Genomic DNA, 144,179 nt, shown 5'->3' with positions numbered 1-144,179 from the left:
GTGCCAAGTAAACTTGTAAATGAATGTGTGCTTTGGATCTAGCTCTTTCATTCTATTCTTACTCTTTTAAACAGGAATTTGATATTCCCCATCTTTGCTGAATTTGTTTTAAATGAAATCAAAGTCTGTCCCATATAGACACCTGTCTCAAATATAAGCCTGGTCAGTTTGGCAGTTGAAGCAAGCAAATAAAAAAAAACTGGGCTTGAGAATTTACAGTATATTTAAAGGTCATTTGAAAATACAGCAACATATCACACTAAATGATTAATGGTAAATTATTTCGTAAGTGAGTGCTTATAGAAAAAGTAAGGTAGGCTGTTTGGGGTGGTGACAACCTAAACTAAAAAGTTAAGGAGCGTACAATAGAAGACCAATAGTAGAAACACAAAAGCTGAGGAACTGCAGAGTGGATAATTATTCTCTGTTCCACTTCCAACAACCTCTTTCACACACTGTTCAAGCTGCCATGTTATCTATGAATATGAAAACACTGATCATAGCTGCAGTTCAATTTAATTGAACTCATCTCACCAATCATTTGAAGGTACCTTTCTTTTGCTAGCAGGTTGTTATATTTGCACAGCAGAGTTAGATCCCATAATGGTTCCCAGTAAAGTATGTGTGCTGCCTTATTTGCAGTTTTAATTTATTTTACTCTCTCCTGTCTTTGTTTCTCTCTTTCTGCTCATCCTGTCTTCCCTTTTGCAGCTCTCTCCCCGAGCTCCCCGCTGACAGCTGGATTACCATGTATCAATGCAGTGCCAGAAACTGGCTGCCAGACAAAATCATGTTTTGTCTCATCCTTGGCTACTGCAGTGTGATGAAGGCCAACAGCGTATGACATTGGGAACAAGAGAAGGTAAGCCAGGTGTGACCGCAGACAAAAGTGACAGGAAGTTTATGTTTTCACCATACCCAGTATGTATACACAACTGTATGTGTGTCCATGAGCATCATGCTTTTGTGCATGTGAACATAATGAGAGTCAGTGATGAGTTACATATTAATGAGGACAGACCTATATTCATATTGTATGATTGATGCAAGTTGCCTGTATGCAGATGTGAATGTGTGTGTGTGCACTTACATGTCTGTGGAGATCTGTGTGTGATTTCGAAGGACCTGTGAACACTTATAGTCCCAGAGCCCATCATGAAATTGCAGTGCGATGAAAAAGATTCACACTGGCTTGCAGGCTGAATATTGGATTTTCCAAAAAGTCAATAAAGGGCTTGATCATTAAAGTGAATAAATATTCTCCTCCCTCAAAGCTATTTCAAGTCTCGCAGTTTCCTATCGCTATGGTGGCTATTTTATTATTTACAGTATTGTGCTGACACACACACTCTTACTGCATGTAGTGTCTTATATGAAACGGAAAAGAGGTGCACTGAGGGAAAGTTGCCAATAATACAGAAACAGCTCTATTAAAATGGATTACCTTTTCCCCCACTCTCACTCATCCTCTGCACTCCCCAGAAATAATATATAAGATTTCTGTCAGAGCTTTTGCAATAGATTGGCTTTCTATATAGTATCTGTTTGTCAGACGAGTGGGAGAGGTTATTTTGGACCTTTTGGTGGATGTGGAGGGAACAATTGGCCGAGGAGATAAAATCAGTATCATAAGGGAATATACAGTATTGCACTCATTATATAATCCTCATATAGACTGAATGAGTTTTTACTGCTGCAGTGAGCTGACAAGAGATGAGAAGCAAATTATTAGGTAGTCCATATGGGTCAGAATGAAGCTGACACGCTATTTCAAAATCTAATAATAACCTAAAAAAAAAGAAGAAGTTTACTTTGGTATTCTTTTGATAAGTTGTCCCTTGTCACAATATGCAACACATTCTTTATTAATAATTTCTTTGCTGTTGTTTGCAGACAACTTGTGAAAAAAAAAACATTTGGCTGCTGTTTATCTTCCTCCAAAGTTACACTTGTATTTTGTTTGTTTTTCCTCTTTGCTCCAGAGGACTGTCTGACCTCTGACCCTCTAAACAAGCGGATTCCAGTCCAGATGCCCAGAAGCTCCTCGGGAGGTCAGAGGTCATTGGAGTGAACAAGCAGATGAAATAAAGAGCTGGAAAGACAAATCAAAAGTTGGTCTTGTCACTGATCTGTTCACTATGACTAGACAACAACTTTATGAACCTTTACAAAGTCTAATTTCCAAGAATGTGGAACAAGTCATTTTATTTAGAATTAAGGAACTGACAGACATTGCCTTCCCTCCCTTGGGTGCAGACCTCCTTGGTGAATTTACCTTTTTACATTGTTTTTTTCAATTACTGGACCACAAGAGTACTGACAGATTTTCAATTTAGAGATTTACATAAAGTCATACAGTAAAAACCACAAATGTTTGATAAGAGCCATCATCCTTGAAATCACGCTCTTGTCCCCGTGGTTGAAGTAGGGTTTTCAGTGCGTCCTCCGCCCACTGATGACTAATGGTGTCATGAGAGAGCTGCCCAACTGTTTATCCCTGTATCTGTTGGTCCTCTGTGATCTCTCCTCTTCCATTTGCTCAGACATTGTTTCTGCTTATTTACCGAGCGCCAATCCCCTAAACCCAGACAGACAGGAGAAGGCTGATTTGTATTCATCTGGACCCCCCACACAACGTGACAGTGTGGAAGGAAAAGAGGAGTGAGCGAGCCAGGATTTGTGAGGGGTACTATGTGTGTTTGGGATATATAGCTCAGAGTATATGTGCAGGTCCAGGTGTGTACATCCATGGAAATATTCCTATGTGTGTGGGGCAGTTTAACTTCACCTCTACAAATCCCAGCTCTGCCCAGACCAAGTTAATTAGTTTATTTATGAGGGAGTGCGAGCGGCTAGAGGAGGCAAATGAAGACTTAGTATTGTTACTTATCCTGACAGAGCAGGATAGTGGAGAGATTAACTGCGGGTCCGAGACACAGCTCTTGTGGATTGATGACTCCTGAGCAACTGGGAGACAGGCTCAACAACTCTTGATACTAACAAAGTCCCATGAAAGCCTTGTACCTCCCATGAGTGACCTCCATTCAAAATAACATACATCAGTTGTCACCGTTACCAACAATGCACAAGTCCACACTGCTTTTAGGTCTGAGTCAACCGTTGCTGCAGGGATGTCACTTTTTGTTCCAAGGTTGGTGTGGAATCTGCTATGTTGAATCTGTTGAAACACTGTCTTAATATCTTAATTTCACAAAGACTTGATCATGATTATAGACTGAGGCTGTGAGTTGAGGATCCACTTGTTTTCTCAAATGGTGTTTCTAATGGAAAGTCGTTGGTAATGATTGGTAGCCGGTCGTTCTCTGCTGGAGTGTACCATGGCTCTGTTCTTTGGCTGGTATCATTTTCAGTTTATATCCTTTGCATCACATCAACAGGTGTCATGGTATCTAATTGATTATATGTGTAATGGCCACAGCCAATGATAACACAATGGGCTCTAATTTCATACAACAAGTGAGGCGCCAGCTCCAACCTGGTCAACTTTCAGCGCAGGGTGGTCGAGTGTCTGGCTGACCGGCGCATGTCATCAAAACCTCACAGGCAGGTGTCCAGAATGTCAGGCACATTTCAATGCAACAACCGCTATTCAATGCAACTAGCTGAATCAGCATATAAATTTATATCGATTGTCCCGTCACATCTGATTACAAACCAAAGCTGTTGATTGGTGAATATCTGAGTCGGCTGTGTTCAACCCACTGGACGCCTTCTCCCCTCCCTCTTTCCCACGTGCACCGGTACTGTAGGAGGGACGGAGGTGGGAAAGAGGAGTATACCTGCATAGTAAACGCATAGGTAAATGCAAAGCCGCCGATGCGCGTTCTTTTCTTTTCAGCACAATTAAGATTAAGATATACTTTATTAGTCCTTTGACAGGAAACTTGTCTTGGGCACAATACCGGCTTTGCATTTGCCTCGAAAACAACTCCGTCTCGTAACGTTCCATTATTATTTCATACAAGTAGCGTGGTGATGGTGAATGTTCAGGTCACAACTTGAGAGCGTTTTGAGGGAAAGCCTGGAAATACCATGAGCCTCTGTTGCGTTAGTTGAGCAGCTCACATCTCTGCCCCACCGATCTAAAAACAGCTTGCGCCGACAATTAAAGGTAACAAACCTACTCCTAAAACTGTAGGGATTATGGCAATGGGGGAACTTGCCAAAATGTTGAAATATCCCTTTAACGCAGCACAACACAACTGCACTGTGCTTTGCTTACACCTGGTCTATGAAATTAGAGCCCCATGTGTATCTATCCAATATGGTACAATGATATTATATATTATATATAATTACAATTAATACAACATCTAACCATACCATTTTAATCATCTACATATACATTGGGACAATCAACCATATACCTTTCAATCATCCAGTATACGCTTTAGCTAGATTACCACATGGATTTAATGTGTTAGCAGCCGGCGGTTACCACGGGAACACACATTCACTCGTCTCACGTAAGCCATGTATTTTAAATGGTAGTTAATCATTGTTTTGATCCTCGTGTATCGCCATTGTCAGTCTTAATGTAGTCAGGGCTTTGTCTAATGGTCAGCTAAAAGTTAAAGCTTCTAAATAGAGTTTTTAAGTTTTTTGATTTCAACTCTGCTATGTGTCTCTAATTTCCTGTAGTAGCACTATAAAACACTACTTGAACAATAAGAGTTCCAGTGAAAAGTTTTTTGGCTGAACAAAAACCTTTTACCTCATATTGCGTTTGGTTTTATTTAATTTTGTTAAAGTGAACATTACAAAACATAACATAACTAAATCAATCCATTTCTCATACACTCCTGGGGCAGCTGACAACAGTCTGTGTGGAGAACTGAAGCTGTGCTTGTGTAAAAACCAAGTTTATTCTTGAGCTTATTCTTTACCTGCAGACTGCAGCATATAAATGAGGTGAGAAAACTTGCAGCATATAAGAGAAGCCAATTACATTTTCATTATTACTCAATCAGCACTGGCTTGACCATCTCCAACGCTGACTCAGTGGTCAATTGCAGGTTCAGAAATAGTTGATAAATAAATTCCTGATGAGCTTTATGAAAATTGTCACACACACACACACACACACACACACACACACACACACACACACACACACACACACACACACACACACACACACACACACACACACACACACACACACACACAAATACCTTTAGGAAATAAAAGTGCAGCATAATGGCAAACAGTTTCAGCTCATCAGAGTACCTTGATGACTATTTCCCCTGTTTCCTCCACAAGATGAGTTTTGGCACTTCATCAGTTATTGAATTGATATCAGCAGCTTCTTCCTGAGCTCTGTTGGTGCTGTCATTTTTTGCTCTACGCACTTGAAGTTTTGGCATCGCCTTCTCATCTATTTCCTGTACCTTTCAAGGCTCTCCTCTGTGGCCTGGTGTTTCAGTTTCAGGGACCTCAGAGACTCTGAGGCTGTCGCAGGGATCCTCTTTAATGCAGCTAAGTTTTGCATAATGTAGCCGTTGATGCTGCGTGACTGTGGTCGTCATTATCGACATCCACTGCTACAGCGGCGCTGTGCCTGACACATGTCATTGCTAAGTGGGATGTTCTCATTGGCATTTTCAGTCAAGATGGCACTGCAGAAATCGGCAGCAGATGTCATGCTATGGTGGCATTTGTCAACTGGTGAATCCTCTTTATTGTCCGCTGGCACTTTGCAAGATAAAAGTGAGGAGCTACTTACTCCTGTGTCATTACTCACTAAAATCTTGCATCTCCCCACCTGTCAGAGAGGATCTCATCTGATGACTGGGAAATGAGAAACAGGTTGGGACTGCTGTGCCCTTCAAGAATTTTAAAACCTCGGTTTTCTTTCTTTTGTTTTGGGAGTAAATGAGTGATAGGGACAAAAATCCTTCCCTTTGCTCCACTACTTGACAAGAATGGCACATCAACTGCCAAACAGCCGCTGCAATGTACTCAGATTGTGCATTCCTTTGTGTCGGAGCATGTCTGCTAAATGTGCTTAAATTACCACAGTCTTATTATAAGAGGCTGACAACATTATGGAAAGGAAACAGGCCTTTTTTTTGTTTAGCCACAAATAGCTGTTCAAAGGCAGCAGGCTACAAATAGCAATTTTACTTTGCAGAGCACAGGAAAACTGTGTAAGAAAAAAAAGAAGAAGTGATTATTAACATCCGTGTTTTGATCAGCAGATTTAACAAAGGACATTGCAATAATAATGCTTCTAATATTGTTTTCTCACACAGGATGTTGGCTAGTTGTAGAAAATGTTGTTTTGTGAACACTGCTGATTCAGACTGCTGTGTGACTTCAAGAAGATTAATTCAAAGATTTAAAAAAAATCTCAGTAAAATTGAATGTTTTACGAAATAAATGATGACCTAGTTAAGAAAATTAACATGAAATAAGTGCACATGCAAATCATCATTTGGTTTCAGCTTTTAAATGTATAAGGATTTGCTGCTTTTCTTGTTGTAAAACAGGAAACAGTAGATGTCTAAAGGATATTTATTTTAAATGTAAAAAAAGAAACATTTCCTTATGAATTTCTATAATTAGACTACAACTTATTTGTCACGTCCCCTATGTGTTACACTGTTTAGTTTTTCTTGTTTTATTTTGGATTCTTTGTTTTCCTGCCCTCTTGTGGTTCCCACCTTTAAAGGGATAGTTCAAGGGATAGTCCTTCTTGCCCCCCTCTCCAGCCTGTCCCTCCAGTCTGGATTTATCATTTCTCAATGGTTTCTTAGTCTTTTGTGTTGTACTTTCTTATTGTCTGTTGTATTTTGTGTTCCACTTTGAGCATGTCTGGGCCCATTGACTTTTTTGCTGTTACTTTGTTTGTTCTGTGGGACTTTAAAGACCCCTTTTGTTCACCACTTGAAATTATCTTTCTGTTACCCATTACCTGGTTTCCGTGTCTGCAGTTTCTAAATGTAACATTATTGGCACTATTGAACACTGTAGCTGTTAGAGCAATGGAAAACCTCTATCCTCAGGAGAGATCAAACAATATCATACAGTATCTTGTGTGAAAATGCAGGTTAATGGTTAACAGTTACATGTACGTCTTCATTTCTTAATATAAAAACCTTCAAAGTATAAAACAAAAACAAAGCGTACTCTATGATTTTACCCATATCACTGCTCGCATTAGTTTACTTCATGAATGAGGACAAAAAAACATTCAAAAGAGTGAATTCAGAGCAGGATTAGAAATGAGTTGTAGTCTAAATATAACTTAATGCTGATTCTAGAGCAGCTGCTCAAAGTCAACATTCAAACAATAATACTGGAAACTCATCTAAAAATAATGGTAACCTAAATTATATTCCTGACTTAAATATTGATTCTAGTATAGTTTCAGATACTACAAGGGATTAGACTGCAGCCAAATTCACAAATTGAATTAAATGATGGTAAATGTAATGAATTCCATGCTGAGCAGGAGAGGCAGGATATGTCGTCCTTGGCAGGAGATTGGTTGCAGCTGCTGAGGTGTTACCGTCCTAAACCCTGTTGGATCCTGACTGAGGCAGAGACCATGGTGTTTTGACTTTGTCTCTCTGTCTCAACAGTTAATGAGGTTTCACACCCATTTTGATTGTCTGTTTTTGGAACACTTAATGGTAAATGTCTCATCCTGAGTCCTGTGTTGGTCATTTCTTTCATGTGCCCTTTGTTGTGTTAAATATGTATACGTTTTTTGCAATTTTACTTCACTTCAGCTATGCTTCAGTTGTTTATCAATGTGATACCAGACTGTGTATTTTGTGTTTTGTTTATGTTTTTATGGCCACACAAAAATTTTTTATGGCCATGCAAAACTGGTCCAATGATTCCCTCCATCTCAAAAGTTACAGTTGGAGACACTGAAAAAGTCATCCAGGCCTTGGTAACCTTTCAGTTGGACTGCTCTAATGCATTGAACATTTTTTTCAGGCTTAACTCAATATTTGATCAATCAAGGAGAGTTTGTCAGAAGCCTGGCAGCAAAGTTTCCTACATTAAACAAAACTCTTATATTATTCCATTTTTTTTTTTGCTTCTACACTGGTTCCCAGTTTGTTTTATAATCAATTCTAATTTCCTCTTCTTGAACTAACTCTTTCAGGGTGTTGGGTGGGCTGCAATCCAATTGCAGTTGTTGCCAGTAACAGGGTGGACACAGAGACAAACATATTCACACCTTTAGGTAAGAAAGCATTTGGAGTGGTGAAATATCACACCTCCCTTGACAATGTCTGAGGTCATCAGGCTTCACACAGGGGTCGTGTTACAACCAAATATTCTTTATTTATTTATTTATTTATTTATTTATTTATTTATTTATTTATTTTAAACTTTGGTAATTTTCACAGATTGCAATCAACACCCCTGTCCAGTTGGTCCAGTTGGTGGCGATGGGAATATTAATTAGCTATGGTCTAGTCTTGATGTATGACCTTGATGACTGCACATGGCAAAATGAGACGGCAGCTGAGTGTCCTGCTGTCGCTGTCATATTTCTGCCTTTTGCATGACGTTGTTTTGTAAAATTAACAGAGAAGAGTTGTTCATGTATCTCTTTGTTAGCAGGAGGACTAGCAAGCCATCATGATAGCAGGCTGAGTTTCAGTGGCTATGCTGGCTCCCATTGTCAAGGTGGGGACTAGTTGGCACTACTCACACATGGTAAAAAACATACTCCTGTGGTCAAACTTTGATGTCTTTACACGTCCATGGTGAACACACTGTGACGGCACCGTGTGGATGTCTCTGTTCCTTATTAATGCACAATTTATAGTTTGTTCGGACTGAACATTAACTAGAAATTGATGAATGAAAATTAAATGCTATTGAATATGTCTTTATTATCATTTAAAAACTAAATTTAAAATGACGGGTAGAAATAGATTATGATGGGATTTTTTATGACATTGTCAGTCAAAATGACAAATGACATCGAAAAAGTCTGGTGTGACCTCAGCCTTCACACTAAACCTCAAACTGTTAATTATGAAACATTTTGATCATATTTTGTCAAAACATGCTTTGACTTCATCTTGTACCTTTTTTATCTATCATACCTTATTTTTTCAAAACATTCAACAATTATATTCCAATTATGTTCAGATTATACGCCTTATCCTTATCAGCATCACTCACTCAGCTTTTCTGTCAATTTTTATTTCAAAGTTTTCATCTGTTTTATAAAGGTGACTAAATAAAACCCATCTCTCCACCTCATATAAGTTTCCAACTCTCCTTTAAACGCCTCTGCTCAAACATCAAATTTAGACATTTATTATATTTTGACCAGATTACACCTGTTTTGACATCCTTTAAAAGTTTTCAGTCAAAGCCAGATTGGATTTTTAAGTGCTTCTGTTGACATACAGTATACTGTGGTAGAAATCATTGCACAGGCTTTTCCCTCCCCTATCATTCAGCCTCTTCATCCTTCATCTACTCTGTCATGTCCTCCAGTTCCAGGATGTTGTTCGCTTGCTGAATCAAGGAAAAAAAATCTGCAAGCAGCAGAGCATTTTCCTCCCCAGTTGCTCATCTCTGGCACCAAATCCTGGTGCAATTAAATCCTAGTGGAAACGCTCAAATCTGAAATCAAACACATCCATTCTCTGTGTATTCACATGGTCGACCTAATGCTGTCTAGTTTAAGACTCCATAGAAACCTACTGCAAAGAACCAAGTTTCACATATGGGTTATTAGTTGTATAGTTATGTTGCAGTACACTAATTACTTTGTGTGCTGGCAAGCAAAGCGTTACATATTAAATTGCAATCACAAAAATGGAAACTTACAAAAAGAAGAGAGAAAGAAAAAGGCACAATCATCACTCAGACAGTCAAAGAACCCGTGGAAAACACTGCAGTTATCTGCACTAAAAAAAAACTATTCATAACTCTGTGAAATTGTGTCTGTATATAGCTGTTACTTTAACTATTTGCATAATGTTACTATAGTGTTCCCTTCATAGAAAAGTACATGACTAAAATTATTAATGATTTTAAGTATTCAGTAGCCTATCATAACTGCAGTTCTGACGTTCATAACAAACCAAACTGTTTGAAAATTGGTCAAAAACTGAGCAAGTTCTGGTTATTTATTTTTTTTTGAACATGCAACAGAGGTTTAATGCTCTGAGGGAGCAAGTTGACTGAGCAGTGAGTGTAGCGACGCCATGTCATTGGGCAGCAGCGTCAGATGAGTCATGTAATCTTCTTATGGTATATACAGTAGGTATCTATTGCAGAAACTGAAGATGGATTGGAACAGGTGAAATGACAATGTGAAGACAGGTGAAACACATTAGGGTGGGGCCAACAGTTCAAAGCCAGGAAGTAAAATAACCATGAGATGAGATGAGATGTTTAAAGAGTCCAATAAGGTTCAAAAAGTGTCCGTCATGTCAAACTATGACAACTGTGGGTTTTAAGCCATTATTATTTTCCTGTTAAGGTACATGTGATGTGTCTCGTGCAAAATGTGAAAGGAAACACGTTTTTTAATTATTAAAACCAAGTTTATCACCAGTGAACAGAGGGCGCCAGTCTGGGTTTCTATTATAGCAGACTTACCAAAATAAGTATATTGTAAGTTCATTATGTCTACTGAATACTTAGTTTTTGATTCTTTTTATAGACCAAAATAAGAGCTTAATAATAACTTTTAAGACATATAACTACAGCATATCCACAAGAACAGTCAAAAAAGAAGAAAAGACGAAAAAAAGACAAAAAAAGCAGCAGCCACCTTCGAACCTTATCATATTAGTTGTTTATTGTGTTTGGTGATGCAAAACAAAGATCGATATTAATCAAATCATCAGAAACTGTCACAGAGTGAAGGTGGGGGGCAGCTGCCCACTGTGCCTGGTTATAACATTTAACTACAGTACTACTATAAATAACCTCTGCTGTTGTCATTTAATCTGAAAGTCAGATGGATACACCAGTAACATTATGCTCCTGGGCAGTGAATGCATCCTTGTGTCTTAATGATTTAACGACCCCATAATCTTCTCCCAAATTGTTTTAGACATAAATGTTACTAAAAATGTATAACAAGATAGATTTTTGCACCTAAGAGCTAATTTTAAGTGCATTTTATGAGCTCAGTGGCATTTCATGAACTTTCAAGGGCGTCTTCCCCTGTAGGCCCAGTGAATGGCCGACCATGACACAGACTGATACACACGCTGAATTCACTATATTAGACAGTTCATTTACTGTCCTCCTAACTGCACTCTCTTACTCCAACAAATGGCCAACAAATCAAACTCAGCACTAATAAGAGAGGCAGTGGCATGATTGAAGCGTTCCCTTTCTGAAGCAGACAATGGCAGCGTATTTAACTTAATGCTGTTGAATAATCACCCACCCCGATGAACAGACTCGATCGCAACTGTCACTGTTTGCATTCAAATTATTTGCCGGCCAATTAGTCATTATGCAAGGACTTTAAGCACAGACGCTCTTTGATGAAATGATCAATCAATTCTTGTCCTCGCAGGGCACTGTCACCCAGCTTGTGCGCTGGGTGCTTTAAAAACTGCAAGGAAAAGACCTTTTGTTCCCATCTACCCATCTTGGTTCAGTCAGTGTAGCGGTAAATGTTCCTCCATTGGCTGTTGAGCTGCAGGAACAGCAAGTGCTGTCATTCAGTGCTCTCTGTATCCATAATAGACCATCTGTATTCAGGCGATACAAGTTCGCACAGGTACACACACACACACACACACACACACACACACACACACACACACACACACACACACACACACACACACACACACACACACACACACACACACACACACACACACACACACACGCATAAACATATACACAATACTTGGCACTTAAGAATGACACAAACTCTTCAATATTCAGAGCCACTGTCAGAGGCCTGACTGAAACACCTTTTCTACAAATTACTTTAAAGAAGAGATAGAGTCTGAGAGTATAGTTATGCTTCCACTCCTGCTTGTAATAGGTTCTGATGCCTGATACATAGGAGCTGGGTAATGACATGCAAAATGCACACTGCAGAGGCAAGGTAATGGATAAAATCTATTTTTCTTGTTTCATACATGCCAATTTGGAGTTGCTGGAGTGAGCTTCCTCAGCTGGAACCACGTACGGTTGGTAGAACTGACAGTAATGAGTACATCAATAAGAAACCTAGGATCTGCCCCCTCAGCCCTCCTGTCCCACCCTCCTGATGAATCGAAGTCTCCAAAGACACTCGCCACCGGACCAATTTATGGCTATAATATGGCCCACCAATACTGCTGAGGGTGCATATGAATGACGAAATAAGCAAAGCTACATGTGCTGTCTCCTGCCGTGGGTTTGAAAACAGACGGTGATTTTATTGCATCTCTTGGTGCGATTTGTGATCAGTAGTGAAGATGGTCAAGTTGCAAATTTTCAACCAGAATTTTACATGATAAGATTGATACTGATGCTAGCTTAGCTTGGCCTGAAGACTGGAAACCTCTAAAGCTCATGTTATGTCTCGTTAGCTACAAAGGTGTAGAAAGGCAGATTTTGTTACTGTGGCCTTTATGATATCCTGATTTGAGCAGTTACTTAAACTTAAACTTTATTTACTTATAGCACCTTTCATACCAAAAATGGAACACAAAGTGCTTCACGTTTAAATAAATAAAAAATTTAAAAAAAAACTGCCTAAAATTACAAGATCTAAACACCATAAATAACTAGAGGGACTAATTAAAAGGAAATCAATCAAAAGCCAAATTAAAAAGGTGTGCCTGCTTTTTCTTTCTTTGTTTTTTTTACTGTTGCTTGTAGCTTTATATCAAGCACTACAGGCTTGCATGTGGGAGCAAACCAAATACATAAAATTTACAGAATGTTAAAATATCCTCTTCATAAACAAGAACAGAATTGCTCTAATTTCATTTGCACCAACAAAAAAGATACAATAAAAAAAAGGGTGGTAACATTAAAGAGGAACTATGCAAGTCTGGTCACTTTTCCGCTGTTTTGCTAACCCTCCTCCTGGCCATGTGCATTTGTTTACAACAAAGCCAGTGAGAAATCAATCAATAGAGCGGTAGATAACATTATATATAATATATGATATTACGATATGTATATTTGTGTAGTGTAATTTATCATTAACAAGAGATTACGGGTAACGGGGCGGCGGTGCTGATTTTGCACAGTCGGTTTTCAGCCAAGAGACGCAATAAGTGAGACGCTAGGTGGAAGGCAGAGAGCCTCCATTCACCCTCGTAACAAGTTAAACCATTTATTAAACCATCACAATTACTCCAAAGCTGTTTAATTAAGGTAAAACATGTAGCATGGTTAAGCTACAAATCCTGCATAGTTCCTCTTTAACTTTATTTTTTGTTTCTGAGTGACCCTGGGGGTTTGACTGTTTGCTAAACTCTGATGAATATCATACAACATTGACAGCAGGTTTGCCTGTGAATCATATCTAAAGCTTTAGATAGAAAAGTGTAATTTCAACATAGACACGTAATGGCCATATAATGGATTTGTTTAATCACAGAGCACGGTATAAAATTGGCTGTCTATCACACATTTCACACATTTATGAGTGCTGCCTGACACATCACCCATCAAGTCCCCCGGGAAAAAAAACAGTCATGTCCATGCATGTATGTGTGTGTATGTATTCTGAGAGGAGTACAGACTTAATGCGCACACTCATATACAACAATGTCCACACATGTTGTACTCGACATGCAAATAATGAGGGAAGGTGACATTTCATTCCTGAATCGGCTGCCAACGGAGCAGTAATGGCAATAAAGTCACAGCGATAATGAAATCTCGAGCAAGGGGCTCAAACCGAGGTTTTGCGACAGGATATGTGTGACTGTGTGCACTCATCCACTCATGCACTCAGGCCCACCGTGGGCACATCTGAGTGAAATTAATATCTAGCCAGAGAAGCCTCCAGTGGGTTCTGGCTGGGTCGCTGTCATCCAGAGAGGCATATGCAATCAAGCACACTGTAAGGACACAAAAAAAGAAAAAGACATTTCACTTAAGCTCGCCACCTAATGCATTCACGCACATCAGATGGCAGCTGTCACCGAACGCACCAGGAAGCAATATCATAGGTTCAGCTGTGTTCTGATAAATGGATTAGCTCAGATTAGCTGGTGTCCACTGCAGCAGCTTCACGGGGGGTCGACCAAGTGTGTAGATCCACAGAGAAGACTGTCAGATGGACTTGTGCTGCCAGATCCTTCACTTTTTACTTTTGATTACCATATTATAAATGCTTCATTTCATATTGAGTATTGTGTTGTTATGCGTGCATGTAATTTTTGAACATTTCCAGAAAAGCAAACGAATTAAACGCCTTTGGCTCACTGTCAAGCAAACTATAAATCTCGCATTTACTATGATTGAAATTCCTTGTCTACAGGTGACACACAGCATCACTTATCATCTCCGGTCTGCTATGCAAATGGGAAACTTATCTTCTTTTAGTTGTCCCCCGTTTAATAATGATACCAATTAAGGATTCAGGTCAGGTAGGTGATTGAGCTGTTGTTATCTCCATTGAGTAAACAAGGTTTCTTTCTTCTCATCCCTCGGCTTCATTAGCAAGCATAACACATGGCTGCATCCTGGCACTCACAAAGACATGAATCTATACCTCAAAGTGGACTCCAGCATAAACAGATATCGCCATGCGGAAACATAGACACAAACACCAATATAAAGGCTTTAAAAGCAGCATTCGTCCTCAGGCAATGCAGTATGTTTACGTATAATCTAATTTAACTCTCGATGAGCTATAGATCTAATCCAATTTAATCATGAAAGGATTCCAAGCATTCCTCGAGTCCTGTGTGAAAAGTTTGGGTAAAACGTATAGTAAAATTCTTTTGAGAATGGTAAACAATAGTAGAAAAGATGAAATACTTTTGTGCTCTGCTGGGTCACATGTCTGTGGTTGTACTCCCACGGCAGGCAGACGCTCACATGGATCACAACAAAAGAAGCTCACGTGTGGAACAAAGCTGCACTTGTGAGTAGGTACAGTAGCCACAGATGTATAATGCAGAGATGAGATCATTCATGATTCATTAATTGGGTCACACAGTTGATTGACCTTTAGGATATGGAGATGATGGGGTTGGTTTAGTGACACTTGAATGATGATGATGATGAGGACATGATCCAGTGATGCATTTCTTCTCGTCTAAATCAGAGGTATTCAACGTTTTTCAGGCCAATGAGCCCCAAACTGAGAGATAGAGCAAGAACCCCTTCTATTGTATGTTTTATATTAAACTGGGCCTAGTGCCTTGTATGGATGTACCTTGTTATGTGCATTCAATACTAAGCTACAGAGCATAGATAGATAGATAGATAGATAGATAGATAGATAGATAGATAGATAGATAGATAGATAGATAGATAGATAGATAGATAGATAGATAGATACTCATGGCAAAAAAAAAAAATCAGATATCATAATATTCATGTTTTTATTTTAAACATGTACAGGTATGTGGTTACAATTACATAGACGTTAACTGACACCAAGGCCAATATCAACAAATTGCATGATAATCATACATATAAGCTATTTAAATCACATTTTTATTTGTAACATTTATGTGGAAACGAGAAAATATTTAAAAAATTGTCTAATTGCGACCCCCCTGCAGTACCTCTGTGGAACCCCTAGGGGGTCACGGACTCCCTATTGAAGACCTCTCAATCCTTAACCTTAATGACACTGTTGATGTTTATTCAAATAAAAAGTGAAAAACAACATCTTTCCCTGTCGATGGCCCTCGATTTCCCAAATGTATGACAGCAGACACCCCTTCCTCTTTTATCACTTCACCCCTCCCTCTCACTCTCCCTCTCTCTGTGTAAACTGGGAATGCTTTTCATGCTTCATTAAGGCTAGCAGTGAGTTTGCATTTAAATCCATTACTTTATAAAGCTCAGTGATACACAGTGGTGATGATGTTCTCATAACCCCATTTAAGATTTCATTGCGGCTAAAATGAGCTCGGGTGTAATTCACGAGCAATAATGACATTTGGACCACTGTCGCTACAGTTTGGTGCCTCTTCCCAATTTCTGCGGCGCTTCGCCAGGCAAACTCGACGGGGATGCTCCATCGCAGCCTATTCAGAAGCATCGCTGTTAATTCTGCACAACGCCAGCGCCGTAAGAAGACACCCGTACAGCATGTTCCTCATAAACCGCTGAGAAATGCGCTCATAAAGGCAGAACTAACTCCCGGAAATGAGCAGATGTAATATCTCCAGTCATTTTCAGACACGGATGATGTGGAGTCCATTTGGAGCACTAAAGCCCCTCCACCCACACCCCCACCCCTCCAGCTCCCTTCTGACAGAGCTAGCAGAGGAGATAGCTGTAGCATTTATTAACACTGACAAACCCTCTTACCTGCACATTCCCATCCTCTTACCTCTTAATAAGCTCCGTTCATCTGATTTCCATTTGGCCACAATCAGCCATGGTGGTTTCTCTCTCACTCAAGGCTAAATTATGCCTCGTACATCATCATTTCCTTGAGTCTAAGCAGATGCTCTGAGCAGAATGAGGTTGGGAGGGGTGTATCGAATTAATCTAAATAATTGGTCCTAGCTTGTTTGAGCCGGCTCTCACACTGATCTTGGACAGTGTAATGAAGTTGTGACCCCCCCTCCTTCCCTTCCTCCTCTCCTTTTCCAAAACGAGGCAGGCCAAGTCAGCAGCAAACATCTAAGGTGAGGGGAGATGCAGCGTGTACAGGGTACCCCTGACCCCAACACTCATAAATCACAGACTCCATATTGTCGCCCTAATCTTGATTATAAATAACACTCTCAGGTCCAAAGCTGCTGAATTATTCATGTTTCACTAATGGAGGTATTTAAAGATATTCTATGTTGCCTTACATGTATAATGCGAACACTTACCCTGTATAAAACATTTAACAAATGACTCTTGGGATGTGCACAGACAGGCATTAGCAGAAGCTAACGGAGCTGTTTCTGTTTGGAAACAACAACAGAGAAAGGCCAGAGCAGCTGTCAGGGGAAAACATTACATGATGCTTTTTTTATTTCACAGAATAAACTCTGGTTATACAGGTTTGATGCTCATACCAGCGAAAGTTAATGTCTCCACTATTTTTCATCTGGTGGCCACCATAGGTTTATTCTTTAGAGTATGTTTCTTGTTAGACAGCAGCAACAAGATCTGAGACAATATGAGTTGTTGTTTTTTTTTTATCTATATATACAAGGTTATGACATTTGAGATTTTCCACTTCAGCCTGAAGTTTTTCAGTTTTTAATTGACAAGTTGTCTCAGTAAATGCAGCCTGGAGACATGAAGTTTTTTTTGGGGTCAAACTCTTGCTTCTCCTTTTCTTTACAGTAATTCCTACAGCTCTCACTATGAAGCTTAATTTTAGCAGCACAGTGGTGGGCAGATTGGAAACCATTTAGACTTTTCTGTGGCCTATACGTGACAGAAAACATCATCACAAAAGAAGATAAAGAGAGAATCCAACGAAACAAAAAATATTACACTTAATTTCACTTATTATCTACTCACCCTCATGTCGACTAAGGGCTGGGAGAATTTTCAGAGTTATCCGTGGCTTCTCTGGATACCAATGGATACCAACTGTCTTCATAACAAAAAGACACACCAAAAAACATCCAAATACCTCCATGCTGCTCATATGTAATGTCCGTCTTGTATTGAAGCCCCAAATTGCGAAATTGTCCCGAAAAAAATTAAATAAGTCTACTTTTCAAGCTTGTTTGTAGCGGAAGCTCCTCTTCCCGGTTCGTCAAATTTGAAAGAACCAGGGTCTGTACTCTTCCCAGTTCGTCCAAATTTGACGAACCGGGAAGAGGAGCTTCGAGAAGCTATCGCTACAAACAAGCTTGAAAAATAGACTTATTAAAATTTTTTCGGGACAATTTCGCATTTCGGGGCTTCAATACAAGACGGACATTACATATGAACAGCATGGAGGTATTTGGATGTTTTTTGGTGTGTCTTTTTGTTACGAAGACAGTTGGTATCCATTTGCAACCGTTATATGGACGTGCACTGCTATGCCGAGACCCCCTGTAACTCAGAGAAGCCACGGATAACTCTGAAACTTCTCCCAGACATGAGGGTGAGTAGATGATGAGTGAAATTTCAATTTTTGGTGAACTATCCCTTTAAATATTCTAAAAAAGTATAATGTGATATAACATACCCATGAATGAAAACATAGTATATGAATGTCAAGGTTGTCATTTGAAGGTGAACTTCTCGTCAGGTGTTTTCAGTCAATGCAATCAGGTGTTAAGTGGGCTCCCTTGTGATCCGTCCTCTCCTCGTTACTCAGGAGGAGTCGACCGGCAGAGATCACTCCATAATAGGCAGCTCAAGGCCTCTCTCACACTGGCTTATGTTTAATTTCATGAGTCCGCCACCAGGAGAACACATAGTGGTGTTCTTAGCACGGCTGCAGGGAGGAAACCACTGCTCTCCAGACAGAACATTGCTGCCCGTCTGCAGTTTGCTCAAGATCACAGGGACAGGCCAGAGGGCTTTTGGAGAAAAAAAAAAAAGTCTGTAGACAAAAGTAGACAGTAGAAGTTTTGGATTTTTTATGTTAGAAAATGCTGCGTTCAAGACTCTAATCCCATCTGTGAAACAGTATCTTGGATTTTAAACCGCATCTCTACATATTTGATGTAACAAGGAATGGTGGATTTCATCAGTAAATTCAATGTTATGACATCTGTCCATAAACAAAGAGGAACAAAGTGAATATTTTAATCCTACAGAAAAGATGTGGAGAAGGTGTTCTGCACACGTCAACTACTGAAATCAAAGATATAATATTGGATCATCTTCAATAAATAAATTATAATGACATTAGTATATTGATATTTTGATGTATTGATTTCTTTATCTACTTTTATGTAATTAAATCTGTCAATGTTTTCTATCATGTTTATGCAAAAATATAGGAAACTGTGAAGAGTTCATAATATTTTGAGCATCACTGGACATTGTTTATTAGATGGATCCCCATTAGCTGCTGCCGTGGCGACCACTAATCTTCCTGGGGTCCATAGGGTACATAAAGACATCTCCACGTTATTGCTTTAGAAAATGACCATGAAACTTAATATTCTGAAGACCAGACTTTGCTAACAAATGTTAAATAATAATAGAGCTGTCACATGAATCCACCTATTTGACATCAAACTAATCTTACTTTGATGTGGTTGGGTAGCCTGCAGTAGAGAGAGCAGAAATCGGAGCATTTACTTCAACATTAGAGCATTTTCTCCCTTTGACAACGGCCCCTCAGCCTCCGACTGATAAACACAGTTTGCAAAGGAACAAGGACAAGGGATCAACCACAGCCCAAACTGAACAATCTTCACAACAAATAAAAGGCAGCGTTACTATAAAGTGTTGCTTTCCTCCGTTTGAGCAAATGAATTAATGGATTTTTTTTAAAAAACACTATGAAGTGGAGTTTACAGAGGTTGAGAGAGAGCATCAGCCATGTCAGTCAAATGCTAAAAATAGAAATGATAAACTTACTAAAGACAGAGGTCCCTAATTAAAAACTTAACAATGCTACAGGGCTTCTGTTGTTTTGTTTTTGATATTTTTCAAATTGTCGTGCACAGTATCACACGGCCAATAAACAAAGAATAAAAGTGGAGGACTTTTATTTGACAGTTTTAATTTTAGCCTCCAGTTTTATTAACCGTGGCCTTTGTGTGACATCTGCAGAGGAGGGGGAAGATCTGCACAGTGGACTGTTGCCTCCCATTTACCCAAACTGAGGGATCTCCACCCCCAAGAATTATAGACAGTGAAGCAACAACTTGTGGGTTGTCAACAGAGAGTTCATAATTCAATTCGCTGCTTTTTTAATCAGCGATACACAATATCACCTCACCTACATTATTGGATAATGTTTTAACAGAGAGAATAAGCCAGCAGGTATAACTGTACCTCAGGTTTCATCCAACATCTTGTATTTGGTTGAAATTATAAAATACAAATATTATCCAGTCCTTTATCCTATTTGTTGCTATCTGAAAGTCTGCGGCTGGCAGGTTTCCATTACATACAATGGCATTTGGTCGGGGAGTGGAACACAAGTCGGCTTCACCTCGGCTGTATCTCTCCGAGGGAGCCGGATTAATGCAGATTGTTTCAAGCAGGAAAACAAGACTCTCCCAGTTGGTTTAGATCTATGTCAGAAATCAAACCGCGGCCTCTGTTGACGTCCTCTGTTGCTATTTTGCCCTGAAGCGACCTTGATGAAGTCTGCATAAAACAGTGATTGATGTGGAAAGAATGAAAAAAAAAGAAGAGGTAGGGACAAACATAGATGATCAAGGATCAAAGAGACGTGGGATGGAAAAGAGGGGAAATGGGCCCGACGTGGATGCTTCCATTTAAATAGCTTTTATACATTAGAAAAAAAATCCCTGAATGAAATTCACTGAACCTTTTGTCACTGGCCCACGGTGATGCTCTCTGACATTTATGAATTAATAAAAAGACAGCAGAATGTCAGCCTATCTATTTGTAGGTTTGCCCAGAGAACCATTGTGTACACTCACTGTACTCGCCCATTAAGCTGCCCCCCATCTGTAACACGTACATTTTAAACAGAGAACACAAACACACACTCTCTTTTGGTTTGCGCACAGGCTCACATGCAAACAGCCTTATAATGCCAGGGAATCTAAATGAGGCTGCAAATTGACAAAATAAAACTACAGTGTTCACTAAAAATCCCTTATTTTGTTTGCTGCACTGTGGAGCTTGATATAGAGTATGGATAAATGGAGGGAGCCCTTGCTGTTCTTTGAGCAGGGGCATGGAAGCATGCTGAGTGTTACTGTGATTTGCTATGACAGCCATGCCCCAGTGCAACATTCATTTAAAGCACAAAGTAAGCTTTGTCCATTTGTTTCTGTTGGCGTGTGTGTGTGTGTGTGTGTGTGTGTGTGCGTGCGGGGGGGTGTTTCGGGTGTGTACAGGGCAGGGCAGGGACTGGATGAATGCAGAACAGTGTGCATTTCCCAGCCAGGTGGAATCAGACAGTGTCTTCTTTAAATGACAGATGAGCTCAGAGACCATCTACATACATCATGTTTTGCTAGACCGATCAGCAGGAAGAGTGGGAGCCAGACAGAGAAATCCCTATATAGCGCAGGATTTTGGACTTAATAATTTCATGAAAGGCTGAACACTGGAAGAATTACACCAGACAGACAGGAGAGCGTGCTTATTTTCAGCACCAGTTGGCTGGTATTTTTGCCCAGTCTCCCTGACTGCTTTCTCTGTTGAAATACATCGCTAGGTCAGACACACAAGAACTGTGCTATTTCCTCCATTCCGTCCCATCTGTTTAACATGGCGCATTACAACACAATCAGCGGATCCTGGCACAGCGTGTGCCAGACGCTGGTGGAACAACTGCCACAGAAACCTGTGCATGTGCACCACATTTTGATTTCATTTCATTGCTCTTTCAGGGGGTTCATTTAGAAATGTTATTCCTCCTGCAGGGCCAAGATTCTCTAAATCTCTCATCTGCTTTTATGATACTAATCCAGCAGAGCTCTCAGGTCTGCTTACTGTTCTGAACTGACTTTCACAAGCCATTTGCAATGCCAATAGAATTTCCTCTGGAAGACATTAGTAGGCTAGTATGTAAATCAGATGCAAGGAACAATCTGTATTGCCATCCAAGCACAGCTGTGCCAACCCTGCAAACAGCATAACGCTTGATTCATTCAGGGTTATATAGTCTATCCATACTTGCAGAGAATGTTTTCTTTTTTGCCTGCTGATATTTAGTTTAAAATGATCGAATAAAAATATGATCATGCTAACACACGTAGCAACATCTGAGGCTAAAAAAGGAATCTAAAACCTGCAGTTCTTCAAATGGCCTCTTGAGAGTTTATTCAAACTCAAGTCAGTCCCCATAGACTTTCATGTTAATGCGCCGTGGTTTTTCTCTCTCTCTTAAATATAACTATATTATTAAAGGGATGCTTCACCTAAAATCGATAATTCACCAATCATCTACTCACTGTCATGCCAACAAAGGGTTTGGAGAACTTTCAGAGTTATGGAAACGCTTTTGGAGTTCCAGTGGGGGTCCGGCTGGCAACAGATTTTCATATAATGGCAGCGGATAGAGCTCAGTTTTGAATTGTCCAAAACACACACTATGAAACATCCAAATACCTCCATACTGCTCATCCATACTGACCCAAGTGTCCTGAAGCCGCCACATGAAAAAGTTGTTCATCGTTGTAAACCGTTGGATGTATGATGTAAACACAAAAGAACATCTCGCAGAAAATCTCACGCATCTCATGCAACCACTTGGAGCTACTATACAACAAGGCTAAAAACAGAAATCAAATTATTTTTTTCCGAACAACTGTTTCATGACACTTGGGTCAGTACGGACGAGCAGTATGGAGGTATTTGAATGTTTCATAGTGTGTGTTTTGGACGATTCAAATCCAGTGGTGGCTGGTGCTAAAAAAATTTGGGGTGGCAATAAAGATTCACATCCAGCTAGCCAACTGTGTTTGGAATAAAACAGACGGGAGAAGCCTGGAGTTGCTCCGGTCCAAGCTCCTTTATCCTTTTTTCCTCCAGCGAACGCAAAACAATTTTGAGAGTCTCAAATGACAAGGTTGCAAGTACAGTGTTATGAGCAAGTCACAAGGCAAGAGCCAAAGGCTAGTCAAGGACAACACTCGAAAGCACTGAAGCCACTCTAGAGTTGGAAAAGTGGCGATATGGAGTCAAAATGTCCATAAACTGCCCCACTGAAGAGTGAAGCAGACAGGTCAGATAGTACTCCAGGGGAAAACGTTCCATAGTGCCAGTTTGATTTAGGATGGCGTTTGTCACTTATCCAGGACAAAATCATGTTCTTCCTTGCTGCATAATGTGAGAAAATTATAGGCTACAATCTGATGGCATTAGCATCCACAATGGCGTCTTGACTGGGGGTAACCCAAGATCAAAGACAGAGGGTCCATGTGCAACACAACACCAGATATATTTTCCAGATCTTGGAAGGCATCCATCCATCCAATATGCCTGAATTTTAGGACAAGACCAGATACGGTGAGTATAGGTACCTTCTGAGATTTTACAATGCCCAATGTTTTAAAAATTTTAGATACATTTTTCTCACTTACAAAACTGCTCTTCATAAATATCATGGTTCAGAGACCTGGTTCTGACTCCATAAGAGCAGATACAGGCTACATAAGGTGATAAAAAAGAAATAGACCACAGAGATGAGAAAATACACTATACATACATCCATATAAACTATGTATATCCATATATTATGTATAAAATGAAATAGAATAGAGAACTAAAAAAAAAAGCATTACATCTATCTCTATGTAAAGTCTGTTGTACTGATCTTACATACATACTGTAATTATACATAAGATTTACTGTGTGTAATTGTTCATTAAATTAATATTCTCCTACCCATTGTCTTTTTAAATGCAGTTTGTTTTATATAAAGTACTTTAAATTGCCTTCATGTTTGAGTGATTCCACATAAAGAACTTTTCCTCTCCTCTGCTATAGCAGAGTGACTCCGGATCAGGATTATTAAAAATATCTCCACAGTTTTAGGGGTCCTCAGCTTTTGTTTTTGTTTGTGTGAGCTGTCTGAATTCTTCAACCTTCCTATCTCTCATGGCACCGGCCCTGTCCGCGGCTCTGAGAACCATTTGTTATGCGGGTTCACGAGATCAAGTGGGTGTTTGTCATTCCCAAGCGCACTCCTTCACAGTGGTTGGCTTGCCTGTCTCCTTGCGATACCACAGTGAGGAGAAAACAGCATGACACACACCGCGGTGGCCTGCTGCACAGAGAGCCAATGTACGCCAGGGCCACTTCTCGTATGTTGCTCTGATTTGCTCCAAAATTACACCGATTCGCCGCCAAGATGGTCGGGGCAAGAAGGTATTCGCCACAGCGGTTTGATTCTACTGTCAGTCATGCTGCAGCTGCTCATGCTCGGGCAGAGATAAGGGAGATGAACGCTGGAAGAAGAGAGGGTTGGGGAACTTGCACACACACACACACACACACCCATCGACAGTCACAGCAAGGCATGAGTGTGTGACCCCCACAAATAGTGACGAGGTCATTACAGCCGACACAGCCTGGGAGACTGGAGGCCGGTAAAACAGACCGGAGTACAGCATGTTCCTCGGAAAAGGCCACGGGGTCAGGATGTGCGAGCTCACTGCTCCCCGTCCTCAGTGGCGGATACAGAGGACGGGCGAGCTGGTGACATCACACGGCGGGCCAACTCGCAGTGACTCACACACACTAATTATGGTTTCAACCTCCTGCTCTCGCTCAGTTTGACTCCTCTCCACCTCGCGGCTGACATTTCCACCTGCGACATTTTGACAATCTCTCTCAAATCTCTCTTATCGCTCTTGCTTGAACCTCCTCTCTCACCTTTCTGTGTTTGTGTGGCTCAGACACACACACACACACACATCTTGTATGCAATGGTTAAATACTATCTTGAAATTTACCCTCACTCTGGGTTTTGACTTCCTTTTCTGTGTCTCACTCTCTTTACTTTCTCTCCGCGGACCTCGCCTTCTTTGGAAAGCACATTTTTAGTTCCCCCGTAGGAGCAGAGAAGCAATTGTGACCTGCATCTAGAGGAAATGAACTGAAATGGTGGGGGCTACAGTTGTTGGGGTAAATCAAGAGCTTTTTTTTTTTTTTTTTTTTTGGAGAAGGTCTGCCGGTCTGTTAAGCGATGATTCACTCCACTTCCACTCCAAGACAGGTGAATGGAGAGCGGGTAAGGGGCTTCACAGGGGAAGGATCAGGCCACGAGAAGTGGAGAATGTAACAAGAAACTTGTTGGAAATGGAGGTTTATAATAGGGAGGGTTTTTTGGTGTGCAGCGGCGGTGGGTGGGTTTCTGTTTGCACTCCTGCTTAGCTCTCAGCTGGCTGATATGAAGAAGCCTTGGCAGAGCAGTCAGCCAGCAGCCAGCACACCTGAGGAGTAAACATGACGGATGCTGATAGACCCTGACACAGACCGATAAGCGTCCTCTCTCCCACAGTCCCCCAGCCCTGTCCACAGTGGTGCGGAAAACCTTATCGTGGCCCTGCGTCGTGCCAAGCCATCGCCATCATCGCGGCCGCTGCTCATGCTCAGCTCAGCCACCGCTCTGCTCTGCTCTGCCGGGCCGGTGGCTCAGTGGGAGCCCCTCCCTGCACGGTGACGTGTAGGCGGCGGGCGGACAACCCGGTGGGGCTGGAAATTATACTTGACTCCTGCGATTATTCATCTCATCTCGGTAACCAGCGTATTTTATTAACATCCTGAGGCTTGATTGAGTACCACTCCAAACCCAAGTGTAATGATGTAGAGCGGGCTATCGTAGACAGAGAAAATGAATGATGAGATGCCAACGTTACACAGTTATATGCAAATTGGCTAATAAAGATATCTCTCAGATGTGTAGGCTGAGAAATCATCAAATCAGATACAAGTTAACTGTAACATATTTCTTTGCAAGGAGAGGTGGAAGTCCTAATGACTGTGCATAGAGTCAGGGAAGAAACAGGAGGCAAGAACAGAACAAAGGTACATGCAACAGTATTGAGCATTAAGAGCTAAAATGCTAAACAATATGCTCAAATGAACATCATGCTGACTGTATGGATGTTCACACACCTTTTTGCGATGGTTGAGCAGCCACTCCTCTTGAGCATCTTTTGTTGAAGTCAAGCTGTGGTTGATTCAAATGGCTGGACATGATTTTTGAAAGACATACACACAAACACACATATCTACAGTGGCATGCAAAAGTTTGGGCACCCCTGGTAAAAGTTTTTGTGAAGGTGAACAGTAAAGCAAGTGAAAGATGAAATGATCTCCAGAAGGCATACAGTTAAACATGAAACACTCTTTTGCAATATTTTTAAGCAGATTCAGTGTATTATTTTTGTTTTCTACAATTTTAGAGTGAAAAGGGGAAACAAAGCAGCAGCCTGCAAAAGAACAGGAAACCCAGGAGACTTGAGCTCTCAGATAACTTTGACCAAGGTATCAGACAAGATATTTACCATTTACATACTGTGATTCCAAAGGGGGGCTACTAGGTACTAACTATGCAGGGTGGCCAAACCTTTGCTGTGGGCTCTTTCATTTTCTTTCATTTTGAAAATGTAAACAATGAAAAAAAATGGTTTAAAGGTCCAGTGTGTAAAATGGGGCGAGAAGCGTGACATCTAACGTTCAGATTCTAGATTACAGCACTCGCTTGCTTGCACTCACCCCTCCCGTTGGCAAAGTGACGGTGGCCTCCGAGGACAAAAACGCGTTTACCACGACTGGGACGACTGGAAGTATTTCAGGAGCGATGAGGTGAAGATCTAAACCATTTTACGATATGTCGGCTTGTTTCCTACTCCTTCTTCTTTCCTTCTGCCTTCTACTTCATTGGTTTATTTATGAATGTGAAACTCGCAAAACATGCTCTCTGGCTGGCTGGATTTAGAAATGATTTACAAACATGGTGGCGCAAGATGGTGACACTCTCTAAAGCAAGACCCTTGCTATATGTATAAAATAATAATTATAAGTCTACGAAAAGCAAACAAATTTTATTTTATAGCGATTATACACTTATACAAATATATTCATGGGTAGTATATTCAGATTTTGCCAATAAACCTTGACAATTATTATACACTGGACCTTTAAAATGTAATGGGAATGTATCATCTGTAACTTTATGCCTTTTAGAGATCATTTCATCTTCCATGAACTGTTCACATTAACAGAATTTTTTTACCAGGCCCAAACTTTTGCATGCCACTGTATGTCAGGTTTCACAGTTGACAGCCATAAGGTGGAGGGCACTGTCTGTAAGGCTCTGAGATTATGCTGAGACATAGATCTGGCCCGGGGCTTTGACTGTTTCCATGAGAACCGTGCCCTCCATGATATTCACATGGAAGAAGTGTAGAGGTGACTAAAAACCTGATGGTAACTCTGGCTGAGCTCCACATTATCCTCCGAGTAGAGACTCTTCCAGAGGGACAACACTCCACTGATCTGGGCTTTATGGCGGCGTGGCCTCCCCTCAGTGAAAGACACATGGAGCCAAGACTGAACTGTTTGACCTCAATTCTAAGCGTCGTGTCTGGAGGAAACCAAGCATCGCTCATCATCTGCCCAATACCATCCCAACAGTGCAGCATGGTGGTGGCAGCATCCTGCCAGCGGTGACAAGGTCATGGAGACTGGTCATGGCTGAGGGGAAAGCTGAATGGAGAACAATACAGAGATATCCTTAACATAAAAGAAACAGATCCAGGGAACTAAGGACCTCAGAGTGGGCACAAGATTCACCATCAAACTAGAGAAAAAGCGGCAGCCTCTTAGGGACAACTGAATGTCCTTGAACGCCTCAGCCGGAGCCCTGATTCGAACGCAATCAAACTGAAAATGATCTCTCACTGACAGGCTGTAATCGCTGCCAATGGTGCTCCAGGTAAGTACTGAGTGAAGGGTCTGAATATTTACATCAATGTGATATTTCAGTTCATTTGAAGCAAAGAATTCTACCCGTCTATTTTTGCTTGGTCATTATGGGATTTTGAGTGTGGATTCATTTGGGATTTTAGTCTAAGCAGTTGCAGTAGAATAAATGGGCTCTAATGCAGTGTATGTTATAGGGATAGTTCACCCAAAATTCAAATTTCACTCATTTTCTACACACCCTCATGTCGACTAAGGATTGGGAGAAGTTTCAGACTCATCCGTGCCTTTTTGGAGTTACAGGGGGGGTCCGCACAGCACTGCATGTCCATATGACGGTAGCAAGTGGAAGCTCCCAGTGTCTAAGTGAACTAAGACACTGGGAGCTTCCGCTACAAACAAGCTTAAAATATAGACTTATTTAATTTTTTTCGGATCAATTTCTCATGTTGGGGCTTCAATACAAGAGGGACATTACAGACGAGCAGTATGGAAGTATTTGGATGTTTTTTGGTGTGTCTTTTTGGACGAAGAAAAGTGAGCCCCGTTTGCCACCGTCATATGGCAGCGCAGTGCTGCACGGAGCCCCGCTGTAACTCCTAAAAGGCACAGATGACTCTGAAACTTCTCCCAGCCCTTAGTCGACATGAAAATGAGTGAAATTTGAATTTTGGGTGAACTATCCCCTTTGACAGGCCCCAGCCTTGGACCACATGGGATGTCCGTGCAGCGAAGGTACATTCAACACATTCCACACCTGTTTAACAAGTGTTGACATGTCGTCAATGTCATGAACTGACTAAAATAAATTCATACCACCTCTTTACTCTTGTTGTTGCTCATTGGTGCTTGTTGAAATGCTTATAATTTCTATTGACTTGTGGCCATTGATGTCTCTATCTGCATACACACACACCTAATCAATTGTAACCTGGCTCTAACTGATCCCTATCACTCTCAATTACGCCAATCAGAGTTCAGTGTGCTGATACCCTCCAGCCTCTAAATATGTGGACTCTGCATCATGTTAACTGGTATCGGATCCTCTGGTGGGCGGACAGGCTGGAATCAATAAAGGCAGAGAGGATCCCAGTGCAGCAGCAGCAGCACACGGCCGAGAGTGGGCAGGTCATCGTGCCGCAGGCGAACAGACAGTGAATCTACTGGGAAAGACACATCTCAGCACCAAACAATAACTATTCTTTCCTGCGTGACTTCTTAATCCTGTACTTGTCATTGCTGTGGGCAAGGAAGCAGGTTGCTAAAGAAATCTAGCGATTTAACCTCTACCAGATCCTTGAAGTCGTGGAAAATATCTGAAGCTACTGTCAATGGATCATCAAGTAATTTCAGGGAATAATAATGAGCAGACCGTACAATAAAGGTTACATAACGTCTCATCCGATGCGAACATGTCATTACTGTTGAAATTACAGCTTTGAAAGGCTTAGGAATCCTCCAACCCAACCGAATCCTCTCTGCTGAAAACATCCTCTTACCAGAGGTAACCATAAAGGGAGGCTTTTGCTTCAAAAAACAGAAAAAAAAAGCTAATCAGCAGTGAGTGCTGTGAGGTCAGAGTGGCAGCAGGCAGGAGACAGTAGCAGGCAGCAAACATCCCACAACAAACACTTGTTGATCTGCATTTGAAATGCAGCTTTGAGCGGCGGCTAACTGTGCCAGTCAAAAAACTGCTCAACCGCGGCACAAAGGCGATCAATCTCATAAAAGTAGTCATATTCCCATGTGCCTGTGTTTGTTGTGGTTTTCTGAAATCTGCACAGGACTGCTGGAAAAAAAAGACAAAGAAAAAAAGAAAAAACCCATTCTGCACCATCCTCCATTTCCCCTCAAGAGGAAAATGGCCATCTCTACAACGTTAGCAATGATGGTGTGTCATATTTAATGCCGGTCATTTTCTGACACGTTGGTCACACAGGGATGTCGTACATAATAGCCGGAGGCGTAATAGTTACGGTAGGAGTGGGATTAATAAAAAAATAAGCAAGATGGGGCTGGAAGCAGCAAAGCCCTGCTCTCTGCGCCTCCATCTGAGCTGCTCCGTCTTATACCGCTCTCTCTGATCCTCTCTGGCTGCATCACTCGCACATTCATCCTGAAAAATAGAGCTGCATCTGTCACATTGTCACTCAGTGAATCGTCCTCCATCTGAATAACCCCCTTCAAATATTTAGGAGCAGGGAAAAAAAGAAAAGAAAGAAAGGTTTGGATAGGAAAAAAAAACAAAACTCCTGTCTGCCCATTACTACAAACTCAACCGGTAGAGGTGTTGTCAGGGAAACCAGCAGCCGCTTTTAACAATCAAACATGCATGACAGTTCATTCTCTCCCCTGGATTAGAAGTGCTCGCGCCGGCGTGCGAGCGGAGAGACAGCGAGGCCAAGTAGTAGCAGAGCGTGACAGGTGGATGGCAAAGACACAGACATTTCACAACTAGAGGCAGAGTGGAAAGAATTAGCAGCTACTAATAAGATCAGTGGGCGGCAGCTGTTTGCTCACTATCTTCAACATCTGTTTGTCATATCTGACAACTCACCAGTATGCAACCCAAAACAAATGTTCACCTGTTGCTACTGCAGAGATAGAAAAAATAGAAAATCTCAATCCAATCAATCCATCAGCGCTCCCCCCACCTCTGTGGATGTGGAAAGCCTGCTTGTTAATATGCACTTTAATACAATGCACATTCAAGTCGTGTTAAATATTCAATTCCACTAAGGCCGTCTCAGATATTCATAAATGTGGATAATGAAAAATGTTAGCATGGGTCATATTCAGGCCAGGCATTGCGAATTTAAAGGTTAACAACCCAACCAGTGTACAAAGAGATTGACAGACATGGTTATGGCTGGATATTTCCATACATGCATAAAGGGTTATGGCTATGTCTAACCTCTCTCCAAGGCATAAAGTCTGAATATACCTATATTCATGGCTCTGTCTCGGCAAAGATATACCATATATGTGCATGACTGTAATGGGGGATTATAACAAGAGACCACAAGGTAAAGAAAAGTATATGGTGCGCTTGTCCAGCCATGACCTGTGTGAGAAATAAATTACAATGCTGACAGAACATCACATCCTCTTAGCCTGAGGAGAGCTGAAAGACGAGGTCCTCCGTGACACCATTTCTCTGCGGATTGTTAAATGCCACTATTTGATCTTTTCCATTTATGAGTAATATATTTTTTTTGCTCCCCCTAAGCACTGTGCTGTGCCGTGCTGCGAAAGGCGGGCCGGTCAAACACTGTCAGACAGCCGCTGACCTTCGCCACCGGGCTGTGTTTCCTGTTAGCGGTGAGCCGGGGAGGGGTCGGTGAAGCTGTTTTAGCTCAGATTCGTGACTAATACTCCCCCCTTTTTCCCTACGGTGATGATGATGACGATGGCGGTGATGATAGTGATGACAATGATAATGACAACAATGACCATTTCAGCTACAAAATGACATGTTTTTCCATTCCTTCTCCCTATTATGTAAGCCCTCTGTTCTCCACAGACTCATTGTGGCTATTCCTCTCATCATAACCGGCGCACACATAAAGACAGTGGGAGATGTCGAGCACAGAGCAAAGATCAGGGTATCTGTTTGAACGTCTTCTGTATTCACTCTACGCTTTTTTCTTTTTGTTTGGTGAAGGCAGCTCTCCCACTGTGCCCGCCCTACACAGAGTTCTCTCTTCTGCTCCAGCTGTACTCTCCACTTCAAATGGCATGGAGTATTCAATTAGATATGCCCTGAGCTGACAGACTGATCAAGGCTGCTTCTTACCATTCTGCATCTCTCTTCTTTTTTTTTTTTTTTGCTTCTTTTTGCACTGGGACTGGAGAGCTCTTCCCCAGAGAGCAGCACTACACCTCCTGTCACCTCACCTTCCAGTTGCTCCTGCCTCCTCCTGCTGCAGCTCATAAGCCTCAGCTGTGGTGCAACACTGCCCCCACAGGTTCATGTCACTCCTGCAGCATGTTTTCACTCAACAGCAGCAGACACACGGCTGATTCACTGACTGTGCTATTTGACTTGTGAGGATCTAAATAAGACAGTGTGAGCTGTTCAGTCCCTAGAGGCTTCTTTTTCAAAGACAGTTCATCAGATCATGTTACCACTAACATGACTTTTGATATAATAAGAGGCTCGGGTTTATGCTTTTGTCTTTTAAAGGGATAGTTCACCCAAAATTCAAATTGCACTCATTATCTACTCACCCTCATGTCAACTATCCGTGGATTCTCTGAGTTACAGGGGGTCTCGGCGTAGCAGTGCATGTCCATATAACGGTTGCAAATGGATACAACTTTTCTTCGTAATAAAAAGACACACCAAAAAACATCCAAATACCTCCATGCTGCTTGTATGTAATGTCCGTCTTATATTGAAGCCCCGAAATGCGAAATTGTTCCAAAACAAAAATTAAATAAGTCTATATTTCAAGCTTGTTTGTAGCTATTTGGACGAACCAGGAAGAGGAGCTTCCGCTACAAACAAGCTTGAAATATAGACTTATTTAATTTATAAACCGTTATATGGACATGCACTGCTACGCCGAGACCCCCTGTAACTCAGAGAAGCCACGGATAACTCTGAAACTTCTCCCAGCCCTTAGTCAACATGAGGGTGAGTAGATAATGAGTGCAATTATAATTTTGGGTTAACTATCCCTTTAATTTACTTGCCACATACCTTCACAAGTCCAATGTGGATCAGCCTGTGTCTGATTGATTTCACTGGTGCACTGTAATTCATGAAATCTCCCATTGTGTCGACCAGTTCAGCGCACGCTGAATACCAAAAAGAGGTATGCAGCGTACTTTTTTCTATTTGGCGAGCAGCACATTTTTCGTTTTTTTTGCCTCTGTACTTATTACCTCAGCTATGAAATTGCACAGTGACTGAGAGGTGTAAGTGCAGATCATCCGCCTAACTTTGCAGAGAGGAGTGACATCCCACATTCCTCCAGTCATCCTGCAGGTAAGAGTCCCAGCTATTCATATTCAGAGTGTCAGTTTTATGTTTATACAGTACAGCTGTTTGAGCTTCACGGGTCGATACACTGCTCCTTGGTCTATAAACTTTGACCGAGCACAGTCACTGTCCAAGAAACTGAAATCCACCTTCCTCTCCTCTATAACTTGTATTACAGCAGTGATCTTCCATGACTGTCTTAAAAGTTAACAGCGATGTTCGTCATATAAAATGCAGTGTTTAAAAGTGAAACAGCTTTGACTTTCTGTGTCATTGTCAGTGGATTGGTAAAATCCATATCATCACGGGGTTACAGCTTTGAAATATGTAACACACATTGTTTTGTTTTTTTTTTGGGGGGGGGGGGGGGGGGGTTACAGGTAAATACTGAGCAATGTTAACACAGAGGTTTTACCTGAAAAAAAAACAGTTCCATTGTTCACTATAATATAATTTTTTCCAGCCCTTCAAAGTGCAGGAAAAACACAGTTTTTATTTGGACCTAACCAACTCACATATCCCTCCGCCCAGGGTTAGCGCCCGCCTATCAGCAGTTGGTTAGCTCCAAATAAAAACTGTGTTTTTCCTGCACTTTGAAGGGCTGGAAAAAATTATATTATAGCGAACAATGGAACTGTGTATTTTTTTTTCAGGTAAAACCTCTTTTAGGCCGTGAAAATAGGCCATTTCTTTGGGTCTGTTCACAACACTGTTGTAAATCTCTGGGCAGGGCTATGGGCTGGCGTTGATAACGGGAGGAGTGTAGAGAGTCTTCTACTGCAATTAAAGTACTTAGGGGCTTTGGAGATCATACAACCCCACTTTAAAAAAAATGATACTATCCCTTTAAAGGATAATTTTGTAGGAATTTCTCCCATCTAGTGGTGAGGTTGTATATCACAACCAACTCAGTTGTATACTTTATGCTGCATTCACGTGGAATCAGGCAGACGGACCACAGCTACCATGGTAGTGGTCTGTTGGCATGAGGCAAAACAATACACACATGACTAAAATGACTGAAATGACATCTGTTTGGTTTGTTTGCCGACTGCCGTCTGTCTGACTCTACCTGAATGCAGCATCAGTGTGACCCTCCATCCTTTCTTACTCTACACCATGGTGATGTTTGTCAAACAAACGCCACCTCGATCATTTCGCAGACTGCTCCGGTGTCTCCGGTGAGTTTCCGTGGTTACCTACTGTCACGCGTCGCTGCCACTGATCGTAAAAGATGGCGGCACAACATGGCAGCCAGCACTGAGCTTACCAGCTTTATGTATACATGAATGGAAGATTCAAAGCTTACTAGAACACTTCAGTTTGTTGATGGGGGTGATTACTAATTAAAAGAGACAAATACTTTTCTTTTGTTTTAAGTATATTTTTGGGGCTTTTTTCATGCCTTTACTTGATAGGACAGTTGAGAGAGACAGGAAATGGAGAGGGGGAATGACACGCAGGATTAGTCTGGGGCCGTTGCCTCACTGTTTTGGCAGGAAACAGATCCAGGGCGAAAGACACAGGCCTTTCCGTCAAAATAAAAGCGTCAAGCTAATAAAATGCGGTGAAACTCTTTAATTTAAGGAATATAATTTACAAGAACGTCCCCGAGCCATTAAGTTAACATTTTGCTCTTATTGTATTACAAGTTAATGTCTATTTTATAAGTTTTATGTTGGTGAACACTTTTATTTTGGTGAATTTGGTGATTTCGGTATCCGCTACAGACGGGAACCAGAATGCAGACGAAATTTGGAGTAAATAGACACCAGGCTCTTCGCTTGTCTGAAGAGCCTGGTGATGCGAAGCTAACGCAGGATAGGGCCACTTGACGCAGGACTCGAACCGGGGCCACCTGCAGCGAGGACATGGGGAAGGTGCTCTACCAACTGAGCTAAACACAGCCCCAGAGAGAAACATACTTTTGAATGAAATAAACATTTTTTGCGAATACAACAAGTAAAGTTATTGAATTACATTAGGTAAACCAAAGTGAGTGACAGAGGGAGATGTCTGTGGTTAAAAAAAAAAAAAAGATGTCGCTTCAGCTCTGGTCTTGACTGGTCTTGAGAAAAAACCTTGAGTCTAGTTCAACCCAAAGCAAGACCAAGACCTTGAAAATGTGGACTCAAGTACTACAACAGGTTAGCTGCAGGTGAGAGCTTTCTTGTGTTCAGTACTAACCACTTTAAACCTTTAAAAATTCTCAGATGAATCATATTCCCCATTCTGTCTGTCGCCTTTCATTGTCAAAGCTGTCGTTTGTGAGGCTGCTGCCTGACATCCTGTTGCTGCGTACAACAGGTCAGGTACCCGGTCAGAAAATTGCCATAGTAGGAAAAGCACAGGTGTTGCTGAAAACACTAATGGCTCTGTTCCATTTAAATGTCCCAGTAATCCACAGGTCTGTGCCAAAATGCAGCAGGACCCTGGAACTGGCTCGCCTACATGGAAGGCCGCCATCATTAGTGTCATTAATTACACCTGTGCCCCCCCCTGCTGTGGCAAAACAGCCATGAAAAGAGTCGAATGCTTTTACTTTGGCAAGGAGTTGTTCCTGAGCGGCTGATGGCGCTGACATTTTTATCGTTTCGTGTGCCATTAGCCTGAAGACAGACAGACTGACTGCACATCTCTCCGAGGTGCAACTACAGAGCCACATGGCCGACTGTGAGTAGATAAAGTCTGTTGCTGAAGTAAATCTCACTTTTCCATAATCTCCCTCGAAATCTTTAGAGAAATTAATGTTTGCTAAAGTCATCTGAACCTAAATTGAGGCTTTGCAGCAGGAGGATGCTCAGTCCGCAGTGGTTTGAGAATTAGCCGCTGTTTGACTGGAACAACTGAGTCAGCCAGGAAGCTCTGTATACTGGACTGTAATAAAGCTCGGTGTACTGCACAGCTCACTTCTCTGGGGAACGGACTGTAGCCAGGGGGAAATATAGTAGAAAACATTGTAGTCTGGTGATGTTTGTGGCTATGGATATCACTGTTTCCTACTGAGAGGAATAAATAGGATTTTCTTAACCACTGTAGTTACTACTGCCCAAAGAAAATGAGGGTATCATGAACAAAACATCCAGTAATTATCAGTACTTAGAGCTGCTTTACACCACAGCCTCATAGTCACTGCTTATATTCACTTTGAGAATAAACTGCTCCCGCATTTACTGCTGCTCATTTTTTTTCAATTAATCTATTTGTTCTCTCCCTCCCCAGCTGCAGCATGTTTTCTTTATTTTCTGGTATTTTTTCTCCCCTTGTTTTTCTCCTCCAGTTCTCATTCGGCACCAAATCCACTCAGAAATTGTAGGAGAGCGCCACCAACGAGCCTTGTGTTCGCTCGCAGCCCTTTTGACGAACCTTGTTCCAAGAAGTGCCTCTTGGTCCAACAAATGAAAGCAGGTTAGCTCACAGGAATGTTTCCATGCCAACAGTGTGCTTCAACGTTTTCAGTTCACTTATTTTCCCTATAATCTCGGAGATGGATTGGAGACCTCCGAGGTGTGCCTGGCACTCAGTCAGAGCAGCACAGAGTCGTCGGGTCCCAAGCCATCACACAAACACTCCCTTCGGATTTGCTCGGACTAGTGTTTTATTCAGGTTTGCTTTCAATGTTAAGATGTGGTTATAGCCACAAAGTGTTTACACGGTAATTTATTTATAGGGGAGCATGTACAAGCTTGACATGCACACATGGGTGCACACAGAGCCCCTCAGAATTGATTTTCCCCACATGTACATCACCACTGCAGAATAGTTGTCACTCTGGGGTAATAAAATAGGAGTCCTCCTGTCTCACCGCCAATCCCACCAGACTGTCTGCTGTGTGAGGAGCAGCAAACATCCTCGCAGTGCACTGCACACTAACACACACCTATCAGTCAGAGATGCAATTATCTATAAATGCTATGTCCTCATATCTGTATTTGAATATTTTAAACCTGCACATATTTTTTGTATTATCAACAAATCAAAAATGATGATTTACTGGTGGTGGTGTTAGGGTAACTCAGCCTGGGCTAGACACTTCACATTTTAACAGAAAACAGACATTACAACCTGAAGGAATGGGGTCAAGGAGAAATGGTTATTTTGGAAGGTAGGGCTCTGTGAGGGACCGAGCTGCAGACAAAGAGGAAACACAGGCAAATTCTGAAGAAATGGGTTTTATTTACTCCCCCAAAAAAGTAATTACAAAAACAATATATTTCAAAAAAGATATAACAAAAGTTTGGGCCTATAAAAACTGTACTTATAAGAATTCCAAACTATACAGTCAATTAACAGAATAGACTAACACCCTCAGACTAATGAAAGACAAAACAGACCAGCCTGACAAACACATAAGGGCACATATGTGGTTGATCAGACCAGTCCAAACAGAGAGCTAACACAAACGCTATGGACTACCAACTACATTACAGACAAAACAAACAGGACAACTGGGCTGTCAAATTACTTAACAACCAACCACCAAATATAATGAATCAAACTAATATTGTGTGCCAGATGCTTGGTTGAGCCAAATTGGCCACGGCCTGGATAGTGGCTGTGCTTCCTGGGGTGGATCCTTTTACTCAGGCCCTACAGGATGCCCTGCAGCAGGACCAGGACCAGGACCAGGACCAGGACCCTCTGCACCGGTAACTCACAAGAAATGTCATTTAGAAACCCATTCAATAAAAGAAATGAAGAACTGACGGTACAAAAGTTAACCAAATGTTCGGCTACAAATAGAACTTATGTAGCCTACAGTCAAAATGTTAAATAAAGTGTGTACGTGTAAAAGAAGACTCATGTGTGTGTGTGTTATTTATTCATAATGTAAAAGTAAACTAAATAAGGATAACATTTCCTAAAGTGTAGGTGCAGAGGGTTACTGACATTCAAGTTGGTTGAAGGATACCATCAGGTTGCATTCTGGGAACTATAACAGTTTTTACTTCACTTCACATGGGTAAATAAGATCAGAATATCTCAGTTTGCTGATTTAATATTGACTATTAAAAAAAAAAAAAAAGCAGAGTAGCAGAGGTTGGAGTGGAGGTGGGTTTCAATAGCTGAGAGCTGTTGAGAAAACAAATCTGCTACACTCAACTAAAAGGACTAAGCTTATAAAGTTAGTGAGACTGGTGAAAAAAACTGTTGAACTCTCGCCAACTAAAGACACATTATGTTCTCAAGCTGACATAAAAAAATAACTTACACTAATTATATGGTGAGAAAGGTAACTTTAAATAAATACCAATGATGCTATATATGTCAGCTGTGTGAATAGGTAAGTCTTTTCAAACACATAATCCCTGACAGCCTGGTCAGGTGATGACAGAGGTGTGTATCTGTCAGACAGCTGTGGCGTTCTTCTGCCTCCATGTGGCCATAAGCTTTTACATTTTTGTGCACCATAAAACTGTCTTAACAGCAGAAAAGACTAAGGATGGGTGACAGTAACTTTTGGACATATCCTACAGTCAGCTGTCTGGGCTGTAACGTACTGAGGAGGCAGAATAACAGGAGCATTAATGCACTGGTGGGAAAAGAAAACGGAGCTGAACTGAACATCAAAGACAACACCTTCCACCCGCCCCCATACTGGACTGATGCAACATGGAGAACTAGTGTGTTCAGCTCCTTCTGTCCAAACAGCTCCAGCCACTGCCAGCCTGTGTTAACGCAGAGTGTCGCACACACACACACACACACACACACACACACACACACACACACACACACACACACACACACACACACACACACACACACACACACACACACACACACACACACACACACACACACACACACACACACAAAGACACACTGCACAAACTCGCCTTTATGCATATTAGTTTGTGCTTATACAATAAATATTTGATGCACATAGACATCCTGCATCCTTGCAGGCTGTTCTGCACATGCTGTGCTTTCATTTGTGTATTTGTGGGATAATGATATTTGACTCCTCATGTGTTAGATTTGAAATAAGAGGTACATCCTGTACAGTTACATAGTGCATGTCATATTTAATCTTTTTCTTTCACTTCATTCATTGCTACTGCATTTTCTCATATCAGATTTTCTGTGTCTATACTGCCGGTCTAATTTTGCACACTTCCAACCCCGCTTCATACATCTTATCACTTCTATACAGCCTGTTATCGTGCCCAGATTGTAGGCCTGCGTTCATACACCCCACACTTTGCTGTAATCTTACTTTTTTTTTTGTTTTTATGCCGTATCCTAATTGCCCGAATGTGATTGTGAAGGATTGATCTCGATCCTGCTGAGCACAGAGATCTGTTATTTATGATAAACAGGACTTTGCCAAACGTAATTTATTTGTTGCCTTGGATTAAATAGGGCCAATGCCAGACCTCCGGCTGATAAATCATCAAAGCTCAAGGCATGATCTAAATATACATTGTAGATTTGGCATGGATCAAAGTGCACGTTTCAAATGGATTTCTTAAAAAAAATCAAAGGAACAGCCCATCTACCGTGGTAAAGTATTTTCAGTGCTCTTTCAATCTGTGTTAAGAGGTCCTTCTCATCAGCCTGCCTGACTTAAACTACAGTAAAAGGCCAAGAAGACCTTAAACTAAGCTTCATAATTATAGAGAAAGGGTAAAGTGGATGTTTATCTTCATATGATGAATGCTTAAGAATATCTGAATGCAGAAATAGGATTTGTAGATGCTATTGTGAAATGTTCCCCATTGTCGCTGGCCTGGAATTGTGAATGTGAAGTGTTGCTGCCACCTAGTGCTTCACATTTAACCCTCTGTGTTAAAGCCAGAAGACATAAAAAAAGAGTTTCTTTAGTAAACCCTGGCCAAAGTCTATATATGGATCTGCACTGAAGTCCACCTGCCAGGGTGTCCTGCTGCTGCTGCTGGGCTTACTCAATACTTCAAAGTTTGGTAACCAAAGTCACAAGGAAGTGTGCAATTAGCCACACTAGAGGAGATTTCATTAATTGTGAACAAGGCCAATGTCTCAGCATGCTACAAATTCTAGTTCCGTAAGGGAGGGCAGGGCCACATGGTTATTTGTGAACAGATTTTGATTTGGAAATCAAAATCTTTGCAACTGCCAAATATCAATTACTCTTCAATGTTTTGCTGTTTGTTATGATGTAATCTGCTACATGACCAATTGCTCTATAATTTCTTGCCAAGCAGCTCAGCCAATGTCTCATTAATTCTTAATAACTTTGACCACTTGGTCACAAATTACACCATCAAACTAGAGACTTCATTTGTAACACTTATTTGGTTGAGGGCTGTTAATTAACTTACAAAACCACATATGAACTTATGTTTGACCTATCAACCATCACCTCCCCATGTGGACTCAGTACCTTCAAAGTGCTTGGACCATAAAAATGGGGTTTTGCTTTTAACTCGTCAACGAAAGCACTTTGTAAATGTGATGTTACACTGACATGTCCAAATGAATTGCTGTCCTTAATTACATTTGTGTTGATACCAAGTTTTTAAAAAGGACTTTTACGTTCAGTGGCTAAAAATTGCATTTGTGTTCATATCAAAGACACTAAAATGAAACTCCATAAACAAAAAATAGGTGATGAAGAATGTGCAAATGTGACCCGATTTAAGTGGTTTGTAATGTAATTTGAATATTTAAGTGGCATCCTTTGTGTACATTGCAAGCGATGTTAGTTTTGTGCACCATCGACACTTCAGGCTTTGTGTGCACTACACCATTGAACAATGTGAACAACTTTAGAACTTGTTTGTTAAACCAGTTCAAAAAACAGCTAAATATACATTGTAGATTTGGCATGGATCAAAGTGCACGTTTCAAATGGATTTCTTCAAAAAAAAAAAAAAAATCAAAGAACAGCTGTGGTAAAGTAAGGTAAAAGGTAACCGTTTAAGAGTTACACCCAAATTGTTGCATACCAAATTTTACAGCACAGAATGTTTGTGCATTAGTCTAATATTTTAGTGTAATGGCTCACAAATCTCCATAACTAATAGCATTAACTATATTTAAATGGTGATGTTTCCATCTTAGCTTTCAATTGCCATCTTTCCTGCATATTTCCAAACAATCCTTCCCAGCATTTGCATAGAGAACAGTATAAATGAACACACAAAAAACAGTTAACTTGGACAAAAAAACACATTTATTAGCAGTGCTGAATCATCCCATCTTGGCTGGTCTTCCAGAGATCTTCATCTGAAGACTTGTCAGCACAAGACATCTAGTCCAGCTGTGTGCAAAAAAGACATCAAGTCATTAGTTATATTCAAAAGGCAATGTTTAGATTTTCCCCACAACTTGACAGGCACGAGTGAGTTATCAATAAGGCCGTTACTGTGTTACACTCTGCCTAATAAGAGTTTATTTTCTAGATAAGCAACAGTGCCATGTTGTGATGGTTTGCTTAACTGTTTGCAGAGTCTTTCAGACCCGTTACAACAAAACACATTACCAACACTGCGGATTACTTTGTAGTAGTCAAATACACTAATGAATTAAGTTGACAATTGACAACAGTATTTACCTTCACGAAGCCGATGTCTTTAGCGTACTGCCTGAAGCACTGGCGGCACATGTTGAGTCCGTATTTACGGATCAGACCGTGTCTGTTCGAGCATACCCGGCTGGAATAAAAACAAAAAGGAGAGCACATGATTACTTTCAGTTTCTGAAGTGATATAGTAAAAGATGGCTGTAATTCATCCATTCATAAAAAGTACAATGCCGGGAGACAGCATGAAGTCTTCACCGGTTATCACAGGCAAGCCTTTCTCTTTGCATCACGGCTAATCCTAGCCTAGCTCACCGTATTTTAGTTCTAAAACTGGCGGGCTTATAGTGTTTTCTGCCACATTCACATAGACAACATGAGTATGTTACAGTGCAGCACAATTTATTTTAATCAAATACGAACAGTTTAGTGTCAAGAGCAATACGGCAGCTAACCGTGCTAAACAGTGCTGCTGTTAACGTTACACTAGCACAGCGCATCCGCACCCTCCACCGCCATATTAGCTCACGGTCGGCTCCCATGCGGTGCACGACTGTTGGTGAATTATCAACCACCACGAACCCTAAAATCGCTTAAATCGACTCGTTACTGCTCAAATGTCGATAATAGACACATTAAGAGCGGGACTGACCAGGATCTGGATCCCTGTCCGAATTTTCTGGGGTGACTCCAGTAGAGCTGCTGATGGCCCATCTTGTCTCTCTCAGTCGAGTGTCGGAAAGGAAGAAAGAAGGCCGCGCGTGCGCCAATGAAGCGTCCGACTGGGAGTGTTTCCGGTTGTGAAGTTGTGAAGCAGCGCCCCTCAGCGGCGGAGAGACGTGCAGCAATGCAACAGGACAGCCTGCAGGGGGCGCCACACCCAGTGCGCACCATAGACTGGATCAGAGCGCTCTGGACTGGATAACTAAAGAGGGTTTAGGTTTAACACGATCAGTGATGATTAGGAAAATTGGGTTAACTGAATAATCAAAAGGCAGGCTGCAAGCTGAGTATGGGAAAAATATTTTTTTCGTAAATTCAAATCACTATAGGCCTAATTTGAACTATGTGTGATTGACATTTTCTGAGAAACTAATTTGGAGGAAAAAAGACAAAACTGTGTGCATGGCTACACATTTCAGACAGATTAAATGTGAGAATATTTAATCCGTTTAAATACTTAATATAGAAAAAGACAGAAAAGCTGCTGTAGCAATGGTCTCCTTTCACTGTGCTGCAGAATGGAGCGGTTCTGGTGGTGTGCATACCTATGTGTGACTGTGGAATGACTGGAAAGATGATGAAGATTAATTTTCTTAAGGGATAAATAAAGCTATCTATCTATCTATCTATCTATCTATCTATCTATCTATCTATCTATCTATCTATCTATCTATCTATCTATCTATCTATCATTTGTATTTTATTGGGATATATTTTCTTACACAGCAATAAGTCAGATAGTCATATAAAACAATGTTACATTTTTAATTGTATTTAAATTACAGTTGTTTCTGTACAACAACAATGATACTGAATTAATAAATGTGTATTTTAAGCCTTGTTCGAGTCATGTGAGTTACTTAAAGGTATAGTAAAGGCGTTTCAGGTCGTGCTGAGCCAGGCCAGCAGTAAGCAGCATTATAGATACATTATGATATTTAGGGTGTCTCGGGTGCCCCCCGCTGGACCGATGCATTGTGGGACAGAGGCAGGGGCAGGCAGTAGTTCCGTATTTGGGGTTTCTCCAGCTAGCTGATTTCCATGCATTCTGCTGGAAGGTATGGAGGAGAACGGGACCGGGAGACCGCCGTACTGACGTTTCCCTCCGACAGGACCGCACGGCTTCTCCGGTGTTAGGTAACTAGTGTGGCTGTGTTTGTTCTGGTTCGTCATGGACGCTGTTTGGAGATTGGCGGTGGTGGACGGGCAGCCTGTAAGTTGCTAGCTCAAGAAGCTAACTTAAAAAGCTAGCGTTTTTCTGGACGCTCGTTGTCGTTTAAGAACCGAAACTGACACGACGTCGACAACTGTTTGTTTCCCAGAGTCATTTCACCTCGGTTCGGCGACATAACAGCAACAGCAGCTCGTATTAATATCGATTAAAGCCGTGCCTGGCTCGGTGTGTGTGAGACAGCGGCCAATTCAGGACAGAAAAACTAACCGTGTAACGTTAAGGCTCCAAGTGAAACAGCGCATATTTACAACAGGAAGGAAACACGGTAGAGGCAGACCGTTAGAGTTAACGGGTCTTTTAACGGTACAGGGATCAATGTGGATTAAAACAGCTGCAGAACAAACCTTTCACTTGATGGACGGAACTCCGTATAGGGGCATACATTTTGTAAAGGAATGCTTATGCATTTATCATCCACTTAATCTACCTACATAGACTATATCAAATATTACTATGTTTAAATACATATTTACTGGTGTCGTTAAATCCTTTTTTGTTGAGTTTTTAACAGTAGAACCGGAAATGAAGTAGCCTAATTAATATCATCACAGACCTCGGTTCAGTTAGTGTCAAATGCCTACCCCGGGCAGTGGTGTCACACTGGCCGTTCAGCTGAGCAGTGATCGTCCAATGGGGTCAGGTAGGAGGACGGAGAGACCGCTGATTTAATAACAAATAAAAGATGGAGGTTTGCTCAGCAGATCCGAGCAGAAAAAGCAAATCAATATGTACAATGCAGTTAGGGACAGCGATTAATGCAGAGGAACATCAAGTATTGAGCTGTAATCAGCATTGATATATCAAGGCAGAGTGTAGAAAGGACACAGATAAGTTCACTATTTAACTGTATTAGTGGTTTTAGTGAAACTGCTTTGTAGAGACCCCTGGATTGGTTTGTGGAACTAAATTAGTAATGATTGTGAATGTACTCCCAATAAGACAATGGATTTTGTTTTTGTTTTTCTCGTTCAGTAATCTAATGGTGTTATCATCCTGCACGTTTCTGCTCTCAAAGTTAATTACTAAGGGCAAGCTATATTTAAAATAAACACTTCCTGTTGCACCATCTTGTATATTAGTCCACAATCTTAATATGTTTAGGGTGAAAACTTTAGTATAAGTGAGAGTTGAATCTTGACCTCAGCAGCAGTTAGCATATACTTATGATTCAAGATTATTTTATCAAACCACTGTTGGAAAATTAAAGCATCACTTTATTTTTACACATTAAATGTTCAGTCTCATTTTAGTGTGGTGAGTCGCTGCCATGGACATCATTTTGATCACTTTCTATTTGATTTTGCATGTATTTGCCATATTGTGATATGCTGCCTATTTGGAAAGTATTCCTCTTGACATTTGATAATCATTTTAACCGTATTGCTCAGCCCTAAGCTTATTTTCTGGTTTATTTTTCATCTAGGTGGTTCATGCACACTGCAACACTGTTGCCTCCCAGCACCCGTCATGCCTTATGGAATATTCATCCACCACCAATGACATTCCAGTGGGATCCATGTTTACAGCAACAGTTCATTTTGCCAACAATTAGCCTCATTGCAGCTTCTTTTTGATTCAGGCTCGCTTCCTGTGCAAAGCACACCATCACAACTGCAAACCCGTGCTTTTTGTTTCTCTACAATCAACTTCTCTCCCTTCGCAAGAGGCTGACCCCCTATCATGAGATTCCGAATCTACAAGAGGAAGGTGGTGATACTGACTCTGGTGGTTGTTATCTGTGGCCTAGCTTTCTGGAGCAGCGGAAGGCAGAAAAAGAACGACACTGGATCATTCCCCAAGGAAGTGGAGATTGTGAAGAAGAGCAACAGCATCAGCAGCAGTAGCAGCAGCAGCATCAACAACCATATCCAGGTGCAAGCCACACCTGCAGTCAGCCGGGCACCTGTTCCACCCCCTGTTATACAAGCAAATGACACACATCCAGAAAAAGCAAAGGATAAAGAGAAGATAACCAAGCCAGAGGTGGATAACACCACTTTAGTTTACCGTGGCATCGTCTTCCAGCTAAATTTTGACCAGACGGTAAGAAATGAGGAGAAGTTTAAGACCTCGCGGCAGAAGGATGATCTGGTTGTGGTGGTTCAGGTTCATAACCGACCAGACTACCTTAAGCTGTTAGTGGACAGTTTGCGGAAGGTGAGAGGTGTGGAGAGCATACTGCTGATATTCAGCCATGATTACTGGTCTCCTGATATAAATAAAGTGGTGGCCTCTGTGGACTTCTGTCAAGTCCTGCAGATTTTCTTCCCCTTCAGCATCCAGCTGTACCCCCAGGAGTTCCCTGGAAATGATCCCAGGGACTGCCCCAGAGACATTCCCAAAAAAGACGCCTTAAAGCTGGGATGCATCAACGCAGAGTACCCCGACTCATTCGGCCACTATCGCGAGGCCAAGTTCTCCCAGACCAAGCACCACTGGTGGTGGAAGCTGCACTTTGTATGGGACAGGGTCCGGGTTCTGAAGGACCACAAGGGTCTGGTCCTGCTGATCGAGGAGGATCACTTCATGTCTCCGGACTTTATCCATCTCTTAAAGTTGATGTCAGCTCTCAAAAGGGAGCAGTGCACAGACTGTGACATCCTCTCGCTGGGGAGCTACAGCCACATTGGCTACTCCAGCAAAGCAAACAAGGTGGAGGTGAAGGCCTGGAAGTCCACTGAGCACAACATGGGGATGGCTCTGAGCAGAGAGACATACCAGAAGCTGTTTCAGTGCACCGACACATTTTGCACTTACGACGACTACAACTGGGACTGGTCCTTGCAACACCTGACTGTGACCTGCCTGCCGTCCTACTGGAAGGTCATGGTCAGCGAGGCGCCACGGGTTTTCCACGCCGGAGACTGTGGCATGCACCACAAGAAATCGTCTTGCTCGCCGATCAGCCAGAAAACCAAGATAGAGAACATCCTACAAAGCAGTGGGAACCAACTGTTCCCAAAGAACCTCCTGATAACAAAGAGACTGCCTGCCAACGGTGTCGGAGGGGTGGCCCCACATGTAAAAAATGGGGGCTGGGGAGATATCAGGGACCATGAACTCTGCAAGAGTTATGTTCGATTACAGTGACCTTAATTGCTACTATTATATATTATTGTCTCTTTTGCATCCTCTATAAAGAAAAAAAGCCTTTTAAAAGTAAATCTTTATGGACTATTCTTCATATTGCCTGTTTTATTGGACTGTTCCAAATAAAGACGAATGTTGGATTTTTGGCTTCTTTAACAGAAAAATGTCTTTACATTGAATTATTTAAGTGATTCCTGGCAAGTCTGCTTTGTTTTGTAAGTTGTAATTAACAATAATATACTAAACAATATATTGTTGTGTTTTCTCTAACAAGGATTTCAAATTAAAAATCTGTGTGGTTACATTAAGTTACCAAAAATGTAGAACCTCTCTAAATCGTGGTAAATTGGAAGGAGCAGGCGAGCGCTCATTGGGGCAGTCACAAATTTGGTGAATCTGTGGACTTTGCAATCCCACTGTGCATGCATAATTAATTTGAAGTTATTTATATCGCACAAATTTGCTGAGATCAAAAGAGATCCTTTGAGACACCTTGTTCCATTTAAATAATCTCCCACTTAGCTTCTCCTCAACAGGTTTCTAGAGCTCACCAAGAGTCTTGTTAGCCCTGCGACTGCAGAAAGGTGCACAGCATTAATAAACAGACCAGTGGTGCTGACATCATGGGGCAAGTGAATGAAACTAGTGTTTCTTAATCTACACAGTAAATGCAGATAGTGCAGGGCGAAGCATTTTATTCCATCACTGTCCAGCTTTATATTTCACCTACACTGTGTCTTTGTTCAGAGATTCTGATTCCACATAAATGCACACAATGCACCTGGAGAGATCCCAAGACACTGACGCAACCCTCTCGTTCGTGTTGTTGCTGTTGTTGAAGATGCATTTACATTTTAAGTGCTTAGACCACAGCTCAGTATCGATGGTTTCCGCTAAGGCCCCAGCTTGGTGGCTTCTCTGAAGCCGCATTGATTCCCCACCCCACCCCCCCTCTGGCAATGTTTAACAATTGGTTCTGCACACTGTTAAAAGTCCTGAATAACTGCAAAGTTACTGCTGACTGGACTCCGCATCCAGTTCATATTAAATACATCCTCAGGCAGACAGCTGGAAGCTTCTCAAAGACTCTGCTCTAAATGTAAAATTCCCAAACATTGCATGAATTAAATATGACTTGCTTAATGTAAGGCATAGATCCTCAGCATACTAAGACAAATGTAAAGAGAGTTAAGGCGCTGAAGCTTAACAAAGCTTCCTCTATGACAGACAATACCTGCAGGGTAAGACGCCTTGTTTTGTCTCCCATTTGTGAACTTTTATTTCCTAATGCAGTGTGAAGACATGTGATGCTGGGACTGCTGTGCTCAGGTCATGTGACTTGCAAATTGTGCAGCTGCTCCCATGGTAGAAACCCAGTAATTGGGCCCGCACCTCAAGGGACACGGCTCAGAATAGAACTGAGAACAGGGGGATGTGACATTGTGCTCTTGATTCTTGGTGACTAATGGTTAACTGATGCTGGAGCCTTCACCGCTGTAATGTGCTGTCGCCAGTGAGAGCTCTCTGCTTCGTTCTGACTTGTTTTGATGGGTCAGATACCATGTTCTGTCAATTTATCAGTAAGTATTTTAGCTGTAGAGCACCTTTTTAGACTGAGGCAGGAGAACAGCTTAACCAGTGGAACAGATAAAGAAAACAAAAACGAGGAATTAAATCAGAACTTCAATGTCTGTAATAAATTCAATATAAACCAAAGAAATACTGGCACTATCATAATCTTAAACAGCCAGCCTGAACAAAGCTGAGTGGAAACAGAAGCTTACAGTCTGTTATAATTTACATATTCACTTGTGATGGGTCATAAGTTTATTCATTTCTCTTTATTACTTGAAGTGTTGGAAGTGTTGATTTTCCTGCCTCTCTGCCAGCACACAGGCCTGGAATAATAACCTACTGGAGCGTGCAGTTGAAATAAATTTTTCATTGGGAGTAAATTCTGAAGCCTGACTTGGCAATGACTAGTTCTCAAATTTTTCAGACGGCAAGCGGAGTTACAAAGATAGCCTGATTATATAATCAAACATACAACAGCTGCTTTGACGTGTTTTCCAATAACCTGGACCTGACTTTTCCTGTTAACTTCCTGTTAAAGCAGCTATATTTACTGATTCAAATGACTTTGTGTAATGTGACAGTTGCTGCTCGTATTGACGTAGCCACAGGGAATTATCATCTACTCCTTGTCCTGCAGCTTGCTTTAGTTCACTTCCTCTAGCTTCCTGTAAGCAAGATAGCAGACAGACACAGCAGTGGTGCATTCGGTGGACACAGCCTGATATCTTATTTAGTAGTGGATACCAAAAACAGAGCTAAAGAGTTAAAGAGGTTATTATTAGGACTAGGTTCTGCATCCTAATAGCATGTGCCTGTTTTTATCCCATCACTATTTCTCAGGCAAATATCTAAATGTCTAATCTAAATGTTTCTATGTACGTGCACCGTGGTGCTGGGCAGTAAATTACCTACAAACTGGTGTCCAAACACCCCAGTTTGCCAGGAGCTTGAATTCCAGTCTTTGATTTAACTGAGCATGATAGTTATCGCTACTTGCTTTATTTCTGATCTCACTATGGCCTGAATAAAAAACACCCTGTGGAAGTTTGGACTGAAAAACTGGGTTAATTTGATTATTCATGTAATCTTACTAATGCTATTTGTTCAGAGGAAATCCATCACTGACATAACTAAAAAAAAAGTGCACGTACTGTATGTCTCTTTACAAACTTAATTGTACATATTAATTCTCTCCAACCATTATCTTAACCCGACAAGTTCTTGCGATGCATCCAAATGCTTGCTTACGCCTCTGAGAGACTCTATTAATCATTCATAGCCTTTGCGCACATTGCTAGGTAAACAAAACTCTGGGTCAATATGTGGAGGCATGCAGTGGAGGGAAGTGCATCACACTGAGGGGATGAGCAAAGCAGAACCCTACAAAACCAATGGGACTCTCTTTCAATCTATTGAATTCCTATCAAGTGGGACCTATTTCCCTGTGGATGCAAGATAAATCTAGCCGTTCCAAGCTCTTAGTGTTCGCCACAGTGTTTTGATTGCTATTCAAATGGATGCTGAGATGGAGAGAATGCTTGGTTGGGGTTTTCTAAAATGAATAAAATGTGGTTGGAAAATGGTAGTTTAGGGAACAGACAATAATAGAACATGCACTGTGTTATCGTGGGTGTCATGTCTACATATAAGACATCACTCAGAGCCAATCCCTGACTGATATCTGCTTAGCACGGATGCCAGCAGCAGCCCAGGGGAGATCAGACAGTCAGTCAGAGCCCTTCATGTGGTGATTGACACCCTGACAGGATGATCAGGCCTCTGCTGATCACCCCTCCCCCCCTCCCTCACACTGATGCCACAGGCTGCTGCTCTAATGGCTCTGAGTGCTCGTATTTCTTCTAAAAGTGACTCATAAATTATGGAGGAGCAATTTTATTCCCCCCACTAGGAGTATTAAGTATATATGAAGTAAGTAGGGGGAAGTTGTAGGAATACATTTGTGAGGGGGGAAAAACAAAGACAATAGGATGTACATATATAGACAATGTTTCCTCTGTTTGATGAAGTGATAGATCATGTTATCAGAGACAATTTGACTTCATGGTTGGAAGCTGTTCTCAAGCTCTCATTTGTCTGAATGACACTGCCCCCTACTGGCCAACAGCAACACTAACATGCCCTGTGGTGGTGAGTAGGCTACATGGAGAAGATAGAAACTGTAAATATGGAGTAAAGTCAGAAACCTTAAAGTACAACACGACCTCAGGAAGTTATAAGCTGTTTATAATGAAAATAAGTTCTATTGATTTTAATTGGCCTACAGTGAAGATGGAGCACAACACAACATTGCAATCAGTTGCGGACAGTGTTGTCACCTTTAAAAGCTCATGCACATGGTACACCACAATGTGTTCCCACATTAGACCTCAACATAAGGCTGTGCTAATGACACTTTCACTTTTTTTTTTTTTTTTTTTACATTTTGTTGATCTCACAGAATACAACATCCACAGTTGCCCATAAAGTTGGAATAAAATATTTTTTAACGTCTTCTCATAGAATGATTGCGATAATGTGATTTATTCTAGAGAAGTGCATCTTCTCAAAACATTATTGCTCAATCTCTTCCAAACATATCAATGTGAAAATTAAACCACAATTAACTTTTATAATAGGAATAAAAAGAAGAATGTGTCTGAAAACAAAATTATTCCAACTTTAAGGGCAACTATACGTCCACCAGCTTCACCTCTCATGTTTGGTTTATGGATTTTGGTTGGACACTCTCCAGCATGGACTGATGGTTTAATGAGCCCAACACCTGTGTGCTGGGTCTGTTAATAACTTTGCAAACACTTCTTAGCAAAGAAAGAAAGAAAGAAAAAAACACATTAAAAACAATTATGCAGAAATGTGGTTACCGTAAAAACGTATTTACCTGGACTAACATTGTCTTGAACTGTGATGCACATGTGAATCCAGATCCATCTGATGATCTTCCATGTTCACTCCCTTGTGTGCACTCCCAAGTCAACAGGATGCATATTGTATATCCTATGTGAACTATTGGAGCCCCAGCCCCGGTTTCCCCAGCAACAACAACACCTGAGAATTAGGCTGCACCTGTGGACACGATGACAGAAAACAACAACAACAAAAAAGGCAGAAGGATGGAAAATGACAAGAAAGACAAAAACTAAAAGTCACATATAAAAAGCTTATGCTCACATGAGATGCAAAAAGCATTCAGTGTTTTTGTTTTGCAAATTTGTGTTTTTACCTGTCTGCACAGAGGCCCATTGTCATGCATGTAATTGATGACAGTATGCAATGCGCTTGGTTTCCATGCCCACAATTTGAATGTGTTTAAGTGTGAACTGGCAACGCAGTGATGTAATGAATTTGGATCAGTCATTTTGTTTTGTCATGTTTCATGTGCAGCCTTCCCACATCCTCATGGATCAAATCACAGGTTAAGTGTTTTGATACCAACATTTGTGCTAAAGGTTAATGGAAGTACCAACCTACTGTGTGACTGCCAGTGGAGTGATAGGAGTGTAATTACACAGTGGCACAGCAACAATTTCGTGTCCTCACATGCACATGTGGCATCATGTGGTGCGCGCTGAAAAGACACTAAAAGAATCCACACAAATGGAGCATGAAGTCTGTCAAAGCTGTTTTAATAGGCGTCACATGGAGGAAAAGGCTCCCACTGTTAAAATCCTCACTCTTTCCTTTTGTGGGCGCTTGGAAAAAACACCCGCACCTCAAGCACGCACACCACCATCAAGTTCTGACATTAGCCAGATGGTATTGAACACAGTGTCAAAAGTTTGTTCACAAGTTCAGCATCAGTTCAGTGATTATTACTCACAATAACAGGAGTCACAGATTTCAGCCCTGTCTGCGGAACATAAGTCGTCAGTCTTATTTGTTAGTTAAAGTGAATTCACACGCATGTTGATGGATGGGACTAGTGCTAACGGGCGAGGAGGAAAGGGGTGGGGTGGGGTGGGGGGGTTTGGGGGGCTATGCCAGCGTTAGTCTTCCTGTGGTTTACCTGAGCTCGGAGAGATGGCTGAATTAGACCGCTGCGTCTGCGCCTACCTGCCTATGTTGTAAAAGGAATCTGCAGCGACAGGCTAGCTTAGCATTCAGCACTACCTGTTAGATAAGAGGATTTCATAGATCTCCTATACCAAACGTTTCATTAATAAAAAATACACCTGAATTCTCTTTATGTACAACAGAAAAGAAAACATTTTCACCTGCATATTCAAGATTCATTTTAATATTAGGTATAGATTTTCTGTATTAGAAATATCACTATTTTCCGAAATGAGGATCTTTCAACTAATGTAATGATCATTTCACCCATAAATCATTGAAGTACAATATTTACATATAATACAGAGCCTGTTTAATCTGAAACAATATTAAAATAAATGTTCAATAGATACAAAGGTTTTTTAATTCTATTTATATTCCAACCTTATCAAGGTGTCCTTACACACTCCAAAAATGTAAAGCCATTCTCCTCTAACAAACTATTAAGTGCAAACAATTTTTTTTCCATATAAAAAACTATGATTGCAGCGTCCAGCGTTGAGACAGTAGGCAATAACACGCCATTTCCCCAAGTGCTTCCAAAGCTGTCTTCAAAATATTTCGCTTGTGTTCCACCGTCACGTTTAAAAAGAAAAAAAAAAAAAATGTGAAAAACAAGAATGAAAGGAAATCTGTGCAAAATTCACTTTAAAGTGTGATAACTCTGATTGACATAATTTGTAAAGTAAGTAAAAAGCTTCAGTCTCTCTTGAGCAGGTGTTTAAGGAATGTGGCTGCACGAGGGATCGCCCAGGAGGTTAAAAAAGAACGAAAAAGAAAATCAAAGACTTGGCATTGGGGGGGATATGCTGCTGCTCTAAAACAATCCCTCATTTTATTCCCTTTCTTTGTGAATATATTAGATGAAACAAAATGCAGAGAGTGTGACCGAATTAAACCCACACAGAAGGTCAGGTTGAGGCGTTACCACAATGCTTACACCGTGTCTAGTCTTTGAAGAACTACAGGCACAAAGGATCGGGTACAACAGTTTTGTCATTTTCAGACTAGACGTGACTTGATATGACCAGGGATGTAATAGTGAGTCAGTCAACCCTTCCCGTAAACCTCCTGGATGATTTAAAGCTTGCCCGCTTCCTTTCCAGTAGCACCCTTTTTTTTGTTTTTTTTTATTCGCCCCCTCCACACAAAAGGGGGTCAAGTTTCTAAACCCTGGCTTGGCCAACGTCGCTTATCTAAGCATGAGCGGTTAACACAAAAAAAGAGAGCGTTCTGGGTGGCTGTAGTGATGAGAATGAAGGTGACACTGGAGGTCGTGTGGTGTGTGACAGTGTGTGAAGAAGCGCTGCAGGGCCTTGGCCTTGGTCATCCCCGTCTCTGTTGCATGGAGCTGTCATTAGCAGCGCCAGCACTGGGGCTATACTACTGTTCCACTGGGGGAGTTGGCTGGGTTGTTTTGAGATGATAGCAATCCCTGTGGAGAGACAGATAACACACATTGATAAAAAAAAAAATACAAGTGTAACGTGAATGCTATAAAAGAAGCAGAATAGTGAGGCCATGAGGTTTACTGTCCGAGTGAGATCTGCTCGTACTGTGACTGGTGTGAATGCTGAGGGTTTGTAGTGTTAAAATCTGGAATGGAAATAACCAAAAAAAAGCTCTGGCCTGCACGCGGCAGCTTTAACAGCCTCTGAATGCAGCTGTAGCTAGACGTAGTGTAAGTGAAGAGGCGTCACATGACAGTATCCTCGAAAGGCCTGTCACTCACCACTTTCCCGGGCCTAGCCCATGTGCAAACGAAACCCTCCTGACAGGCTGTTACCAGACAGTCCTCAAGGAAGATTAACACAGTCAGTCTCTCGTGAGCGATCTTCTTGCACACCAGCGGCTCCAGCAGCGGCACCTCGTCCATGCGCGGGCACAGCGCCGTGCCCAGCGTCTTGGCGGCGTCGGCCTTGGCCGTCCGCGCCGAGCTGAGCTGGTTGAGCTTGTCGCTGCTCTTGCTGCTGATGTGGCCCATGCTGTGGTTCCGTTTGTGGTCCTTCTCGTGGCGCTCCTTGCGCGAGTCGTGCAACGACAGCGTCGCGAACTTGCTGACCCCGGTGGCGATGAAGGCGCTGTCGATGATGCTGTTGCCCTTGGCGGGGCCGCTGTTGCTGCCGCCGCTGCTGCTGTTGTTGTTGCCCGTGTGGCTGTTGGGGGTGGGGGTGGTGCTGCTGCCGCCACCGCCGCCACCGCCGCCACCGCCGCCACCGCCGCCGCCGCCCCCCGCTGGGTTGGAGGAGTGTGGCAAGCTGTTGGACCGAGGCAGGGTGCCGGGGAGGGAGTTGGCCGTGTTGCCGCCGGAGCTGCTGTTGCTCACATTGTCTTTACCGTTGGTGCCGCTGGGAGTCGTAGTGGTGGTGGTGGTGGTGGTGGATACAGTAGTAGTAGTAGTAGTTTGTCCAGTGGCTGGAGGGCTCGTGGCGCTCATAACATTAGTGTGAGTCCTAGTGCGCGACAACGGGAGGTGGGGGAAGAGAATGTCCTCTGTGAGGTCCCACAGACACAGCTGGGTGTCCTGGCCCACCGAGCCGAATCTGTAGGTCACGCTAACGGGCCTACTGTCCGTGGAGTTCCTCTTCGAGAGCCGGGAGTGGGCGCTGTTGGCTCTGTCCCGGCCGGCGCCGAAGTGAATCTGCTCGTGGAAGTCCTCGTCGCTGCCGCTGAACTCGGCGGGCGGGTCGCCGTCCTCCACGCTGGTGGTGCAGTGGTCGAACGCCACCACGCTCACCCACGACTTGTGGCCGTGCCCGCGCGCGATCACCCTGCAGTCCGAGAACGACCACACCGTCACCAGGTCGTCCTCCCCTCCCGCCACGATGTAGCGTCCGTCGGGGCTCCAGCACAGGCACAGCAGGCCGCCGAAGTAACTCTTCATCGTACCGTGCAGCTCCGCCGCGTCGAAGCCGAACACCCGCAGGAAGCCGTCCTGGCTGGCGCACGCCAGGAACTTGCCGTCGGGGGAGAAGGCGAACTCGTTGAGCGAGCCTTCGCCCACCGTCCAGCGTAGCAGCGGGTTGCGGGCCGACTTGCTCTTGCACGTGTGCACGGCGTAGTTTTCACCCTGTTTGAGGAGCTGGTAGTGAGGCGCCGTGGTGCCGCAGGTGTTCTCCACGTTGTACAGGTACATGCTGCCGCTGGAGTGAGCCACCAGGAACAGGCTCTCTGAACCAGGAACCCATCGCACACACGTCACTCTTGACTTGTCTATAAGTCTCTGGGGGGAGATGGACAGACAAAGACACCAGAGGGAGAAGAGAGATTGGTCAGCCGAATACTCCACTGCTTTAATAACCAGGGGTGCACATAACTGGTACGCAGGTACGCATGAGCAACAAAAATCATGTGTCACCACACGCTTTTGTGTACGTGACAGTTGCAAAAAAAAAAAAGGACAGCGCTGCGCTCTCCCATTGTCAGAGGAGAGCTCTGCTGTTCCTCTCTCATTAGCCTGGTGTTTGGCTGCACTTTGTACAAAGAGAGTTGAAGATGTGAAGATCTAACTTCATCTGAGCGCTGATCAGCTGATCAAGAGAACAGTGGATGTGGCGCTGCACAGCTGTAGCAGCGTGTGTGTGTTTTATAACACAAAAGAAACCACCTTCAATCGTCTCATTTGCCAGTAGAGGATCGGGTTGCCGATTGGCACAAGCCTAGCCCCAGACATAATAATAGCCTAATAATAATAATTTTATTTATAGAGCACCTTTCAAAAAGTTACAAGGTGCTTATCAATAAATATAATTATAATAACATTAAAATGCAGGAATATAGAATAAAAAGCTAAAAGAGTCACAACAATTAATAAACAGAATCAGTAAAAAAAAACAATAGGCCACACGATAAAAGTGAGTTTAAACAAGTAGAATACTGCCTGCCTGAGATCAGGTACCTCCAGGGCCCTGCTGGAAGATCTCAGGCTGCTCCGTGGTCAGGCTCATAAGATTTTAACATGTCACAGATGTATAGGCAGGAACCTGACCGTTGAGGCTTTAAAAATGAGCAGCAAGATCTTTAAATCACTTCTAAAACTCACAGGTAACCAGTGAGAGGCAGCGTCTCTACGGTGTGATGATGTGGTCACAGTACCTGTCATCGGCACGATCCATATGGCTCGAGTACCAAACACTATCTGCTGGTACTCATGTGAGTACGGTAACTCCCTAAAAAAGTTATGTGCACCCCTGTTAATAAGTGATTTTTGATGTAATGACATAAATACAATGCAACAGTTTTCTCCAGTAGAATATCTCCAAACTTGAACCCACCTCTTCATTGAAGAGTTTGCTGGTTTCCTTCTTTATGGGGTCTATGAGCTGCACCTGGCCCGCCGAGAAGCCCACCAGCAGGGAGACGCTCTCTGCCGTCGCTGTGAGTGGGTTGAAATCATGACATGTGGGCTGCGTTCCTTTGTATATCCTCTTGTCTATGGGCTTACTAAGATCAGCAGCCTAGAACCATGCCAAAAACACACACACACACACACACACACACACACACACACACACACAGATTAGTGCATTTTGAAACATGGATGTATTTTATTTTATTTATAGCAACAGCCATGGAAAAATCTTACTTGCTCCAAGGTGACCTCTAAAACTTAACCGCACAACTCCACACTTATCAGTTTGCCTTACATCTTTTCTCCAAAGCCTGACATGCACTCCATCCATTTATACTTCAGTCATAGTAAAAAACACCAAGCCTGCAAATTTAATCAGAGCTTCCCACACACTGATTTATTTGTGGTTGTCCACCACAATATCAACACTGACCGCCATGTATTGATTTTCTATTTTATTCCTATCTCAATTATTTCATTGTAGAGCTGTGAGCAGCACATCAATTCACTCAGCCGTTCCTTGCTTTTCTCTCTTTTCTCTCTCTCTCTGTCTCAAACACAGACAACAGATACATCTGTCATAGTCAGACTGCACTAGCAGAAACACTGCTGTCCTCCTCATACGTTTCTTTACCGGCCCTCAGTGTGCCTGTCAGTGTGCTGTGGGTGCTGGGACTGGGCTCACTGCACTAATTAAAGGCATTCCTTGGTTTTCTCTGTTGACTCAAGTTAGAAGTAAATGGCATGCTGCCAGAGAACTGCACATTGAAAATCCACACAGCAGTAATTAAATCTGAGTAATTAAACAAGCTGCGTCCTCCTCACTACTGGCTCTTTGTACAACTGTTTATATTCTGTAGGTCATCTGGGAGGCGGAAATTATTTTCTAATATCAGACGCTGTGGTAAGAACACTAACATCTAAAAAAAATTACACTTGCAGTCCTTCCCAATTAGTCATTTAACTGGCTGGTCAGTTCATCACTGCCTTAGCACTTCCTGTTGAGATGTGCACATAGTTTTAGGAAATTCTAGTCAGGGGCAGTTCAGGTAAAACAGGTTTTTCTTTGAATTGCAACACTGGCTGTTTAACCCCTTGGTCAGAGGTTGACATGCAAGTTTTTTCCTAATCCACTGGATGGCTGGCCAGAGCATGATCAAAATGCAACAGGAATTTACTTTGCTCCTGTTTATACGGGGCTGTGGCTCACACTTACATATTATATGCCAACATGTTATACGACTGATTTGCTGAACTCTTGTTATCATCAGAATTGAAGCCCACAATACCTCAAAATAAAGCCTTTCTGCTTGGACTACTATTTAAGGTAAAATTGCTCAAGAATAAGTGATTCAGTGGGCAACAGGTGCTGTGCTGACTTCAGTTCAGCCCAGATCCTGAAGAGGATAATATAAGCAATAAGCCAAGGATGAGGCCAGATTGTCTATTTGCATGTTGCTATGTGAAAGTGTCAGTCCAATATTGAAGAATTAAAAAATCACATTGACAAATTAGCCCTCTTCCACATGTTGAAGTGTTTAAGCATTGCAACAAACTGAATCCTAAACTACTGCTTATTTTAATGTGTCTAGTAGTGTGTGTGTGTGCGTGCATGTCGGAATTGATAACAGCCAGGACACATGCACCATACTATTCTGTTGCCTATACAATCACAATTGAATCATAGGTTATTACTCTAACCCTAACAATATAGACAAACTTGTATAAAGTTCATAACAATACCTAATATGATTATTAAAGCAGGTGTTTCCTTATGTCTAGTATTTTTATTTTCTTTAAATATGGGTATATGAACATTTTCTTTAAAATACTGGTTGTTTTGATTGAAGGTGGACAGAAAGACACATGTAAAACCACTTCTTCTGCTTCTAATCCTATGATCCCTCCTGCTCTGTAGGGTTGCATCTCAAAGAACAGCAGTCTCGCCCCTCCACTTCAGGGATACACACCTCATCACATTCATGATCAGCACCGCCACTCTCACTAAGCCTGCTAAACAAGACCTAACGTGGCTATGCTGCAATGACATCACCACTGTGTACAAACCACACAGTGGATCACATTGCATCACATCCAAACCCTGACACTAGAGTAGCCTACCGTATATACACATAATTACATCACAAACAGCAAACACACCCCGCTCACACAACAGCAGCAGCACTACATTGTGAACACTTTTGTTAACTGGAGCACAACAGTTGACACTACTGGTGATCACTGTTGACAACTTGTCACTGGTATAGCCTAGAGGTTTACCATGTAAAGACCGGGGATAAACAAACGCATCCTGAGACGTGACACGACAAGCCTTTTCACACGCTACCCACCGCACTGGAAAAAATCCCATGTCACGGCTTGTCACAGACCGAGAACTCAAAAAACCGGACGCCTCTGAATCGCACACGACTCATACAGACAAAAACAACAACTGTGGCGATGTTAGCCGGGGATGCTAATTAGCTCTTAACTTAGCTAGGTCTGCTAACATGGCCTTGTCTTGACAACCTGCGCACTTCAATGACAGAAGCCCAGAGAGTTGACAGTCACGGTGCGACGCGTTTCGAGACGCCGGAGCAGAGTGCTACTCCCGGGCAGCGCGGGCTCCGTCGCTCCGGTCGATATTGTTTACCTTTCTCACGCCTTTGTAGATATAAAAGTACAGTTCCCGGCCCACATTGAAACAGATCCTGTCGCCGTTGCCGGACTGGTCGTTTACATTGACGAAGGAGACCTTGACGGGATTGGAGCCCTGCGAGTTGAAAGGCACCCTGTTCGGGCGGCTGTATTCGGAGTGAGTGAGGAGTTTGTAGACGCCTTCTCGTGTGGTGAATTGAGTTTTAATTTCGTTCATCTCCTTCCCTCCTCCCTCCGCCGCCATCTTGGAAATTGGCGTTCATCCTTGTCCGATTCCCGGATGTTACGGACAGCGCATGCGTCCAACCGTTGAAGTCCGGCAGCCATGCGTACATAGGAATATAAAGTCATGTGAGGCAAAATTAGAATAACAAAACGTTGGAACTGTTCAATCACGATCAACCACGCCTAATATACGGTAATTATACACTCAATTTACCTTACAGACAAAATGCACTTATTTAACGCAGGTCCTTATTAAGAAAAAACAAGTATATAACATAAAATAAACAAATAGGCTATTGATAAAGGCCTAGTTGAAGTGCCACATACAATTCCAGATGTATAGAAAATGCAAACAAAAAGTTGCCACTAGGCAAGGAGCAGGAGCAAAGCAACACTGGGTATAGAAATCTATTTTTATTTATGCTAAGAAATAAAACTGAAGTGACAGCACAGAGAACCATTAGTCCTCTTAATAGACTATAGTTGAATAAAACTACTACAGTGATACAAGATACAAAGCTCTGGTAGACAGAACCCACTGGACTTTGATGTAATTAAATTACTCAAGTAAGACCCATCAGAGCATATACACCATGGACTTTTCAATTTAGCCATCTCCGAATCCTGCTCAGAACACATAAACATGGACACAGCATCTTAATCTGGCACACTCTTTGAAATATGAGGTATCTGGCATTCTGTTAGAAAATATCATCTTACAGTGATTGCGACAGTTCTCCATGTTTCTCAACATAGACAGCAGCCTCTAGTAGTGTCTGCTATCAGCTGGAAACATTTGGATTACGTAACAGCAAGTGTAATACACTGCCATCCTCTGGCTAACTGAAGACATTGGCATGCAGACTGGTCCAGAGGATTCTAGTGTTTTTAACTTATACAATGCTGTGTTCACAGTGTTGTCCCAAATTGAAAAAAATATTTTGTAGGTTCTCTTTGATATATTCTTAGTTTAATGGAGGGCGAATGAAAGTGAATTTACTTTTCAGTAGGTAAATCTGGCATAAGATAGTGTGTGCATCTCTCCTTTGTCTCTTCCTCTCTCACATGATTCATAGTTTCATCAACAGACTGTAGGTTTTCCAAATTTTTAAAAATCCAATAATATGTAATTATTATTTCCTGTATGAATATAATTATAGAATATAATGTGTTATATTCCCTCTATATTAGAATCCCCTGGGACCCCTATTAACATGTCAGAGGATGTGTTAGGATTCTCTTTTGACTTATTATGGCAGTAAAAAACACAAAACTCACAGTCACAGTTACATTTAGTTCAGACTGATCCTATATTGAGATGCCCTTATGTCTTCACAGTTGTAGGCTACTGCAAGCCATATAAAGAGTGAACAGTCCATTTCCGCTTTCAAGAAATGGCTTCAAGCATGATCCAGTGTTAGCTTCATTATAACTGTCAGTCAGTAGGCTACATCTTAAAATCAATTTAAAATTCATAAGTCCCATGTCCCCAGACTATAGGGCCTTAACTTTTATTTCAATATTATTCTATATTTGTATGTGGTCATATGACTATAAGGCCAGCTCAATATTACACCAAATAACCTTCAATTTGTAGCGATGACATGAAATGCTTTTGCAACTGTGGTCCTCAAACTTTTTGAACATCATTAGATGGCTGATTTGTAAACTCCATCCAAAGATGAAAGCTAGGAGATACGACTAAAAGCTACGGACAATTCCTTGGACACTGGCATCATGCAAAGAATTCTTTGTTTTATCATGATCAAGTTTATTCTAATGTTAATTGTATTTAAAAGTGTGACATCAATCCAAGCAGACACGGATAATCTGAGCAGCATCTTCATCTGCATCTCAACTTCCTTGACAAATGCAGCACACGAGCTGCGGCCTGTGCTGCTTAGATGAAAACCTTTTGTGTTTCAGCCCAATCTTGCATGCCTAAAAAAGACATGAGCCTGCTGTCCATAGGAGCTGTGGTGTGTGTCCAGTGCGGCTACACGACAACAGCTGATAGCAAAGGCAATGCACAGCTGTGACGCTTTCAGGGGGGGTACGGAGCTTACCAGCCAGACAAGCTATCAGGACAGCTCTTGTTGTGAGTGACAGGCACTCCTTGTGACTCTGCAGCCCTATAAGGGCACATCAACTTTAGGGCTCTGGTGTCTCACTAACCACCCCCCAGCACCCCCCCCCCCCCTTACTGCTGTGAACGTATCTTCTAGAAGCTTCTGAATGGGAGCTTCGAGAAACCACCCCTTTAGTATAAAAAGACACCGGCATGTCACGGGGTCTGCATAGAGTCAAAAGGTACTCACTTGAACACACCAAAGGAGACTTACTGCCCCTAGGAGTGGCGAGACACATTTGGATCTCTTCAAGAAGAGAAGCTCAGTGGTATATCTGATTTCTATCTACAAGAAGTGACTGACGACAAATCTCAAGGTAAGACTGGACTCTTTAAAACCAAATAGAGCTGTGGTCATTCCAAATGAAAATTGCAAAAATAATGAATGGAAATGGAATAGTTCATTAGGTGCTTAAATGGCAGGAACAGATGCGAAGAAACATAAAGTCAAGTAGCCGACAGTTTGGTATTAGTTTTAGGGTGAAACAAAAAGTTGATGCTTTACCAGAAGTCTCTTTTATGATCGGAGCATGCAAGGAGCACATGGCAAGCAGGGTGACCCTGAGTATGAGAGCAATGGCGCATGGGCAGGAAAACCAGCTGGCACAAAGAGCAGATGCAGCACATTTGCATCTTAGTGCAGTTATTAAGGAAAAGACACAAACTATCAAATGGAGCATTTATACAACATTTAACTAAATTAATTTATGTCACTTTGGATTTAAATAAATGTTACGACAGGGCAGAGCTGCTTATGCAGAATTCTACTGATATACCTCAGTCATGAAAATAGATGCAAGACTCTTGCTGGTCTATAGTTAGAGACCAAAAGAGAATTTTGTTTCTCTATCTTTGAAGTGGAGGCCAGCACTCCTTCCTTGAAGATAAAGGTGTTAAATGACACATGTTGAGGCTGATGGGGGTTGGGAAAAGCATCAGAGCTCCACCCATTTCTACCACGTCTTTGGTTGACAGATGGAACATGTGGTCATCTAGCATCAGCAATTGCTCCCCCCTACCCCCCACCCCCCAAACCATGAGGCTGACTGTAGCAAGGAGAGAGGGGGGGCTTCCAAGATGTATAGCACATAAATAACAAGTTTATTTAAGAGAATGGATATGTTAAACTTAAGGAACGTTAATAATGAACCCAGAATCAGATTTTAGGAAACATAATATACTGTTTGCATTCCTTTAGATGCCTGAGAACGCCGGACACGTTATGGAGGAGGAATTGGAGACCTTTGCCTTCCAGGCTGAGATTGCTCAGCTTATGTCTCTTATCATCAATACCTTCTACTCAAACAAAGAGATCTTCCTCAGAGAGCTCATCTCCAACTCCTCAGATGTAAGTAAAATCAGAACTTCACCATTTTGCTCCATACAGTGGGGTCCAAAAGTCTGAGACTGTTTTTTCCATTCACTTGAGTATAATAGCAGCCCAAAGATTTGATCAAACACCACTATTTCAACTGTCCTATTCCCTCTGGGCAGGCTTTGGACAAAATCAGATATGAAAGCTTGACAGACCCCACCAGGCTTGAGTCCTGCAAGGAGCTGAAGATTGAAGTCAGGCCCGACCTGCACGCTCGCACCCTGACCCTGATGGACACCGGTATCGGCATGACCAAGGCCGACCTGATCAACAACCTGGGCACAATCGCCAAATCTGGCACCAAGGCTTTCATGGAGGCTCTGCAGGCCGGAGCTGACATCTCTATGATCGGTCAGTTCGGTGTGGGTTTCTACTCCGCCTACCTGGTGGCAGAGAAGGTGACGGTCATCACCAAGCACAACGATGACGAGCAGTATATTTGGGAGTCTGCTGCTGGAGGCTCATTCACAGTCAAGATTGATCCTGGTAAATGTCATTTCCCTCAATGATATATTACTCTGTTTAACACTTTGCAAGATGAATGTAATTTGACTCATTACCTGGCACTGCTCTCATCATTGATTTTATTGTTCCTTTTAGGAGAGCCTATTGGCAGAGGCACAAAAGTGATCCTTCACCTCAAGGAGGATCAGACAGAATACTGTGAGGAGAAGCGCATCAAAGAAGTTGTGAAGAAGCACTCACAGTTTATTGGCTACCCTATTACACTTTATGTAAGTTCTTATGAAGGCCTACTAACAATTAGAATCACAGACCTAATAAGACAATGTCAGTGACAATGTTGAACACAAAACAATCCTAAACCACCGTTCTTTTTGCATTCATTCAAGGTGGAGAAGACAAGGGAGAAGGAGGTGGACCTTGAGGAGGGAGAAAAGGAGGAGGAGGCTGAGAAAGATGCTGCTGAGGACAAGGACAAACCAAAGATTGAGGATGTTGGCTCTGATGAGGATGAGGACAGCAAGGATGGCAAGAACAAGAGGAAGAAGAAGGTCAAGGAAAAGTACATAGATGCTCAGGAGCTTAACAAGACCAAGCCCATCTGGACCCGTAACCCAGACGACATCACCAATGAAGAGTACGGAGAATTCTACAAGAGTCTGACCAACGACTGGGAGGACCACCTGGCTGTTAAGGTAACCTAAATTGACGGATGACAATTCAATAAGCAGACACAAAAGTTTTATGGACAATATCATATTTTTGCGCTCATAAATTAACACCTATATCTCGTCTTGGCAGCACTTCTCAGTGGAGGGTCAGCTGGAATTCCGTGCCTTGCTCTTTGTGCCCAGAAGAGCTGCATTCGACCTCTTTGAGAACAAGAAGAAGAAGAACAACATTAAGCTTTATGTGCGCAGAGTCTTCATCATGGACAACTGTGATGAGCTGATCCCAGAGTACCTCAGTAAGTGTGGAATTACTGGCTTGTGAAGATTGTTCATAAATCATATAATCAGTCAATACTAGTTAAAGAAAAATACATCTGTTAAAACAGTAATCTAGATGCTGACCAGGTTGTCTTTATCCACTCTGCCAGATTTCATCAAGGGTGTGGTGGACTCTGAGGATCTGCCCTTGAACATCTCCAGAGAGATGCTGCAGCAGAGCAAGATCCTGAAGGTCATCCGCAAGAACCTGGTTAAGAAGTGCCTGGAGCTTTTCACTGAACTTTCTGAGGACAAGGACAACTACAAGAAATGCTACGAGCAGTTCTCCAAGAACATCAAGGTAGTTTGATCCACCCGGATACATTAGCCCTTCGAATGAAACAGTTGAATGTCTTAATTAGGTTTATTTTTCACATTAGTAACACAGTATTTTGTGTTTTAGCTTGGTATCCATGAGGATTCTCAGAACAGGAAGAAGCTGTCTGATATGCTGCGCTACTACACCTCGGCCTCTGGAGACGAGATGGTTTCCCTGAAGGAATATGTGTCTCGCATGAAGGACAACCAGAAACACATCTACTACATCACAGGTTAGATTTTCATCCTTTTTTTCTTATTTTGTGGAAAGGTTCTCGCACATATCATATAGTAATTAACATACTTTAATGTACTAAATTTAAATGACCTTTTCACAGGTGAGACCAAAGACCAGGTCGCTAACTCTGCCTTTGTGGAGCGCCTTCGCAAAGCCGGCCTGGAGGTCATTTACATGATTGAGCCCATCGATGAGTACTGTGTCCAGCAGCTGAAGGAGTACGATGGCAAGAACCTGGTTTCAGTCACCAAGGAAGGCCTGGAGCTGCCTGAGGACGATGACGACAAGAAGAAGCAGGAGGAGCTCAAAAATAAGTTTGAGAACCTTTGCAAGATCATGAAGGACATCCTCGACAAGAAGATTGAGAAGGTAATAGAAACAATGTCATCATCTATTTTAGCATTCCATTCATAATATGCTATAATGTTATGGTGATAATGTGACTGTATTAATTATTGTTCTCATCCACAGGTCACAGTCTCCAACCGCCTGGTCTCCTCCCCCTGCTGCATTGTCACCAGCACCTATGGCTGGACAGCAAACATGGAGAGGATCATGAAGTCTCAGGCCCTGAGAGATAACTCCACCATGGGCTACATGACAGCCAAGAAGCACCTTGAGATCAACCCTGACCACCCCATTGTGGAGACCCTGAGGCAGAAGGCAGAGGCTGACAAGAACGATAAAGCTGTGAAGGATCTGGTCATCCTGCTGTTCGAGACTGCACTGCTCTCCTCAGGATTTACTCTGGATGACCCTCAGACCCACTCAAACCGCATCTACAGAATGATCAAGCTGGGTCTTGGTAAGTTTTTTTCCCCCTGACTACTGACAGGACAGGAATTTATCTGCTTATTACCTTTGGTTGCTAATTAATACTCTCTCATCTACAGGCATTGATGATGATGATTCCGCAGTTGAAGACCTCATTCAGCCTGCTGATGAAGACATGCCAGTCTTGGAAGGGGATGATGACACATCAAGAATGGAGGAAGTTGACTAAAGTACTCGGTCGACTCTTTCATGCTTTCTTAATTTTTATTTTTGTAAGATATGTCGCTTCTTCAAATTTCATTATAACACACCTTTCATTTCTTAAGCAGTATTAACTGGTCAGTACAAGTTAATTGATGGAATTGATGCTGGCCACAATGTGGTTTAGTCTACATTATATCAGCTGGTTATGAAACTACTGACAATCATTAAGAGTAATATGTGGTCAATGGGAATTTGACTTACTATGTCTCTTTTTGTAGCTACTTCATTTTTTTATGAAATACATTCAAATTTGTAATAAAATGTATTCACAAATAAGATGTGTGATGTCTCTGAGTCTACTGCATGCTGAATTTCAACACTTTGTTCAGTTTCAAAATATGAATAATAGTTGAAAGGGGGATTTTCACAACAGGGGTGCCTGAAACAAGTCCAAACAAACTTTTAATCAATCAGCTCATCCTGTTTCACCCGATGTTCTGGAATTTTCACTGGACACACACAGTGGATCTTACTCACCCGGCTCAGCCTCCCTACTTTTAATTCCGCCTCCTTCAGCCAATAGCGGACGGAGAAGCGTGAGTGTATATAGTGATTGGCAGCTCGCCGGGCCAGTCAGCGGCCCCCACTGAGCTGTCGCGAGGAGGTTTCCAGATGGTTCTGGAGGCTCAGGTCAGGATTTCTCGAACGCTCGGAGAGTGGAGCTACTAAAGCAGCTCAGCGCCGTCTCCTCTCCGACAGAAACCTCACAGCCGGTCGCCTGCGATTAAGGAACGACCTCCACGCGCTTCTCAACGAAGTTTCCGTACACGGAGGACCAAGGTAAATGCATTTAATATAGAGATAATTTATTGTCACAACGGCGTCATAACAACAAAAATGCCAACAGCTGAAATGTATCATTTATTTACTTTGACATTAATCTTTAGTTCAGTTGTTATAGAGCTATCTTTCTCTGTGTTTTTATGGGATGTCAGTGATGATAAAGTATGTGGACATGCCTGGGTGCGACCGGTGATGAGCTGCTTAGTAAGGACAGCATCAAGTCTTACAGAATGTACATCGTGTAATTATCAGATTACGGCAATACGATAACAGTGGGCCTGTCGTGTTTACTTTGCATTCCCTTGTAGAGGTTTATTACAGAGTGTGGGAGAGGAGCTTTTCTCCTGCAGAGCGTCGTTATTTGCACATTTCAACAAACTTTTCCAAGAATTGCCTTGGCAACCATCCTGCGCACATAACCTTCCGCTACACTGACCACATGGTGCGTTCGTGGTCAACTTCTCAGACACGAATGATGCTCGATTCAATAAATGTAGGCTACATAATATTAACGGAGCAGAGACAGCTTGCTTCAGATTACACTTTGCAGTCAGTGCGAGTGCAGGACTGATATTCACAGTCCCCCCCCCCTCTGATGGTTTGGAGGAGGAGCGCTCGATCCCTATGGAAACTGCTAGAGAGCTCAGTGCGCCTCTTGGTACCTTCTAGAAACTTGCATTTCGCCTGGGAAACCGATAGGTGGCGTGATTCTCTCTGATGTTAATCATCATGGATGCAATTCTAACCACGTGCGCCCCTTTGATTAACCTATGCACAATACTGTCAATAGCAGTAGGAGCATGAAAACACAGCTGTCATGACTTATGTAAGTTTGTGAGCTGAAGTAGCCTACATTCATTCATCACTGTGGTCTCTGATATAAAACAGTTATATTAACTGTGTCAAACTACATTTTTAGGACATGAATATCCTACCACTGTGCACTGTCTGTGAACCATTTTAATCTCTTTGCCTGCTGTCAAGAAAATAAAATAATTATGTAACTTGCTTAAAGGCAGAAGCAGGTGGATTTAGTCCGTTTCGTCAAAGATGGATTATAGAGAGGTGGAGCAGTGAGCCAAGCTGGACAGTCTGTCACACCACCTGCCTGCACTGGCAATACAAGGCCACGCATTACCTATAATTACTAAAGCAAACCTTACTGCAACCACAGGTATTTCTATAAGTAAAAAATATTCCTAACAAGTTTCCGGTAGGTAAACCTGTTGAAGGATAATTACTGCATCAGCAGATACACATTTTGTCACACCAGAGCCATGTACTAGATGCTGACATTGTGCCAGTGGAATTGATCAAACTGTACGGCAGTTATAGTCGTGTTTGCTCCATTGTATGCTATTATAAATTCTAACTGTTGCACATTACCTGAAGATGATTGGTGGACCTTGTTGTAGGTGGGACAGCAGAGACTGAACACCAGCATGCACACAGGCCTGTAAGAAATCTTGTAAAATGTAAAAAAATAAAAGGCGTCGCAGTCTTTCAGCTGTGCTCGTCAGAGTAGATCACCATCTGCATACTTGATTGGACATAGGTTTTATGTTGGATACCTTTCCTGGTGCAACTCTGGGCTCTCGGATTGAGGGGATCAGTGGTCAACCTGCTCTTCCACTTGAGAAATAAGTAACATAGAAATACCTATCAGGTGTATGTATCTAGTATTATTAGAGCATACAGAATTATGACAACTCTAATCTTAGTCACATAATTGCACAAGCATGCGTAATATACTGAAGATAGACTTGCTGCTAGATAAAAGGAAATGCATTTGTTGTCCTGCATTTAATTTATGTTTAAAACAAATATGCATTCGTCCCCTCTGCTTAGATGCCGGAACCACATGACCAGCCGATGGAGGAGGAGGCTGAGACCTTTGCATTCCAGGCTGAGATTGCTCAGCTGATGTCCTTGATCATCAACACCTTCTATTCCAACAAAGAGATCTTCCTTAGGGAGCTTATCTCCAACTCCTCAGATGTAAGTTTACCGTGGTATTAGTCCAAAGCTGCCAGTTTAATCTCAGGTTGTGTCAAACCAACTTATTGAGCTTGTCTTATAGGGTGTATTATATTGTATTTGATACAATGCAAATTAAATGTGAGAAACTGAATCATTTAAAATCTAAGATAAAACTGTTTTTTTGTTTCATTTTTGTTTGTTTTTTTTAATTCCAGGCCCTGGACAAAATCCGCTATGAAAGTCTCACAGACCCCACTAAGCTTGACGCTGGCAAGGACCTCAAAATTGAAATCATTCCAAACAAAGAGGAACGCACCGTGACCCTGATTGACACAGGCATCGGCATGACCAAGGCTGACCTAATCAATAATTTGGGCACAATCGCCAAATCTGGCACCAAGGCTTTCATGGAGGCTCTGCAGGCCGGAGCTGACATCTCCATGATCGGTCAGTTCGGTGTGGGTTTCTACTCTGCCTACCTGGTGGCAGAGAAGGTGACGGTCATCACCAAGCACAACGATGACGAGCAGTACGCCTGGGAGTCGTCTGCTGGTGGATCTTTCACCGTTAAAGTGGACACCTGTGAGTTTGTTTTGTGGTTATTCAGCTATTCAGTTAACAATCTAGGAAGAGCAGAATGTGCCAAGGTTATGTGTACCTTGCACTGACCTTTTATTTTCTCTGTGCAGCTGAGCCAATAGGCCGTGGCACCAGGGTGATCCTGCACCTGAAGGAAGACCAGGCAGAATACCTGGAGGAGAAAAGAGTCAAAGAGATCGTGAAGAAGCACTCGCAGTTTATTGGCTATCCCATCACACTCTTTGTAAGTACTCATTGACAAATTTTAGACGGGAATTTGCATTGAAATACAATTTGCTTTTGAATTAAATACAGTAATGTATGACCTAAGGGTTCAAATTGCTCAGACTTTTAAAATAAGTCACATTAGTTATTGTTGAAAACTACATGAATGATTTTTATTATTCCAACAGCAATATAATGTCTCTTTAACAGGTGGCTAAAAGTCTAGTCACAGCCAGTGACTGTTGAGTTTTTTTTTTTTTTTCCTGCAGGTGGAGAAAGAGCGTGACAAGGAGGTGAGCGACGACGAGGCGGAGGAGGAGAAGGAGAAAGACAAGGATGACGATGAGGAGAAGGACGAGGATAAGCCTGAAATTGAGGATGTTGGGTCAGATGAAGAGCACGACCACGACCACGGCCACGACCACGACCACGACCACTGTTCAGACAAAAAGAAGAAGAAGAAGAAGATCAAGGAGAAGTACATTGATCAGGAGGAGCTGAACAAGACCAAACCTCTGTGGACCCGTAACCCAGACGACATCACTAATGAGGAGTATGGCGAGTTTTACAAGAGTCTTACCAATGACTGGGAGGACCACTTGGCTGTAAAGGTTGGTGTCTATATATATACGTATATATATATACAGTATATATTTTTTTTTTTAACTTGGAAAGCAGTTAGGTTTTAATAAATAATGTAATTCCAAATCATTTTCTCCAACAGCACTTTTCAGTAGAAGGTCAGCTGGAGTTCCGCGCCCTGCTCTTTGTGCCTCGCCGTGCTCCATTTGACCTCTTTGAGAACAAGAAGAAGAAGAACAACATTAAGCTGTATGTGCGCAGAGTCTTCATCATGGACAACTGTGATGAGCTGATCCCAGAGTACCTCAGTAAGTGTGGAATTACGGGCTTGTGAATAAATCATCATATAATCAGTTAATACTATTCAAAGAAAAATACATCTGTAAAGTAATCTAGATGCTGACCAGGTTGTCTTTATCCACTCTGCCAGATTTCATCAAGGGTGTGGTGGACTCTGAGGATCTGCCCTTGAACATCTCCAGAGAGATGCTGCAGCAGAGCAAGATCCTGAAGGTCATCCGCAAGAACCTGGTTAAGAAGTGCCTGGAGCTTTTCACTGAACTTTCTGAGGACAAGGACAACTACAAGAAATACTACGAGCAGTTCTCCAAGAACATCAAGGTCAGTGTCCTCTCCTTGCTCTACAGAAGCCACACGTTTGTCTCTGACAATCTTTTGGCAGCCACCTTATGTTAAAGCCTTGTTTGCTTGGTTTGGTTGGGTGATTTGTGGTTGCTCTGACCTTCTGGTCACTAGCCATCTGTTAGATCCTTTGGCCATATTGTCTCAATGAAAAGCTGCTTAATTAAGCCTTGTATAGAGCCTTTCACAGCCATCTCCTGTTTAAATGGAGGCACTCTGGCTGTCAACGGTTGGACCTAATAAGATTAATAATAGTGTTTTCACTTATTCTAACCCATCAAACACAGAATTAAATGTGGATTGGATGTTTCCTTTGTTTAGCTTGGTATCCATGAGGACTCTCAGAACAGGAAGAGGCTGTCTGAGCTGCTGCGCTACTACACCTCAGCTTCTGGAGACGAGATGGTTTCCCTGAAGGACTATGTCACACGTATGAAGGACAGCCAGAAACACATCTACTACATTACAGGTAAGGAAGCTCTTCATTTATAAAAAATTACAGTTTTTAGGATTTTAAAATAAAGTGAAATGAGTGTCTGTATTGTTACATTAAAGGAGACATATTCTGCCCCTTTTCCACATATTAAAATAGCTCTCAGGTGTCTTAAAGACATGTCTGTGACATGCTTTAGTCTAAATACCCCAAGGATCAAATATCACAGCTCATTTCATCCTCTCAAAACAGCGCTGATGGTTGGCTGGTTTCTGTCCCTTTAAATGCAAATAAACCACTGCTTGCCCGGCCCCACCCCTTCTACTACCAGGTAGGGGTGGGATTATGCAAATATGAAAACTAGTTACATCATTGGAAGACAACTGAGGGAGGGAACAGCTGGTAAAACCACATGGATTTCAACCTAGGGAGCCTGAGAAATACAGATTTTTTTCATCAGTTCTCACATTTTGGGGCCAGAAGGCAAGACATCCAAATATATGTTAAAGCCCCTGTACAGACTTTTCATTTAGTGTTGATTTTGGCGGCCCCTGTGGACGAAAGCGGTGGTGTTTTGCCGGAATGAAGACTGCATTTCCTACTGTCATGAAGACGTTTGTCTGGCCGGTACGTGTAGATTTGTTTTGGAAACGTCGGAACGTCGGAAAGCAGACGGGACTTGCTTTTTTTTTTTTTTTGCAGCATAATGTATCTATTTGTATCGTTTTGTCAGTGGTCCGACCCGACCATGCCTTCCAGAGGTATAGAATTAGACTACTTAGAAATAGCGTATCTTCACACTGATGGGCTCATTTGCTGTTGTAGGTAACTGAGACACATCAGCAGAAACCAGAGACTTTTGCGTATCCAGTTAAAAGCTCCATACAGGGGCGTTAAAGAGCCTTCAAAAAGTGATATTTCCACAATATGTCCCCTTTAATGTCTTGGAACATTTCCATATCTGTTTTTCAGGTGAGACCAAAGACCAGGTAGCTAACTCTGCCTTTGTGGAGCGCCTTCGCAAAGCCGGCCTGGAGGTCATATACATGATCGAGCCCATCGATGAGTACTGTGTCCAGCAGCTGAAGGAGTTTGAGGGCAAGAACCTGGTTTCAGTCACCAAGGAAGGCCTGGAGCTGCCTGAAGACGAGGACGAGAAGAAGAAGCAGGAGGAGAAGAAGGCTCAGTTTGAGAACCTGTGCAAGATCATGAAGGATATCTTGGAGAAGAAAGTGGAGAAGGTGAGCAGATGAATGAATAAATGGCATTAAAACATCCCGAGATATGTTGTACACATCTTCCTATTGTGCATAACTCCATTGATGCAGAACATAACTGAATTAATTTATGTTTGCCAGGTCACAGTCTCCAACCGCCTGGTCTCCTCCCCATGCTGCATCGTCACCAGCACCTACGGCTGGACAGCAAACATGGAGAGGATCATGAAGGCCCAGGCCCTGAGAGATAACTCCACCATGGGCTACATGGCCGCGAAGAAGCACCTTGAGATCAACCCTGACCATCCCATTGTGGAGACCCTGAGGCAGAAGGCAGAGGCTGACAAGAACGACAAATCTGTGAAGGACCTGGTCATCCTGCTGTTCGAGACTGCGCTGCTCTCCTCAGGATTTACTCTGGATGACCCTCAGACCCACTCAAACCGCATCTACAGAATGATCAAGCTGGGTCTTGGTGAGTATATATGAATGTTTTTGGGGGTTTTTTTTGCTATGCAATTGGAAAATTAGCATCACTAATTATAGTTTATATCAAATTAATACATGGCTTCACTGACTCAAAATACTCTCATTCTTTGTCTTCTTGTAGGTATTGATGAAGATGATCTGACACCAGATGAAGTCCAGACCTCAGCTCCCACTGAGGACATGCCCCCTCTGGAAGGGGACGATGACGACACCTCCAGGATGGAGGAGGTGGACTAAGCCCGTTTCTACCACCTGCTATCCAGAAGTAGTGCTCTATCCGGTTCAGAGGTTAATGTTGTAAATGAGCCTGTAATTCCCCCTCCAGCCTCACTTTATTCCCCCTTGCATTGACCATAATGCAGTTCAGATCCATTCCCTTTAGAATTTTATTTTTTAAGTTAACGGTTTTTGTATCTTGAGTTTTGTCAATGCGTTTGTTTTTTGTATTTATTGGCATTCCGGTTTTCTTTGTGTGGTCTCGCTAAATGGTGGGACCCATAAATAAAGGTTTACCATGTTATCAAGCCATGTGTTGGTTCTTGGAGCATACAGTGCATGTGACATAAAACACACTGGTGGAAGAAATATGAATGTTCACACCAAATACAAATTTTCACTTAGATATATGAATTGAAACTTGTAAAGATTCAATGATTTTTATTGTATGTTATCTAAGACATACAGAACAATTCAAAAATTGTTTCTCTTTCTCCAAAGATACGTATTTAAAGATACAAATTAGATGCTGTAGAAAATACATTTTAATATATAAAATCACCTATGTACATCAGTGGCTGTAGTTCAAATTATAGTGCATATGGTGGGAGGCAGAGTTCAGCATCCTGACAGCCTGGCGGAAGAAGCTCAGCTGTTTGAGAGTCTTGTGGAGTGGGCCGGCACCTTTTCCCTGAAGGAGGCAGAAGAGGGAGTGTGAGGGGTGGGAGGTGTCACCGATGGCTCTGCGGGTGTGGAAAATGTCTGTGAGGGAGGGCAGAGGGGCACCACAGGGTCTTAGGGCAGAGTCAGTGCAGCCTCCATACCACACAGGACTCTCAATGGTGCCCTGGTAGAAAGAGCACATAATGACGGGTGGAACTCGTGCCCTCCCTCTAACATAACATTTAACCTGAGCAAAAATAATAAATGATTATTTCAAGGTATTGTCTCCAGATACTTCTCCTGGGATTCACAGGAGTGCATGAAGGGCTGATTCGAGGAAAGCCCATGTTATGACAATGATATTTCATCACAGCGGATAATCACCATCACACTGACAACATCTGTATTAAAAAAAGGTTCAAATATAGAAAACCATGGCAGAAGGAGGTCTGGGATTATAATATGAAGGTCACAGTGCACAGAAAATAATGCCTCAGAAGAGTCAGACAAACCCATAATGTTTGTTGTGTTTTGTGATTTCAGAAGCTACACATTCAAATTAACTCATTTGCAGCCTCTGCTAGTTTATTACCAGGTATTTTGCATAGTATTCTTTTTTAACTGAATCAATCAAAAATGATCTGGTAAAGAAAAAGAAAATTACCATTATGATTTTAATAATTTTTAACAAGCTGATACCGGTATATGCAAATTGCCTGGTTAATAGGAAGTTAGTTAGTAACATTATTTGCCTAGCACCTTCCAATTAAATCGTCACGAAAGGGATAAAACAAACTAAAAACATACAATGATGGCATATAGTAACACAATAAAACAAAGTAGAACACAGACAAGGAGAACATCATGCAAAGGCAAGTTTACAAAGATGGGCCTTGAACTACTTTTTGACTTATTCCACAGAGTTTGCAAATCTTGGTTCCAATGTGAGGGAACCCCACAGCTACAACACCAGAAGCCTCCTCTGGCTTTAAATCTGGGCCGAGGGACAGTCATTAAACCCAGGTGGTCTGAGGACCTTAGAGACCTAGGGCTGCAGTAGATCTCTCATGATGAAAAGAATTTAAAATGTAGGCTGAATTTTGCAAAAAATATTAGAATATGTAGGCCTACACATGAGCTCTGTAAGGTGTTGTGGTTGACAGTTTTGCAGCTGGATGTTGGACCACTTGGTATGATTAGTGAGAGTGAGATAAATTAATAAAATAAAATAAATACGTTACTTATCAAAAAAGTGGATACACAGTGCAGAACCAGTCTAAATACTGCCTCATATGTTGCAGTAATGGCTTCTGCCGGCAGGGGGCTCCCACTGCCCTGTAATGCTCAGCCGTGTCACTCAGTAGTGAGACGTTGAGGTCAGCTGACCGACAGCAGCCAATCACAGAGCGAGGGCAGACTGAACCGCCTTGCAGTGTGGTGCCCTGAGAGAGTTGTCAAGGTTTTGGTTGTGGAGTATCTGAGAGGGGAGCAAGGGCGGCTACGGTTGTACAATGCCGAATAAAACGAAAAAAGATAAGGTGAGTAAATATTTCTAAGAGGTTTATTGCGCTAGTGAATAAAGTCCTTACGAGGTGCATTTGGACGTATTTACTGGTTAACCGGCCTCACCCCAAGACATTTAGCAGCACCCAGCGCAGTGTCCCATCCCATTACCGTTAAGTTAGCCAACCAGCAGTCATCACCAGCTAACCGCTAGCACCTGGTACGTTGTGCTGTATTATTTAAATAACGCGCCGTTAATTAGCAGCGAGATTGTTTACCTGAATGCACTGGTTCATCATGTGTCATGTGTACGTTTTTAATGTAAATGTAAGCACTCTGTGTCATTCAAGAGCTGAAACCCGGGAAGGGAATGTGTGAATGGCACTGACTGTGAAGTAACGTTAGCTAGCAAGCACAGGAGACTTACCAGTGTGTTCAAACAGGAGTGCGAGACAGGGGTGGGCAGGCGTGCTATATTTAGCCAGGATTGGTGCGCGGCGGGCGTTCACTGACAGACTGCTGCTTATTGATGTTGTCAACCCACTTATCCGCTAATGCCAAGTCGGCCTAAGCACTTGAACTTTCTCTTACAGGAGTCTCCTAAGTCTGGCAAAGTGGGCAAGAGTGGAGGACAGGAGAATTCAGAGCATGAGGTAGGCTAAACCAGGACACCTAATAGACACTCCTTGTGGGGTGGGGGGGACAGTAGGTTAGTCCTCTGTGTGACACGGATGTTGCATTGTCACTGTTTGAAGATGGAGAGCCTGGTCACAGAGATAATTGGTCAACACGCCCAATCCCTGCATATTCACAGCAGACCCAATGCTGTGATTCTGGGGAAGGTCTAGACAAGATGATGCTCAGACTGACTCAAATCATGCATCAGAGCTTCTACCCATGATGGGAAATCAAGATGATATGGCAGAAATATTGCAACCTGTTATCTTCCATATAGTTAACCCAATCCTTGTAGCTGGAATACAGCCTATATAACGTGTTGGGATTTATATGGGCAGATACTGCACTGGCCACTTTTGCTTTCCATTTCTATAAGGTGGATGATGAAATGTTTGTTGGGTCTTCTACCAAACAAACATGTTGTCTTTAGAGTATGATTTGTTGTCCAGGGTGCCTCTGTGACACAACACATTTAATGCTGAGAATGCACAACATGATGTCACTCGTTTTACCTTCTTTCACAAAAAATTGCAGATCCTGTGATTTGGATGTTGCACTTCTAGGTATTTCAATTTTGATAACGTTGGGATTAGCCGCTTAATCGTGCAGCCCTGCTGTCATAAAGCTAATATTGTGTGATTTTCATCGAAACAGTCAAGCGTGGTGTTGATAACTCAGGTAATTTTTTTTTTTGGCTGTAGTTAGTGCGGTAGTAACTGTATCCTTTCCACCCTGCTCTGTAGTTTTCCATAACGAACAAGTGCTCGGTGAGTGGACCCTCCCCTTGGCCTGCTCCTGTGAGACAGGTGGGGAGGTGGTGCACCTGTCATGATATAAAACAGGCACTCACACAGAAGACAGAAAACCCCTAAGGGCTGAAAGGACAAAACCCTAACACATTTGTCCTCATGAATCTTTGACTACAGTTTAAGTGGAACTAAAATCCCCCTGACAGCACACAATCACAGCTTTTCCCCTAAGTGTTGTTCCCACAGCGATATTGAAAATGTATCAGATTCAGACCATGCTGAGATATGTTAGTAAATGCATCGCTTTGTGATGTCTGTGACAGCTGTAATCCCATGTAATGAGAGGAATCACAGATTTAGATGCCTGGTTTAGGCCAGTGGTGCAAAGCTACCATGCCTACACTACACTCATCCAAATCAGAATTTCATCCAGACACAATACGCTGTCGATATCTGGTTGGTTTGTTTTCTGACCTCTCTTTGGGAGTGCAGCGTTCATTGATAGGACATGGTTGGTTGTCCTGGCATCACGGACCTCTCCTGACTCATGCTGCTGTTTGTTCATAACCTGGTGCTAAATTACTTGGAGATGATTCACTTTAGGGAACCAGCAGCAAGTCAGTGCACTGACGCGTTGCCTCTATTTGCATTGTATTTTATTCATCTTTCATAATTTAAATTTCACAAATCAGTTCTAATACCATTAAAATGTAGAATTTCTATTTTATTGATCTAATCATTGTTAAAATTCAATATGCAGTGGATCATCCTGTTGCAGAATTGTGTGCCTTTGGGCATAGTGCCTTTCCTGCTACTTTACTGGTACCCACCCACAAGCCATTAGGCAAAAGATCTCCAGAGAGACCCAAGGAGAATATTCTCCAACATCATGGCTACTTCTGTCAAATACGGACAAAGTGCACTGGCAAAGAGCATTGCAGTGTCTTAAGTGTCCGATCCGATGACATTTTTTTTTATCAGGCTACATCTGGTGCGGGTAACACCTGGTAAGGCCAACTGACCAGACTGCATAGCAAACTGTTTAACATTGTGTTGATCTTGTCATAAGACAAACATCTGGTGTGAATAATGCTGTCAGATTATTGCTCTGTGGTCATATACTGCATGTGTAAAAGTATATGAGGCCATTCAATGTGACCAGGTGCACAGCATGGCCTAAATACTGTTTCCTCGTGATATTCAAAGTAAAAATGCAACTACAAATGCATCTAATATCAGATTTATATTGATCCATAAGGTTTATTTTCCTCTCCATGGGTAATGATGTGAAATCTTGCTGCACCCATTCAGATGATTTTGGTTTGTACTAGTTGGAAAGGAAAAAGGAGTATATTAATATTCATATTGTAAACAGTATATCATATTGTGTTGTCTGTTGTTACACCACACAGTTCACTGTAACAGAAAACAAGTCTGTTTTATGCTCCCTATTTTGGAACCCACATATTTTTTTATATCACTTGTAAGTATCCTCAAAGCACATGCTGAAACTCTGTAGCTTACTGCTAATTAGATGTGAAGGATTTACAGTAGATAAATCATCCTTTTCCTTCTGTCTGAAGCTGTGGTTTCAGCCCCCTGCTTGCTTCCTGCTGAGTAATAATCCTGCATGTTAGTGTGTGTGTCAGCAGCCATATAGCAGACCTACCAATGCACCAACCTTGTGTCAAACTGAAACAGCTGGGCTCCAAGTCGCTGTGGTTACTGTAGTCCGCCGCCCTTCCTTTTGTCTCATGTGCTTCTGGTAATCAGAAGCGTCTGAAACCAAAGGCAGCGCCGGCCAGCTTCTACACTATGACATATAGGAAGGCTTCATTTACTGGCTTGATAACAAACAGCTGTGAGGCAATGCAAATCATAGATGACAGATGTTTCTACTTTGCCTTAATGAACTTACAAGTCGTTAATTCCTATCTTGTATTACATTAGTGTGTAATCTAGTTCATAATAGAGGCCAGCTCAGCTTTATTTCCCACTTTACTCGACAGCTTGCTAGTGGCCCAGCCTAAGCGCCTGTCTTGTAGCGCTGCAGACCGTGGGCCAAGTTTAGCTGGGTCTTAAATGAATTTGATAAATCTCCTGTGACTCAGACCGACACAGCTCCACAGCTGCATCTGGTGAAATAAGCTCTGTGCCATCAGGTGTGTGTTGATGAATGGATCCCAGCGGGCAGGTAGGACCAGCTGCGAGAAACTTGCTACATTCAGTTGTTCTCACATCAGGTTTTATAAATGCTTGTGTTTTTTTAAAGTCTTTGTAAACACAGCTGGATAGCTTGATGATTAGAACCAGAATTATTATTTTTCTTCCCAGATCAATGTGCTGTTGTAATGTCTATAGTGCATTAGGTGAAGTGAGGTTCATGACCTTATAGTTATATAATGCACGACACCGGTCTGCTGAGCAAAGCTGACACACTGTATATAATTAAAATACCTGTTTAACGTATGCCAGTCAAATAGCTTGGCTGGTGGCAGCGTGCACACACTTATCAGATTCCTACAGAGGGACTCACTTTCACGCTCTGTGCACCACTGTTTAGCATGCGATCGCTCTTCCCTCACTCTCATTAATGTGGCTTCTTTTTTATTTGTTCTTGTTTCAGCAGAGCTCGAACAGGAAGGCTAGCAATAGTGTTCCTCCCACCACACAGCTGCTAAAGGGGAAACAGCCAGGTTCCCAGACACCTGTCAAAAAGGACAAGAGGCAGAGCTCCTCTCGCTTCAGCTTGAGCAACAACAGAGAGCTGCAGAAATTGCCAGCGTTCAAAGGTAATCTACCTGTGCAACCACTCAACCCTGTCACCCAATCGCTTAATGAGTTAGCTCCCCCGAACTGTGGCTTTGGGTTTGTTGGATGTTGGTTTGACTGCATACTCACACACCCACATAATGATGCTTTTCCACGCTGCACTTTAACATTAGGTTTAGAAGTTGTAGTCAAATTCTCTTCATGGCAAAAGTCATCAATTCAGAATGTTTTGAAGCCTGTATTCAAGAAGCTGTACGCAGAGCAGAATTTTCCTTCGTGCAGGAGAGGGTGCGCAAGTTCCCTGTTTGAGTTTAATATGCTGGAAATCCCTGTAATCTTGACAAAGATAAGTGCAAGCTTTACAGACAAATGCGTACTTCCAAGTACAGCACGCACTCCGTTATTTACTCACTGTTTCCACACTGAAATGTCTATGAACATCACCCACATTTTAATACCAGGCTGAGCATGACATTACGCAATACAAGGAAACAAACAGAGGACATAGATGGCATGGACTTTGCGCTGGATTTAACCCAAGTGTCTATATTTAGTGGTAATCCAGAGATAAAGCTTTAATTCCATGGTCCTTGTGTTTCAGGATGCTGCCAGTGGCCAGATAAGCACTGACTGGCAGCGAGAGCACTATTCCTTCTCTCTTCTTCCCCCTGTAGAGGAAAAAATGAATGATGGATTTTTTGCGGATGTATATTGATGTTTACTTTAATGTCTAAGCCCCCCCAGTGCCAGCATAGCACCAGATGGAAAAGTAAGGAGTGGCCACTGCTGTTAGGCCTCTGGGTATATTGTCTATGCATGTCTCTGGGTGGTGCATGCATGAATACACACAACAACGCTGTCCGCTGCCTTTCCCCAGCTAACCACCTCACTTTGGTGGTGCATTGAAAGCAAAAAGCCTTATGGGATATCAAGTGGACATGCATGCAAATACACATTCAGTGCGTTCACAGGCACAGCTAATTCGAGCTATGCTCACAGCTCGATTTGAGCGTCTCGTCTGACTTCTGTCCTCGTCCCAGTTTACATGCAACAGAGAAAATTGAATAACTGTTGGTTGGTGTTTCAGCTGGGTTAATACGGCCCTCTGACCTGCTGACTGAAAAATTGTATGACTTAATAAGTTCTCAACTACAGTCCCCAACCAGTTTGGGATACAAATGACAGTCCACATGTTTTCTTTTTTTCCTTTATATATAAAAAACATCCTGTTGCTGTTTTTTTCTTTTGGCCGGGTTCGGGCGGCTTCTCTGCTCCACTTTGTTCTGTCTCTACTGTTGTGAAGCATGCGCACATGCATTGTCCAGTTTCAGTCCGATTAAGGCTGAATCGATTTCCAATCGCATTTTCTGGGTGTTTTAATCAAAGTTGGAGAACTCCAGTATTAGTCGGACTAACGCGTTCACATGCACTTCAGTCCAGTTATTATCGGATGAATTTTTTTTTTTTTCAACTGTCATGTAAACGTACCGATTTAGTCAAAAGCAGAGTTTGCAGATGGTAATGGCAATAAGTCTGACAGAAGTAGAGTCCACTGTGGAATGCAGTGAAAAGTTCATCAGTGCAAAAAGAAAATACATGATGGTAGCTGTATGTGTGTCAATGGTCAAACCCCGAAGGATACAGAGAATAAATCAACCCCAACCAGTTTTCTCAGTCGTCTCCAGGAACAGCCTCAGCTGAAACACTCCCCAGTGACTGTGTATTTCTCGCAAAACAAGGCTGGACACTGTAAAGACAGTGTAGGCAGAAATTAGTTTCTTCTAATAAAGGTTGTTAGAAATAAATTAAGATCCACCAGCTCCTCTGAGAAGAAGCTTGTTTTGCATGCGACAAGCTACTACCTGACTGAATTAACCTCTTTTATGACGTAGTTTGGTGTTTGCTGCTCATCGGAGGACGTAGTTGTTTTTATTGAGTTTTTTTATTATCTCTGAACAGTGCCTCGATTCTCTGTGTGCAGCTCTTTACGTCTGAACACCGTACTACCAGTGAGCATCTCGTGAGCGACCTCTGCATTCCTCTTTAGGAAGAATTCACACAAAGTGGAGTAACTGTCCGTGGCTGAGGGCAGCAGCAGCTGTCGTGCACTACTTGTTCACCATTCAGTCTTTTTCTGTCTGATCGGAATCAATAGATAGAAAACAGCAGTTCACTCTGCAGTAACCCTTAGCTGTATCTCTGTCTTGGTTAGCCATTACCCTTCCGCTGTGTCGAGCATAACTTAATTTCTGATAAAGGCTGCTCACTTCCCACACCCCAACGAGAGCTTTGATAACATGCTGCAAAACATTATCCCACAGTGGCCCGGTAGATGTTATCACTCAGTCCTGTCCAAACAGGCTCCTCGCTTGGCCTGTTTTCATTCCAGGCATGTTCACCACCTCCTGATGGAAACACATGTCCGCGAGCCCCGTCCCGCAGAGCCACAAGGTTCAGGCCAGACTGCAAACCCTAACCAGAGACAGGCATTTCCCATGAATTCTCCCCAAAAACCACGGGCACTCGCTGCTCCACGGTACATTTTAACCGCCCAGCTTTTACATTAAATAGCCTCCTGCTGAAAAACCTGACAGAGTGAGTTACTGCTTCTGTCTATGCATTTTATAAGGCTTTACTAAAGTACACAAACCAGAAATTGTGCGTTTCCGATAAATGTTTGCTGGAAGTTTTCTAAATGCAGAAAGTAAAGAGCAGATAAATGCTCTACAGGTGCCTGTTTATTTCCTTGTGGTCTCATTTCAAGTAGAAACATGCTTGCCAAAAAGCACAGAACAACAGTTGTTGCCTCTCTATGTGTTCCCTTTTAGAACAGTTGCTGTCTTGCATGAAGTTTCTGCCTCACAGGGTTTGTCGCCATCTGCTGGTTAGAGTAATGCTGGAACAAATATTTCTATTCTCAGGACAGAAATATATATCTGTCCTTCAAATCGGAGTAGAAAAAACTAAGAGTGAGATACAAATTTAGTTTAGAGCTGCAACAATTAATCGCACAATAACCGATTATTCAATTGATCGTCAACTATTTTGATAATCGAATAATCTGTATGGGTAGTTTTTTTAAGAAAATAAAGTCCAAAATCTCTGATTTCAACTTCTTAATCTTAAATGTGAATATTCTGGTTTCTTTGTTCTTTTATGACAATAAACTGAGTATCTCTTTGGTTTGTGGACAAAACAAGACATTTGAGAACGTCTTCTTATGGTTTGGGAAACACTGATTTTTGACACACATTTTTCAACATTGACCAAACAACTAATCGATTTATCATTTAAATAATCAACAGATGAATCGATAATGAAAATATCATTAGTAATAGTTGCATATTAGTTGCAGCCCTAATCTAGTCTGTTAATGTATTGCTCTATTAGTTGCCGTTTGTTTAATGCTCTTTTAAAATTGAAATCTTACAAATGCATAGTATGGATTTAGTCAGTGTCATCATTTCTCAGGATACTCAGTATAATTTTTAACATAGATTTGTTAAGTATACAAGAAGATGAGACTTTGGCTTTTAATGGGATTATAGTTTTCAGGAATATAGCACATTTTCCACATTCCCCCAAACTATATACTAGTGTGTTAAACTGTCAAGTGACTGACATGTTGTCCGCTAAAGGAAGAGAAAGATAAATCTTCAGCAGAGGTTGTCATCTGAAGGGATACTAAAGCTGTCATGAAACAATCTCCATGTTCCATCAGATAACTACAGTGGTTGCATCACTTACTATAGATTCTAGAAAGAGGTTGTCTCTGTCATATTGTTTGCTTAAGATGGTGCGACAGTGTTTGCTTAACAAGTGTAAGACTAACATGAGCAGACACCACATAAACCATCTGAATTAAATGTATTGGACAACAGGGATTAATGTTATTTCATCTTCTTTAAAGTCTTAAAAGTTTTAAAACTTTGAAAGAAAGGTTTTATTGCTCGGCAGGGGAGTCATACTTTGACTTGACACTGAAACTAACGCAGGTATTTTTAATGTGGTTGGCAGATAGTTAGAGCAGGAAGCAGAGGCCAAGGCAGGTTTCAGGGAAGGATTTCCTCTACCACTCCCACAGGTGGTGGAGGAAAGGACTCCCATGTCTCACATGGAGGACGTCCCTGGTCAAAACATCTTACATAAAAATATAAAAACCAAAAAAGTAGCTTAAAGGCGAGTCAAAGAGTCAGAAAAAAGGAAACACAAACATTTGATAATGACCGAAAAGAAAACACATTTTCTGACGGTCAGTTTAGGTGGAGCATAATGTCGTGCTCATATTAGTCTTTGTAAATAATAGTTTATAATAACAATTGATACACTTATCCACTTACACTCAGACCAACGCGCAGACTATCGGCTACAACCAACAGAAGCCAGTAGTCAGCCTTTGGATGTACGTATTTAAGATAAACTGTTCCTCAGTTATGCAACAGTTTCATTAGAGCTATTATTTGTGATTTATGTTGAGTATATTCCTGTACACACATGCAGTCGCAGGTGTTTCCACTCAGCGTGTACAGTAGTGGTTGTACATTAGTGGTTGGCTCAGTCCCAAAGTAATACTTCCTATATCACAGCAGCACAGAATCTCTTGTGAAAGCAATGTGAAAGTAATACACATGCAGCATAATGATAAACATAACATCTCTCATATGAATGGATCGTTTTCTATAAGTGGAGAGTCAACATATGAATCACAGCTGGTGGAGGATACAGACAGAGCTGCGTTTATGTCGCTGCAGGCTGATTAAGGGGGAAATTAGGTTCAGCTACTGTTAAAGGAACTTGTGTCCTCAGCTGTTTGGATTGGTCCTTTTCTCTAAATAGATTTGAGCTTGAAGCGGGTAATGCTGAGGGCTATGACACTGAACATCAGCAGATCTGTAAATGAACCACTGGTACTATGTATTTTAGGCTGCCCTGCTGCTATCAATGACAAATATAGCGAAAGCGGGGCTATAGTGCAAGCAAGCGCACCAGCACAGACGTCTAGTACAGACCCATACTGCCTCAGAGGCTCACTCTTCTTCCCATCGCCAGAAGTAGCACAGACACAGCAAAAAACACAAGTCTGATGGATGCATGTGTCAAAGAAGCATTTGAAGAGTATTTGTAACAAGTGGGCGTATTTAGAGTTGTCTCGGTCAGAACAACTGATCTTTAGATGGGAGGTTGCCCCATGACTAGAGAGCAGAATGGCAAGAAAGAGCCTTTTATATGCTCAGATTAGACTCTGCCTCTGAAATACCCCATTATTGTATATATTAGGGCCAGACGGACTTGATGTTCTCTTGCACTCTGCAGATTATCACAGTGAGACTCATTCCTGTTTACACAGTGGATCCTGGTTGAAGTCATACAGGGTTCCTACGCAAGTATGGGAAGTATGGAATTTGATTTTATACATTTCCAGGTCTGGAAAAGTATGGAAAATGTACTATGGAAATGTATTTATCTTAATACTTATCTGGGTTTCTTCTTATCTGATGTTATTTGGATTAATTATTTTGCTATTGTACCTAGCTACAATCTCCTGGAAACAATTTGGTGACATAATGGCATACAAATTCAGAATAATGGAAACAAATGATTAATTGCATGATTTATTTGCATGATACACATCTATTTACTGAAATGTCACAAATTATTTGAGTTTTTCTACCGAGAACTCTGGACATTAAGGTCTGGAAAAAGTATGGAATTTTGAAATTTCAAATGTGTAGGAACCCTGATAGTTTTCCAGCTTTCTGAGTAGCAGTAACTTTTTTGTTCAGGTGGTTTACAAATTTTGTAAAAGGAAACCCAAATGTGACATCCTTACTTGAAACACCCAATATCTTCTGTGCCTCTAATGGAAGGCACATTACACTTGTCCTCTCTGAGATATCAGCAAAAAATATGGTTCTGATCGTCATCTATTGGCACAATGTTTACAGCCACATCTGCTTGACAAAAGGAGCATGATTGGCTTGGAATGAACATGCGTATTCGGTGATCTGATCACAGAGGTATTGAGAGATTTTATTGTGCTGTGCACAGCTCTTAAAGTGAAAATAGAGTTTCATCTATTTCAAACAATGAAATATGTTCAGTCGTGTTATGCGGCTGTGCAGTGGCAGGAATAATTGTGGCGGAGACCACCTCTAATTGTGGTGACTGATTGGATCGTAACTGCGTCCTCAATGAATCATGGGTGCACTGACAGCTGTTCTCAGAGCTGACCACTTGTGATTGGATCACCTGAGAGAGATATTAATACCAGGTCTGAACGGGGCCTTAGTGGGTCACATTTTTGGCATATAACAAGACAGTCAGATATGAATTTGACTTTCATATGCAACAATGTACAAAGCAAGTTCATTTGACTTATGTGTGTATAATATAACACAGATAAAGAACAAATCAAAGAACACTCAAGAAGAAAAAAGAAAAAAAGTCTGGAGGTGCCCGGCTAACAAATAATTTAAAAAGAACAAGAAGCCAGCAACACTCAGTGTCTGATGTCTTTAATGCCTCACTGGTACAGGCTACACTTTTTTATTTTATTTTATTTTTTATAGATAAAGAACATCAAATGCATTTTGTGAAGTTGTTTAGATGTCTCTTACAAACAGTATAACTGACAATCATTAAATGTTGACAATCACAAGGAGTCAAAAAATAATGCTCAAGGCAAGCTCATTTTAAATGTGTAAACATGCTTGGATCATGTGTTCAGCTGTGAGAATGTAATGCACTTATAGAGCTTATACTAAGGGTAGTTTGGTATGAGCTACTGACTCTGTGTTCACATAGAAAATGTGTGTGGATTATCTTTGGTTATAAAATGCTAATCCTCAAAGGGTAAGCAGAGCCAGACTGGACAGGAAATGACTTTGTCCGACTCCTTGGTAGTTTCTCACTTTACTGCAAAGAATGTCCACTGCATCGATTTGCCCCTTTTCGCACGGGGACACACAAACCGCCGCCTACACATTGTCTGTGCGCTTGCATGTGTCTTTAACCATGATCCTTGCAGCATGATGACACATAAAGTACACATGGGGATTGTATACGTCACGGCTGGCGTTAGTGCAGTGGTTGGATTGCACACTGTGACAGAGTGTAAAGTAGGTGAAAAATGAACTTGTTAATTAATTAGGAGTATTTTATTGATATGCCTTGCTGTTTTTGGGTCGTTCATGTGCACATAGCCTGTGTGTCACTCTGCTGGATTTGATTGTCTGTAGTTGTCCATTTTCTTGCGCAGCTTTACAGCGCTGCTTTGTCCCCGGCACTGCTGAGACAGACAGAGTGCTGTTCGCTGCACATGCACATCCTGTGTAGCTCACATTGAGACTTCCTGCCTTCCTGTTTCTCTGTCACATACACCTGGGCTCAGGCTGTGCTCCTGGAGAGCCATCTGTCATGCAGAAAACAGACACACACGCACAAAGACAGCAGCACACACATGGACGGTCACAGAAGTGAAAAGGTTCTGGAAACAAGTAGGCTGAGACGCTCTCTACTCTTATCTTGCATAAAGCTCAGCTAATGGTTTTCCTTTTGTATCTTGAGCCTTTTCTTATAATAAGAAAAATGTGTATTGCATTGTGTTATTTCTAGTGTATTATGTTTGTTTTTGGGCCAGATGCATGTGTTGCAATGTGTTTTATCAGTTGTGGTGTTGAGGTTTTTTGGGTGTTAGGCTGTGAAGGAGAAATATCACTTCATGCCTGTGCTGATTTTCTTTTTTCTTTTTTTTCTTTATAAGTAGCCTACATGTTGTGTGGGAATGTGTATTTTCTGGCTTTCTTTATGTATTTATATACATTTCAAACCAGGCTTAGTTTGAATCTGCTGTGTGTGTGTGTGTGTGTGTGTTTCAAAACTCTTGACAGATGTAGCAGCTCCAGCTCCAATCACAGCAACAGCCCCACCCCCTTCACCCCCCGCCCCCCTGAGCCCACCAGCCAATCCCCTCCCCTCATGTTTATGTATTCCGACAGCCAGCACCATGTGACCGCGGCCGGCCAATCGGGCGGCTGCAGCGGGGGGATGACATCACTAACTAGCTGGTTCCCTCCAGCAGCAGGGGAGCTTCATTTTCTGCTCCGAGTGTTCGTGCTAAAATGGAGGCTGGCTCCTCGCCTTAGCCCGGGCTGCCCTCTTCTCCCCCCGTCTCCCGCCTCAGCTCCCTGATGTTGGCATGCACTAGAGCTGCCAGCGGGATGGTTCTGGATGCACCCAGCTCCAATGGGCCTTTCCAGCCCGTGGCCCTAATGCATTTTAGAGGTGAGAAGAAGGAAAATGTACCTCCTCTGCTGCTCTGTGTTTGTGGGTTACAAGGGGTGATAGGCAAGAATGTTGTTGTCATTTTAGCCACTGCAGCTGCTAATTTGGATTCTGTAAAAAAAGAAAAAAAGAAAAGGCAAATATCAGGTGGCAGGTGACTTTTCTAAAAGTTAGTGCAAGAGAGTGAGTGCATTTCTCCTCTCAGTGTTGGTGGCATGGGTGTTTTGGGAAGAGGAAGCAGGGGATTGACTGTGTGTGTATGTCAACGAGGAAGGCTTTTGCCAAGACATTGCACAGCTTAGCTCCAGCGAGAGAGTGAGAAGGAGTGCTAGTTTTTGAGTCTCCCATCCCCCCATCAAGACTGCTGATGTCATAGGAAATGAGGTCAAAAAGCTTGTTGTCAGTTTGTGTGTGTCTAAGTTGACATGCTCTCTGCTTGTCGCTGCTGAATGTCCAGCAGGCTCCTGAGTTGCTGTCCACTCAGACAAGTCGGGACCTGCCCTCCCAGTGTCCTGCGCCGGAACACACACTCTCTGGAAATCTCTAAACGAAGCCTGAGAGTTTGCTTTAGTAGATTGTTTTCTATACAGTTAACTTTTCCCAAGAAGCCGATGGGGAGCGTAGATACAGCCGATCACAACACATGCACGCAACCACCGCCAAGAAATTTGTCATGTTGCGACTTGTTGGAACAGCCACATAATGTTTAAACGCACAGGGAGACTTGCTGTCGAATAAAAGCAGATAGCCACCTGTCCAAATTGGTATTGCATGTTCAGAGTTTGATGGTGATCAGTTTGTACACAGGTTTTCACGAATGTGTTTTGCAGTAGATATTGTGGGACTGGAGATTTCCATGACTGGTTTCCTGTGTGCAAGCTGGAGCCTTTAGAAGAGTAAAGGTTATTTGCCCATCCATGCAGAGCAGTCTGTGTGTGAAGTCTGCAGTTGCACAGCATGTCTCTTAATATTTTAGGCCTGTTCAGAAACCCTAGTGCTGTTGTGTAACAGGAGCTGCTAGACCTCTTGGCACTCAGGGGCTGATGAGATGAGGTGCTCACAGATGGACCCATGCTGCAGATATAGGTTCATCTACAGGTGTGCTCAACTTTGAAGTTCTGTGACTGCAGGTTTAGTGTAATCTCAATAGAATCTGTGCATTTCCTGCAATTGTTATTGTGTTTTTTACACGATCGATTAATTTGCATGTGTTTGAAGAGCTGTGGTTTCACTTTGGCATCAAACATTTGTCTGTTTTGTCTCTATGTGTACTGTATGGGGTTAAAAAGAGATGGGATGGGGCGCCGAGAGGCTACAGTCCTTGCTGCAGGCGGCCCCGGTTCGAATCCTGCATTGGGCAGCCCTTTCCTGCATGTCATTCCCCCTCTCTCTGCCTCCCCACTTCCTGTCTCTCTCAACTGTCCTATCTAATAAAAAGGCATGAAAAGCCAAAAAATATACTTAAAAAAAAAAAAAAAGAGTTGGGATGATTTCAGTGTTCCACACAAAGTGAATGCAAGATTTTCCCAGAAAGGTTTTATGGCTCGGTGATAACGACTTCACAGTATAACACTGCAGCTCGTTGAAAAGGAAGACAGAGTAGAAGTACTTACACAACTGTGCAGAAACATAAAACAGATCCACATCAGGGTTTTCCATGAATGTTGCAGACAAAGCTTCAGGGTGAAATTAATCGCTGGCTGCATGACCTTTTTATGTGGCCAATTAGATCCTGTTTGTGGCCAGTAGTTTGAATAGTGGGTAGAACGTATGATGTTACTGCAGAGCTACTTACAGACTTGTCACTATTCTGTTCAGCGTCTGAATATAGACTCAGAAGTGTTCTGTAATCACTTGGCTTGACTCCTTGTCCCAAGGTAGTGTACTGCACAAGTGAGCCCTGAAGGCTGACATTCACTCGCACAACAAGTCGTGCGATGCCTCGTCCACCACCTCCTGTTTCATGTCAAGAGTAGTTATGAAACAGGTTTTAAAACAGAACATTTACAGGTAGTTCGCAGGTAGCCGCATTTCATGATGTGTTGAGCAGCTGCTGCACCACTGTGACTCACAGACGTGGAGGTGTAGGGAAAGTCCATCTGATGATGCTGACAGTCCAGGTTCAGGCTCAGGCTCTCATCTGTGTGGGAGTCAGTTCTCACACATCTACACATCCATAGTTCTGGAACTCATTAAATTGTCTTATCTCACCACCGCTGTTTTTATGTTTCTTGACTGGTATCAACTCTGATGGTGATACTCAAAAGAAGCAAGGTACGGTGGCTGCAAATCTGATGTAGTAGCAATATCTATAACTGAACAATGATCTGCAATTTGTTTTTGTTTATATCTTAAAAGGATGCAGATCCAGTGGTAGTAGCAAAAATGCTGTTGCTAAGTCATTCGTGTATTTTCTTCTTATTTTTTATTTTTTCTGGGACTTTGGAAGTGAATGACTGAATGGATTTTCTTTTGGTGAAGCTGCTGTGATGCTTTTCATTTTCTCTGTGGACCCAAGGAAGAATACTCCTCATCTCAATGAAGACTATAATGAGGATTCAAAATAAACGATAAACAGTAAATGAATATGCAGATCACTGTAGTTATTGTTTGTTTGTAAATGCTAGATAAGTTTGCATGTCACCTGGATGTTTTTAATACATCTGCAGAATGAAATACTGCCTCATCACTGTTTTTTTAGAGTTGCTGTTTGAGCTGAACTACATTTACAGGAGTGTGCGCACACACTGTCATGGGTGTTGGTTTCCTGTTGTGTAGAAAGTTGGAAAATAAGTTGTCGACATATAGATTTAGCGTAGAGGGGTTTGTTGAGTGCATCATTTGTTTGTGGTGAACATGTGTGCACATCCTGGTGCTCGCTGCAGTGACACGAGGCCGTGCGGTTCACGTCTTCCAGTAACATTACCTCGGTTTGGTTTGCATAGCATGTAACAGTGTTGGCTACGGAAAAGGAGAATTACGCAAACGCACCACTGAGTTTTGAGTTTGAAGTGTGCTGCCTCATTTGATGGGTTGAACTGAACAGGTCTGACTCTAGTTGTCACTGCCTGATTCAGGTTTGTAGAATAAGCTCCCTTTCCTATTCACCGTCATGTGTTTTGTCTTCAGGATGGGATTTACAGGAACATCTTGGATTGGCCTGAATGTGTTGTCACCATGATAAAGCTGTGTTGTTGTTTCTACCTGTTGCACATCTATGGAGCTAGAACAGTCTCAACATGAATAAATGCACACAGAAATTAATAAATGCACAAAAAAGATTCACAAATGTATTTGGAAATATATATTATTTTATTATATTATATAAATAATATTCACATATAAAAAATAAGATTCATAAACATATTTCTGATGCACACACAAATAGAAATAAAATTACAAATGCAGCTTGTTACATTGATTTTTGTGTTTTGAGTCATATACATAAATCCCCAAATACATTTGTGAATCCTTTTTTGTGCATTTAATTTCTGTGTGCATGTATTCATTTTGAGACTGTTCTCCATACACATCTAAAGAAATTTTCAGGTTTTTTTGTCTGCTGTATTTTCACATAATGACACAATAGAGTTAAAGCTGCAGTGATGAGTCACTTGATCAACTAGTCAGCAACTTTAATGGTAATTCAGTATGTTTTTTTGATAACTCTATAAGCAAAGCAGGCAAATACTTTCTAGTTTTGAATATCTTTGACTTTGGACTATTAATTAGACAAGACAAGACATTTTAAGACGTCACTGGGGGCTGTGAGATCTGGTAATTGCCATGTTTCATTATACAGATTAGCAATGAATTGGTTAAAAGAGGAAATTGTCTGCAGATTTCTTGATAATGACAGTTATTTTAGTGACAATAATAACTGGGTGCTGCTGCACCATCTCTGCATTTCTGCCTTTTTTATTCATTGTTAACTTGTTGTTGTTGGAGTGCGTTCTCTTTTCTCCTGGTTGGTATTGTCCGTGTTTTACAAGGTCAGATGGGCTGACACGTCTCTTGGTCGCAGCTGATGGGCTCAGCAAATCAGCAGCATATGAGTCCAGGGTAACAGCAGCATGCAATGCATCTGTGAATAGCAGCGGTCACCCCCCCCCCCCGGTCCAAAGTCCTATCTCTGTCCATGGTCACCATGGCGATGTGCAGTACACATACAGATTGCTAATGAGGAGAAAGGAGTGACTGATAAATCACAAGCTGTGACAGAAACATGAATGCTGCCTCATAGGTAGGTTCTGTGAGATGACATTAACTTTTAACCACTAATCCTCATGTCGGGTGAAAAAGACGGAGCACTGCTGAAGCTCTCTTGGTTTAAGGACAATTTCTGTTGCCTGTGAATCTGACACACTGATGCCTGTTAATTTGCAGGAGAAGCTTTTCCTCTGTTGCTTTCCTCATTTCCTACAGGCTGTCACTGACATTTTGTCCTTATCAAAGCAACTGTTCCTCTCTTAGTGAAAGCAGCATCTCATTATCAGGCTCAGTTTCTAAATCATGATAGAGTGCATTTTATTACTATTAAATGGATTCATAGACTGATTATATTAATGGTGTCCTAACTGGTTGTCCCAAAGAAACCTTAAGTCAATTACACTCTGCTGACAAGAACCAGAGGGAGAGTGTGCATTGTAGTTACTGTCAAATCCCTGCAATGGCCCGCTCTTTGGGTTTAACATAGTTCTTAAGTCATGTTGCACTTCACCAACAAGTAAAAGAACTTAATGTCTGAAACATTTTGGATGTGTTAAGTTGGGAAAGCCCTTCAGGTTGTCTGGGAGCAGACTTGTCACAGCTTCTAAGTGCAGTTGGTGATTCTGTATTTAGCTTCTGTGCTCTGACTGGCTCTGCCTCCATCCATATCAATATGTGAGGAATCAAACAACCTCAACAAACCTTAACTGTTCAGCATACCATTTGCATGGTTTACTGTTTTTCTCATTTTATTATAGTTTATGTAATTATAAAATGATACCCTGGAGTGAGTGTTTTCCTCATTTGTGCTAATCATTGATTTTGCCACAACTGTTAATAAATAATTTGTTCATGCTGGCACAGAATGGAGGTTGGCTCACTGGCAGAGAGTTTGCTGTGGCTACAAAAATGAATGTAATAATTTTTAAATTGCAAAATAATGACTTTGCACTGACAGGTGTGGCCCTGTGTACCCCCAGGCGTATGCATCATTAATATTGCGGTCACCCCGTCTTTGAAAGTTGAATTATTGATTTACAAAGTATTTAAATGAAGTGTCTGCCACATGAACTCCAGCAGCACTGAAGCTGAAATCATCAGTGACTACTGGAGCGGAGATGGGAGGAGAGGAAAAGAAAAGGCTATAAATAATGATTTTTGGCAATGATTACCACATGAACAAACAGAGCCTCAAAACATATAAATCATTAGCACCAATGGCTGCTGCTGCTGCGTTGTCTGTAATAGACAGTGTCAGTGTCATGCATATGATGTCTGAATTATCTGGCAACCTGTTGGACACCACTTGACCCTTTCTTTTATGTCTAGTATTCACCTTTTCTGTATCACATGTTTTTGAAGACTTCACTACACAGGCATCTGGCTTGTGTAGTTTTTAAAAAATGATGGAATGACTTCTTGTTGTTTGATCTCAGCAACAGCTCCTTCTTTGTTCTGAGGGAAAAACACACATGCACATGTATCTCTGTCGATCACAGTAAGATGAAACAAAGTTTCTTAGAGTTGGGCTCTGATTGCGTGCAGGACAACCTCTCTATACAGTGTTATGAACTCCACTTGCATCTCACTGCTGTTCTATTTGCCTTGTAAAGTGACTTAATCCCTGCTCTGAGATCTTCACACACATTGACACCTGTTAATTGACATAATTCCATGTTTTGTCTTGTAGATGTTCCCCCTGCAGAGCAGGAGAAGCTGTTCATCCAGAAGTTGCGGCAGTGCTGCGTCCTCTTCGATTTTGTCTCAGACCCACTGAGTGACCTAAAATGGAAGGAGGTGAAACGGGCGGCGCTGAGCGAGATGGTGGAGTACATCACCCACAACAGGAACGTAATCACCGAACCCATCTACCCGGAGGTGGTTCACGTGGTCAGTATTAATACAGACTGAATTATGGCCTTGGATTTGTCATTGTCAGTCCCATTGAAAGTTAACCATCAAGAATGTCATTTTATTTTTGGAGCCATTAAATGTTTCATAACAGGAAATGTGATTATTTGAAATTGTCTTAAGGATTGAACAGTGAACATCCCAGATTAGCTATCTGTACTGTCAGAAACCAAGCTTAATGCCCTTGTATGTAATACCTTGCAGTTGTTCGTGTTTGAAAACATAGAATCTAGGATTCTCATTTATGGGCTGGGCCCAGACTGACATTTCTCTGATGCAGTATGATGATACAAAGTGGACTTAGGTTGCTGTTAGGGCTGTCGCGGTTAAGGAATTCCCCCCTGCGGTGAGTCAGGTGGCTCTATACCGCTGTATGCTGTATTATTGCACAGCACCCTTTCAATTTTTATCTATTTAGCAAATTTGTTTGTTACTTGCTAAATTACTAATCTCATAGCAATATTTTTTTTTTTTTTTTAAACACTACAAAAATGAGATGTACATTGGAACTAGACAATTTCACATTTACACAAAAAAAAAAAAATCTCCTTGAGCCTATGAAGAAAATAGCCTATGATTAAGTCCTTATTGCGCATGAGGAAACATGTTCACCTTATATGAGGTTTCAGAGAGGATCGGAGAGAGTAACAATATTTCCAGCAGCACTGAAAACTATCTCCGATGGTGTGCTGAGTGCTTGTTGCGTTAAATCAGGGTGGGGGTTGTTCCTCTCTCTCTCGGTCGGGCTGTGTTGGATGCGGGCTTCAGCACCTGTGGGTCGGTTACGTGGCAAGAGCAGGACTGTGAGGGTACTTGACTGCACGTCGCTGCTGTGTTGACAATACGCACTGTGGCGTTGTGATGATCCGCTTTATTTATTTATTCATTTGCGGCCGAGCGGCTGCAGCATCCGGCGGCCGTTGTGGCATTTGCCCACGTTGCCCATGGCCAGTCTGTCACTGCGCTTAATGCACATGTGAGTTGGATGTCGGCTCAAACTTGTGGATGTAGTTGCAGAGGTGATTATCCGTAGCTTCAGGCTGGTTACGTGCGGTGTTGATGTCCCACATGCACCATGGTGGGCTTCTTAGTACCGCAGTGATTCATTTTTGTGGTTATGGTGACAGCCCTAGTTGCTATTAGGTTATTGAATTTCAAATTAATGAGTAGAGGCTCACTTGCTAACTTAGCTAGCGAGGCTAAGTGATGGACCGCAGGGATCCAGAGGAGGAGAGAGTCTGTGTTAGTGGTGGCACCCCTCGTTTTTCTCAGACGTTTGATTGACAGATGACGGATCCAATGAAGCAACGTGACACATAATCGTGCTCCTGCATTATCCAATGCAAAAAAAATATTACCCCACTTACTTTCACCCCGGATTTACTTGAAAATACAATTTTACACAAAGTTTGGTCTACATCGTCTGATAGATGAGTGATTACACAAATGTTAAGACCCTAGTGGGCTCAAAATCTTTTCTGAATACCTTTAAATATTTTATCACTCTTTAGTTCCTGTTGATGTATTTATCACACAAATAAGAGCCTCTCCTCATTTGTAATCTACAAACACCTATGATATATAATATGTAACAGGCTCACCTTACCCAATGAGCAAGTGAGTCAGCTAGTTTAAACATATTTAATATCATAGCCCCACAGTAGATAGCTCCGTTGCTCCACCACAGTCTCTCCGGTGTCTGTCTGCGTCAGATTCGTACAGTAGCTCGGTCAGGTGTGAAAATGTCCACCTACATTAATTGCTCAGTGAAATTGCCTTGTTGTGTGTTAGAGGGGTTTTCTCTTCTCTAAAGCAGGTTTGAGCCACCAGAAGTGAGATTTCTTTGTGGTTATATAGCAGGTCTGGGTTCAACATTAATACTGTGGAAAGTATCAAAGTGCTCAGTCCTCAGAGAAATGCTCATGGCCTGTATTTAGAATCTTAAAATGAGTTGTCTGGACTTCTGGAGCTATGTAATGTCACAGCTCACCTTCATCCAGCTGTGGAGACTTTGGCTTCTGTGAGTGTTTTACTAAAATTTGCTAAAGATGAATGGATTGGATGCTAGATTATAGATGGGAGAGGAGATGTACGCTGAGATGTGTGTTTTTGTTGCTGTTGTTTTTTTTAACTACAAATATCTCATGGATGTCAACATTTCAAATAACCTCCCAGTCGTCCCTCTAATATTGCATTCACCTCTTCGTAATGATCTGCAGTCAGAAGCTACATGTTTCTGTTTCGCGTGTTTTATTCGAGAACCCTGGGAAAAGATCGCACCGTGGTTCCCACTTCCAGCGGCACTTAGTGGTTTCAGACCCTTTTAGACCTTCTTTTCCACTTCCTCACGAAGTTTGAGGAAACTCATACGGGCGTCACTGACCTCAGTTTGAACCTGAAGTGTGTAACATAAACGTGACGCGACTGTTCTCCTTTAAATCACTGGTAAGCCATTAAGCGACCCATTCATTTAGCTTCCCTGAAATGGTCAGTCAGTGGTGTTTGTTTAAAGCTCCTTCACCCGTCTGAGGTCGGTAAATCTTGTCTGTGGTTCTTTACCTCTATAAATTGTTAACCAGTTCATTCAGTGGGACTGTAGTCAGTGTGGTTGTCACCGGGCTCCTACTGTATATTTATTAGAAATGCCGTCCTTCTGAGGTTGTGGCCTGGATTTTTTTTCACGGTGCCAGGTTTGCTTTCCCAAGCCAAATTAGACGGCCTTTGATGTTAATCAAAGCTCTGCCTCAATGCCACATGGTAAACTGCAGACGATCAAGGTGCAAATTTCCCTCCATCGTCCTCGTCATGGTTTCATTTGATCAATGCAGCAGAAAATGCAACAGAGCTGCCAAATCAACATGAAAATATACTCTTATTCCTGGCAGCCCCTTACCCCAGCCCCCTTAAAGACGAGGACTCTTTGAAGTCCACTGATGGCTTTCATCATCAAAGTACGGAGATTGACACGACAAACTCCTTTTATAGCGAAAAGAGTGTATTCTTATGTTAAGACTGAATGCATTATTTTCCTCACATGAGCCCTTGTTCCTTCAGAGCATGTTTGATGCCTCAGTGTTGAAGATTTAAGACAATATTTTGGCAGACCTTTGCATGACACGACACTGGCTGCTCCATTAGTCCTATTCCCTGAGGGGAAGTAAGAAATGGTTTCTGCTGAGAATATAAACATAATGATGAGGGAGTGTGTTCTGACCTCTGGTCGACTGCACCGAGGAGGGACTGTCTAAGTGTGCTGTCTAGAAAGTGATAATAGACTCTGAGGGATAATACATGGAGGCTTCCACAGTGAGAGGAATGATATTGTCAGGGAAACTCTTATCAGAGACTTCCACAGAGGGAATGCCCATTAATCCAATATTTTATTTGTTCTACCTCGTAAAGTAGACATTTCCTCATCAAAGAATTTGTAATATTTGTTGCATTTCTATTAAATTATCACTTGAGACAGTTTGAGTGCTTGATAAGAGATGTCACATATTTTCAGTTGGCCATTGTTCTCAGACGGAAAAATAAAATGTGGTGATAAAGCAGTTTGTATAAGCTACAAATCACTGCACCAGTGTGTCCGTACCGTGTTTTGTGCAGTAATAGAACCACAGTCACAGTCCATTTTCCCCATGGAAAGGTTGCTTGACAGAGCTGCAAAGTGTTTTGGAAGTCAGTTGCACCACAACCTATTGATTATCTGTCTCATTTGCTCTTCAAATACAATGTGCCATGCATCTGACTTCCCCTGTCAGTTTCATTAATTCAGCTGTCAGATGTGTTTCAGAAGCAAACATTCAGTCATTGGTTATTTGACTTGTGTAACAGACAACTGATCAACATGAGTTTGGGTTTATAATAGCCACTGGTACTTTCATCCAACCTAAATGCAGTATAAGAAGTGATTGAAGGTCAATGCACAATGAGCAAAAACAAGGCTGTTTGTTCAAACACGCACTGATGATGCCCAGGCACCTGTAAACAGCTTGTGGAGATTTCACTTATGGATGAGTTGCTTTTGGTATTTATTTATAATTTTACCCAGGGACAGCAGGCACACAATAGTATTTCAAATGATTAAATAGTTCTCTTTGTTGTTGTTATTTTTCTCTCCTGTAATCAGAAAGCTGACCTCCACACACTCATTGTTATTCAATAACCAGCTAATGTTGAACTAAAAAAACATTTCACCATCTGCCTGTTAAATCGCTGTAGGCATAGTGGAAAGGCCTTCTTTTTCTTGTTCTGGCAAATTCATCATGTGGATACGGTGGCTTGAACAGAACTAACCTGCCTTTCTCTGTCTGTTCCCCAGTTTTCTGTGAATATGTTTCGAACGTTGCCGCCATCGTCCAACCCCACCGGTGCAGAGTTTGACCCGGAGGAAGATGAGCCTACGCTAGAGGCGGCATGGCCACATCTACAGGTACACACACACACACTCAAGGGAAAAAGTCTTTCAAATTCACTGCAGTCTGTAGATAGTGTTCTCATTCAGCTTTTCCCTTCAATGTTTGACGCTCTTGCTTTTCCTCCACAGCTCGTCTACGAATTCTTCCTACGGTTCTTAGAGTCACCTGACTTTCAACCAAACATAGCCAAAAAGTATATTGACCAGAAGTTTGTAATGCAGGTGAGTACAAAACGATGCAAGCGTGTGTGTATTGCATGTTCTTTCTCATTGTGTGGTGTGTGTGGTGATCCTGAGTGTGAGTAACCTTTTCTTGTGCACAGCTCTTAGATCTGTTTGACAGTGAAGACCCAAGAGAAAGAGATTTTTTAAAGACCACTCTGCATCGCATCTATGGCAAGTTCCTGGGCCTGCGAGCATACATTAGGAAACACATTAATAACATATTTTATAGGTGAGTGAGTGTTTGAGTTTGGTATGGCAGTTGTGAATAATGAGCATTTCTTTACTGATGGACTCACATGTTTCTGGTTGGTATCTTTTCAGGTTCATTTATGAGACTGAACATCATAATGGAATAGCAGAATTGCTGGAAATATTAGGCAGGTAAGAAACAGTTCTGGTCATATTGATAGACAGAGGTATCTCAGTGTTTCAGAGTTAGTTGGAGTGAAGCTTAAAGGGATATTCAGGCATAAGTTTAACCTATGGTCTAACACGCCATGACACCAAGTAAGACTCCCCCCCTCGAGAGATAAGGTTTGCAGAACGCTAGCTTCTCTAGTTGTAGCAACTTCAGCAAAGACCGCACTATAGCAAAGCACTGCTGTCTATTCCTCCACGAGCCAACCGCCATCAAAAAAGCCACTCATAATGTTCAGAACAGCTTCATACTTCATCAACAGTACAAATAGGGTCCCATCCTATAATACAAGGCATCAAACACCTGCTATCTTTGCCTGGTTTCTATTGAAAGAGACCAAAACACCACTCTCACACTCTCCCCCAGCTGCTTCCTACTAATGCAGAAGCCCTGACCAGTCGATTACTGAATGCAGTAGAAACGTCAGGAGTCCAGTGACGTTTAGTTCCAAAAATACAGCACATTTTGCTGACTGTGATAGTTTGAGCAACTCAACTCCATTCATTTCCCTGTCAACTGGGATTGGAACACTGATGCACTCGGTAATCGACTCTTTAGGGCTTCCCCATAACAAGCAAGCAGCTGGAGGAGATTGGCTGAGTTGTGTTTTGGTCTCTTTTCAATAGGAACCAGGCAAAGCCAGCAGGTGTTTGATGTGTCGTATTATGTGCTCGGACCCCATTTTGTACTGTTGATGAAGTTTGGTGCTTCTGAGCATTATTTGTGGCTGTGAATGGCTTTTTTGATGGAGGTTTGCTGGTGGAGGAATCGACAGCAGTGTATTGCTATTGTGCGGCCTTTGCTGAAGTTGCTACAAGCAGAGAAGCTAGCGGTCTGCAAACTTGGATCTCTCGAGGGGGGAACCTTACTCTGTGTCATGGTGCGTTAGACCTTGGGTTAAACTTACGCCAAAATATCCCTTGAAGTAAACGACACAACTTGTTTCCCTATTGACCGCCTTTTCTTCTCACAGTATAATCAATGGATTTGCATTACCGTTGAAAGAAGAGCACAAGATATTCCTGCTGAAAGTCCTGCTGCCTCTACACAAAGTCAAGTCACTTAGTGTATATCACCCACAGGTAATTATTTTGCCAGTGTTGCATACAGTAATGCTTTGTGGCGCCAGAACCTCCACATTCTAACCTCAGTTGTAAGAAGAAATGTAATATTATCTCTCTTCCATAGCTGGCCTACTGTGTGGTACAATTCTTAGAGAAGGATAGCACCCTCACAGAACCGGTAAGATTTGATTTATTAATGTTGTTATGTTGTTAGTATTGTTGATTGAGTTATCCTTCAATAACCTTTCTGTCCAAGATACAACTCTGGTATGAACCCGAGGGCTGCCTTGACAAAGTCCTGTTTTCATCCATTAATTTCACTTGTGTGCTGAGTCGTAATGTGATTTGTCGGGCACTCATGGACAGTATATTTGGCCACAAAAAATAATGTCAGTGATATTATTTTGTCTCCTATAGCCAGGGAAATGCATTAGAATGATTTGATAAAATTAAAAGAGTAGGGGTAAACTGAGAGAAAATCAGATGCGAGCTATTTCCTTCTGAGCCTGTGTGCTTCCAAAACAATGGAGAAGAAAAACAAACTTTGAGTCCACTAAAATCAGATAAAGGCCCCTCCACTGGGAGACGAGCACAATGATATACAAACAAAGTGTCCACATAGCTGTCTGTGCTCTGTCTGTCTAAATATGTTGTCTACCGTGTAGTGTGTTGTTGCCCTGCAGTCCTTCACAACAGATTATTAGTTGGACAAATCAGCTGTTCAAACATTGTTCATTAGTAATCCTGTTGTCCTGTGTGTGTGCACGTGTGCAGACAGTGATGGCTTTGTTAAAGTACTGGCCAAAGACCCACAGTCCCAAAGAGGTGATGTTCCTCAACGAACTGGAGGAGATCCTGGATGTCATTGAGCCCTCAGAGTTTGTTAAAGTCATGGAGCCTCTCTTCAGACAGCTGGCCAAGTGTGTGTCCAGCCCCCACTTTCAGGTCTGACATTCATCTTTACACTATGGAATTACTTTTGTATCAACTCAATCCAAACAAAACTTCTTCAAAGTCAAACAAAAATAAGAGCTTGAGAGAGACCAAGTTCCGGAGCGCCGAGCTATCAATCAAAAACTCATTAGCCCCTGAAAAAGCCCGCCCACCTGAGAGGTTTGTGTCAGAACTGCAAACAAAAACTCAGGGAGCGCAAAGGAGAGAGAGGTGGCAGCGCAATCGCAAAGACGACAGCAAGAGCAAAACCCTGTTTACTGAAAATGAAGCAAAGCAAACTGTAAACAAAAACATTTATCAAAATAATTAAAGGACCAATATATTTGTAATTTGTTTTCAAGTTTTACATTTTGCTTTTGAGGTTACAGTTTTTTGCTTCAATGCATTTTTTTCTCTCTCAAATTAAGTTTTATTCTTTCTCAGGCTCTTATTTTTGTTTGTTTGGATTGATTTGATACAAAAGTAATTCCATATACTTCTGCAAATGGTGTGCGTTCTAGTTCATTCTCTATTTGGATACAGAGGTTGTCTGTGGATATATGTAACCTGGATGTTTCATTAGGTGGCAGAGCGAGCTCTGTACTACTGGAACAATGAGTACATCATGAGCCTGATCAGTGACAACGCCGCCAAGATCCTGCCAATCATGTTCCCGGCCCTCTACCGCAACTCCAAGACTCACTGGAACAAGTGAGTCACTGCACCAGCTTCTCCCGCTGTCTCTCTCTGTGTGTGTGTCTGTCTGATGATGGGCCGGGATGATAGCCGGGGAAGTAAATTTGACCCCGTGCTAATCTTTGTGTGTCTGCAGGACCATACACGGGTTGATCTACAATGCTTTGAAACTCTTCATGGAGATGAACCAGAAACTGTTTGATGACTGCACCCAACAGTTCAGGGCAGAGAAAAGCAAGTAAGTCACACGCAAGACATCATTCCTGAATTTCCAGTGCAGCTACAGATCTCTCACAGCCATACACTGTATTGAAAGCATCAGACAAATGTTATCAAAACTGAAGAAAGCAGATAAGAAAACTGAACTGCTCCTGGAAGGCTTTGAACTAATCAGATCTGTGATGTCAGTGTAAGAGTACATTTTTCCCTTTTTGAAGTCATTTTCTGATAATTGTGTCTGCTGGGTGTCTCAGAGAGAAAGCCAAATGGAAAGAGAGAGAAGAAGCGTGGCTGAAGATCGAGAATCTAGCAAAGTCAAACCCACAGGTAAGCAAAGAGAATTTCTCACCGACTCAGGCCCTGTGTAGATCTGCCACATGTCTGGTGGTCTGACCGCCAAAGATGGCTGTCCATTATAATATAACCCCATTTGATGGGCTTCACCTTGACTGGCTCAGTCCTACACCCCCAATAAATACATGGACAACAGACTTTTCTATCATAGTTGGACTGGCTGAGAGTCTTTCATCTTTGCAAATACAAATGATGTAGGTGGTGTTTTTGCATATTGAGTGGGGAGGTGAGATCTGATCACTCAACACATTTTAATGCCAGGTATGCACAGGGCCTGATGTGTTTCAAGATTAAACTTGAACATTTGCAGCCAGAGCCAGAGGCTCTGGGATGATCTACCTGAAAATATCAGAAAATATATCTGACATCAGACTCTTCTTGAAATATTATTGGAGGGTTTTTTCCTTGAATTGTTTTGTTTCTCTTCACAGTAGTTTCTATGCACCCAATTGCTTTGATTGCTAAAGATTATTATTATTATTATTATTATTATTATTATTATTATTATTATTATTATTATTATTATTATTGTTGTTGTCACTACAAGAATGCCTCAGCAAGTTCAGTATCATCAAAATATTTTAAGTTGCAAAGAGACTTTATATTTGTGCATGTCAGTGTGAGAGCAGAGGGTTTTTAATTACCCAAAATGAGTCTGACTGTGAAAAAAGATTGCAATGCAAATATCAAATATTTGCAAATGATGTAAACGTCAAGTGATATCAATGTGATATCTGCTCTCCTTCCTGTGCAGTTTCTGACGTACGTGGACTCAGTCGGCCCAGACGGTCCAATGGACATGGAGACGGACGGGCCGCTGCTGGACGACGTCAACATGTTAAAGAAAGCGGTGGTGGAGGAAGCAACACAGGTGAGGGACGGCGTTGCAGTCAATACACAGACATGTCTAAAGAAGGTTACATTGTGTACACCTACACTTACAAGTAAATGCAGTGGTTTAAAGGATTATTTTGTATCTTGTTTGTAATTTAAATACATGTAAAAAATGTAGTTGTGCTTGAGCAGAAACACCTATTACCTGTTTGCAGTTGCTGTTCAGGAAATAATTCTCATTTAATATTTACATCAGTTTGTGTTTGAAACACAACGAGGAGTCATTCATTGTAGAGATTGCTTTTGAGTCAGGTAGTGTTTGGACAACATGGAGACAGCCGACTCATTTGGGGGGTCGGAGGTTTTTTCTGCCAAGTCCAGCTCACACTTGAGGCTATTACAGGTAATGTAGCAGAGGAGGAAGAAGAACAGTCCCATTCACTCCTTCGTTTAATCATTTATTTTGTCAGGATGATTACTGAAACCAAACAGACCAAGTATCGGCCCAGCTGTTAAAGTTAAACCGGGACAAAAAACTAATTTGTTTGTGATCAGGCTCTTTTCACATTGCTCGTGTAGAAAATGTGAGAGCTCGGTGCGTGAGAAGGCAGATGTGTTTTTGTTTGTCTTGTATTCAAGGTAGAAAAATGAGAGATAAGTGTCACACTTTTCTCTTTCCCATGGCCAGCAGAGCATCGTTGTTGAATGTTTCTAACGCTCGTCTGTCAAACTGTCTCCGTGTTGTCCAGATCCAAAAGGATCAGCGGCGAGAGCGCCCGTTGATGCGAAGGAAATCGGAGCTCCCCAAGGACATCTCCACCGTCACGGCCCTGGAGCTGCACCGGAGAGCCGAGGAGATGATAACGCCGGACGATGGCCACTGAAGAGACCGCCCGGGTCCACCGAAAACCAGCAGCAGCAGCAGCAGAAGCGTCCACAGAGGAGCCACCGGCCCACCGAGGCCCCCGCACAACAGCACAGCTCTGGTATCTCAGTCCAAGCCCAGCACAACAACAACACAACACAGAACTGAACAGTCCCAGCTCCACCTGACACAGAAAAATGTTAGAAGCCGCACATGTAAGCCCGGTTCGGTTTCCCCGGACCAGCGGTGCTCTGTCCTCACTGACCCCCCACCCACCCACCCACCCCCCCTCCCTCCCCTCATCGTCCAGCAGAGACGTCTGTGGCGCCGGACGCTCCTGCATGACCACCACACACCGCCAACTTCACCTAAGATACTGTAGTGTTGATACTTCTCCTCTTCCCTGAGTTTTCTTTTCTCTTTCCCCGTCCTCTCAACCTGTTGTGTTTTTCGGGGGTGCTGTGCTGCCCCCTTCTGGTCATTTCTCTCAGGTGTTCTGTTCTGTGTGTGCGTGTGCGTGTGCGTGAGTGTGCGCGTGTTTGTATGTGTACGTGAGCCGTCTTCTCTTCTTGCCTCTTCTTTATAGATGTCAGGTGCTTGTACAAATAATAATATGAGCCCCTCCACAGAGGACGTCTTTGGTTTAATTAAAAAAAAACAAAAAGTGTCAGTCGATGAGAAAATGTCAGTCGATTCTATATATTTAATATTAGCTATTTTTCTCATAACATTTAATCTAGACAGCTGTTTATATTTTTTCCTACATAGTATATTAGGAGCTCTGATCGGAGTCGAACACTCTTCCTATCTGTATAGCTGTCCTGTTTGGAGCCTGCTTTTTTTCTCTTGCTTCATTTTCCATCAGCTGTGAAGATTCATTGATCGTTGTGTTAATGAGGGCAGGGTCAGCGGGGACTCGCCAGTCGAGTGCATCTGGATTAAAAGAGTTACAACACAGCGGTGTCAATCAAACAGTGCCGGCCTGACAGAGGTCCAGGTACCAGATCTCTGTCCCTGTGTAGAAGCCCAGTTCAGTGCCAACTTTATCCACTAATTTAGTTCTTTCTGTATAAAAAAACAAAACAAACCAGATCCTTTTGGTCGTGTAGGGTAACACAGGTTTGCAGTGTCTGTGGCTCAGATGAGTTTGTTTAGAAACATTTCTAAAGTTTGCTGCGTCTGTTACATGAGAGGGGATTGATTTATTTTTGGTTGCCCATTCACATCCAGCCATTGTAAGCGTGCGTTCAACACGCACATTAGCATTCAGTACAGTCCGTATCGGTGTCATTCATGTGAGGCTTATGAGAGGTCAGAGAGATGTAGTTGCTTGTCTGGGATTTACACAATGTGTGTTGAGTGAAGTCAAACGGGGGCAGATACTGTGCTGATAGTAATTGCTTTTTTTTCTACTCGTCTCAAGCAAGACCCTTTTATTTATAAAACACTTGTTAGAGATTTAGAATGCATCATAGATGAGGTATGTTTGGTTTGCAGAGGTCAAACATAAGCCTTTCTTTTCACAGTGCCTTTTATAGTCTAAGGGGATATTTGCTCAACTGAGAATCGAGTAGCAGTGTTAACAAAAATGTCAGACCATAGAATAAAATGATGACATTAGTTTCTAAAATCCAAAAAAACAAAAACAGCGATGCGTTCCAGTCTGTAGTCGGCACACCTCGGGCCCCTTGGACTCCAGCACATGCCTTGTCGAAGCTACAAAGTCCATTTTGTAGTTGAAAGCTTGAGAGGAGAAGTAGAGTGGTCGCCCCAAACCACTTTAGCAATGAAGCACTTCCTGATAAAACTTGAAAAAAAATAGAAACACAACTGAAAGAAAACAAACTAGTAAAGAATTGAAATCTGTGATGCTGTCTGTTTTGGTGTATGGGGTCACCCCCTCCCCCCCCCGGGCGCCAGTCGATAAGAGCTAGCCTCCACAGGAGAGGAAATCACCTCCCATCATAACTGTTCCATTCTGTCCCCCCCTCTGTCCCATTCCACTTTTGATTTGTACCACTGTTTGACCCTCCCACCCCCCCACACTCACTCACTCCACTCCCTCCGTCCCCTCCCAGCTAAAAGCCTCCTACTCCCCTGTAGGGCTCGTTATTTGGACATCATTTTGACCTGCTTCTGGATGCTTGCAAGTTCTTTTTGTTGTGGTTTTCTTCTTCCTTTGCCTGCAGAACCTCCTTGTCAGTGTTTCAACTGAATGTGCAAATTTGTAAATAATAACTGCAGTCACACTGTTCCGTTCTCTCCACGTTTGTCTTGAAGAACAACATTCACCAAAGGCTTTTAATCCCCCTCCTCTCCCTCTCCCTCCCCTGACCCTGAGTATTACAGTGGATCTGATGATCAGTAATCTGCGTCCTCTGATTGTCGGCCGTCTGCGTTGTGGTGCGGTGCAGCAGCAGCACCTTGTTATTGCTCCATTGGTGACTGTTGTTCTTCTTGAAATGGCTTTAATACTGGCTTCTTTGGAGCTTTCTTCATTTTACATAAGCTTTGTTTTCTTTTTCTTTGAAAAGAATAATTATTGCAAGTGTCCTTTAGTATACGTCTCATACTAAATGGCTTCATCTAATATTGTACATATAATGTACTTTTATTTTATGTTATAACTATTATTAAATGGTAGATTTCATATTTTGTACAAAATACCCTGTGTACAGAATACAGAGGTTATTAGCAACTGCAGACAGTTGGTATGTGGCACAGACTTCAACACATGTGACTATTTACATTTAGAAACCGTATAGAAGTTGGATAGTTTTTTATCTACTTGTAATCCAACATCTTTTCCGTTTTTTTGTTTGTTTTCCACCTCCAGACATGTGTTGAGATCCTACATACATGAGCTTTTTGTGTGTGCTTTTATCCAAATCTCCAGTGGTGTACATCTATCTATATACAGCAAATAAAGAGAACATGTGAGTTTTATATTTTCATCCTAAAAAAAAACAAACTGGTCTGTCGTTCATATGGTCGTATTCTTTTTTTCCCTTGAGAAAACAACCACACATTTCTCTCTGACATGCAGCTTTTCATATCACTGTCAGATTACTGCGAACGTGAGATTCTGTCTAAAGAAAGGAAATGGAGTTGCAGAGAAGGGTTAGTCTGTCCTAGAAATCAAATCTCAAGACATGTAAAAGTGTAGTTGTATTCTTTTTCTGCAAACACTTGAGGACACTTGGACCTGTGAAGCAGCCGATGGTGTTAGCAACCACAAGTGTCTGTTGTGTTGATGGCAGCCAACCAACACTTGACACAGACCCATGGAGACGGACCAAGCTCTGGTAGTGATTGCGAGCAGGTGCATCCTATTTGGATCGGTCGACTGAGACTACAGGCACAATCTCAAATATTCAGTTTTACTTTAAACAAAACAACGTCTTTTATCTATCTCAGTGCATTTTTGGGTGACACTTTATAATAAGAACACACTATTAAGCATTAGTTAAACATTAAATACTGAATTCATCATTTATAACGCATGAATACTTAGTATGTAGTTTATAAACACAGTTAAAAATGTTTTAATAGGTATTCATGTGTTATAAATGAAGAATTCAGTATTTATTAATGCTTAACTAATGCTTAATAGTGTATACTTATTATAAAGTGTTACCCATTTTCTTTTTATTACAGTAAATAGAAAATAATCAGTGTAGGTCCTCCCTACAGTGTTCACCCGAAAGAATCTGAAAAACAAGTGACGAGTCCGATTCAGTTTAGTTTATCTATTTAAATATGGTATTGTTATGTTGAAAGGTGAGTCCGGATCATGTGACCTACATCTCTGTCTTCAATCAGTTGTTCCCGCTTTTCCCTTCACTCAAGAAGAAACGTCAGATGTGGTAAGAAATATAAATTTGGACGTTTGACACTGCACAAGTATGTTGAGCATTGAACTGAAGTGTGACAGTGCAACATGTTTCTGTCAGCAGGCAGCACGAGTGCACACACAGGACGGCCTGTTCATAACTCATATTTATAAATCCCTGTTGAATCAGAAGAACTCAAGTGAACATGTGCTTCTCTGCTGCCACCTACTGGACAAACCCTGGTAAATATTCACTGTTACAAATACCACCCGTAGGTCTGATGATTTATCTGAGCTGCTTCAGATTCATATCTTATCTGTCACTGGTGTTGAGTTACAACATAAATGTTTCAGTCGATCAAAGCAAAACATGGTTTTAAACACATATCATGTAGTTTTATCTGGGTTGAGTCTTCAACGTTGTAATTGAAGGGAATGTTTAAATCTAGATTCGATAACATCAGATTTCAATGACATCCTCATGCAACATTTAACAGTAGATAATAAACAGGTCCATTCTCTATGATCAGAGAGTGACACTTACTTAGGCCTTACATGTTAATTCCTTTTCTTGCATTGTTGCTGTTTATTTGAATGGCCTGATGTGCTACTTCCTGTTGAAGTAGCTGCTCTAATATGTCCCTGCCTTTGTTTTAAAATCAGTACAGGCGTGACGACACACTGAATTTACCGCCTTAAGTGGCGCTGACATTCTGCTTCGTTCACGAGCCGTCACATTTTCATAGCGACTCATTTGGAGGACGCTGTTTCTCTTTTGGGAGATGTTGCTAGGTGCTTCTATTGGCCGTTCACAGTTGTCTTAACACTCTCTTAATTGGCTTGTCTGAGGTCACTTAAGTTCCTCTATTCATCTGAAGACAACAGCGAGGATTGGCGCCCGCCCTCCCTCTTGTGTCTAACACCCCTGCTGGGATCTGTGCTGAACCCGGTTGAACCTGCGGGGATTTAGAGAACAAACAGACCCCGCACATTTTTCACCTCTAGAATGGAAAATGTCGGCTCGGCTGCTGTGGCACTGATGACAATTGGTGAAAGAGGCCAAATTGCACCAGTTATCGATTAATGTGACTACTTGATGATTGATTTCCTCCTCTTTTTCATTCCACAGACGTGTTTTTTCAGGGCTGAACCTACATTTCTGGATGCATTATAAAGAAAACAGAATATTGTAGCATAATACCCCTTGTCCCCAAATGACTGGCCTAATGAGGATACAAATTATGGCCCACAAAAACACCAATTTACTCCATTAACCACACATTGTACCCCAGTTATCTAAGAGGGAATATTCCTCTGGGTTGGATGCGTCATTGAATATCAAAATACGTCAGTGGTTTTTGTGGGTGGTTAAAAGACTCGGTCCTCAGATAAGGTCACTGTGGTTCATTGTTTCTGCCTGCAGTCAGAGCGCTGTACCATCAGGCTCGACATGAACTGTGGTGTGTTGCTTTTTTATTCTGTTTCATTCTTTTTTTTTCCTTCCCTTTTTTTTTTTTTTAATGCCCTCCCCTTCCTGGTCCTCGCAACCAAAACATATCTCGCCACGACTGGAGATGTCAGAATCTATCGCCATGGAAACAGAGCTCAAAAGTTTGGAGTGTCGACCCCCGTTGTGACTACATCCAATCAGATTTAAGGAAAAGCTTTCAGCGCTGCATTACTTTGCTGTGTAGTGCAGTGCTGGTACGTGTATGTGGATTTGATTCTGTGAGTGTGTGTGTGTTTGAGTGGGGAGGGGGAGAGAGAGAGGGAGTGTTTATTGGGGAACGGGAACCGGGAAATGAGAGGAAAGTGACTCATCACAACACCCCGGGGGTCTGAGATCTGTCCTACCTCTGTGGTCCTGTATCTTGTCTCTTCACCTTCCCTCCTCTCACGTGAGGCTTCTACAGCACCTCAAGTCCTCCAAAGTGACGAGTCACACCTCGCACCCCGACCCCCACCCCCACCCCAGAGGACGGAGGGTTGGGGTGCAGCCCGGTCCTGCTTTCTTTGATGCTTGACACTCGGCTTCAAAGTCCTTCTCATCAAAGCCGGGACTTGGGATCAGGCCCAGCAGCAGCTCGGCATCCTGCCTTCCACACACAAGAAAGAGAGACAGGATGGAGCGTCTCCTCTTTAGGTTCATCCGACTTTAACAAGGCTAACTTCCTTACAAGGGACGCCACGAGACAAAGTTGGTAGAAATACACGGGGAAGGGCTAAAACTCTGAGCTCAAAACATGTTGCTAGTGTTTATGTCTGGAAAACAATGAGATATCAAGTTGTACAAGAAAACAAAATATGAGTTACAGGGCTGATTTGTAATCATCAATTAAAAATGAGATAGATAAGTGTCACACATGTAATGGTGTGAGCATTGAAATCTCCAAAGTACACAGATCACAACATATGAATGAATGAATATGCCAGTTGTTCTAATAGCATGAATAATAAGTGTATACTGTATAGGTAGAAAAATGAAAGATAAGTGTCACTTTTCTGTTTCCCATGGCCAGCAATACAGTATATACACACATATTCATATTCATGCTTTCATTTCTTTGCTTTTTATAGTTGTTAGGTTCAGAAAACTTCCTGACAGTGTGAGACCGACGACGGGGAAGCTTCAGGGAATAAACGGTGAGAAGGGTAAAACTCATGAGGTGTGAGGAGCTGTGAAGTGTCTCATCTGGTCCTAAATGAAGCAACACCAGTTCCTGCAGCTGCTCAGACGATGAAAGAACAATGTTGCACTGGATTCTTACCACTACATTAAAATGAAAGAGAAGCCGATAAATGATTTAATATCATGGTGTATAAAAAACGCTGATGGAATAAACTCTCAGTCTACCTGTTCTGCACTGTCACTCAGTGACTCCTGCACCCTTTGCCACTGGAACATGTTGTAATCTGACAGCATCAGTTTCCAGCCTGATGCTGTCGGGTTCAGCATGACCTCTGGGTCTCTCTCAGCCTTCACAGAGACTGACATGTCTCATGTGTGCAGCTGCCTTTTACTATTTCATGGCTGCCTTTAAAGGGATAGTTCAACATTTTGGCAAATTCTCCTGTCACCATAATCCCTATAGTTTTAGGAGTAGGCTCATTACCTTTAATTGTCAGTGCAAGCTGTTTTGAGATCAGCGGGGCAGAGACACAAGCTGCTCCACGAACACAATGGAGGCTCATGGTATTTCCACGTTTCTCTCATCAAACTAAATACACAATCCAACAACTCCAAAACACTCTTGTGGACAGGTTGTGACCTGCACATTCACCACACTATGAAATAATAACGTATAATTATGTAACGACACACAAAGGCAAAGCAAATACTCGGAACTACTTTTGCTTTTGGAGTCACTCTGCCAAGCAGCCGTGTCGGGAATGTAGTTCCAGTTATGTATTTAAAACAACTCTGTCTTGTAACTTTCAATTATTATCTCATAGCGTGGTGAATGTGCAGGTCACAACATGTCCATGAGAGCGTTTTAGAGTTGTTGGATTGTGTATTTTGTTTGATGAGGGAAAGGCAAAAATACTGCACGCCGTGCAGAGCTCACGTCTCTGTCCCGCTGCAGCAGCTTGCACCGACAATTACAGGTAATGAACCTACTCCTAAAACTGCAGTGATTATGGCAATAGGCGAATTTGCCAAAATGTTGAAATATCCCTTTAAGAACAGTTTCCAGCTTTAGCTGCTGCTCAAAGATACAGACATCCAGCTGTCCATCCATTGTCTATACTACTTCCTGCAGGGTTGCTGAGGAGGCTGTAATAATGTGGGGGTTGGGTGCACCCTGGACAGATCACTGTTTGACCACAGGGCCGTGAGTGTGTGTATGAGACAGAGCTGTTTTCAAGGCAAATACGAAGACTGCTTGCTGAAAACTGCCCCAACGGGAACACGCATCAGCGGTTTTGCATGAATTTACCTCGAAAACAACTCTGTCTCGTAACGTTCCGTTATTATCTCATAGTGTGCTGAATGTGCAGGTCACAACTTGTCCACCAGAGCGTTTTGGAGTTGTTGGATTGTGTATTTGATGAGTTTGATGAGGGAAACCAAGAAATCCCATGAGCCTCTGTAACGTAGCTCTGAGCAGCTCACGGCTCGGCTCTGCCGTTCTGCAAATAGCTTACACCGACAAATAAAGGTAACAAACCTACTGCTATAGGGATTATGGCAATGGGCCAATTTGCCAAAATGTTGAACTATCCCTTTAAGGTAAACAGTTCAGGTATAATACAGCTATGAGCTCTGGTTTCAGATGAAGAAACAAACTCCTAAATTATTGCTTGTGCCTCATCAAAATTTCACAGTGTAAAAAAAAAAACCTGCAGAGTGTTGACTCTGTCCTTTACCCCACAACGTGTGTTTGTTTGTGTGCTCCATGTGGGTGACTAGTGTGCACATGCTCCTCTGTGTGCATTTGGGAGATAGAAGTGTGGTAACCTCGGCGGCGGTAATCCCGCTGCCCGTCAGTCCGGGGCCGCATGAAGTCGAACCAGGACGCTCCTCCACTGTGACAGTCTGGAACAACACACGGACAACCTTTATTATCTTCCAATATCTGGGCCACCCGGGGACATTCCCATTGTCTGCCGAAGTCATGCAGACACATAAGCGCTCTTGTCTGTACAAGGCACACAGATAACTGTCTGTGACAATAGGTGGGGCAGATGAACTAGAACAGCGTGGACATGGCAGCCTCACCTGACCGTCTGCAGCTCTCAGCACAGAAGGTCAGAACACACTTGAGGGACGTGAAGGGCAGGAAACACTGCGAACGGAGCACCGGCTCCACTTGGAAACAAGATGAGGAAGACAGAGGGAATTGGAGAGAGAGGGGGGGAGAGACACTTAGGCAGAGAGATGCACAGAGGTCTTTCACACTCTTTTGCTCTTTTTCCACTTGGCTGAGCGATAGACGGATGCACAGAAAGTGAAGGGAAACAACCTTTCACAGAAAGGGATGTTCAGATGAGAGGCTTTATCTGAACGGCATGGCCCAGTGCTTTTTCTCAGCATGTGGATGCATGTATTTATGCACAGTGGACGTTTTGCAGCGACTGTGTAGGTAAATTGTTTCTCCACATTTTTTCCACAAAATACGTATTTTTTACGGATGGCGATGGTGTGTAAAAACTGGAGTTTCCAGTCACGTTTCACTCAGACTGCCTCTTGGCACTTCCCTTCCCTGCGGATATTGGAAAAGGGGTTTTTTCTCTGTTGCAGGTTTCTTGGAATATATAACACATCATAAAGGAACAAGCATGCAAACATGTAGTAGAAATGAAAAACCTGATTATACAGAGTACGTTCTGCAACTCGACTCCATCCATGAAAGTCACGCTGCCACATGTGACCGTCCCTTCAACAGTTGTAGATGCACTCTATTGATAGTGCATCAGAAAGCAAACAGGAGTCTCTTCTGCTGGATCTAATTGAAATGTTAGTCTGGTCTCTGTTAACCAGGGCTGCAAAAGGAAAAAAACGCACTAAAATGTAAATGTGTTTTGTTGTCCTCTGCTGGATGTCCACTCCTGAGTTTCAGGACAGGAAGTGTGAACCGTGTCCTCCCTGTTGCTTGGATTGGTGGTCTACGCTGTCCATGTAAATCATAGGTCATGGCCACTCGCCTCAATCGGCACATGTTGTGTAAACTTTCCTCAGGTTACTGTAGGAGCCTTACAAAAGGAGCTACAGGTGTGTGAGGGGCAGATGCTTCCTGCGAGAGCTCCGCCAGGGTCAGAGAGTGGAACAGAGGCTGTGAAACGTGACAGCACTCACCGAGGTTATTGCCACATATTGTGAATGGTAAGGAAATATATATGAATCGACTGAAATGAATGGTGTTGGGGCCTCAGGGAGTCGGTCTGTTTGTGTGTTGTACAAACAGCTCTCGGAATATTTTGCTGCTTTATTTTTGAATTCAGTGACGACAACTTCATGAGAAAAATGATCGGTATTGCGTCAACAGTTTTTTTTTTATGTGTGTGTGTTGTTTACTCCACAGCACCACAACAGAGCATCCATTGATCAAATCAACCCACCCCTCCCCCACTCCTTCTGTTTCCATGTCTGTTATTACGGGGTAAAATGATTAAGTAACTAATGTCAACATAAAAAAAACATGAGTGCGTGTCGGCAGCAGTCTCAGCGCCTATAACACACTGCACAAACAACCGTTTCTCCACGCTGATCATCTTGACATGGACAAGTGGTTTGACCCTGTCACATGCACCACAACAGCTGCAGGATGGTGAGGAATTAAATGAATGGTGGCTGAGATCTGTGGTGCTTTTCTCATGAAGGACTCCAGATCACGGGACACGGTGTGTGGTGTGTTGTGGTGATGGCTCTTTGACTGTGTTGACAATATTCATAATTCAGCACTTGTGAGTAAATTATTTCACATGAATTCTACTGCTTTGTTTGTCGTAACGCTCGGCAAACCAGGAAGTCTTTAGGCCGCTCAATAAAACTAAATATATACAGTATAGTAATGGTTTCAAACCCAGCCTGAAGGAAATTCAGCAGGCAGTCAGTAAAACTTTTTTTTTGTTATGCTTATGAAACAAGAGCAGAGCTGCTTTTTGGGTAATTTGCATTCTGCCTGGTGTCAGCTGGTTTCAGCCCTTCATCTGTTTCTCTCCTACTACAGTATTTTAATACAATAACTTCACTAAACCTGACGCCATTTGAATATTTTTCCTGTTTGAGACAGACAACAGAACAACTCTGAAATGGTGACTGAAACACAATCCACTGAGACTGTGTGATAAACAGCAAAAATCCTGAAAGTTAAAGAGGAACTACACTGGATTTTTACCTTAAAGGTATTCGGAAAAGAAAATTGATTTTGAGCCCACTGTGGGTCTTAACTTTAGTGTAATAACTCATCTATCAGAAGATGTAGCCCAAACTTTGTGCAAAATTCTGTTTTCGAGTAAATCCAGGATGAAAGTGGGGTAGTTTTTTTTCGCATCACGGTGCTCACGATTCATCAGCCACTGATACTGGATCCGTCATCCATCAATCAAACGTCTGAGACACACACACACTAGTCTGGGGCCATTGACTCGCTGTTTTGGTAGGAAACGGATCCAGGGCGAGAGAGACAGACCTTTCCTTCAAAATAAAAGCACCGAGCTAATAAAATGCGGTAAAACTCTTTAATTTAAGGAATATAATTTACAAGAACGTCCCCGAGCCATTAAGTTAACATTTTGCTTTTATTGTATTACAAGTTAATGTTTATTTTATAAGTTTTATGTTGGTGAATACTTTTATTTTGGTGAATTTGGTGATTTCGGTATCCGCTACAGACAGGAACCAGAATGCAGACTAATTGGGAGGTAACAGACACCAGGCTCTTCGCTTGTCTGAAGAGCCTGGTGATGCGAGGCTACACACACACACACACACACCGAGCTCGGTCTCGCCCCAAACATTTAGTATCCCGCCCACTCGATAACGACCAATCAAATTAGTTTCGGGCAAACAGGACAAACGGCCATTTCTGAACACCTTTAACGCTGCTACATTTTTACCTTAATTCAACATCTTCGGAGTAATTGTGATGGTTGAATAAATGACTTCTAGCCTGTTCCAAGGGAAATGGAGGCTCTCTGCCTTCCACCTGATAACCAACCTTGTAAGATCAGAGCCTCCAAGCCCAGCTCTCGTCTCTGCGGCACTGCGACACAAACGTGCCCTGTAACCTGTAATCTCAGATAAGACTACACAAATATACACATCGTAACATCGTATATGATATAAAATGTTATGCACGGCTTCACGGATTGATTTCTCGCCAGCTTCGTTGCATTTTTCCAGGCTTGTTCGTTCCACAGGTGACTGACTTTTGTCATTTTTGTGAAAAAGCATTACATTACTTGGTTGCACTCAGGGTTTGAAGAGGATTTCAAGCAATTCAGTAAAAAATGCCTCCAACTCCCAACCCTACCTTTAACATTTGATGCAGTGGTCAAACTTTGTCAGTCAGTTGTGTTTATTTGGCCAACAACAGACCTTTACAACATAGGAGGCTGTGTCCCAAAATACTGTACTATCCTGGTTAGTAAGGATGTCTATACCTTATATAGTGAACTCATAGACTCCCACAATGCATCATGAAAAGTAGTGTCCAACCAATGTTCACTTACTGAGTTATGTCATCGTGCACAGAAAAACAGTGCAGTAAAAATGATCTAATTGTCTCATTATTATTGCAAAAGGAAATGTATTTGTGCAACGTCTTTTTTGTTGTTGACATTTTCAATCTTGTAGCTTATTAGCTGAGCGACAGATGACTTGTTTGGTCAGTGATGGGGCTGAGCTGGAGACACGAGGACACTCATGTCACTGAAGTCCTGACGGCTCGTTTAAAGGCTCAGTCTCTGAATAGGACTGTGTGAACCTTTTGAGACTCCATTATTTTGAGACTCTCAATCCATCACACTAAATTCTCTACAGTACGGGACTTAATGCTGAAAAGGTAACAATAATAGCAATAAACATTATGTATAGAGCACCTTTTATGACTCAAATTTTAAATGTAAATGAAGTGATGCAAATTCTCCATCTGTGTTGAATGTATGGAAACAGAGTTCAGAATGAAGGAGCAAGCTAGTGGGCTGATTCAGAGCTAATGTTTGAGGTTAATAAACAGAGTCTGCACAAACAGTGCTGTACAACACGATACCATACATGTGATAAACTTTTGTTTATCAGTTCCAGTTGCAGATTTAACATGTTACTTGATCAAACTTCATCTTGTCTCTCCCCCTCTAGAATCGGGGACCCCCAGGGGTCCTTGCGAAGGTCAGGATGACCCAAAATGCAGGAGCTAACACAGGCTGATACTTGCAAATTGAGGTTTTAATAACTTACGACAGGCAGGAGAAAAAAACACCATGACACAAACACAATAATCGGACAAGGAACTGAAAGACACCCAAGACTACAACAGAACTAATCAAAGCAACAAGCAACAGGTGAGGAGACAGGAGGGCAAAGAAAGCTGATTGGTGGAGACACACAAGGAGCAGGGCAGGGCTGATGAGGTGAAACACACGACAGGTGTGCAAGGAGAGTGAGGCGGGAAAACACAGGAAGTAACACTAGAACAAAATGCACAAGAACTGAACTACAAAATAAAACAGGAACTGAAGATAACAAGAGTCCAAAACAACAGAAAACCGAGCCACTGAATGGCAGCAGGCTCAGGGCCATGACAGTAAGTGGTAAACTTTAAAGAATAAGTTGGGGACCCCAACTTTTTATAAAATGTTACCATACTTTTTTTTTTTTTTTTTACTTTTTTTGAGAAATATTACCAGTGTCTTCTAGAATTTTTTTTAATTTTTTTAATCTTACCACTTTTTGGAGAAATTGTACCAGTGTTTTACAGAAATCCCTCTACAATATTTCCAAAAATCATGCCATAGGCCCTGATTTGAATGTACATTGACTAAAAAAGTAACGTTTTTCAGTCTCAGAACATTTGTGTATTTATGGTGTTTGCTTCAAAATTTTGTCCAATGGGGGTCTGTGGTCTAATTTGTGTCAATTTAGGGGAGAGAGAGAGAGAACCACTGCTCTAGCCTACAAAACTTTACACCTGGTGCTTTTACATGATGTCAGGCCAGCACAGTGTTGACAGGAAACAGATGGGCAGTGTTCAATCAGATATCAGTAGCCTACTGATGACACAGGAGTTAGTGGTTCAGCTTGAACTACATTTATGCGTGTCACAACGTTGTGTTGATTCACAGTCAGTCAGCAGAGGAGACACAACGCTTGTCATAATTCTTCAACCCTTGAGCAAAACCCTTCATGTGGTAAACAGTTGTCCACGGATGCCGAGTCCCCACGTGTGACGATTTTAAAGGATTTCACCCTTCATGTCGCGATCAATACAGAAGACACAAGAGCAATAAACAGATTTTCATTTGCCATTCAGGGGTATTAACTAGTGGAAAGCCAGTAGGTGGTATTCCCACTTCTGAACAGACCCACACGTCAGAGGTGCAGAGACATGCGTCATGCAGGGGCCGCACTGTAGCGCGCAGCACTGAGGCGCTGGAGTGGAGGAGGATGGGAGATAAGAGAGAGGTTGGAGGGGAGTGCTGTATGTCAGGCTGCTCTCTGATCTCCACTAACATCTTATGGTATTCATCTGATGGGCTGAACACTTCACAGAACGCGTGCGGTTTGATATTTCTTGACAGAACGATCAGAGGACGGAAGATGCCAGTGTGGGTTCAGTAAATGAAGATAAACCGTCAGATGCTCGACCAATGTTCTTTGGTTAAACCCTCTCCCTAGCCGAGGTTAGAGTAAAAAAAAATAAAAAAATAAAGAGTGTGAGCCTTAACTGTCTGTAATTTGACCAAAGCTTTGTTATTGAGAGCAGCACCCAGTGACATCTGCAACTGCAAGATCTCCAGATAAATTGATCTCATAGCAACCGCATTGCCATGGCAACCGGGATACAGATGCCATGCTGAGGTGAAATGCAGAGTGACTTGCTGCCAGACTGACATTTTTTCCAAAAGAGAAAAAAACATAACTGAATGATTCATCAAGTTTCCATCCATAAATTATTGTCTGCATCATCGGCCTCCCACCATCGCCTGCCTTCTCTTTTTACTCTAATTACTTTTTATCATTTCTCCTAGCAGCCCCCTGATGCTGTGGTTCATCTGCTTCCTCTTCAGTTTGATCAGTGATGTTTGTCAAAGTTGCTGTGCTTCTGCGACAGGTTGCTTAGTCATTCATTCAAAAATAATGAAGAAACAAAAAATATTTTATTCTGAGAGGATTGCACTGTATTTGGTGTATTTATTTGTTACCATATTCCTTATCTTAAGAAAAAGAAAAACATATAGGCTACTTGAAATACGAGCTAATACAAGCACAAATGTACAGTATTAGGGATGTTATTCAGTTATCATGCAACCAGTCACCTACACACACACACACACACACACACACACACACACACACACACACACACACACACACACACACACACACACACACACACACACACACACACACACACACACACACACACACACACACACACACACACACAATATTTCATTTTTAAAGGTACAGTCAAACCACTTTGCATCAAATCTCTGTACCTACTTTAATATTGAATGCTTCACCTGAAGATCTTTTTCCTCCAATTTAATGAATTTTGTATATCAGTTGTTGTTTTTTTTGTCTGTGCTCCTCTTTTCTGCACCAATGAGCTGAAACTAAAATACCAATTAAAAGATCACATTTATCAAGTCTTAAAATATGTGTGATGGCCAAGTCATAAGTTTGCTTGCTGAATCTTGGTCGGTCCTGTCCATGCAGGTCACTACATCAGTACTTTACATTACTGCCCTCTGGATGCACTTACAGAACACTAAGATATAACAGAGCACAGTTTAAAAACATTCTCATACCTTCAGCCATCACAGCACTGAATGTTAATCTGCAAACCATGTGTTAATGTTGTCCAATGTCACTGTTGTTGTATGTATCATATCTGTGAACCGGTGAAAATGAATTTCCCAAAAGGGACAATGAACTAACTAACTAACTAAATCACTGCAATTCAAAAGATACAGTTTAAAGGGACTACAAGGAGTTTCGTAAAGCAAAGTGTTTTCACACAGCTACATTTCTCATGAGCCCCCACACGCACGGTGAAATTCGTGGACCATGCAAGACGGACGAAAGCGAAAACATTTCCCAAGAATGTTTTCATTAATCAAGAATGAAAGTCGGAGATTCGAAGACGATCAGATACCGTTGTAGTTCCGACCATAAACGGCATATTCCCATGACCCGCCGGGAAATGCTGGGCGAGCCGACCACTAAATAATAATATCAAAATAACTATCAAGACAAAACGATATCGAAAATGGACCCATTAACAAGTGTGGGTAACGTAGATTCATCCACATTAATATGAGACTCTTTTATAACCAAAAGCAAATTACTTCAGGTCTCAAATTCTGTTTTTAGTTTCAGTGATTCACCATTTTGTTACTCTCCCTATGTTTTTCACCACCATGGATTAAAGGTATGTAAGTTTTTGTTATTTCCACTTAACTTTTACTAAACATTCTCACAACAAATCTTATTTTGACCCTTATTTTCCTCTACTGACGTTAGCATGGTAACCAACCAAAAAAAAAAAAAATCTCATCATGCTTCATGCTCTGCTGAAGAGACCAGAACATTGTGAAGCTTTGAGGAGAGTCCAACATTCCTCAAATTAATACGTGAAACAAACATAAATTCCATATTTCATTCGCGTTGTCCACATGGTTTTCTGTTTGTTAGAGCTCTAGCAGCTCTTAATTTTATTAAATTATTATGTCATTGCATTGCATAACTGTGCTGGTGTCGGTAGGAGGCTACATTTTTCTTTCTCTTCAGGAAAGCTTGATGGGTATCAGAAATATGTAAGACTTTAACAGAAGTCACAAGATCCCCCACCCCCCAAAAATAAATAGATAAAAAAAGAAAGAAAGAAAGAAAGAAAGAAAGAAAGAAAGAAAGAAAGAAAGAAAGAAATAGACAAACATTGGGAATTTGGAAATGATTTCGGGCATGTCAGTTAGATCAATCATCATCACACATCATCTTAGTTTAAATAATACAAGCCACATGGCCGAAACATACTTACATGTTGCTCCTTTTCTGCAGTTCACATTCTGTTAATGCTTGGTGTTTTCATTTTCTGTAGATAATTATGACACTTGATGAAGCACAATTGACTTGTCAGGCAGTGGAAACCTCATATTAACAAATCAGAATTTTAAAATCCATTCAGTTTGTCCCTCATCTATAAAAATTGCATTGAGCGTGAATGATTCAAGACAGACGTGATAGAACTTGAACCTGTCCTTGAAAATATGAAAGTGAAAAATGTTGTATACCTGTATTTATTGTATATAAGTCCAACTCTACCTCCCCTTGCTGGAAATGACTCCTTGATGATCCAATATCATTCTTCAGTCTTGTTATTATTGCTTATGGTGTGTGCATAGTTTATGAAATTCACTCTAATCCCCTCAGTGTTACTTTCTCCTCTATTCTATTTATTTTTAGCAGATATTGTTTTCACAGGTTATACTGTCTGTGTCTTTCCATACATTATAGGAGAGGTAAAATCCCTGCTCCACACTGTTCATACTTGATTCTATTAAAATACAGGTGGTCTATCTCCACTGTTATTGTACTTGTCAGAATATGGTAAACCTACAGGGAAAAAAACATGTTAACCCCCTGCAAACTGAGCTTCCTGCATTAGTTGTTAATGGTTATCATTGTATATTGTCTTTTTAAAAATTTGAATAAAAAACATCAATCACAACCGTGCTGCTAATGACAAACAATGTATAATCTTTTGTGTCTTTATTGATCGCACTCATCACCCATTAAGACTGCTGTGGTAGAACAACTTTAATAGATTTAATGACTTAACTTTCAGTGGCGCCAGTAACTTCAAACAAATGGACTCTTCTCCTCAGGTTTCCCACTGCATTTTGTGATGTTTAGAGTTGTTTTCTTGCTGCATCAACCGCCTCAAACTGAACTTTAACATGTCGATACCTTGGATATTCAACAGTTGAGGCTCCTACCACCACACCTCATCTCTTTGGTAATGTTTTATGTCAGTATGCAGTGGCCCCTTTTAGTTGATACACGAGGCGCGTTTCTTCTGCAGGAGTTCCTGGTAAAGGGAGGGGGTAGGAACTTATCTCTGCGGCCATGTCTCCTCTGCAGACCCACCGGGCTCTTATGGCGTCATGCGACAGTTTTGATCATCGCCCGGTCGTTGGGTAGCGTTTTTTTTTTCTTTTACTGCTCTTGTTGTTGTTTTTCTGGCAGTATAGACACTTAAAAAAAAAGATGGGATTGCTGTCTCGATCGCCACGTAATCCTGCGATCGCGTATTTATCACACTTTTTTTTACAAGGCCTACTGCTACTCTTGTTTTTTACTGACTTACTCTCTCTTTTATCTGTCCGTCTCGTGTTTTTAGTAACATTGGGTTTTAAAAATGCAGCTTATTTCGGGGCTTTCTCTTAGCGCCACATCCTGAGAGTAAATCTCAAGCCCCACCGGGACTTTTTCAGGGCCGATCTTAGCACCTACCCCCAGGCAGGGACTCTGTTTGGCCTCGTGAAGGTTCCTGTAAACGGCCCTGTGGGGGAGGTTCCTGCAGTGGAGACATGCACCAACGGGGCTGACCCCGTAAAATTACCCCGAAGTTCCAACAGTGGAAATGCGCCTACTATGTTGCGTGTTCATCCCAAACGCCTGCGCTTTAGTTTAATGAGTCCACAAGAACATTTTCCAGGTCATGCTCTTAAAGCCTCCTTCGTGGTATTCATGAGACAACAATGTGCTTGGTTGAAGACTCATGAAGAATCCTCCAGTGATTCCTTGAAGCCCTTTGTTTTGACTCTAAGCTGTTATGTCACTGATCATTTTACATTGTGCTTTGGAGTCATTATAGCTCAGGGCTCACTTCTAGGAAAGATAGCCACAGATCTGAATCATCTCTATTTATACACATTTTGTCTGACTGTGGACTGATAAATATCTGAATTCTTTGAGAGATCCTGCTTTTCTTTTCTTTTCTTTTCTTTTCTTGTGTTAACCCTCAGCATTACTTAAATCAACAATCCCTCATGCTCCTCATTCTAGTGAGTCTCTAATTTTTGAGGCATGCTTCACATCAGCAGATGTTTCCTGTAAAAATAAAATGTTTAAGTATTTTTTTACGAGTAGCTCTGATCTACAGTCCTGTTTCATTGATTCTACTCAAGGTTTGATAACTCCTGACTCCAGTTAGCACTTGTTACTGCTGTTAGCCAAGGGGCATATATACTTTTTTCCAGCCGATACAAATCAATGATTTTAGTGTTATTAGCTAAAAATAGATTGTGTTTATTCATAATTGTAACTTGGATGAGGACCTGACCATATTTTTAGACATTTTTTTTTATACATAGGGGTGATTTCAAAAGGGTTAACTTGCGTATTTATGTATCCGTATTCATTCAAACTTGACTTGATAAATCCATAAATCTACCCCTGAGGTTTGCTGAGGTCAGGGACTCTAAAATTGTAAAGGGTGTCATAGAGTGTCTCTGCACATGGATACACTGTCCCATGGCTACAAACCTTGTTTTCTACATCATATGACTTCAAGGGCTTGCAGCTGAATAGAAAGTCATGGGATTGGTTAGATAAAGAGATATCATTTCAACAAGGCATTTTATGTTCTGCCAAGCACTACCTTGTCTCAAATGGCATAATGATCATTTTATTTCACGATCTGTGCGCACCAGTATGGCTTGGAAATATCTTTTGACACGTGCCAAGTCTGTTTTTTTTTATCTTCTTTTTGCACTAATTTATGATGAAGAAGGCCCCCTATGGTCTGACAGTGATTCAGCATGCAGGGGGCGGAGTCATGGGTGGAGCCGAGTGACTGGAACAAAAACAGCAAATATGACAATGAAAAGAAAAGAGGAATATGCACTTACCCTACAAAGTAGCGTAGCGTGCACTCTTTTCTTTCTTTGACAGATAAGCTTTCCATTAGTGGAGATTTAAAGCTGCACCATTATTATCATCATTGCAACAAACATAGGAAAATTTGTATGTAAGTATTGGTTACATGCTGTCATTCCGACATCCTACCACTCCGACATCCCACCATTTAGAAATACCGCCATTCCGATGTCCTGATTTGTTAGTATGGAAATATATGCTCTTGATGATGACAGCGACTTTCTGATCATTGCTTTGGGGTGGGCCCTTGAGTCTTGTTGCCCAGGGCACAGAAAAGTATTAATCCGGCCCTGGCCTGTTGTGGCTGCACACAGATTCAAACACAGCAAAGTCAAGCAATGGAAAAGCAAAACAATGAGCTGCAAGACACTTTAATGCACCACACTGGTAAGAGCATCTATGACGGGTTCAAATTATTTATTTAAATAATTAATTTCCACATTGTTTTATCATTGTTAGTTAAATGTATTGATTCGTTGGATAATCAATCATTTTGGTGCGGCTTTAAATAAGCATAACATATTGTACAAAAACATACAGAAGATGCTATAGAAGATAATGGTTTACTATGCAGCAGAACATCTAATCTGTGGCATTTTGTTCTAATTGATATTTTATGTTGCCCCTCCATGGAATTTCCCATGGATTATGTGCTGAGACTGTTTTGAGTGTTATTCAACAGTTAATAACTTTAAATCAAATCAGATTTCATAAAACGGTTAATGTCTCGAGTACAGAGAAGGATGTCCTCCTCGCTCCTTGAGCTTGGTGCCTGTTTGCCTGGGTAATAAATACAGAGGTTGAGGCACAAAAAACTCAAACAACCTCCAACAAAAATGTGACCATAGTTTTATGGCGGTATTTATAAATAAGAGAGAGCCTGTCCCAATTTGACAAACCCGTGCTGTTCCTCTCACTTCAGTGTTGTGCCAGATCTGCTGTTTCTATGAACAGGACTTGAGCATTGAGTTTTTAACACTAATTATTTCTTACAGTGTCACATGAGTCTCATCAATTTTGCTTTGTAACTGTGAAACTACTGCATGTGTCGGTTAGACAAAGTGAATGATTAAAAGTAGGCTATGTTTCATTTTTGAAAGCCTTTTTTTCTCTATTGGCAAAATATGAATCAAACCCCGAGTTGGAACCAATGTAAACGAGTGATAATTAGTCTGATTTATTGATAAAGACGGGTGCTACTTTTCCAAAATGCAACGCACATTTGACATGGAGAAAAATCTCACAGCATTTACAGGCAAGTAATGGTAGCAAAAACATCTTAGATGCAAAAGTACTAAAAGAGCTGCAAAAGAAAAAAAAAACTTCATCTCTATTACATACAAAAGTAGTGCAGTCACATTTTTTTTTAAAGGAAAATGTTCCTGACTAAAATGTACTCAAGGATTCAAAGTAAAAGCAGGGTGGGGTGTGAGAGGAAGGAAGTAAAGGTGGAATAAAGACAGAAGTGAGGAGTGGGGACGAGAGGCCGCAGTGGATTTTGCTAGAGGCGGGATGATATTTGTGAGATGCAGCGCGGCACAGACCACAGGCTGGAGGAAACAGACACATGTTAGTAACACTTTGTGATGAGTCACTGTTGGAGAAACCGGCCTCCGCTGGTGTGTGGGGTCGGTACCCCGGCCTTGACCTGTGGCGGCGTGGGGCCAAAAATATGTTCGCAAGCTCCTCCTTCAGTGTCTTCTATGTGCATTTAACAAATCACCAAATGAGGAGTGTGTCAATAACAGTGAATCACAGTGAGGGGAAAGGATCTAAGAGAAGAAGATTATTTCACAAATTTCAAGGTTTCAGGAGTAAAGTGTATAGTTTTCCTGATTCTCTGTGGTGTTTTTAGAAAAAACGGTGATACCTATTTAAAATTCCTACAATGTGGGTAAACGTCTAAATAAAAGATGATGGCAAAGCTCTTTGTAATGTGCTGGGAAAGGGAATAAAAGAAAGACAAGTGTGGGATAAAAGTGAGCTGCACCCGACAGATGTTTGCCTGCACAGAATCAACAGTTGGTCATGCTCCACAGTGACGGCCTGCTTTCCTTCAGCCCCTGACTTTTCAGCGTTATCAATCCGCCTCAGGTCATCACTGTCATTTCGAAAAATGGTGATTGACTAACCCTGCTTTTATCATGTTAACACTGCATTTGCATTCATTTTAAAAGGAAGGGTTAACCAGGGTTTCCCTTGTCTGTTTTTTTTTCTTCTTTTCTTTTTCTCTTGGAAACAATGGAGTGAGTTTTCAGGACGGAGGCGGCGGGACACATCAGTCAGTTCCCCTGCTCTCAGTTCACCTCCCGCAGCACGCTATATGGAAGCGTGGGCTCCAGACACGCACAGCCATACAGCACATGCATGTTGTGATATAATGAGAATGAACTGAGGCATGAAGGAAACCTGAATACATTAGAACCACACAACAGAGACTCGGGCCACGTGGGATCTTCAGTAATCACATTGCTCTGTAATCCTAATTATATGTGGCAGTGTGTCTGTGTGTGAATTCCTGTTTGTATTTGTGAACATATTCAACAGTATGTATATGTGGAGGGAGGAGGCGAGGGAGAAGAGGGGGATGAGAGATTCCAGGAAGAATGATAAAGTAAGAAAGAGATAAAGGTAGATGGATATAGATGGATTAAAGACGCTGCATAATCAGCTCAACCCTCTGTTGTTTCTTCAAACTGATCCATGAACAGAAAATGCGGCAACTCTGTATACTTAACATAGAATAACAGAGAGCACAGTATTTTTTTTTCAAACACTTTGATCTACTTCTTGTGAGCAATTTCCGGCCTTAATGCAGCTTTTTTTTCTACGAGAATACATACTTTTTTACACAGGAATCACCCTCCCCCCTCCCTGAATCAGACCATTCAGTAATGACTTGATTCAATTCCACCAATTAGCTGCCAAAAAAGAGAACATTTAAATTCAATAAAGAGCATATAACTGATATTAAATTAGCATTTTACCCCAAATTTAAAGCGCTGTTTGTTAAACTGTAATCCTGACCTTTTCTAGGCTTCTCACTTGATCATCACACCAGTGTCATGATTCATCATCACATCTGATTAACCAACTTTCACAACAGGAAGCTGCCCCTCTCCTTCTCAGCTGTTCCAATTAGACTGACTGCTCCTTCCCTCGCCCACACACAATGAGAAGGTGATTTCATGGCTCTCTCCCTTTCGCCAACAGTTTCAAGTGGGTTAATTAAGAATGAACGCTTTTACTAATTAATCAAGGAGCATTTAACACTGCCGTGGATTATTATGCTAATAGTGGATCACTGTGATGAATAGACCTTGTTAAGGGCGGCGGGGGGTAGGGTGGTTGGGAGGGGTAGGGGGGGTTAAACAATAAATTCCTGCTGTAAACAATCATCACAACATCCTGAAAAGCTGCAGCTATGACGTCATCAGATTTGAGGAGGAAGGGGGGATGTGTGTGTGGGTGCGTGGGTGGGTATGGGTGGGGGGTTCGACACACAGGAGTGATTGACAGACAAATGTTTAATAACTGGTCCCCAAAAACCTGAATCCATCATTCTCCTCTCCAAACAGTTGACAAAACCACACAAAATGACCAGAGGAAGAAGTTTTTTGGCGTCTGCTCCACAGTCAACAGTGAATCATCAGTGTGTGATCGGACATTTATTAAAAACATTTGTTCAGTTACATGGGTTTTTCAAACATTACATCGTTTGGCAATCCATCCTCTGGCGGGCTGGGTGGGGGGTGGAGGTGGTGGTAAAGGGGAGGGGTGAGGGGTGGGGGGGCTGGGGGGATTGGGATGGGTGGGTTTCATCCCGCTGATACGAACACGCTCCCGGGTGTCAGGAGCATCAGTGTCGGTTCTCTGGCGGCGCCTTTTAAAAACCGAACTTCATAGAAACACCCGTGAGATATCAGCCTGGACGCGCGCGCGCACACACACAAACATACGCACAAACCATTCACACACACACAAACACACACACACACACACACGCACACACACCAGTATTGTAGAAAAATAGAGTGATCACTAATTGAATCCAGTTTCAACTGATTCAAGACTTTTCCATACAAAAAAAATAATATAATAATAATAAAAGAAAATCGCTATGAGCATCAATTAAGGTCGAGACAACACAACAGACGAGCCTACAGCCCGGACACAGGCTTCAACATGACTTTAGGCTATTTGTCAAAGAGTCCTGAATATCTTTATGCAAGAGAAACAACAAAATGTGCCGTGTGTGAACATTTGATAGCAGCATCTGGATATTTTGCACTGTGGGGTTGGACACTAAGCGGAATGGGCAGAGAAGCAGGCAGTTCAGCATCTTCAACTACACATGGAGCACCGCTGTTTGGGAATTCACCAGATCGTTCCTGTATTGCTCCAGCCAGTTTCTGAGCTCGGAAATCCGGTATCCCTCCGGACCCCTGCCCCCCTGATACACCACCCTCTCATCCCTGACGATGTAAAGTCTCTCGAAGTAGGCTCCGTACGCGGCGTTGGACGAGTTGTCCATATTATCCACCACCACGTTGCTCCCGGGCATCTCGGTGAGCATCAGCTGAGCGGCTCTCAGTCTGTCCTCCAAGCAGCGGTGCTTGGGGATCTGATACGGCGCGTCCGAGCTCACCCAGCCGTCCGACGGATGCGCCTCCTCGATATATACAACTAAAAAGTCCGCAATGTCTGCGTACTGGCTCACGACGCGCTGAAACGCCGCCAGGCGCGTCATGAATGGCGGTCAGGAGCAGCTGCCAAAGTTAAGAATGAGCGGTCTCTTCCCTTTCATGCAGTCCAGGATCCTGACCTGCCTCCGCTCCTGGACCATCACCACCTCGGTGTTGGGCGCAGTGCACCCGAGGTGCGCGGATTTGAGAAAGTCCAGTTTCTGGCCGTACCACACGGCCCTGAGGGACTCCAAGGTGAACATCTTATTAGAGTCAGAGACGCACACCGGCGGGTCGTCTGAGCCGTCCTGCCTCTCGCCCATTTTCAGCAGCACTTTTTTCCTAATGCACAAGAAATCCAGGAACCACAGCATGACAGCGGCCAGGAGGAACCGGGGCAGCAGCATCAGGCACAGGGCTGCGTGTTTCAGCGTCCTCGCCATTTGGACACCGCCAGAGTCGTGCATCATCTCTTCCCCCTGCCGATAGGATGCGACCAGGCCGGCGAAAGAGACAACTTGTATTTAGTCACCTTTACCCATTGGAGAAAACTATCTGACGCACACAGGCACTCTTTTTATAGGTACAGCAGCATTTGAATAATGGAAAAAAAAGGAAAAGAAAAAGGAAAAAAAAAAAAAAACACGCCTCCGGTACCCGCACCGCCCACTCACATGGTGGGGATTACCTCCCGTCAACTCTGGGCTTCAAAGATCCAGAGAGAGAGAGAGAGAGAGAGAGAGAGAGAGACAGAGAGAGAGAGAGAGAGGGAGAGTCTATCTTCACTTCACATGTGAAGATAAAACATGACAGTGGATGGATGCGTTTTATATCAGAGAGAGACACTCGGATTAGTTTGAATTGTCTGTAGCTGAACGCACGGTTGGTCCTGAAAGTCGGGGAAAAAGAAAAAAAAAACAACAGACTCCGTCATTCTACCGTGAACTCAGATCCCCTGAAGTGGCTGCAGCGGCCTCATCCTCCTCCTCCTCCGCCACTAGACGGCGCTGGACTCACACAGACTGCGAGGGGCCGGATGAGTCATTCAGTGATGTGCTGTAGGGGCCCTGAGCACCTTGTGAGGAGTGGAAGGCAGGATAAACCTGTCACCACCAGTTCGGCAACATATTCAGTCAGTGCAACTTTTCATAAACATATATAGGCTATAGGTAAATAAAAGTCACCACAGTGTTATGCACTGAGATCTGCACTGTGTATTTTCACAAATAAATGAGTTCATATTTTTCGTTTTCTGTCTTTTTTTTCTTTTGCACTTTATAAACACTGGAATATTCAGGCAAAAAAAATATTTTCAGCCTCAAAGGAAACCACACTAATGAAGCTGGTCACCAAGCGATGACGCTGTGGTCTTCACCTGGATCACAGTCACTCACATCACCTCACCTTGAAACTTTTCACCTTGTCACAGGTGTTGATGCGATGCCATCCATGTGACTGCTGTTTCTCTGATTCCATAATAATGTCAGCGTGCGCCTGACTCTCTATCCCACCCACCAACGTGCCCCCTCCCTGCCTCAGTGTGTGTGTGTGTGTGTGTTTAAACCATGTCCCGCCTTATCTCCTCCCACCGCTGTCTTTTTCTCTCTCCCCCCTGTGTGACTTACCCCTCTTTGGTTTGTGTGTCACTCACCTCCTCCAGCACACGGGCAGAAAAATACAGTCCGTTAACAACAACGGAAACGGCCTTGTTGTTGCTGTAGATATTTCACTTTACTAAAGGTAGCCTAATCACAGGTGTCAAACAAAGAGATGGAGGTGATGCTGACGCTACAAGCAGACTGATACTTCAATGACAATAACACAGTAGATTTGTTTAGTGCTTTCTAAGGTGCTCAAAGACAACGAAGAGCTGGAGGAAGACGCAAAGCACAGGGCCACAGAGAGTGGGAGGGCAGGAGATGTGGGGAGCTCCTCCATCACTCCATAGTCTTCTATTGTATGGAAAGGTCTGATCATGCTATAGACATAACAAAAGGTGATTCATTTATTCTCGACAACCTTCAGAAGAAGAAGTGGAGATAAACAGTGTAGAGTTACAGAGGAACTATGTAAGTCTGGCCACTTTCCTCCCAGCCATGTGCATTTGTTTATAAAGAAGCCGGCTAGAAATCAATCAATAGAGTGGTAGATAACGTTATATATCATATACGAGGTTACGATGTGTATATTTGTGTAGTTTAATCTGTCATAAACAAGAGATTACAGGTCACATGTAGCGTGTTTGTGTTGCAGTGCCACAGAGATGAGAGCTGGGACACCGGGGTGGCGGCCCTGATCTTGCAAAGTTGTTTTTCAGCCAAGAGATGCAGTAAGTGACACACACGTGGAAGGCAGCAACAACCATCACAATTACTCCAAAGCTGTTTAATTAAGGTCAGATTGTAGCATAGTTAAAGCAGAAGTAAGCGATCCGGTCGTTTTGGCTAATGCTGCGTTCCAGGCAGGCTTTTGAAACCGTAAATTACAGCTTCAAGTCACAACTTACGACTTTGTAGCGTTTCAGGCAACCCACTCGTGTTTTTCCGACCTGTTTTACCTGTGAAAGTCACTATAACGGCCACTCGTAACTTCCGACCCGTGAACTCGTACCAGATCGAACTGGTACGACTTCGCAGGTCGGAAAAACACGAGTTACGGGCTGCCTTGAACGCACCATAACAGTCCTCGTCCCTACGTCACCACATTCACGCGCATCCCTTGGCTGCACACACAGAGAGGACCGCCCCTTTATGCCGTTCTCTCTCCTCATTGGATAAAAATTGTAGGATACAAGAAAAGTTTTCTCCTCGGCTCAGAGCAGAGCAGAGGGACTGAGAGACCCGTGTTTCGGTCCAAACACTCTATGTAAGTGATTGCTGTCGGAAGATATAACTATTTAAGACTTATATTAACACAAAAATATCGCTTACTTCTGCTTTAAGATACAAATCCTGCAGTTCCTCTATAATGCTTATGGATAAACGAAGTGACTTCAACATAAACGCACACTAAACATGTGGGAGTGTTGAAAATAAACCAAGATTTAAAGGATAATTCAGATGTTTTTAGAGCTCATGATAACGCCACATCAGCCCCCATCTGTGAACTTCACCATAGTGTGATGAGAGAAGAAGAAATTAATTTGACGTTTAAGAAAAATTAAATGATGGAAAGATTTGCACGTTTGCAAGCTTTGCTGTTGCTGTTAGTCTTATTAATTATTATAGTATGTTATTATGCTAGTAGAAGACACAGGAGACTAATTCAAACACTGTTTGGGTTGTTTTACTGAAACGTTGGACAAGTGACAGCAACTTGTTCAATATCAAACTATATGTACTGGATTCTACTTTAAAAGATGGAAGTTTGGTGGAATTTTCATATTTGTGCATCAAAATCAATGAATTTGACTTCCTCATTCACAATTGTGACTCGGGTGCTGACGTTATAGCCTTGCACATAATTCAGCAAGATATAACATGTCAATTTGTGAACTTTACAGTTGCTCAGGCAGATTCTGTTTCTTTTCGACAGTGCCAAGCTATATTGTTTTCCCCCACAGGCTTTGTGGTGAATGTAAATGTGTTTGGAGGTGAAGTGTCATCATTTGAAATGTCAAATCTAAACACGCTGACGTCTCACTCATTGTTTCCTGTGAGACGATTATTCTTATTCTCTCATACAGTATCCACGTAATGCAAATAAATAACAAGGCTTTCAAGGATTACACTGGTCATGGCAACACTGAACTAAGATTAATACTTAAGATCTGGGCACACTATGACACCGACACGGGGAAGTCATTTCAGGGCAAGAAGGCACAAGCAGTCAGACGACCAGACACGTTGTAAACCAGCTAGTTGAGTTGTTTGCTTCCACAGCAAATGAGGTTGTTGGATAAATCTCTGGTGAAGTTTTAATTGCATGGGAAAATTGTGATATTTTGCGGAGAACCACGTGGTTCGAATTTGAACCACAGAGTTCGTCTTAAAAACGTGACACACTTCTCTGCGATCTGGCACACCCTCCAGTCTTGTTTCACGCCTGTCTGATTGCCAGACTTCTTACGTGTCTTTCGTTTGACACCGTTTCAGTGACGTCAGCCTGATGTCAAGAATGGCTAAACCCACGACAAGAGGATTCGAGCTGTATTAAACTGAAATATCCCTGAAATGAACAGCACATGCAGGTCTGTTTGAGATCTACACCTGCGAGCGCGGCGCAGACGTCCGGGCTGACTGGGAGCACCTGGAAGTGTTTAGCAGCTGTGTCACTGGAGGCCTCTGATGGTGTTTTGCAGAACTCGACGGAGAACAGCAGACAGCCTGGTGAGAAATGGCTGTAACAAACCAGATGTGCAACAGCTACACATTTACATGAACATCTGCAAGTGTGAAGTTTGTTTGTTTAGCAGACAGAGTAACAGAGAAGGGATGCCAGGCCCCGTCCACTGTGAGAACCCTTCAAAGACAAAATATTGGACGACACATACGGATGAACAGAATGAGACATTTGGGAGTTTGTAATTAAATTACAGCTCTGAATATAAAAATTATTTAAAAATAATCATATAATTCCAGTAATGTCATCAGGATAGGGCACTCCCCTGAAGAAAATAGCTTCAACTTCTTCATTACTTAATGAATTAGTTACTGCGGAACAGCTGTCCCATGATGGAGGGAAAAAAACAAAAAGGGTTAGACACAGCTTGGTATTTTAAAAAAAAAAAGAACTTTGTTCCTGTTTTCCTTCAGGTCTGACATGCATCACACATTGTGCAATTCAAAAAAACCGACTACACTTGAGTTCAAAGCTCTGAAAATAAACAGCAAACAGCACATTTTCCGTGAAAATGGAAGCAACACAGATGATGGGAGAAAAATGGACTGGCTTCAGGCACCGGCAGCCGTGTCAGCTGATCACATACTGTTTTGTCTCACAAAGCCTATCATTCTTACTCCATGCATTCATTTCGTCCTGAACTGATCTGGATTCACAGTCTGAGTGCACCAAAGCCTGCGTATAACATCGGCGGTCAGTTGTTAAAAAAGGAAAGCGATGCTATAACTGCTGTACGAGTCGATGCCACTCAGTTAAAATAAGCCACTGATTACCAAGAAGAGTTTCTTATCAGAAGTAATATCATTACTACTGATGTAATTTGTACCGAAGGTCATTGAGATGTTGCTGAACTAGATGTTTACTCTAAAAATAAGCAACATTGCCCATCAAGTACAAAGAGTGTCTGATAGTCTGTATTGGAGAAACACTTTAAACACTTGGTGCTCTCTAATCAGTTCCTGTGAATTTGGTTTACTCCATACCGCTCTGTTAGACTGCTGCTGTGATTGGGATTAGACCACTGGCGTCTTTTGGTTGTTTACACCCGGGCTAAAGGAAGAAAAGAGCATGTGTGCTGGCTCGTGGACAACTCCTGGCCAGTGTCGGTCTCTCGGGCTGAATCAGATTTTCTTAGAATCATTAGGACTCCTAAGATCAGTTCGGGTTCAGCCTCGTGTGACCCAACTGTCTGAGAGGTCATTGCAGAAAATACTAAGTTGTTTAAGCTCATTAACTCTAGCAACCGCACAAACACTCCGACATAGATCCCTGAAATCACAGGCCTTTCCTACACACACACACACTGACCGCTGAATACCTTCTAAGCATATGATTACAAATGCAATAGGAGGACTAGGACAGTGATTTACCCTCACCTGCACTCCCTAGATTACGCTGGCCTGGCACCCGTAGGTGCCTCTGCCTGCTCCCTCACACCAATCAATCACCTGTACTGATCATCAACCTTCATTAAGTCAGTCAACTTTATCCCTTCTCCTCGTAGTGGTTTACATCTCACATTAGAATAATGCCGTTGTCGCCTAATTCATACAGTGTGAACATGCAAACACACATTAATTTAGCACAAGGAGTAGAAAAAGTAGCCTAAACCATATAAAATGAGAAAAACAAAGATAAAATGTGTTGTTTTGCAGCTCATTAAGCTTTTTCTGATCACGGTTCCCACAATATTTCCTTTAAAATACTAAATTCAAAAGCCTCCTCCTGCATAAAAACCCCCATAAAAGCTCAGTTTTCGGTGTGTAAATACCTCACTCTATTTAAACCTCCCTGTCTGCCACCACAATCCCACAGCTACTGCTACTTTTCACATTCTCAACCACCAGCCTGACAAGTATGGCTTAATGAAACACTGGTGGCCTGAGCCTTGATTCTGTTTTTTTCAGAGTTTTTTTTTTTTTTTTTCTTACTGAAATAAACTGCTGGAACCCTACTTTCATTAGACACGGCCTGGATCTTGGCACGAGAGCACAGGTCACACAAGGACATCCCAGAGCAGGAAAAACAGCTTGGACAGAGCCTGCAGCAAAGCACTAAGAGTGGCAGGCTTCCAGCTGAGTTCACTGGCCACCGGAGAGTCATTGTATACACACGTTTAAGATAGGACACACACAGACACACACATGTTAGTGCAACACTAGTTTCAGAGGCTGTCAAGTGATTGTTATGACAAAAGTATATCATGTGCAGATTTACAGTGAAAAGCACTTTTGACCATTTTCATGGTCGAAAATACAGCCCGGTCCCTTATGTTCATCAAGCATTTGAGTAGACTTGTTGTTACTAAGCAACCGTCTTGTAGTCCCTCTCCGGCTAATCCGTCTAGGCCGCTGTGGCTGCATGTAACCTTCGATGCACACTGATACATCACCTTGGATCACCAGCGTCCTTTGTCCACAAGAGCAGCACTGATACGCCAAACCTCGTGTCTTTAAAGAGGGTGACTTTTTTTCTTTTTTCTTTTATCGCATCACACGGCCTGGTCATTTTGCCCTGAAAAATAACAAATCGCTCGTGCTGATAAAGAGTCGGAGCGGGGAGGATAGGTGCATTTTACACCGTGTTCCTCGCTGCGGTTTATCAGTGTGCTCAGAAATGAGTCACCCTGCCTCTTTTGACTTTTTCAGCCAGAGACACCACCAAAACTAAGCAGATAAAACTGGGACAAAGTGTGGCAGCTGAGGTTTGATATGATGCTGTTGTGAAAATGAAAGACAATCCTCAAATGTCAAAGAGTTATTATCCAAAAGAGATTTCCAATAAGGTTGCTAATGTGATTTGGATTTGGATAGGAATTTCACTCATGTTTTGTTCATTTGCAGCCCATTCCCAAAGACAGCCTTTAGTGTGTTTCAAAGATTGCTTGTCATTAGGACATGATAAGCAAAGGCTTTCTTTGAAAAAGTCTTCCTGGAATTGAATGTTTATTTGACCCACTTGGAAAAATAAAAACTACTAATGAGAACAAAAACCCCAAAACAGAAGACACATGTTATTCCTTTCATGCTGGACAGTCGACGGGATTTAACAAAAGCATGAAGCCGTGAACGATGATGATGTTGTTATGTATAAATCTATTCAAGGTGACTGCAAAGCAACATAACACACTGCTCAGTATGACACCACTGTCACTCAATGTTTAAATGTAAAAGTCCAGGGCAATCTAGCCTATTACAGTCATCTTTTTTTGTACTGTCAATGAATCTTAAAATCTTAAAAATTGCTGCTGTGTGTAGATTAGGCGCAGCGCAGATTTGCATTGACCTACTTGTTTATATAATGTATATGTTATAGCATACTAGACAAAAAGACAGATTGGAGGGACACGCTCTTCCTCACACTATCCTCAAAAGTGACGGTTGGTTTTGGAGTTTGATTTATGCTAGATGAGAGGACAGATACCACTCGTTTGTCTGCCCAGCGTCAGCCAGCTGCTGGTTATCGTAGCTTATAGCATGAAGACTGGAAACAGCTCAGCTGTCTCTATCCAGATGTCACAAAACCACCAACCAGCACCTCTAAGCTCACTCCTTCCCTCATTATCTCACCTTGTTTATGCTGAGCTAAGCCAAGCTGCTGGTGGTAGCATCATATTTACTTCTACAGAGCAGAGTGCTATCAGTCTGACTCTCGTAAAGTTTTATGTCCATCAAATTATTCTGTGAGTGTGTGTATGATTTTTTTTTTTACCTTCTATGGGCTTTAATTTTGTAGTGACCTGATTTATTGGTCAGTCTTTTAATTTCCTCTCCTCCTGAGAGACTATACAGAGACTGTGTTAAGACCATAATCACTCATATACAAAGCTTTAACACATATATTTTAAGGATTTCGGGAGCTTTAGGAGCCTCATTTATCTAAACACAGGGATATTTAGGGTAAGAAACTATATTTCTGTGAGGTTTGTGAAATGAGTCTGTGTATTGATGATGAAAGATGATTTTTTTTCTTTACTATTTTTTTTGATAAAAAAAGAACAGGAAAACTTTCATATCATAGTGTTCGTGATGACGTGGTCAACGAAACGGAACACCTTCCAACTTAGATAGATAGAATATTGAATTCCAAACAGCTGGGCTTTTTGTACAATGTGCCACATCAATATCATAAACCAGCATCGCCCATTGTTTCCAGTGCAGCAGAGAAACAGCTGGAACTTTGTTTGCTTGGCTGCTCATCTCATATACAATTCTTTCTGCTAATGTAGGTAGAAACACTTTTGGCCCTTTACAATGTGTCTTTGATTTCACAGCCTTTACCCTTATGAAGTTACTGATTATACGTGACTGCACATTATTTTTCCGAGTTAAGAATAACAATCTTCCACTTTGTATTCTTCTATTATTTAGATTAAGACAAGGAAATTATAATTTAAAAGGATTATTGATTTTTGAAATGTGTAAAGTGAGAACAAATGTAAAATACATATGCGTTTCAGTCTTGGGAGTTAAAATATGGAATAAGCTCAGCTATGAGTTGAAGTCATGTAGTACTCTTGTAAATTACAGTAATGAAATAATGATTCTTTTTGTCTTATTATTTTGTACTGATGTTTCAGGTAATCTTATTTTACAGAGGGTATATAGACAAATATAAGCCTTGGGCTTCAGCCTATTGCTTTTTTGGTCACTGTATGTTTTTTTCTTGTGTGTAAAATAAGGTTGCAATTATGTACAATATCTGCTGGATAAATTGTTCACACAAACTAGTTGATTTTGATGTTTGTGTATGTCACCGAAATAAACAAGTTCATTCATTCATTCATTCATTCATTCATTCATTCATTCATTCATTCATTCATTCATTCATTCATTCATTCACTCATTCACATCAAATGTGTGTCTTAAGAATCTATATTTTCTGTTTTGTTCTTTTTTCAATGTGAGCCATTGTCCTTCAAGATGCCTCTGCAAATCTCTGCTTACATGTGCCCAGGATATCCAGTATCAGCTTAACTAACAGCGCTGTTATCTACCAGATAACTAACAGCGAGAGTACCGTGTTAAAACCCTATCCTGTAAATGAGCAACAAGCAACATATGGTTAAAAGGGGCTCCCAGAAACCTTTGCACTTTAAAAGCTGATATGAATTTCTTTACGGAGTGCGGCTGAGCAATGTTTTGCATAATTTAGAGACCACTTTCCTGTTCCCTCATGAGCTGTTTTCACCTCACATGACCTGAATACCGGTTTACGTGGCTGAGGGATCATGGAGTCACACATAGTTGAGGCTGAGCTGCTAAACACTCTCAAGTATGGAGGAATGTTTCAGTGCTTGTGGGTTCTCAACAAAAGAACCATTTTCAAAATGTGTCTGTTTTCTATATTATGTCATGGCTCTCTGAGGCCTGGCTTCCCGAAACTGTTAAATGTTAACAGCAAAACAGAGGGGAATACACATGGTGCATATATTTCTTGCAGTCAGATATTCTTAATTTATTGACGAATAAATCATGACAGAAGTTATCTCAGAGGAGTTTTCATACAGAACAGGTTTAGACTGCTCTCTTAACAATATTATTACTAAGACCCAACATTTCCCCACAGTGCAGCACAGTGGCCAGGAAAACCTCCATTTTAACAGGAAGAAACCTCGAGCAGAACCAGGCTCAGGGTGGGCGGCCATCTGCTTCCACCAGTTGTGTCGAGAGAGGGATAGAGAGAAATAGAGAAAGAAAAAGAGAGAGCGAGCTGAACCCTCAAAAGAGTCCCTTCTGTCAGCTGGTCCTGGGACATGCTGATCAAATAACACCCTGTGCTGGTCAACCTCAGACCAGTGCTGCTTTCCAACCACTAATCAGAGAAAACCAAATTATTAAATTAACAAAGGATGCCTATCTGGAACATTGGATGAATGAAACCAAAACTCAAAACAAACCCAACTGCCAAACCATGAATATAAATTAGCAGAATATCTTGTGTGTGTGAGAGAGATAGATCCAGACCAAGTACAGACTCGGTGACCACAGACGAACCACAGAGAGAGGACGACACAAGAAGTCCAGGATACAAAGGTGGTTTGCACTGATCCAGACTCTACAGCTCGGGAAAGGAACGGGGCAAAAAGGAAGAGAAGAGATGAGAAGAGATTAAACAATGAAAGAGGGAGAGGAAGCCAAAGTTAGAAACTTTAATGTGATATGAATTAGTATGGATGGAGAGAACAGGGAAGAGAGCGGAGCACAGTGCATAATGGGAAGCCTGGGTTAGTCGAGGCCAGTAGCTGCATAACCAGGTGATGGTTCATGGCAGTTGGTCCTGATTATAAGCTTTATCAAAAAGGACAGTTTTAAAGCTGCTTTTAAACACAGAGAGTGTGTCTGCTTCTTGGACCCAAACCGGGACCTGGTTCCACAGTAGAGGACTTTGACAGCTCAGGGCTCCGCCTCCCAGGAGGTACCACAGTAAAAGCCTCAATTGTGGGAGTGCAGGGGTGATAGGGCACTATGAGCACTTAAGATATGATGGTGCCAGACCATTAAGGGCTTTGAAGGTGAGAGGGATTTTCAGTGCTATTCTGGTTATTACAGGGAGCCATTAAAGTGAAGCTAATATTTGAGAAATATGGTAGATCTTGTCATCACACATGTGGCAGCGTTCTGACCTAAGACACTTGTTGAATCAGCCAGATAAAAAGAAACTTCAATTATCCAAGGATGTGCCTTGTTGTTGCAAGGTTACGTAGGCAATCCTCAATTTAAGGCACTCAGAGGTGCTCGGGGTCATTAAATTGTATGTTTCTGAGGAACTCTGTAAAAATAACTTCAGTTTCATCTGTGTTTAATCCAGGTGTTATTGTCCTTACATGGATTGTTCAGGGTTTCTAATGCAGGGTCGTGTGAGATACTTATGAGCGGTGCATTACCTGCAATAGAAAATGAGCAGTGCATCCCCAGTCAGGAAAGACAAGCTGCACTGACAGGTTAGCAAAAGTGCTGTTTTCATGGTGAAAATGGTGTACATTTAAACATATATTAGATTGTTTCATTGGCCATTTATGTATTTTCCTGACTGCCTTGTACACAGCAACACATATCTGTGTTAGCCTGCTGGTGCTGCTAGCTGGAGTGTTGATCTTCAATCAAAAACGATCCTTATAAAGGATACTTTAAAAGTTTAGCTAACTAATTGGTTTCTTGCAGCTTTTTTCATTGATGAATGTAATTAAGTGTCATCTTCATAACAAAGAAAGATAACAGATGTTTCTTAAATTGCCATGAAGTGATGCTGTACTGTTCCCAACACTAAACTCTGTGGAACTCTAACTTTTGCATGCATCATTAACGTGTACAAACCAAAATCAAGCTGATAATAAGGACTTAAACTAAGTGTCTTTAATGCCAATTAATGTTCAAGTGTCTGTAACAGGATCGAATGGTCACTGGAGTCCAGTGCAGTAAAGATCTAATGGGTCCAGAAGCAAGTCCTTTCGTGCAACACAATTAATGGGTCATTTGAATCTTTCACCATGTAGGCTACTCTAAGCCCTGTGTAATCTTAGACCTCAAATAAACTTCTGTTCTCAGAAGGTCTCACAACTGATTGGCAACAGCTTCCTGGAGGATCTTAGCAGGAAGGGAGGTTGGGTAGAGCTCTATATTTGGCTTAAACACCTGGATCAAGAATAGACTTTTTAATCAGGAATTTGATTACAGCTATAAATGCCCTGTGCAGTTAAGGGGAGCAAACTAAGATTAACCTCTGTAAGCAGTCTAGCTGGGATGGGAGGAGACAGGTTGATGGTTTACACTATAGTTTCAGTAAAGTACAAGACCTTGGTTGAAGTATGAAGTAGCGCATCTATTCAATAAGCGCAAGGAGATCAAAGAGATGCAGTGATAACGCATAGAAAGTGCTAGTTGATGTACCGGAGGCGTTAGAAAATGCTCTTGGTTTAAATGAAGTAATCGCAGAAGTTTGCTGGGGAAGGTCAATATGAGACAAACTGTATAAAATATATCAGCTGTTTCTAAGGCTCCTGTGTCTGAGGATGGATCTGTGGCAGCTGAGGGCAGGAGATGGTGCGTTTTCATCTAGAATTTCATCATTAAAGAAGGCCATGAAGTCGTCACTACTGAGAGCTATAGAAATCCATGGATCGATAGAAGTATGACTCTTTGATCCATGTATCCCTGTATAGCACAGCATGACATTGTCTATTTTTAATCAAGGTATCACATATTAATGAAGATCTCCAAGAAAACACAGCACACAGCTCAATACACTCATATCTTGCCAAGCGTGCGCAAAACACGCATTACTTGGTATTCCCTTTTGTGTTGATATAAAGTTTTTATTAAAAGCATAATAGAGCAATATAGTGTCTTTATCAAAAATTTAAAACAGCTGATATCATTACTGCAGCCTCTGGAAAGTAGCTTTTAAATACTATCAGAATCTCTTTTGAAGCTTTTGAATATTTATATAAACTTGAGTTTGTTCTGTTTTTTTCTCATACCACTGCTGTTTCAGTGTTACCGCTTGACTTTGTCGAGGTGACTTAAGGCCAAACAGACCTTCGGGACTTTCCCCTAAATAATACAGTCTTAAATAGGCTAAAACAAGGGACTTTCCACCAACTCAGACAAGATCCAATCAAATGATCCATGATATTTATACAATAAACAGAACTTATGTTGAGACACAAAAATTAAAAGCTATATTTGTGACGGGCAGCTCAAGCCTGTAAGCTGACGATGGAGAGTGGAATGACATGCTAATGGTAGTTTGCTATGACATAGACAGGCATTTTGCATGCGTACTTTGGTGTAAATACGGTTGCTATAGTGACAGATATGCATGAATCATTCAACCATGATCAAATTTTGGACTTAAGAGCTTTTGAACAGTTCCGTTATGTTGAGAAAATGAGGCAGCATCAGACAAACTCAGCTCAGGGATATTGGACCAAACCGTGGCTGCAGTGGGTTGTAATTACCATGGCATTATGCAGCAGGTGAATGACTGAGTGCCACAGACAGCCTGGGGAATTTTATATGAGGGATAGAGAAACTGCTTAATGCACTGTTGGTTTAACTTATTTTGGGATTTGTTGATAACATAAAAATATTGAATGCTTCTGGCCTTATCCTTAAAGGCATGGGTGGAGCAGTAAGTAATCCTGTTTCCCAAAAGATAATATACACAAGAAAAAGTTCCATTACTCAACACGATTAATGCAAACAAAAGACAGGATTAACCTGATGGAAGACATTTATGAAGAAAAACAAACAGAGCTGAAGGAGCCCTCTGCTCCATGAACGGCCCAGCTGGGGAAAAAACTGGCAAAACTTCACAACATGATCAATAAATTCAGCGAAAAACCAACAGTGACTATGCTCATGAGCCAAGCTGTGCTAGTGACCAGCATCAAGTGGTCCTGTGACTGTCAGTGCTGACACAGTGTTGCCTGGTGTTACGCCCCAGACTTTGTTGGCCCGGAGGGGCATAACAATGGACCCAATGACCCCAAACACCATCACACAACGACACTAACTTAACTAGGAAGAGGTTTAATACTAAACATAAGAGTGATACAAACAAAGTAAACATAAACTAAAACAAACAAAAGCCAAGCTGGGAGGCAGGCAAGCCCAGCAGTCCACACACACTGTCCCCGCTTTCGGTGCCAGCTGCAGGGTATTTGAGCTCAGCAGCCCAGGTGATGCTAACTCAAGCATGTTGTTCAGTCTTGCTTTTATCAGTATATCAGATTATTTCTGAGATCAGATCATTTTGATCAATCTCTGATTTTCATAAAGTTACGCAGCATGCTCAGTGTTGGGGAAGCTACTTTGCAGGCATAGCTTGTAAAACTACATGTAGTTCAGCCTGGCAGTTTGTAAAACTACAGCAAGAAAAAAAGTAGCTTTAGCAACTCCTTATTTAACTTAGCGTTAAATAAATCAACATGTGGTACATATGAAACAAAATATAATAGCCTACAAAAAAATCCCATGCAGAAATATGCCTCTCAACTCAGTTTTATAAAAAGCTGACATTTTTGGTCAACATCCTGTAGGTTGACCATAGACATGTTGGGTAATATAAAGAGAAAATGAAAATCCTTGCCCAATGCCCACTTGTAAATCAGAAATGTAAATATGTCAACAAAATATGTAATAAAAAATAGAAAGAGGTCGACATATTCTAGATCGGTGTGTCTTGAACAACAATCTTTAAAACCATGACAGCCAATCAGAGGCAGCGTTGGCTTGGCATGTCATGACATGATTCATGCCTTTTTTCAAAGAGAGTTCTGGAACACAATGTTAAAATACATTTTATATTATATAGATCTTTTTTTAAAATAAAAATATTTCATGCCAAAATTGTAGTTTGTAATTTACAACTTACAAAAAATGACCCAAAAAGTAGTTGAAATACTTGACGCAGCACAAAATATGAATGTAGTTTAACTAGCAGCAAGTTACAGCAAATTGTAGTTAAGCTATGTAGTTCAACTATGGAGTTTAAGTCTCCCCAGCAGTGCACATGCTTTTATATTCTTGCGCCTTAACTATTGCAATGCACTTGCAGCCACTGTCTCAAGCTACCTTCTCCAAAACGGCAAACTGCTGCTGCCCATCTGATGACAAGAAGACACATTCACATAACCGTGGTGCTTGCCTCCCTTCACTGGCTCCTTGTCAGATATGGCATTGATTGTAAAATCATTTTAAGTGACTTATTAACTATGTTCCCGACCCAGACTTGAGATCAGCGGATGGAGGCCTGCCGGTCACCCCGAGGTCCAGGCTTGTGATCACAGGTGACCCGGCTCTTGCTGTTAGAACTCTCTCCACGCCACATCAGACACCGTAACTCTTTGAACCCACATCTTTGTGGCCTACTTTGGTAACGTCTGATTTGTGTTTTGATAGTTTTATTGTGTGTTTTCATCTTAGGGTTTAACTCCATTATTGTTTTTACTTGTTCTGTTGTTGTTGAACCTTTATGTAATGTCGGTTGTCAGATGTTTTTATGCTGGCCCATATATGATTCTCTTGAGAATTCTTCTTTTACTCATAAAGCACTTTGTAACTCTGTTAAGAAAAGTGCTACATAAATAAAATGTATTATCATTATATTATTATAATTTATCAATAGTTTGTCACCATGGAAAAGTTGACATTTAGTCCCAGTAATCTCATATCTCACTCACACATCATCTGGATGAATATTTTTAATTTTTTAAAGTAGACTAACATCACTTATATGACTTTTATAATGTTGTGATTTGGCTGTATTTTATTCATGGTTTTAAAACAGGAAATCAAGGGTGAATTTTTGGGGTTATTCTTCCCTGTAAGGATCTCTTGTATCTTTTCAGCTGTGTTGCATACACTTTAATTTAACACACTCTTCTGCAGTAGGGGTTTCAGGCAGTTATGAAAGAGACTGTGTTCACTTTGGACACACGCAGACAAATGTCTGAACTTTTGTTCCCATAGTCATGGTCTCCTCTAGCCTAGAAATCTAGACGCACCCTAGCGGCAGCAAATATATTTGCTCCGTAGGTGGGTCTAGAAACGAGCCATAGGAACTTTTTGAGTCTCGAACACCGTTTGTGTTCACCAATCACAGTGCTCTATCTGTTTAGAGAGTCGTTGGGCGGGCTTAACGCGATGACGACATACATTTAAATTGGCTAGTCAGGCTAACGTCATCCTGCTCTTTGCTCTGATTAGTCGTAGCGCTACCCTATTGGTGCAGAGGCAGTTTGAAAGACAGCCTTCATCCCGCCCCCTGGATTGAGCCGAGGTCTACCAGTCGTTGCCAGACTATACATTTTAATGATATAGTCTGGCTTGTCAGGCTAGGACTCTTCTTAACTGGGCACTGAAAAACTATTTGTTACCTGTTCCGGGATGACAGTAAATGATGACACGGTGGAGCAAGTGCAGGCATGTTGAGTGGTTTGCGTCAGTTGAGGAATGCTACCCAAATGTCACTGCTGAATGACATCCTCTGTTGTGTTTTTTATTGTTGATTTTTCAGCATTGAATGATTGATGTGTCACATGCTAAACCAAATATTTCCTTAGCATTACATAAGCTTCCCCTCTTGTGTATAGATACCATGCTGCTGTTGCTCTGGCTGGTGCATAAGTTGGGGACTTTCACCGTA

The 144,179-nt window shown here is 41.9% G+C and overlaps 7 protein-coding genes across 10 annotated transcripts; 4 read left to right on the top strand and 3 right to left on the bottom strand.

The window, feature by feature from the left end:
* Positions 1 to 40,776: 40,776 nt before the first annotated feature.
* On the bottom strand, positions 40,777 to 41,956 carry rps29 (ribosomal protein S29). The gene is made up of 3 exons (XM_084001256.1): positions 41,800 to 41,956; positions 41,181 to 41,280; positions 40,777 to 40,886 (listed from the first exon to the last, which is right to left on the bottom strand). Exons 1-3 carry the CDS (start codon positions 41,859 to 41,861, stop codon positions 40,878 to 40,880), a joined length of 171 nt encoding a protein of 56 aa, XP_083857382.1. The 5' UTR covers positions 41,862 to 41,956; the 3' UTR covers positions 40,777 to 40,877.
* Positions 41,957 to 42,589: 633 nt separating this feature from the next.
* Positions 42,590 to 46,433, top strand: mgat2 (alpha-1,6-mannosyl-glycoprotein 2-beta-N-acetylglucosaminyltransferase). Of its 2 annotated transcripts, none has more exons than XM_084001253.1 (2): positions 42,590 to 43,007; positions 44,528 to 46,433. In XM_084001253.1, exon 2 carries the CDS (start codon positions 44,785 to 44,787, stop codon positions 46,192 to 46,194), a length of 1,410 nt encoding a protein of 469 aa, XP_083857379.1. In that variant the 5' UTR covers positions 42,590 to 43,007; positions 44,528 to 44,784; the 3' UTR covers positions 46,195 to 46,433. The 2 variants fall into 2 exon arrangements, with proteins under 2 accessions (XP_083857379.1, XP_083857380.1); XM_084001254.1 differs by having other exon boundaries at positions 42,590 to 43,083.
* A 4,980-nt stretch (positions 46,434 to 51,413) lies between these two features.
* On the bottom strand, positions 51,414 to 59,115 carry wdr20b (WD repeat domain 20b). Its single transcript, XM_084000465.1, has 4 exons — positions 58,845 to 59,115; positions 56,115 to 56,297; positions 53,573 to 55,063; positions 51,414 to 53,275 (listed from the first exon to the last, which is right to left on the bottom strand). The coding sequence occupies exons 1-4, from the start codon at positions 59,091 to 59,093 to the stop codon at positions 53,219 to 53,221; spliced, it is 1,980 nt and encodes a 659-aa protein (XP_083856591.1). The 5' UTR covers positions 59,094 to 59,115; the 3' UTR covers positions 51,414 to 53,218.
* Positions 59,116 to 61,287: 2,172 nt separating this feature from the next.
* Positions 61,288 to 65,898, top strand: hsp90aa1.1 (heat shock protein 90, alpha (cytosolic), class A member 1, tandem duplicate 1). The gene is made up of 11 exons (XM_084000302.1): positions 61,288 to 61,519; positions 62,401 to 62,550; positions 62,697 to 63,063; positions 63,178 to 63,311; positions 63,429 to 63,734; positions 63,841 to 64,006; positions 64,139 to 64,329; positions 64,432 to 64,579; positions 64,685 to 64,953; positions 65,056 to 65,389; positions 65,478 to 65,898. The coding sequence occupies exons 2-11, from the start codon at positions 62,401 to 62,403 to the stop codon at positions 65,585 to 65,587; spliced, it is 2,175 nt and encodes a 724-aa protein (XP_083856428.1). The 5' UTR covers positions 61,288 to 61,519; the 3' UTR covers positions 65,588 to 65,898.
* Positions 65,899 to 66,235: 337 nt separating this feature from the next.
* On the top strand, positions 66,236 to 72,982 carry LOC311007202 (heat shock protein HSP 90-alpha-like). Its single transcript, XM_084000301.1, has 11 exons — positions 66,236 to 66,402; positions 68,254 to 68,403; positions 68,601 to 68,967; positions 69,075 to 69,208; positions 69,459 to 69,800; positions 69,914 to 70,079; positions 70,202 to 70,392; positions 70,735 to 70,882; positions 71,819 to 72,087; positions 72,205 to 72,538; positions 72,674 to 72,982. Exons 2-11 carry the CDS (start codon positions 68,254 to 68,256, stop codon positions 72,787 to 72,789), a joined length of 2,217 nt encoding a protein of 738 aa, XP_083856427.1. The 5' UTR covers positions 66,236 to 66,402; the 3' UTR covers positions 72,790 to 72,982.
* A 1,867-nt stretch (positions 72,983 to 74,849) lies between these two features.
* On the top strand, positions 74,850 to 105,209 carry ppp2r5cb (protein phosphatase 2, regulatory subunit B', gamma b). 3 transcript variants are annotated; one of them, XM_084001185.1, is made up of 16 exons: positions 74,850 to 74,969; positions 75,528 to 75,587; positions 78,991 to 79,153; positions 93,316 to 93,515; positions 97,858 to 97,968; positions 98,083 to 98,175; positions 98,277 to 98,407; positions 98,500 to 98,559; positions 99,570 to 99,678; positions 99,785 to 99,838; positions 100,435 to 100,605; positions 101,177 to 101,304; positions 101,426 to 101,527; positions 101,763 to 101,835; positions 102,617 to 102,733; positions 103,446 to 105,209. In XM_084001185.1, the coding sequence occupies exons 1-16, from the start codon at positions 74,943 to 74,945 to the stop codon at positions 103,578 to 103,580; spliced, it is 1,734 nt and encodes a 577-aa protein (XP_083857311.1). In that variant the 5' UTR covers positions 74,850 to 74,942; the 3' UTR covers positions 103,581 to 105,209. The 3 variants fall into 3 exon arrangements, with proteins under 3 accessions (XP_083857311.1, XP_083857310.1, XP_083857312.1); XM_084001184.1 differs by having other exon boundaries at positions 78,988 to 79,153; XM_084001186.1 differs by lacking the exons at positions 74,850 to 74,969; positions 75,528 to 75,587; positions 78,991 to 79,153 and adding an exon at positions 87,223 to 87,416.
* A 21,488-nt stretch (positions 105,210 to 126,697) lies between these two features.
* LOC311007066 (thyroxine 5-deiodinase-like) lies at positions 126,698 to 128,234 on the bottom strand. Its single transcript, XM_084000151.1, has one exon. The coding sequence runs from the start codon at positions 128,156 to 128,158 to the stop codon at positions 127,352 to 127,354; it is 807 nt and encodes a 268-aa protein (XP_083856277.1). The 5' UTR covers positions 128,159 to 128,234; the 3' UTR covers positions 126,698 to 127,351.
* Between the last annotated feature and the right edge of the window lie 15,945 nt (positions 128,235 to 144,179).

Source organism: Trachurus trachurus (assembly GCF_905171665.1).
Source record: "Trachurus trachurus genome assembly, chromosome: 24".
Lineage (NCBI taxonomy): Eukaryota > Metazoa > Chordata > Actinopteri > Carangiformes > Carangidae > Trachurus > Trachurus trachurus.
This window is presented reverse-complemented; position numbering and strand designations above follow the sequence as displayed.

Bases quoted from the DNA above. Each gene is read 5' to 3' on its own strand.
- rps29 (XM_084001256.1), bottom strand. From the start codon at position 41,861: ATGGGCCATCAGCAGCTCTACTGGAGTCACCCCAGAAAATTCGGACAG. The intron at 41,281-41,799 runs GTCAGTCCCGCT...TTTTTATTCCAG, and splicing joins GGACAGGGATCCAGATCCTG to CCGGGTATGCTCGAACAGAC.
- hsp90aa1.1 (XM_084000302.1), top strand. From the start codon at position 62,401: ATGCCTGAGAACGCCGGACACGTTATGGAGGAGGAATTGGAGACCTTT. The intron at 62,551-62,696 runs GTAAGTAAAATC...CCCTCTGGGCAG, and splicing joins TCATCTCCAACTCCTCAGAT to GCTTTGGACAAAATCAGATA. The intron at 63,312-63,428 runs GTAAGTTCTTAT...CATTCATTCAAG, and splicing joins GCTACCCTATTACACTTTAT to GTGGAGAAGACAAGGGAGAA.
- LOC311007202 (XM_084000301.1), top strand. From the start codon at position 68,254: ATGCCGGAACCACATGACCAGCCGATGGAGGAGGAGGCTGAGACCTTT. The intron at 70,393-70,734 runs GTCAGTGTCCTC...TCCTTTGTTTAG, and splicing joins AGTTCTCCAAGAACATCAAG to CTTGGTATCCATGAGGACTC. The intron at 72,088-72,204 runs GTGAGCAGATGA...TATGTTTGCCAG, and splicing joins TGGAGAAGAAAGTGGAGAAG to GTCACAGTCTCCAACCGCCT.
- ppp2r5cb (XM_084001184.1), top strand. From the start codon at position 74,943: ATGCCGAATAAAACGAAAAAAGATAAG. The intron at 98,176-98,276 runs GTGAGTACAAAA...TCTTGTGCACAG, and splicing joins ACCAGAAGTTTGTAATGCAG to CTCTTAGATCTGTTTGACAG. The intron at 98,408-98,499 runs GTGAGTGAGTGT...GTATCTTTTCAG, and splicing joins ATTAATAACATATTTTATAG to GTTCATTTATGAGACTGAAC.
- wdr20b (XM_084000465.1), bottom strand. From the start codon at position 59,093: ATGGCGGCGGAGGGAGGAGGGAAGGAGATGAACGAAATTAAAACTCAA. The intron at 56,298-58,844 runs GTAAACAATATC...GCATGGTTCTAG, and splicing joins TCTACAAAGGCGTGAGAAAG to GCTGCTGATCTTAGTAAGCC. The intron at 53,276-53,572 runs GTGAGTGACAGG...GTCTCTCCACAG, and splicing joins GGGCTAGGCCCGGGAAAGTG to GGATTGCTATCATCTCAAAA.
- mgat2 (XM_084001253.1), top strand. From the start codon at position 44,785: ATGAGATTCCGAATCTACAAGAGGAAGGTGGTGATACTGACTCTGGTG.